The sequence below is a fragment of the Macrotis lagotis genome, chromosome X, assembly GCF_037893015.1.
Source record: "Macrotis lagotis isolate mMagLag1 chromosome X, bilby.v1.9.chrom.fasta, whole genome shotgun sequence".
Classification (NCBI taxonomy): Eukaryota; Metazoa; Chordata; class Mammalia; order Peramelemorphia; family Peramelidae; genus Macrotis; species Macrotis lagotis.
Window position 1 is genome coordinate 678,152,731 of NC_133666.1, and position 121,896 is coordinate 678,274,626.

Consider the following 121,896-nt stretch of genomic DNA (forward strand, 5'->3'; position numbering starts at 1 on the left):
GACCCGAGGTTGAACCCTGTCCGACTCAACAATCTGCAGCTGTGTGACTTCAGATAAATCACTAACCCCTCTGAGCATTCATTTCCTCCTTTGTAAAAAATAAAAAAGTTTTATTGTATGATTTCTAAGGTCTCTTCCGATCTAAATCTATAATCCCATGACCTCTCAGATAATTTAAAGAGGCTGGAAAAGTGAAGCATGGTAAAATCATTGTGTGTGACCTTTTGTTCTGTGAATCCTGTTTGCTCATTTGTAAAACCAGGCTGATTAACCAAGTGATGCCAAAAAAGTCCCTTCTAGTTTTAACATTCTTTGGTTCTATCATAATGATCAGCATTTAATGACCACCTATGGTATTCAAAGCCCTGGGGAAAAGATCTCTGCATTTCATTTCTTGCCCTATTCTTACAGGGATCTCTCATCATGCCCTTTTGCCACTAGAGCTTAGAATGAATAGAAATCATCTTGGTTTTTTGATGAGGACCAATAATATCATGGAGTGATGTCTTAACTTATGAATGAATTAGATTTAAATGAGACAGTTGCACAAAGGCATCGGCCTCACTCTCCAGAAATCATCAAAGTCTAATGGCAAGACAAAGTCAAGGTGACTGGTGATGGCCCAACAACTTTGGTATTTTCTATGTCTGATCGATCTCTAAGAGTTCTATGGAGCCTATTTCTGCTTGCCTTCACAGTCACTGGAACAAATCGTTCTCATCTGCCCATTCTGGTAGGGGAAGTCTTCACAGGCTTGGTGTAGATACTTCTCTAACATACCAATGGCTTTGGCTTCCTATTGGTTTCAACTTTGTTTAGCCCGTGGTTTTACTGGGTGTGGACACTGCAAATGCTACAGCTTCTTGGAACCAATGGTGAGAATTGGGGGGAGATATGAATACCAAAGATGGTTGAGCAACCTTCTAAATTTAGAGACCATCCGATCCGCCTCCTCCACTTTAATGATGCTAGCCCACATTTCCCAGATCCATGATCACGCAGCTGGTAGTGATGAAGGTAGAGTTTGAATTCTAGGCTTCCTGACATCAGAAAGTTTGGTTTGCTATTCACTCTACCCCTAACAAAACTAAATCAATTTGGAAAAACCTTTAAAAAGAATTACATGAGGGGTATATCTGTAAAGTGAGCTAAAGAAAAAAATGGCAAACTACTCCAGGATCTTTGCCAAGAAAATCCCAAATCGGGTAACAGAGAGTTGGACATGACTAGAATGACAACAAATATCAAGGGATCTGTGGATATACAGAAGATTTATAGATAGATATTGGAGATCTATAAACTTGGATGGGGAAACTATTAATAATGATAGCCACTGTTTCTATGGTGCCTACTATGTTCCAGGAACTTGACTTGATCCTCACAACAATCCTATGAGAAAGGTACTATTTTTTTTACAGTTGAGGAAACTGAAGCAAATAGAGGTTAAATGACTTCCCTGGAATGAAACAGCTAGCAAGTGCCCAGGGCTAGATTTGAACTCAAGTCTTCCAGATTCCAGACCCAGTGTTCTAGCCACTGTAACCTGACTACCTCATTATTTTAATAAAATTTATCTTTTTTTTAAAAAGGTTTTTTCAAGGCAAATGGGGTTAAGTAGCTTGCCCAAGGCCACACAGCTAGGTCATTCTGAGGTGTCTGAGGCCAAATTTGAACTCAGGTCCTCCTGACTCCAGGGCCAGTGCTCTATCCACTGCGCCACCTAGCCGCCCCTAAATTGATCTTTTTAACTTTCTGCATTTTATTTGATGTATTTAAACACATTATTCTGAGAAGGAATTCATAAGCTTCAGTTGACTGCCAAAAGGCTCCCTGAGCCTTGCTATTATTATTATTGTTATTACAAATGCAGAGATATGTGCAGGGCAGACATTCAAATAATAAATGTTTAAAAGCACTCCAAGAAATAATAGTGTTCTACAAATGACTTGTTATTATCAATTACTGTAAAGTTAAGCCTAACATAGCCTAACATAGTTATACCATAATATAACCCAGTTAATTCTGGCACGAGGTGAATGAGGATTGCTCACGGTAACCTAGAAGCTGGAGTCTTGCTGATAATACAACATATCTCATTCGTTTGAATCCTGCTAAACCGGAACTTCTCATTTGGATATAAGCTGGGTCGAAGTTTATCTTTGTGCTTATGTATAAATAATTTTTAAGGCTACATAGGGACAGGGAGGGGAAGCTAGCTGTGTGTGCAAATTAGTAATTTACATGAGATTATGGAAGATAATGTTTCACCTACTTGAGAGAACAAATACTTTGCAAGCACTTTGCAAGTCCCTGATTCTACTGCACTAATTAAAAGTTATATATCATTCTCAACCATCCATTAAAGAGAACCTCTATAGGGACTCTGTTTGGTAACATGCCCTGGCCCCATTGTTCACATTTTAGTGCTCACATGTAATAGAACACACTGAAAACACATTAATTCAATCTTCTCCAATTAGTTGTAAGTAGAAAAGTTATATGCATTTGTGTGTGTGTGTGTGTGTGTGTGAGAGAGAGAGAGAGACAGACAGACACAGACACAGACACAGACACAGACACAGACAGACAGACAGAAACATACAGAGACAGAGACAGAGCTGGGCACTTTATATAAATATTATCTTACCCTTTGAGATAAATATTATCATCCTCATTTTATAGATGGGAAAACTGAGGCAAACAGTATTAGTTTTCTTTTAATGACTTGCCCAGCTTGAAAGTATTTGAGGTTGGATTGGAACTCAGTTCTTACTGACTCCAAGTCCAGCATGATATCCACTGAATCACCTAGGTTACTGGGGTTAAGTGACTTGTCCCAGGTCACACAGCTAGTAAGTGTCTAGGGTGGATTTGAACTCAGATCTTGACTCCAGACCCCGTGTTCCATTCACTGAATTACTAACCTCATTTGATCCTTATGAGACTCTTATGAGTTTGATGTTGTTATTAACCACATTTTACAGATGAGGAAACTGAGTCTGGGAGATATTAAGTACCTGGAGCAGACTCCATGTCAGGTGGTCTATACTCTATGCTACTTAGCTGTTTCTTGCATTTACAAACTTTAAAATGATACATAAATGGGACCTTCTACTCAGACTCATCATAGGTTTCAAGAAAGGCCCCCATGAATCTTCTGGGAGTACAACCTGGTCTACTCAGACAATGTGGGCTCAGACAACCACTAGACTGGGTCTGGGCCTTTTCCTTCGCTATTGATTCATTTAAATCAAGACTAATCGATCACGGAAAATCAGGCAGATTTCCACCAGCAATAGTCTAACAAGAAGCCTGTGAGGAGTTTTCTTGAAACAATGCAGCTAGTAATCATATTTCAAACCTCCTCCTTCCCTTACAGTCCCCACCTCCTATATCACCCACCCCCAAATGCACTTGGAGAACTTGTGTCCTGGCAGTTGTCAGATTTAATCTGTAAAGAAACAAAGTCCTGTTTACAAACCTCCCATCTTTTCTGCAGGCAACACAGGAGCAGGCAGGAGCCCAGAGCCAGTATCGACACAAGAGCAATGACTGTCTCCCCCAGGGAACTCAAGTGTAATTTAATCAACAACGACTCAGAGTCATCCCAGAGCAAAGAGGAGTAGATAATAAAGTCAGCCCTTGGTTCCTGAGAGTTACTCTGTTCTGCCTAAAGGGACAAACAGGACTCTTTCAGCTAGAAGTGAAAAGAGAATCATGGAGTCTCTCTCTCCCCTGGTGGAGACCTCAAGGACATCTCATCCAAATAGCATATACGTAGATAGATAGATAGATAGATAGATAGATAGATAGATAGATAGATAAACAGATAGATAGATATAGATATATATTAAGATATGTATATATGTATATGTATATATATATATATATATATATATATATATATATATATATATATATATATATATATATGATTGATTGGCCAACTAGCATTTATTAACCACCTACTATGTAGACACATAATATGCTATATGCCAGATTTACAAAGGAAAAAAACAGCCCCTCCCTTCCAGGTACTTACATTCTAATGGAAGGGAAAATATGCATAGGTAAATGTTATCTGTGTATATATACAAAAATGTGTGTGTGTGTTTATACACACAAACACACAGACACACAAACCACTAGACCTGCTGCTAGCCCAGCACCCACTGCTATCACTGAGGAAAGAAACCATTGTGGAGATGGGGTTGATTATAACAGCTGCTGATACACTGCTCTCAATGCAAAGAAACCTTGGAATCCTGGGAGTGGTGGCATCCCTGTCTCTTCTGGTCCTGATTCCAGAACAGCCTCACAGCTATGCACTGGGGGTAAATTTCTTTTTCTTCTTTTTTTGCAAGGCGATGAGGTTAAGTGACTTGCCCAAGGTCACACAGCTAAGTCATTATTAAGTCTCTGAGGCCTAATTTGAACTCAAGTCCTCCTGACTCCAGGCTTGGTGCTGTATCCACTATACCCCTTAAGTACCCCTAGGGAGGCAATTTCTAATGCAAAAGGGCCAAGCATTCCCACTGACTGCCAACTGCCAGCCCCCCAGAGAGTAAGCAAGTCAGCCTTCATGAAGCAGCCAATGATATTTGTCCTTCATTCTTTTTTTTAGGATTTTGCAAGGCAAATGGGGTTAAGTGGCTTGCCCAAGGCCACACAGCTAGGTAATTATTAAGTGTCTGAGGTCGGATTTGAACTCAGGTCCTCCTGACTCCAGGGCCAGTACTCTATCCACTGCCCCACCCAATTTCCCCATTTGTCTTTCATTCTTGAAGATGACCATGACATTAGGGAGTTGAGGCCAAAACAAGCATTTGGATTTGATTTGACTGAAGGGGAGCTCTGTGAAGTCACTTTCTCCTCTGGAGTCAACTGATTCAAGTGGCCAGATATGAATCAGGACAACTGGATGGCCCTGAATGTGAGGCTATCAGGATAAAATAACTTGCCCACCATGACATGGCTAATAAGTGTCAAGAGTCTGAGGTCAAATTTGAACTCAGGTCCTCCTGACTCTGCTGACCACCATCTCTTCTCAGATCCTGATGGAGACAGCCCAAGACATGTGAACCAATACTTCCAGTCCAATTTTCTCAGCCAGTGGGAAGCAGCCCCTGGAGAGGTTACAACCAGGTTACTGCTCCTGCTGATGCTAAGTCTTGACTATTCCCCAAAATAGAAAGTGCTTCCCCCCAAACTCCTTGGGTGACAAATGGCCCAACATCAGAAACAGGATTTTATCAGGGCAATAACACTGAAAAAGAGGCATCATCATCATCTGCTTTTCTTCTGTACCCTAGGGACCATGGGATCTTTTCCATTTGACATGAGCTAAAACCTTCCCTATGAGGAATATAATAATATTAGAATATTTTCATCTACATCCAGTGGGGGAACATTATGGAATCTGAAAGAAGAGCACTTTACTTTTCAAAACCTCCTTTGTGGGGGCAGCTAGGTGGTGCAGTGGATAGAGCACCGGCCCTGGAGTCAGGAGTACCTGAGTTCAAATCCAGTCTTAGACACTTAATAATTACCTAGCTGTGTGGCCTTGGGCAAGCCACTTAACCCCATTGCCTCGTAAAAACTAAAAAAAAAAAAAAAAACACCTCCTTTGTGTTGTATTGTTTCTTTCTCAAGATTTTTTCCCCTTAGTTGTCACCTAAGTTCTAATTCCTCTTTCACAACATAACTAATATGGAAATATGTGAAACATAATTGTACATGTACAACTTTTACCAGATTGTGCGCCACTATGGGGAGGGGAGGAGAGAAGGGAGCACAGTGGAAAAATTGTGTAACTTGTAAACTTATCTATTTGGAACCTCGGTACTTGATACATCACATATCAATGTTTTATTCATGTGTCAAGTTTTGGGAAACTTGGGGGACCCCCTACCCTGTTCTGACTAGCAACCTCCTAATGCCAGGTCAACACTCAAGTGTTCTCAAGAATTTTTGCTGTGATCAGAACTTGTTTCCAGATGGACAGCTCCAAGGACATTTCTGGCACCCCTCCCTTCCTGCAGTTGGTTCTTTCAATGAGTTTCCTGGTGTTCCTGGCTAGGGGGGTCTTGGTCATTGCTCTGCCTCTGTTGGCTAGAGGCAACTTAAATTGATTCTGTGGATTTTCTAACAAAGTGCTCTCATCCTACACTAAATAACTCGGGATCTGCTATTCCAACTGTCTACCTGACCACCTACCAATTTGAGTGTATATAACTTCTATTAATAGCCCTCCCCTCACTTAACTTCCCTGCTGGAATAACAAAGTGTGTTGTTCCAGCCTGTAATTCCTTGACCCTGAATAAATACTTTGCTGTATTTATTTTGTCGCCTTGTTGACCTGATTTTTGTATAAGCTTGACACATCCATTCAATTATATAATATATAGGAGAATGAGTAAAACCAAAAGGATTGGTGATCTTGGGCCAGAGGACCTGCATTAAAATTCTGATTGTTTTTGAGGAGTGGGGTTGTTGTGTCACCTATGATTTCATTAGTCTAAAAAACACCCAGGATGGAAATTCTGTCCACCAAAGCAATCAGCATCTTTTTCTGTGTCATAATAATCTTAATAAACTGCCTGCAGTCACTAAAGGGCTAAATGAACTATCAGCCTTCTACAGAAGATGTCAGAGGCTAAACTTGAACTCAGATCTCCCTAGCCCCAAGGCTGGCTTTCCCATTCTTTCTCTATATAGATGGTGCAGAGGTAAGAGGATTGCATGGGGGGTCGCCAGACTAGTATTTGAATCTTTCAGCAAGTCAATTCCACTCATGAGCCTCAGTTTCCTCATATGTAACCAGAAGGAACTCTTAAGGTCCCTTTCTTTTCTAAACTGACAGTCTCATGAATTGAGTGAAACTGGAAGAGGATTTTTCTAGCACAAAGTCTTTGCCAATCTTCCACACCCTTCTGGAGGTCTGATATTAGAAAGGCTAAGCTTTTATCCATAGTAAATATTGTTTTAAGTTTGTATAATAGTAGCACTAGCAAATCCTTTATTGACACATCACTGGCACACACATTCCTCCATACATCTCAGAACTGAGCAACCTTCTTTTAAAGCAAAACATTTTACATGAGCTATCCAAGCTAGCATGAATCAGAAATAGCTTGGCAGCTGGGTGGTACAGTGGTTAGTGTCAGCAAGAATTGATTCAAATCCTGCCTCAGACACATTAGCTGTATGACCCTGGGCAAGTCACTTAACCTATTTGTCTCAATTTCTTCAACTGTAAAACAATATTTATGTGTTATGAGAATAAAAGGAAGCAGTACTTGTAAAATACCATGAGAACTATATGTTATTATTAACAAATGTCTGCCTCAGTTTCTCCAACTGTAAGATGGTGCTAGATAATAGTGCCTACCTTCCATAATATTAATAAAATAGTATGTGTCTGGCATCTAGTAAGCACTATATAAGTATTAGTTATTATTACCTGCCTTAGTTCTTCAAAGATAAAATAGATAATAGCATCTAACTTTTAGGCTTGTTATAAGGATAAAATGGGGTATGTGTGATGTTTTTGTAAGCTGCAAAGCACTATATAAATGCTAGCTACTTTTACTTGGAAGGCCATCAATTAAGTGAAGACTGGGACTCTGTACACTTAGAAAGGTGATGCTGTCTCCCTTTGATTGTTTGTTCTTGTCATCAGAGAGGTGATGCCATGACATGCACAAGAATTGGATTTGAATAAGGGGGAACTGGGCAAAATCACCAGCTTCACTATCTCTTCCAGAACCATCTGGATCTGGTAGCCACATATTACTGAATAAGGATGATTTGGAAATGGCCCTAGATATGAGACAATCAGGGTTAAGTTACTTGCCCAAGGTCACACAGCTAGTGTCAAGCTTCTAAGGACAGATTTGAATTCAGGTTCTCTTGACTACAGGGTTAGTGGTACATCCACCACACTACCTAACTGCCCCTCTCCCAAGGATTCTGGATCTGGAAACACTTGGAACCTCAAAGGACATTATGGACATCTTATCCAACATCTTGTCATTTTATGGAGGAGGACAATGAGATTTAGAGCCTATCCTGGGAATGTTTTGACAAAGACATTTTAAAACAACACAATATCCCTGGCTTCAAGCCCAGCTCTCTGTCCAATACCCCTCTAAATCGAAGAGTCTTGAGACTCTCTAGAACAGCCCCAGAGGCTCAGAAAAAACAAGAGAACTTCCTGAGATCACTCAACAAGTAATTGGCAGAGGCAGGATTTGAACAAAGATCCTTTGTTGCCAGCTGCCATGTTCTCCCCATAACACCCATGCCACCTTTCCCACTTTGTGAGAGAAATCACAGGTATATCACTGACTCATCTGTTCTGTTTCCTGCTTCTCTTTCTGTCTCTGTCTCTGTCTCTCTCTCCCCTCTCAGCTGATATATGGTTTTTGTCAATGAGGCCAGATCATTCTCTTGTTCCTTCGGAATCAGGTTTTCATGATGACATAACAGCTAGACACCTATATTTGTTGTATTTACATCATAAGGGCAGCTAGGTGGCACAACAGATAGAGCCCTGGCTTTGGAGTCAGGACAGGAATTTAAATTCAGCCTCATACACTTGTCACCAACTAGCAGTGTCACCTTGGGCAAGTCACTTAACCCTGTCTCACATCTGGGGCCATCTCAATTGTCCTGATCCACATCTTGCCACTGGACCCAGATGACTATGGAGGAGAGACTGTAACTTGACATAGCTCTTCCTCACTCAAATCCAACTCATATGCTTGTCATGGCATCACCCTCCCTCAATTCAACAACGAAGGACAAACATCATTCTCATATTTATATCATATATATTTTCACAAATATATAGAACATATTTATATCTGTATGAAATCTATATAGGATATTTATATATAAATGTATTTATATATTTATGTTTATATTCTATTTTTGCTTCCTATATAGGTTTCATAATTGATTCTTAAGTACAATGAACATAATCTATAAGGAAACTAAAATGATCTTTGAATTGTTTGTCACCTGTTGGCATGTTTAATTGAGACTGAAAATATGTACTCTTTCTAAGGAGGTGGATTTAAAATTTTTTTTTATCCAAAAGTGAAATGGCCTACTTCCTCAGGAGATAGCAAGTCTCTGCACTTGTCTTTAGGTAAAGCAAGGATTCCTTGTTTTGGATATGGTAGAGAAGATACTTGGGATCAGTAGAGGTCACCATCTATTAGTTGTGTGATCCTGGGCAAGCCACTTCACGCTGGTTGCTTTGAATACAGGGTTATCTCTAGTCATCCTGATTCATATCTGCTCAAAAGACCCAGACGGTTCTGGAGGAGAAAGTGAGGCTGGTGACTTAGCACAGCCCCCTCATTCAAATCTAATCCATGTGCTTGTCACAGCATCACCTTCCTGATGTCACGGTCTTCTAGAACAAAGGACAAACACCGACCACAAACTCATCCAATACACAAGATACCAGGGACACAGAAACAAGTCATTTCTACCTTTTAAGAAGTTTATATTGGAGGCCACAATGTATAAACAGTGAAGTAAAAAGATAATTTGAAGCCTAAGAGGAAGAAAGATGGGAATTGGGAGGGGAAGAGGCAGAGACAAGGAAGATTTCCCAGCCAAAGTGGTCCTTCCAGTCAAGTCTCAAAGGACAGAAAAGATTCTGAGAAGATAGTGGAGATGCCAGCCTGAAGGTGGTGTGGTAAGGGGAGAGCCAAGTGCAATGACAAATTTGGGGAATGGCTGGCATTCCAAGTGAGCTGAAAAAGATACAGTAGGGAAACAACTGAATAATCATAAGTTCATATTTCAACTTAGATACCACTCATGTGCCATTGGTCAATATTCCTCAGTCTGTTTGCTCATGGTTAGTAAGAAGTAGTGGAGAATCTTTGAGGTTTCTTTCAGCACTAAGATCTATGAGTGAAGCAGTAAGACAATGACGATTGGAATAAAAAAGTCATGAAGACTGTCAAAGGCCAGACTGAGGAGTCTATATTTTATCTTCGAGCTATTAAGCTATTTCTATGCTCTGGGAGTAGAAATCTTCAGAGTGACTTTTTATTGGTTAAGTCATAATGGGTATTCTTTCTATATTTGGGTTGGCCTGGATGGCCACTTAAGTTCCTCCCAACCTACATATCTGATGGTTTTGAGTAACATGGTCAAGCTTGCACCTTGTTTTGGTAGCTGTAGGCAGGCTGGTTTAAAAGGGAAAGAAGCAGGAAGACCAGCTAAGAGTAAGCTAGGTCTTTAGTCTCACCTTGGGATAGTAGCCAAGTTGAGAAAAGTGGACAAGTGTGAGATGTAAGGGGGAATCCACTCCATGGGCCTGTTTTCTCATCTGGAAAATGGGGATGAAATTTGTTCTCTTTGCTTCACAAGGAGATAAGAGACATTGATGAGTATCCTGAAAGGTTTAAGACACTAGTATTCAAACATATTTTAGTTAGGTATCCCATGAGATGCACAAATTTAGACATCTCCATTCCAAATGTTCATATGGACTATTTGTGCCAGATCTGGCCTGTCTGATAAATCACAATCACATACACTGTACCTTGACCCCAACATAGAGATGTTATTTTGGTCCTCCTCAAGAACAAAGGACAACTAATCAATTAAGTATATGGAAATAGGGACATTTCCTTGTAAAAGGCAGAGTCCACTTGCTAACAGGTTATTTCTATGAAGAATCTTTAGCTGCTGTAGATACAATGGGAAAAATATCATTCTAACACCTTTCAACATTATCAATTTAAAAATTGGCCTATGTTTGGTCAAACATTTAATGAATTCATCTCTAAAAAACTCCTAGATTTAATGAATGTTGAGTCCCCCTGTGGTTGCCATGGCAGTGCCAGCCCAAATGATTTCATGGGCCTAACCTAAGGACTAGAACCAAGAGGGATCTACAGAAAGGTGCTGGCCCCATGTCGCTCCATCCTTGGGAAGTCAAGGGCTAGATAATCAATAAAGACACTCAAGTCATTTTGAGAGACAAATTTTATTAAGTCAGCACCATTGAAAACACATTACACACAAAGGAGGCCCCACCCACACATTATGTCAAGAGGAAAAGGCAAAAACAAAGGGTTACCAAATCAAGTCGCCATCTTAAGATGCTTAGTTAAGTCATCCTAATCAATGAAGACTTTCTTTGGGGGAGTCCAAGTGGGAAGGGTAGGGTTGGAATTGAGGGAAATAGCTTCAGAAACATAGAAAATGGAAAGAATGATTGCCCAATGTGTGGAAAGACCCAAATTTGAACCCTGCTTCCCCCACCCACACTTATTAGCCAAGTGACCCTGGGCAGAATTAATAAGTCTCAATTTCCTTCTGTGTAGAATGGGGATAGTACTACCTGATAGCCAACCTTCCCAGGGTTGTTGTGTCCAATGAGGTAATGGGCAGAAACATATAATGGCGGTTATTGTACATGAAAACAAGAAAGAACTCACAGGGAAAGAAGAGGAAGGGCACAGGAGTCAAGCTACTATTACCCATCAAACTTGTCTGAATCCAAGATGGTGGTAAGAAAGCTTAACCCCAGGTAAGTAGGGCCTGGAGGAGGGAAGCACAAGCATGTGTAAACACACACACACACACACACACACACACACACACACACACACACAGTGTTCACAGTGAGAGATTGAGACATTATACAAGACTCATATGAATAGGTACCACCACAAATAGAAGAGACACTCAATGTGAAACAGTTGGTGGTGAAGGGGAAGTCCCCTAGCACCTAGAGCAAGCATCAAAGCTTGGGGAAAGGGGTAGGGAGAAGAGAGAGGGAGATAGGGAGTTTTAATCCACAGACCAAGAAAGCATCAGAAGTTATGTTTGCTTTTGGTGGGAGTGGGGGGAGCCCTTAGCAAAAAGATCAAGCATCAACACTGGGGGGGGGGGAGATATTCTTAATACATACAGGAAAGTAACAGCACTTTTATTATTTAGGGGGGTTGACAGGACAGGAGGGGTCCTAAGTACATGGAGAAAGAAAACATCAGAGCTTAGCCTCCAAACCAAGAAAGCATCAAAGCTGGGGAGAAGTCCTTCTTAGACATCAAAGCATCAAAGAAGGGGGCAGGACAACATTGGGGACTTCTTAGGACATGGACCAAGAAAGGATCAGTTTTAGAATCAGGGTAAGAGGGTGTCAAGGGGGGGGTGTAGACCTCATCACTCTGCTCAATAAAATATCAATATTTGGGGGTAGCTCAATCAAACCAAGAAAGCTTCAGATTTAGGTGAAGAGGGTTGGGGCAAAGGGAGGAACTCTTGTGACTGAGTTTAAGAAAGCATCAGATTGTGTGAGCAAGCAGCAAAAGGGGTGTGGGTGAGAGAAGCAAAGCCGGGGAAGGGGTGGCAGAGCCTTAGCACACAGAAAGCGGCAAAGTTAGATGGGGGGAGCCATCAGGGCAAGAAGCAAAACTGGGGGTTCTTAGCACTTAGATCAAGAAGCAAAACTGGAGAGTATTTAGCACTTGGAGCAAGAAGCAAAGCTGGGGGGAGCTCTCAATACAAGAAGCAAAGCTGGGGAGAGCTGAGAGCACTTGGAACAAGAAGCAAAGCTGGGAGGGAGGTCTTAGAATCTGGAGCAAGAAGCAAAGCTGGGGAAGAGCCCTCAGTATAAGAAGCAAAGCTGGAGAGAGGGCATGGGGGTTGGGTGGGAAGAGTCCTTAGCACTTGGAACAAGAAGCAAAGCTGGGGGGGAGGAGTCCTTAGCATGTGGAGCAAGAAGCAAAGCTGGGGGGTTCCTTAGCACTTGGAGCAAGAAGCAAAGCTGGGGGGGGAGCCCTTAGCACCTAGAGCAAGAAGCAAAGCTGCTGGGGGGGGTAGTCCTTAGCACTTGGAGCAAGAAGCAAAGCTGTGGGGGGAGCCTTTAGCACCTAGAGCAAGAAGCAAAGCTGGGGGGGAGCCCTTAGCCTGGAGCAAGAAGCAAAGCTGCTGAGGGGGGGGGAGTCCTTAGCACCTGGAGCAAGAAGCAAAGCTGGGGGGGATCTATTAGCACTTGGAGTAAAAAGCTAGGAAGGGGGCATGGAGCACTTGGAGCAAGAAGCAAAGCTGGGGAGGGGGTGAAGCACTCAGTTCAAGAAGCAAAGCTGGGGAGAAGCCCTTAGGACTTGGAGCGAGAAGCAAAGCTTGGGGGGGGGCTTTAGCACATGAAGCAAGCAGTAAAGCTGGGAGGGGAAGTCCTTAGCACATGGAGCAAGAAGCGAAACTGGAGGGGAGCAATCCCTCAGAGCAAGCAGCAAAGCTGGCGGAGGTGGGGGGGTAAGGGGAGAGGCTCAGCACTTGGAGCAAGAAGCAAAGCTGGGGTGGGGAGCCCTTAGCACTTGAAGCAAGCAGTTAACTGGGGAAGGGAACGTTTAGCACATGAAGCAAGCAGCAATGGGAGGGGGACCTTAGCACCTGGAACAAGAAGCAAAGTTGGGGGAAGGAAGCCCTCAGAGCAAGCAGCAAGCTGGGGGAGAAGGAAGACCTTAACACTTGGAGCAAGAAGCAAAGCCGGGGCAGGGGGAGAATTCCTAGCACACAGAACAACAGACCAAGAAAGCATCAGGACTGAAGATGGAGGGGGGTAGCTAGAAGGGACAGGAGCTGCAACAGAGAATCCAGGTTAAAAGGAACTTTGCAGATCATTCAGTTCAATCCTTCCATTTCTGAGGTCAGGAGAAGAGCCTACTTTGCCAACTGTCATAACAAGCAAATGGTAGGGCAAGACTTAAATACTCAAGTTCAGGTCTCTTGACTCCCACCCCAGTGTTCTCCTAATTCCCTTGCAAAGGCAATTACAGCATCATTCTTCATCAGGTTAAAGGGCTGAAGTTGCTCTACCACCTTGGGGGCCAAAGTACCCTAACTGGCTGACCACAAATCAAATAGTCCCTACCATGACAGGAGGGTCCAGACCTTCTCTCAGTTTCTGCTCATACATAAAAACAGACTGAAACCCCTCAAAACTGGGAACTGTTTAGAGCATAGGAGAACCAACATGTCAGTTCAAGGGCTGGGGAAACTGAGGCAGAAGCAGTGAGAGAGCAAGTTTGCCAGACATTCACTACAAGAAAAGTACTCAGCATTTCTAACTGGCCTCATAGAAATGGGGCTGATTTTCCCAAGGCCTCCCCCCAGGGCAGCAACCCAAAGCAAGGCAAGGAGAATCAGAAACTAGTTAGATTTCACTGTGAAACCCTTGGGTAAAATCGTTCTCTCAAATGCCAGTGAATAAGTCAACACCTAAGGGTAGACCAGCTGGCCTGTTGATGGTTTGGGCAGTCATGTCTCTTGGGAGGTATCAAATTCTTTTGTACATTTGGCTGAAGGTAACAGGGCACCACTGACATTAAGAAGAGTTAGGCAGGAAGACATTTCACTGGATGAGAAACTGGGGCCATGCTGGGAGAAGTCTGGGCCCCTAGAGAAAAACGATTTGATGTGTACAAATGGATCCTTTCAAGTCACAAAACATGTTAACATGAGGAATCAGCAGAAATCTAATCTTTTGCTCTGGGACAAATCTAAATAGAAGCTGAAAGGCAATAGCTTTTGGCTGCAAGAAATACTCCTCTTCACTACCATCCCAAATCAGTCCAATAAATAATTTACAATTATATACAAAGTTAGAGCTCAGGTCAAAAGTGAATCACTGAACTCTAAAGTCCAACCAAAGGAGTCTCACTCCCAGTTCCCTTTTGTAGGAATTGAGGAGGGAGGGGAGGAGAGGGAAGGAGATCTGCTCTGTTTGAGGTGTTCCAACCACTTGGTTGGATCCTTATTGCGGTTGCATCTTGAGAGAACCTGTCTGCCCAGCAAGGCCAAGGTGTTCAATGTAGGGAGAAGGGTGGACAGCTGAAGAAGGGTCTTGATTTCCCCATGGTCCCCTTCAGCACCATTCTCCAGTTTATACTGGGGCAGGCAGAGGCCCAACCTCAACTGAGGGGTAAATCTTCTAACCCATGGGCTCATTTTGAGTCTGAAGAGATACCCCTATTCCCCAAGAGCAGGCTGAGGTCTTCACCTCCACTCCTCTTTCTCCTCTTATGATCTGGCCTCATGGGCACAGTTCTTTCCAGCCCTGCACCCCATCATGCAGGGAAGAGCTCTGGTGGGTTCTCTCCATAGCAATATTTGGCAATGGGGTCCCTGTAGGTGTTCTCATGCTGCACACTCTGTGAGAAAAAAGAAAGAGAAGAGACCCATGAAAGAATGAGAGAGATATGGAGTAGAGAGGATGGAAAGAGAGAGACAAAGAGACAGAAAGAAACAGACAAAGAGAGAATTCAAGCACAAAACTTCCTAAGACTTTCCAACTTGGAGGAAAGAAACGGACAACCTTGGACATCTTGTTCAGAAACTCACTGTCACATTCTAGCTGGTTCTCACTCCAATTGAACCATTCAACAAAAATATATTAAATATCTGCTGCCTGCAAGGTATTCTACTAGTTGGAAGCTCATATTATAAAGAGGAAAATATGAGAAATGGGAAAATGGTGACCAGGAAGGAGCTATTCTGGCTTGGAAAGTCACTGGGATGAGGAGTGGAGACAAAAGAAGCAGACTGTTACATTCTTTCAGCAGTAAGCAGCAGCAATGATTTTTTTTGTCTTTTTAAACATTTTATCATTTATTTTTAACTCATTAAAAAAATTTGAGTTTGAAATCTCTTCCTCATACTGAGAAGCAAAGAAATGAGGTATCAATTATACATGTGAAATAATGCAAAACATATACCCATTATTAGCCATGTTGTAAAAAAGAAAAAGAAAGTCGAAAAAATTACACTTCAATCACACATAGGCTCCATCAATTGTCTCTCTGGATGGCATTTTTTACCATGGGTTCTTTGGAACTGTCTTGGATCACTGTATTAAACTGCGTAGTTAAGTTTTTCATCATTGATCACCACACAATATTGTTATTATTCTGCACAATATTCTCCTGCTTTTGCTCACTTTGCATCAGTTCATGCAAGTTTTTCTTTTTAAGATTTTATTTATTTTGAGTTTTACAAATTTTCCCCTAATCTTACTCCCCTATCCCCCCCACAGAAGGCAATTTTCCAATTTTTACATTGTTTCCATGGTATACATTGATCCAAATTGAGTGTGATGAGAGAGAAATCATATCCTTAAGGAAGAAACACAAAGTATACGAGATAGCAAGATCAGACAATAAGATATCAGTTTTTTTTTTCTAAATTAAAGTTAATAGTCCTTGGTCTTTGTTCAAACTCCACAGTTCTTTCACTGGATACAGATGGTATGCTCCATCACAGATACCCTCAAATTGTCCCTGGTTGTTGAATTGATGGAATGAGCAAGTCCCCCATGTTGTTGTTAGGGTGTACAATGTTTTTATGGTTCTGCTCATCTCACTCAGCATCAGTTCATCATGAACATTTTTCTAAGATTTCCCTGAAATTCACCTGCTTGTCATTTCTTATAGCACAACAGTTCAGTCATTTCCCAATATGGTTATCCCCACAAGTTCTAATTCTTCGTCACTGCAAAATGAGTTGTATTATTATTTTTTTTTTTAACAAATAGGTCCTTTTCCTTTAATTTCTTTGGGATACAGAGAGAGATATTGTTGGGTCAATAGGCATGCAGTTTTATAGTACTTTGAGCATAATTCCAAATTGTTCTTCAGACTGGCTGTATCAGTTTATAACACCACCAACAGTGAATTAGTATTCCAATTTTTCCACATCCTCTCCAACTTTGTTTTCTTTTTATGTCATAATAGTCAATTTGATAGTTGTGAGGTGGTACCTCGATTATTTAAATTTTGAGTTTCTCTAATTAATAGTGATTTAGAATATTTTTAAAATTATGACTATAAACAGCATTGATCTTTTCTGAAAACTGTGAGTTAATTTCCTTTGAACATTTACAAATTGGGGAATGACTCACATTTCTTATAAATTTGACTCAATCTTCTATGTATATGAGAAATGAGGTCTTTATCAAAGAAATATAGTATATAAATCCATCTTACTCCTGAGTTTTCCGCTTTTCCTTGGCTGCATTGGTTTTATTTATGCAAAAGCCTTTAAATTTTGATGATGTTTTTCCTTTGTTCTCGAAAACCAAGATATTAAGGAGGTGATTTGCACATGAATTAGATTTGAGTGAGGGGGTGCTGTGCTAAGTCATCAGTCTCACTTTCTCCTCTGGAACCATCTGGGTTCCTGTGATCCTCATTCAGTCATTTGGTCAAAAATCCTTCTCATCTTTGAGAAGGCAAAATTTTCCATACTCCTCTAATTTCCTTATATCATCATTTTTTAAATTTCTAAACAATACATCCATTTTGGCCTTTATCTTGGTATACAAGATTTTAACAACTGTGATTGTTGGCCTAAGTTTCTGACAAATGGCTTTTTAGTTTTCATACCAATTTTTGTCAAATAGTGACTTCTTGTCCCCAAAGCTTGGATATTTGGGTTCATCAAACATTAGATTACTATAGTCACATACTATTGGATTTATTCTTTATATCCTGCAACTTTGCTAAAGTTAATTCTTCCAAATAATTTTTTAGTTGATTCTCCAGGTATCCAATTCAAAGAGTGATTTTGTTTGCCTATAATTTGTCGAAGGTTGTTTTCTGCATCAACTGAAATAATCATAAGATTTTTGGTTTTTTGTTTTTTGTTTCTGGCCAATTATGCAGAATTTTCTAAAATTGAACCAGACCTCCATTGCTAGTTTGAATCACAGTGTAGGATCTTCATTACACACTGCTATAATTTCCTTGCTAGTAATTTTTGTATCAATATTTGTGAGGGAAAAATGTCTACAGTTTTCTTTCTCTTTTATTTGTTCTTGCTTTAGGCATAAACATCATATTTGTGTCATAAAAAGAATTTAGAAGGACTCCTTCTTTGCCTATTTTCTCAAATAGTTTACATAGTATTGGAATTATTCTTTAAATGTTTGGTAAAATTCATTTGTGAATCCATCTGGTCATGGGGCTATTTCCTTAGTGAATTCATTTGAAGCTTGTTCATTTACTTTTTTCTAAGATACTTAAGTTTTCTATTTCCTCTTTAGTTAATCTGGGCAAATTATATCTTAGTAAACAATCATCCATTTCACTTAGATTATTAGATTTATTGGTATATAATTGAGCAAAATAGCTCCTAATAATTGCTTTAATTTGATTTTCATTGATGGTGAATTTATCCTTTTTATTTTTGATACTAGTAATTGAGTTTTCTTCTTGTATTAAATAAAATTAACAAACGATTTATCTATTTCATTGTTGCTGCTTTTAAATAAAACCAGTTCCCAGTTTTATCTATCAGTTCAATGATTTTCTTACTTTCAATTTTATTAATCTTTCATTTAATTTTCAGCATTTCCAATTTGGTGTTTAATTGAAGATTCTTAATTTGTTCTTTTTTCTAGTTTTTAGTTGAGTGCCCAATTCATTGATGCATTCTTTATTTTACTGATATATGTAAGTGTTGTTTTTCAGTTATGTCTCACTCTTCATGAATCCATTTGGGATTTTCTTGACAAAAACCTGGAGTAGATTATCATTTCCTTCATCAGCTCATTTTACAGATGAAAAGACTGAGGCAAACAGGATTAACTGACTTGTCTAGCTCCACTGCTAGTAAATTTGTAAGACTGGATTTGAATTCAGAAAGATGACTCTTCCTGACTCCAGGGCTGGCATTCTATCAACTGTGCCACCTACCTGTCATGGATTATTTAGTTTCCAATTAATTTTTAATTTATGCACATATGATCTTTCATTGGATGTAATTTTTATTGCATTATGGTCTGAAAAGGATGCATTTAATACTTTTGCTTTTCTTCATTTGTTTTTAAGGTTTTTAATGCCCTAATATATTTTCAACTTTTGTGAAGGCTCCACATAGATCTGAGAAAAAAATATTCCTGGCCATTCTCATTCAACTTTTTCTCAAAAGTCTATCATATCTAACTTTTCTAAAATTCTATTCATCTCCTAAATTTCTTTATTTTCTATTTAGATTTATCTAGTTCTGAGAGGGGAAAGTTAATATCTCCCACTAGTATACTTTGACTATCTTATTTCCTCTTTTAAATTATTTTTCTTTTAATAATATGGACATACTTTTGACTCATATATATTTCATTGTCTATATTACCTTTTAGCAAAATGTCGCTACCCTGCTTATCTCTTTTAAATAGGCCTGTTTTTGCTTTTTTCTGATATCATGATTGCTATACCTTGCCTTTTTTTATTACCTTAGTTGAAGCATTAACCAATTCTGCTCCAACCCCTTATTTTACGTGTGTGTGTGTGTGTGTGTGTGTGTGTGTGTGTGTGTGTGTCTTTCTGTTTCAAGTGTGTTTCTTGCAAACAACATACTGTTGCATTCTGGTTTCTAATCCATTTTGCTCTGTTTCTGTTTTATTTTGAGTTCATCCCATTCACATTCAATTATGATTGCTGTATATTTCCATCTCATTTATTTATTTATTTATTTTGCAAGGCAAACAGGGTTAAGTGACTTGCCCAAGGCCACACAGCTAGGTAATTATTAAGTGTCTGAGACCAGATTTGAACTCAGGTACTCCTGACCCCAGGGCCAGTGCTTTATCCACTATGCCAACCTAGCTACCCCCATTTTATTTTTTTTATCCTTTTTTCTCTCTCTTTTTACCTTATTCTTTTCTCAAATGAATCATCAACTGTCTTAATCTTCCCTTCATTATGTTACTGCCCTCTCCCTTCTCTCATACCATTCTTCATGTATTTCTCTTTTGGGTAAGATAGATTTCAAAGGAGTATGCATACCATTTCCTCATGGAACTAATTCTATTGAGAGAGGGGTTAACCATTTCCTCTTCCTTAGCACTAATTATAATAATTACTGTTTATTATAACAATAATGATGATAGCCAATAACAGCCAACATTGGTATTTATTGTGTCAGACCATGTTCAAAGCACTTGACAACTATTATTTTAATGGAGCCTCACAATAACCCTGGAAGACATGTGCTCTTATAGATAAGAAAACTGAGGCAAACAAAAATTATGATTCATTTGGGCGTCAGAGAGCTAATTATGTCTTGAGGTTTGAACTGATTCAGGTCTTCCTGACTCTAGGCCCAGAACTTTATGTAGTGTACCACCCAACTGCTTTGAAAGATAAGGAAATTTAGTTGTAGGGAGAGGAATAGAGATGATTTCCTATGATTTCCTTAGTTAAGGGATCTCCCCAGTGAGGAAAGTCCTTCTACAAATGCAAGTTAGCACTTTCTCTCTTACAAATGTTAGTCATGTAAGGTACTGAAAGGGCAAATGACTTGTTCAGGGTCACCTAGTCAACGTGATTCAAAGGCAGGATTTGAACCTAGGTCCTCCTAATTTCAGAAAAAATGTGGGAAGATTTAAATGAACTGATGCAAAGCGAAGTGAGCAGAACCAGGAGAACACTTTTATAATAATAGCAACATTGTACAATGATTAGCTATGAATGATCTGACTTTTCTGAGCAATATATTGATCTAAGACAATGCCAAAGGACTCATGATGAAAAATGTTATCCATCTCCAGAGAACTGATAAACTCTGAATGCATAATGAAGTATAATTTTTTCACGTTGTTTTATTGAATTTTTACTTTTTTTTGCAACATGGCTAATATAGAAATGTTTTGTGTGATTTCTTAAGTATAATTGATATCACATACCTTCTCAATGTGTAGAAAAGAATTTAATCCTACATAAATGTGTCTGCTTATCTTTCACTCACCTTTCCCACTGAGAATTATAGCTACTATAATAAAACCCTCTTATTCACTCATAGAATATTCATCTAACCTTAAACAAGCAGTTATTTGCAAGTGCTAAGGAAAGAAAGAACTCTCCCAGGTTTGAATTTTTTCCAGGCAATATTGGGACACTCAAGGACTCAAGATAAAAGGAAGCTCTACATCTCAGTATTCTACTTAAGGGAAGGAAGTGCCCAAGATGATAAGGAAGAAGGAACCTTTCCTTCAATTCTTCAAGCCTATATTTTTGATTCTCCATCTTGTAATGGGCTGATTATAGCCCTAGTATCTCCCATAAAGGAATCCTAGTGAAGGATCTTGCAAAGAGATCACTACTTATATATTTCCCTGGAGGACTCAGCTCCTCAAAGGCTCCAACAGTGGAATACAATTCAAACTGGTCCTACTAAGTTGGTCAAGAATTCCAAATGTCATCCTGACAGCAGACTATGTCCAATATTGTGGACAAACACAGAGAAGCCAGGAGGGGTTCAGTCCAAGCAGGGTAGACATTAAACAATGAGCTGCAGGGCCAAAAAGGAGATTTATTTTTTACCCTATGCCTTTTTTTTGGTTTTTGCAAGGCAATGGGTCCAAGTGACTTGCCCAAGGTCACACTGCTAGGTAATTATCAAATGTTGGAGGCCAGGTTTGAACTCAGATCCTTCTGATTCCAGAGTCAGTGCTCTATCCAAAGAGCCACCTAGTTGCTTCAGCCCTTTACGTTTGAAGGATTCTTCTGACTCTTCAGTGATGGTGGTGTTAAAAAAAAAAGCAAAGAACTGCACTGGGGAGAAAGTACCTCCAATAATCAGAGAACTAATGATAGCTAAATTTCTCCATTCTCCCCAGCAGCTAGTGTATTCACCTTTTAAAGCACCTTCAGCCTACTTTGGAACATTGGATATTCCAAGTTTCTTTTTACTTTTTGTGGGCATGTGAGCTGAGCCTTCAAGGAAGTCAATATTTCTAAGAGGCTCCAGACATGAGGAGGAAGTCTATATAAATTCCCAGTAATGGGAAATGGAATGTTTATTAAGTTTAAGGGATAGAAGATTAAAATTAACCTTTGAAAAGCTCCGTGAACTTAGGGACCCTCTATTTTTGCAATACTAGTATAGTATCTGGTAGACAGCAGGCACTTAATAAATGCTTGTTAAATTGAACAGAGTTGATCTCAAGAGTCATAGTTTAAAAAAACAACCTAGTAATTATTTTATCTAGTTTGAATCTATTATGTACATACTGTCTCCCTGGGAGAATGTAAGCCTCTTGAGGACAGGAGCATTTTTTTGTTGTTTTTTTAATCTCCAGCAATTAGAAGAGAGAGGCAGTTATTTTCTAAAATCTTGCTTATCACTTGAATCATCATTCTTACCCTTATCTCCAGCCCAAATAGCCTGAATGTATGGTTTCCCAAATTCTTTTCTCCTTCCCACTCCATTCTATCTCCTCACCTGAGATGAGGTTCTGCATTTGGCCAGACACAGTTCAAAGTGATCTTCCACAGCCATGAAAAGATTTTGAAATGCTGCTGCAGCCTGGTTGAGGAACCGTTCTAAGAGTAATTGCTGAGGAAACAGAAGAGGTTCAAGCTATAAGATCCTGAAGTTTTGGCCCAGGAAGAAAACAGGGGATCAGAGTAAACAACCAAAGCCACCTCACAGACCACCTAACCCAACTCCTTCATTCTACATATGAGGAAACTGAGGTCCTGGGAATTGAATCACTGAAGGTTACACAGGTATAGCATGTGCCTGAACCAGAATTCAAACCCAAGTCCTCTGACTCCATATCCAGGACCTTCCTCCAGTAGAAAGATGTATCTTATCTAAAAGAAATGCCAATAAGCTCACAATGCTCTGGAGCCACCCATTTGGCTGAGAAGGAAAAGTTTCTTTCCTTGTAAACATGGGCTGGGTTACAGGAACTAACTTACTGTCACTGCCAACCAGTTCCTTTCAGCAGTTATAATATCAGCCATTATTAATAAGAGTCATAAAATAAAGGGCAGGAAGGGAGGGGCAAGAGAAAGAGTCTTTCCTAGAAGAAATGCAAACTATACACCTTTTTTTTGGGGGGGGGGGTTGCAAGGCAAATGGGGTTAGGTGGCTTGCCCAAGACCACACAGCTGAGTGATTATTAAATGTCTGAGACCTGATTTGAACTCAGGCACTCCTGACTCCAGGGCCGGTGCTCTATCCACTGTGCCACCTAGCCACCCCCAAACTATACACCTTTTACAAGTAATCAGAGACCACATTCCATGTTGATGGGGCTGTGAAGAAATGGGCACTTGTACTGTGAACATGGACAGGTTTCTCTAAAAAATGTATGCATCCAATTGGAAATAAAAGGCTCACTGATTTATACAATCAAAGTTACAAAACTGATGATAAAATAAATTGTATTACCTGATCCTAGGTCTGGTGCTCTACAGCTGCTGGGAAAGATCACCTTAGTGATCATCCAGTTTCCTTATTGTATAGAAAAGGAAACTGAGGCCCAAAGGTTTAGCAATTTGTCCAAGGCCACACATGCAATGAAGAGTAGAGCTAGAACTTGGAAACACACTCCCTCATCCTAATTCTCAATCTTTGTTTCTCTCTTTTGCATCCCTATACCTCCTTCCTTGGTATTCCAAAGGATGGACCATTAGACCAAGGTTTGGATTTTTGAGGCAGGAAGATTCATGTTTGAATCCTCTTTCAGATACCAGCTGTGTGTAGTAAGTCACTCCAAATCTATGGAGTAAGTTACTCCAAATCTCTGGGGCCTCTCTCTCTTTTCATCTGTAAAATGGGTTAAAAAGCTACTCTCATCCCTAGAAGGAAGCTCCCTTCCCAGGCCTCTATTACTCTGTGACACATACCTTGTTGGGCTGGAGACAGCAGGAGACGCAGTATTCATAGGCACCACAGCACCCATTGGACAAGCAACCATCACAGCAGAAGCGCCTGGCGCTGGCAGCATTGACATTACAACAGCCGTTCACAAGCAGGTCCTTCCTTTCGCAGACATAACCTTGGGAACCAAAGAGAAACCGCAGGATGAAGTCAGAGCATTGTGGACACTCTCTGATGTGGGCAAGGCAGGGATGTTTCTCTGCACATGGAAAAGGAACTAGTCATTTCATGAGGCCATTCTCACTGAGCCATACAAAGTGATTAGACCAGCTGTCGCAGTTTGTAGGACACGTGGGTCTGTTAGTCTTACAAGTTATGCATCCCTGGCGGCGACCTGCAGTGAAACTCAATTCTGAGGCCTCAGGGGTCTGACTCAGGCTTTTTAACTAGGCTGCATCAGCACAATTTATCATCCCTAGTTAAGTAAGAGAGAGAAGAGAATAAAGAAAAGATCTCTAGGAGCCTCAGAGGGATCCAGCAATATGGCTGCCATGGGTCCTGACTCCAGCATCATCTCCCTGTGTGACCCTGTCAGACATACCCATTTCCTCTTCCAAAAGCAGGCTATATATGAAATCTCATTTCAATTTCTGTCTCAACATATTCAAAACAGAACTCATTATTTTCCCCACCTGCCCCTCTTTCTCACTTAATTAGGACTGGACTCCACAAGCTCACAACTGTGGGATCATCCTTGCTATCACTCTCTCAGACCCCCTCCATATCCAGGTTGCTGCCAAGGCCTGATGTGTCTACCTTTGAATCTCTCTGTCTTATCTGACAATGTCACCACTCAGATACAGGCCCTTATTACCTCATGCCTGAATAATTATAACAGGCTGCTAAGGGGTCTCCTCCTATCTTGTCTTTCTCCAAACTAGTCCATCTTCTATTTAGTCATTAAAGTGATCTTCTTAAAGCAAGGTTCACACGCTGTCACTCCCCTCCTCAATAAACTTCAATGGCTCCCTATGACCATGAGGATTCTATCTATCTGACTGTCTAATTTATCTCTATGTACATATATACATTATATTCATAATATATTATACATTAACATTTATTTATAAAACATATAGATACATATATATAAAACATATGCATACATATCAGTCACACATTATACACATGCAAGCATATTAATATGTATGTAGGATTGTAATATAGCATATATTATAATAAATATATAATATATCCATATATGTGTGCATGCATATATAAGCATGCATTATTCAAATATTTAATACATTATATTTATATTAGTTATGTCAATACCATATATATGCATATGTAAATGCATAAATATAAATTAGTGCATTATCATAAATATGAAATATATAAATAATACACGCATGAGACTTGTGGATATATATGTCCATAAATACAGATGCATGCATGCATGCATTCATTCATTCATTCTCCTCTATTTGGTTTTTAAATCTCTTCCTAACCTGGTTCCTTGTTACCTTTCCAGTTTTCTTATCCTTTCCTCCCTTCCCAGGCCTCTATTACTCTATGACACCAGCCTCCTTGCTATTCTTCACACCAGAGTCCTTGGCTTTGCCAAATGGTCCAACATCAGAAACAGATAAGATTTTATTAGTTGAAATGACATTAACTATGAGCTGTTTCTTTATCTGCTTGGCAGTTAAACCCAAAGGACCATGGGCTCTCTCTGCCAGACTTGCAACAGAAATCACAGAAACCAGATTTCAGCTGTTAATGGGATGGAGAGGTCCTATAGTCCACCACGGCTACAGCAGCCAAACAGAGCTAATTTGCTGTCATTTCTACTGACTATCTCCCCAATGAGGATGGAAGCATCTTGAGAGCAGGACTTCTTTCTTTATTTGCCTCAGTACTTACCACAGAGCTCTGCAAACAAAAGAGGTTTAATAAATACTTCATTCAATCATTCACAACTCTATTAGTATTGGTATGGTTTGCCTGCTGGCCTTTTCCAAGCCTGAGTTCAGATCTCATCTCTGCAGGAGACCTTTCTGGTCTCTCCTTCTACTTCCCTTAGAAGGCAAGGACCATGATGGTGCTTTCCTGGGTATGTCTGGCTCATGGTAAGTATTGAATGCTTGCCAACTTCCCTTCCCCATGGGGTTGATAGAGTACAGAATTATCCCTACTTTACAGATGAGGAAACTGAGATCTCATTCACTTTCCTCTTTCTACAACTGCCCATGATGAGGCCCAGAGAGGGCCAGGGCCATACCAAGCTCATCCGTGATGAGAAGCTTCCCTTGAATGGAGTTCCGACACTGGTTGCTGGGGCGACTGCTGTTACCCAGGTTAAACTGCACTTTCCACGGGATAGGCTGCTCACGATCTTGAACCTGGAGGAGATTCCGGTCTCTCACTGCCCTCTCCTCCTACAAAGAGGACCAGAAATAAATGGTGGTAAATGATGAACAACTTCAAGACTTCACTTCTGAGACCTGGTAAGACTACACAAGTACTCTGAGAAAGATGAAATACTTTAAACTTTAAAAAAAAGAGAAAAAACACTGAGGAAACTCATCTGCTCAGTTTTCTAGTCATGTTTGAGCTAATTAGAGGCAACTAGGTGTCAAAGAAGGATCTGGAATCAGGAAAACTCAATTCTTTGAATCCAATCTCAGACATGTATTAACTGTGTGACCCTAAGCAAGTCACTTTACCCTGTTTGCTTCAGTTTTCACATCTGTAAAATGGGAATCATAATAGCACTTACCTCCAGGATTGTTGTGAGAATAATTACAAATTGCTTTGCAAATCTTGAAGCAATATATAGTTATTATGTTGTCTGCAAAATGAGCAGATACCTTCCTTGACTTTTTTTGGGGGGGGTTAGGTTCTTTTAGGGTTTTTTTGACTAAAGGATTTCATCTGTGTAAGGAGCCCCCCCAAAATAACTTTTATATATTTAGATGGGTGCCAATTCACCAATTAACAGTCTCAGAGGATAACAATAACAGATGAGGGAGGAACCTTAGAAATGGAATATAAGATGTGGGAAAGGCAATGCCAGAACTAATCTCTCTCTCTCTCTCTCTCTCTCTCTCTCATACACACACACACACACACACACACACACACACACACACACATCTGGACATTATAACAAGAATATATATGTTATACACATGCTCTTGGTTTTGTCTGAATCATACCATTGTTACTATGTTCATTTTTCTAAGGTTCAGTCTCTCATTAGTGAGATGATGCAGGGCAGCTAGTTGGCACAGTAGATAAAGCACCAATTCTGAAGTCAGGGGAACTTGAGTTCAAATCTGGTCTCAGACAGACTGTGTGGCCTTGAGCAAGTCAGTTAACCTTGACTGTCTCATATCCAGGGCCATCTCCAGTTGTTCTGATTCCTATCTGTCCACTGGACCCAGATAGTTCTGGAGGAGAAAATGAGGCTGGTGACTTTGCACATACATGTCATAGCATCATTTCCCTGATGACAGACAAACATCACCAAATTTAGGATAGTGATGCTTCCATTACAGACTCATCCTCATAGGGGTTGATGTGACAAAGTACTTTAGGACTCATAAGGCACAATGGAAACAGGTCTTATGGGTAGAGAAATAGAATGAACAGAGTTCCATGATTTTTTTTTAATTCTTTGCTATAAGGCATAAGTTTTTAACCTTGCCATGGACTCTGTTGGTGATATGAGGAAGCCTAAGCATCCATTCTCAGACTTATGTATTTACATGCACAAAATAAAAGATGAAGGATCACAAAGGAAACCACTGAAAATAGCTATTCTAATGTTTTTAAAAAAATAAGTTCATTCAGGGATCCCACTTTACAGATGTCTCAGTCATTAGGTAAGGGAGGGGGAAAGTCTATATTTGAAAACGAAGGTGATGTCATTTTTTAATATGGCCTTCAATTAAGAGCTGAGACAATTTCTACATTATTTTCAAGAAATGTTGACAGTAACAAATTAGACCACAGTCTCCTAACCTCAAACCCAAACCAAACAGGCCCATGGCCCCAAGCTACCTTCTCCAATTGCACAAAGAGGAAGGAACTGAGGCAGTAGCCCGGAAAGAAGCCAAGCATAACAGAGAATCCTTGCACTTAATCCAACGGTCAATTTTTCTGGAGCTGCTTGTTAGAAATTGAGGCATAAGTCAAATGTCTGTTTCTATCTTAAGCAAGTTGCTAAGACCTCATGGGAGTTTGGAGTTGGAAATTCCCAAATCTCAGAGTTGGTGGGGAAAGGAAGGATGATTAAACCCAGACCAACCCAGACCTAATAAAAAAAAATCCATTCAATAGAGCAAAAATGTACGAAGCACCTACTGTATACCAAATACTAAGCCCTAGAGATTGAAGGAAAAAAAGAAATATGGGGAAAAGCCTTTGCCTCTCATAGAAGAGGTATGCTAAGCAGATACAAAATGTTAGCAGACATAGCTACAAGTTAGAAAAGACATGTAAAATCCTCTAGGTGGGAGGGTGGGGCAAAGGAATCCAAAAAGTGGGGATTGGAAAACCTATAGACTAAAAGTACCTCAGAGGTCATCAAGCTCAATCTGCCCATTTTACAGTGGATAAAAACTGATCTTCAGAAGGATTGTCCAGGGTCACACAGAGAATAAGCCTCAGAGGTAGGATTTCAACCCAGCTCCTGTGCCTTCAGAACCAGGGCTCCTTCCCCTGTACCATACTGTCTTAGAATACTTTCTTTAAAATGGTAGCATATGAGCAGGGTCCAGAGGGGGAATGAGGAATAGTGAGGAAGCTAGATGACCCAGTAGAGTGCTGGACCTAGTAATCAGAAAGACATGGGTTCAAATTTGGCCCCAGACATTTACTAACTATGTGACCTTGGGCAAGTCACTTAACCTAGGTGCTTCAGTTTCCTTACCTGTAAAATGAGGGGACATGGTAGTGCCCACCCTCCCAGGTTGATGTGAAAGTCAAATGAGATATTTGTAACAAGCTTTGCAAACCTGAATATAATATATATATATATATCATATATAATGTAATAGAAATATTAGTCATTAATATTAATCATTAATTTTATTACTATGTTGTTCCTTCTGATCTCTGAACCTTAGTTTCTTATCTATCACATGAGAGAGTTAGACTGGAAGAGTGGAAGGTTTCTGGAATTTGACAAGAGAACCTGGGTTCAAATCCTGCCTTACGCCAATCACTTCTCTTGAATCTGAGTTTCTCATCTATAAAATCAGGAAGGGCAGAGGTGACCTCTAAAGTCCCTTCTATCCATGATCTCTATTTTCTCAGTTGGCTCCAAAGCTGATAAACTTTTCCAGAAGTCAAAAAATTATGAACCAGCAAAAGCCCCTTCCTCAATCACTAGGCTGGACCCTTCTCTAAAGCCTTGGAAGCTGGGGAGGTCCAGTGGGTCCTGAACCTATGCCTTCACAGCATCAATTCTTTCCAAACTGGAAAGGCTCTCATCTCACTAAGTCACCAAGCAGGTTCATGCCCAGATTGCTCACCAAGGGAAGGGAAGAAGGAAATACAGAAGTCAGGGATCCCAGGTCTGAACCTCTCATAGATACTTAGAACCTGTGTGACTTTGTATATGTCAAGGACCCTTTCTGAGCTTCATTTTCCTTGTCAGTAAAATGATCCTGTGATGATGAATGTGTTTGGTCATTAGCATGTAATCTTCTGAGGGCAGGGGCTCTTGCTACCTTTTGTCTTATTCCTAGATCTCAACAGGGGATAATAAATAGTAAACATTTAAGAAAAACTGGTTGGATTGTGTATCAGAGATCTTGCTGGGGGGGAGGGGGGCAGGAAGAGTTTAAAATAAAAAGAAAATAATATCAATAATAATATAGAGGAAAGCAGCTCGATGTCACCATGGTGTTAGAGCATAAGTCCTGGAGTCAGAAACTCACCTTTCTGAGTTCAAATCTGGCCTTATACACTTACAAGCTTTATGAATCTAGGCAAGTCACTTAACCCTGTTTGCTTCAGTTTTTTTATCTGCAAAACGATTTCACAGAAATAGGGAACTTCCAGGTGAGGAAAATACCTCTCCCAAAGAGGATGGGCATCTTCTTTGTAACTGATGGTCCTTAAGAGTTTCTTGGAACTCAGGATAGAAAAAGTGCTATCTAGCCAATGTATAGATCATTGAATGTAATCAATGTAGATCAAAGCACACTTTAAAATTTTTTTTCCTGCCTTTTTGCCTTTGTTTTCTTTCACAATATGACTAATATTGCAGGACTGCACTTGTATAACCTGCTTGCCTTCTTAATGAGGGGACAAGGGGAGGAAGGAAGAGAATTTGGAGCTCAACAATTTTTAGATGAATGTTAAAAATTGGTTTTATCTGTAATTAAGGAAGAAATAAAATATTAAACTAAAGGTTAAGAGTTGTCTGGAGTAATTGTGTCAAACTCAAGTAGAACCAGAATCACTAACCTCCAGGTAAGGATCCTGGTCACCAGTAGACTATGCCCACCACATATTTGCATTATCTATTCTATTGTAATTGTTTTACATATGTTAAATATTTCCCAATTGCATTTTCATCTGATGAATGCTGGAAATCCCTAGCAGGAGATAATGTCCAGGGTCACCCAGCTAGAGGTCTGACTCCCATCTCCAACTCCACATCCCACAAAACTACAATTTCTCTCATTTAGTAAAATGGATGCCAATTGGTTGATGAACCAGTGACATTTAAATAGTTATTAAAAACCAGCTGCATCTATTTTACAGAACCGACAGCCCAATCCAAGCCTGAAAGATAATATAAGCTCCTTTAAGACAGAGACCTGAAGTGTATCTCCATATCCTCCAGATCTTTCATATGGCAGGCAATGTCCTCTGAATGACCTCTAAAAACAAGCAGTCATCTCCCTCGGTCCTGGGCCTGATGACTACACCAAGGAAGCCCTCTCCATTTGGGAGGTCTGATCTTTGGAAAGTTGGGGGGAGGTTCCCTTCCCATAATCAAAATTTTCCAATTTCCAACATTTGTTTCATGTTGTATCCTAAGGGGCGAAGCAGAACAAGGCTAATCCCTCTTCCATAAGGCTGTCATAGCCTTCTTTGCACTGCTCTTCTCCCCCTTCTTCTTCCTTCTCTGGGCTAAACATCTAAATTTTAGCTTATTTCACAATTCATGCAAACATTCTATCCTTGTTTACAAAAATAAAATGTGGGGGAAGGGAAGAACCCCAATAGCTCTTTGTTTCATGGTAACAGTCAAAACAATAAAAAAAAACCCAAAGGCAACAACAGATCGGCTTTCTCCCTCCTTATTTTCTCATTCTTCCATAGACTCCAGCCAAGTAATTCCAGCCAAGTCAGGGGAAAGTTGAAACAGTCCTTACTGGCCCCTTCAAGGTCACTTACTTCCCTTCACATATTTGGTGCCCCCCCACCACCGCCACCCACAAAACTGGAACCAGGCCCACTCCACCTAATGGTGATTGCTGAGGAGACCGCAAAGCAGAGACAAACAAAAATCGCAGGCCTGGGCTCCCAGATTCTTTATTGATACAGCCAAGGGCTGTCTCCATATTCTAAGGCTGGGATGCCTCCTCTCATTTCTTTCATTCATCTGGATCCATTTCAAGTGCTTTCCAGTCTCCAAGATGCCGAGACTCGATTCTCTACAGCACCAGCTCAGGACCCCAAGCTCAATGGGGGATTCAGGCAGCTCTAACCCCATTTTAAGAATGCCCACTGAGGCCCAGTGAAGTGGGTGGGGCATCGGGGAGTTCGGACTCCTGGGTTCTAGTCCCCAGCAAGGCACTCTGGGAGATCTGTAAATGGCAGAGATACAGTATCTCTCTGCAAGGAAGGTCTGTAAGCCTGAGAGATACAGTATCTCTCTCTGGGGGAGCTGTAATAAACCTCAGAGAGATACAGTATCTCTCCGGGAGGGCTATAATAAACCTGAGCGATCTCTAGCCTGAGAGATGCAGCGTCTCCCCGGGAAGTCCATCCGGCACCCCGAGCCTCAGCATGCGTCTCCCTGGCATCCCGGCCGGCTCAGACTGTCCGAGGCTGCCTTGGCACAAGGTCAAACGGCCAAAGGTGCCCACAGGATCCGATGGAAATCACCAGGAAAGCCCGGGGTCAGTTTTCCCCTCTACGAACCACAAGGTTTGAAGGAGCTGGGGGGGGGGGGGGTGCCCGAGGCCCCTTCTCGCTCGGAAACGGAAGGTCTACAACGGGCTGGTTCCTCCCGGCCTCAGTTTCCACAGCTGTAAAATAATAAGCTTTCTCCCGTCCCCGCCCCCCCCCCCCGCCCAAGGGATGCCCGCTGGAAGCCCCAGCGGCGGCACGGGGGGCACTGACCTGCTTGAAGGTGCTGCTGAGGAAGTAGACGAGGGACAGCCCGAAGAGCAAGCCCAGCACCCAGCGCTTCCTCAGGAGCCTCCGCCACACCAGGGAGGCCAGGGTCACCATCCCCGGCCCCGCGGCCGGCTGCGGCGCGCCCGCGGGGGCCGGGGGGCAACGGCCCGGGCTCGCGGACCCGGGGGGCCGCGCTAAAGGGGCTCCGGCCCGGGGGCGGGTGGGGCTGCGGGGCCCATCGCGGCCGGCGGCAGCCCTGGGGGGGCGGAGGGCCCCGAGCCCCGCCCCCCAATGCGGCAACTCAGCTCAGCCGGGCGCGGGGGCCCCCGCCCCATCGCCTCCCGCACGCCGGGGCCGGGCTAAAGGCGGGGGGTGGGGGGGGCCGGGGTCGGGCCCGAGCCTCCTCTCTGCCACCTCCCCCCCCACCCCGGCTCGGCCGCGGGCGAGGCCAAGGCGTCCCCCGCCGGCCGCAGCAGCACGGGCCAGCGCGGGGCTCCGCAGCGCCCCCGCCTCCAGCCCCGGGGCCGCGCGCGCCCGCAGCCAAGCCCAAGCACGAGCCGCTCCTTCGGGCTCCCACCCGCCCCTTCGCCCCGGCGACCCAGCCCCAACGGAGCTCGCTGGCCATTGGGCAGCGCGGGCGCCGTTCGATCGGCTCCGAACCTTCCTATTGGCTGCAGCCGCGGGGGAAGGCGGACCTTCAGTGGCGGGAGGCCGGAGGAGGCTTCGCGTCGGTCCTAGCGCCGACGTCCCGAGCCGAGCTCCGGCCCGAGGAAAGGGTTGGACCAGGGGCTGGGGAGGGAGAAGTCGGAAGTCACGTGGTCGCCTGGCGGCCCAGCTGATTGGCTGGGCAGGACATGAATGATGCAGCTGTGATTGCAGGTAAAGAAAGAAGTCGGCTTTTGGAGTTCCTCCGCTGCGGCTCCAGCCCTTCCCCCACTCCACCCCTCCCCAGGAGCCCGCAGAGGTCTGGGCGGGCCCGGATTGCAGGGCCAGCACCTGCGGCTGAACGTGCAGCCTGGCTGCCCGCCCAACGCCGCAGCTCGGCCAAGGGATGCTTGAGGCGTGCAGACCCTGAAATGCAGCCACGCAGAGGCCTATGGGAGCGGATGAAAGCGCTGCAAGGGCTGGAAGGCACGGGGCAACCTTTCTGGGGTACCAGGGCGAGACCTAGGGGCTGGGGAAGGGGGGGGTGTCAAATGAGATTGGCTCCAAACCTGGGGGGGATCACATGGGCCAAGAAAAGAGAAAGACAGAGGCAGAGATGGAGAGGCAGAGGCAGAGAGAATAAAATAGACAAAGACAGAGAGAGAAAGAGACAGACAGGAGAGAAAATTCCAAAATGAGATTTTTTTTTCACTTTACAAAAATTGAGATGGTTATTTGCATTCTGCACCTGTGTTCTAGAAAAAGGTCTGACGTTTAAAAGAAACCTGTAAAGGGGGTGTATTAATGGAATGGTGACAGTCATCCTATTGTCCAGCAAACAGAGCCCAATAAGTGCTAATTGATTGGTTGGATGAAAAGGTACTTTTTTCACTTAAGAAGATGTAAGGCTTTGAGAATCTAGGGACAGCTTAGATCTGGATGGCAAGTTCTGGTAAATCGCTTTCTCATGTAACTGTGCTTGGTGATGGTGCCAGCCTTGAGTTGCTTCTGCTGTTGATGAGTTGAGGGTGGCAGCTTTGGAGAGGGATGCATCCCCACCCAGAGCTTCTTCATTCTTCTCATGTGGACACCCACCCACTTTGTCACCAACACATTTGTAAGAGGGTTGATGTCGTTAGGAAAGCTGCAATGTAGCCTATATGACTGTGAAACAAAGCATCCTCCTTTCAAAAAGATGGGCCTTCAGAGGACAATATGTGTCAATTTAATAGAATAAGTTCTCCACTGGGGAGCTCCCTACACCACAGAAATGGTAATAAAGGCATAGTTTTAGAGCTGGTGGGACCTCAAAAGCCATCAATATACACATATACCCCCCTTTTAAGATGAAGGAAGCAGGGACATAGAAAGGATCATAGGACTGGACACAATTTAAAAAAAAAGCCTGTCTTCCCATTATTCTTTCATTGTGGGTCAGAGTGTGGGAGCTGTTCAATTTACTAAAAATAAAAAAAAAATCACAGGTTTAAAATTACAAAGGTCCTGTCAGTCCATCAAGGCCAATCTTGTCATTTTGCAGTTAAAAACAAGCCCAGATAAAGTGATTTGTTTTAGGTCACACAGTTAAGAAGAAGCAGACCTGAAATTCTAACCAATCCCTCTTGTCTCCAAATTCAACATGCTCTCCATGGTACCAATATTTTTTTTAGGTTTTTGCAAGGCAATGGGGTTAAGTGGCTTGCCCAAGGCCACACAGCTAGGTTATTATTAAGTGTCTGAGGCTGGATTTGAACTCAGGTCCACCTGACTCCAGTGCCAGTGCTCTGTCCACTGCGCCACCTAGCCACCCCAGTGGTACCAATTTTTAAAACTTTATGACAACAAGCACTTATTAAGCACTTACTTTATACCAGAAAGAGTCTACTAGTTTGGTCTTCCAGTTTAGATAAATTATTTTAAAAATTCACCAATTCATAGATTTATGGGGTGAGGCTAGAGTGGGATGTGACATAAACAAAAATTATTCTGGTACAAAACACAACAAAATTAATGTTAAGAGAAGTTCTGTGGGAGGCAGACTTCTAAGGAAAGGTAGAGAATTTCTGAATAAAAATAATAATGTAATGCCTACCATAAACCAGGTACTCCGCAAATATCATCTCATTTTATTCTCAGACAACCTAGAAAGGTAAGTGCTGCTATTAACCCCATTTTATAGATAAGGAAACTGAGATAGGCAAGGTTAAGTGATTTGTCTATGGTCATTCTGTTAGTAATTATCTGAGGACAGATTTGAACTCAGGTCTTCCTGGTTGTAGGTTCATCATTCTTTTCACTTCACCACCTAGCTAACCTTAAAGGAAACAGGGATGCCTACTTGGAGGAAGAGGCATTAGAGTTAGGTCTTTAGGATGGATAGGTCAGATTTCAGCAGATAAAGATGAGAGGTGAATAGAGGAAGAGGCAATCCAGGCCTAAGAAATCACATGATTGAAGGTTTAGAAAAAAAGGGAAAGCATTTGATAATTATGACAAACTGGAATCAGAAGAGAAGAGAAAGTTGGAAAGTACATTGGGGATAGAGGAGGATTCTAAGCAGATTGTGGAGAGCCTTGAATGCCAGGCAAAGGAATTTGAAGTTTATTTAATTATTTGAATTTTATATAATAAGGAGCCACTGAAAAAGTTTGAGTAGAAAAGTTATAGAATCATAGAAGTTATTTGGCAACTTGAACAGAATGCATCAAAGCAGGAAAGTCTAGAGATGGACCTGACAGAGATACTCCTAAGGTCGTGGGAAAGAGAGAAAAGCAGAGTCAAATCTTGGGTATCCAGGAAAGCATAAACCATCTTAGCTGGAAACCATGACAGCAAAATATCATTGTTGTATTTTCTCTATAGGATTTTGTACAAGTTCACCTGACCATTGAGTGCCTCCAGAGAAGGGAAAGAGGAAGAAGGGAAGGTCTGCTCTTGCCGGGATCCACCAGTTCTCCCAGTCACCATTCCCCGAACTTTGTCTCCAGGGGTGAACACCCCACTGGTCTTAAATACCAACTTCAGGTCCCATCGTCATGGGGCTCTAAAGTCCATGTGGCTCACAACTTTAAACCAGGTAAGATGTCTGTGTGTGTGTGTGTGTGTTCCAATGATAGAATCATAGACTTTTAGACCTGGGGTCATAGCTTAAAGCCTGAAATATCAGAGCTGGGAAGGGTCTTAAAACAGAAAATGTCAGATCTGGGAGGACCTTAGAACAGTAAATGTGAAACCTGGCAGGGGTCTTAGAACAAGGAATGTCAGAGCTGAGACCTTTATATTCTATTTGTTTTTAATTTTACAAGGCAATGGTGTTAGGTGACTTGCCCAGGGTCATACAACTATGTAAGTATTAAGTCAGGTCCTCCTGACTCCAGGGTCAGTGCTCTATCCATTGCTGCCCTTAAGTCCTTTATAGTCTACAAAACACTTTCCTAACAACAATCCAGTGAGTCAGAAAGGGCACCCCCCACACACACATTTTACAGATAAGGAAATTGAAGCTCAACTGAAATGAGTTATCCACAGTCATAGAGAAAACCCAGCTAAAACTCTTAGCTGACCCTTTGCTTCCAGTAGGATTCATAAGAGCAGTTGAAGGAACTGGGGACATTTGGCATGAGAAAAAAGAAAAAATCAAGAGAAACCTTATCTCTGCCTTCCAAGTATCTCATGGGTTAACTTGGGAAAGACTGTTTAAGTTTGTTTTGCTTGGCTCCAGGAACAACATGTGAAAGTTTCAGGAAGGTATATATAGTCTTACAAAGCTTCCTACTAATGGGAGCTGTCCAAAAGGAGAATGAGCTTCCCTGGTGGTAGTGAATTCCCTGTCATTGGGATTGCTCAGACAGAGGCTGGATGATAAGCCACTTTAGGGGCTGTCATAGAGAGGGTTCTATAGGTATTGGGGATGGGGTGCAGATGGCTTCCAAGGTGCTCTAATTCTTGGGTATTTTCTCTTTTGTAAACTGTTTGAGCAATAGTTGTAAAACAGGAAACGTGAGTCTTGGGGCACTTAGGAAAACCAAGCTGCTCTGTTCATGTAACCCCTTACAGCCCAGCACAGCATCCTAAAATCATAGGTTTAGTAATGGAAGGATCCCAACAGCCCTTCAATCCAATCCCCCCATTTTGCTGATGAGATAATTGAGGCTCAGAGTTGGGAAGAATAAGCTAGTAAGTCAATGAATCCAGCTTCTCTATTAATGTCCTTATTAATCAGTAAGCTTACATATGATAAGCACCAGCTGTGAATCAAGCATTGTACTAGGTGCTGGAAATCTGAGGAAAGGTTAAAAATAGGCCCTGCCGGGGTGGCTAGGTGGCACAGTGGATAGAGTACCGGCCCTGGAGTCAGGAGTACCTGAGTTCAAATCCAACCTCAGACACTTAATAATTACCTAGCTGCGTGGCCTTAGGCAAGCCACTTAAGCCCATTTTTCCCTTGCAAAAATCTAAAATCAAAACAAACAAACAAACAAAAACAAACCAGGCCCTGCTCTCCAGAGCACCGAAGTCTAACAGAGGAGATAACATGAAAACCACTATGTATGAAAAAGAAATAATTGGGGGGTCATCTCTGGAAGGCTCTAAGATTCAGGAGGACTACAAAAGCCTTCCTGAAGAATATGGGATTGTAGGTGGGACCTGAAGGAAGCTAGGAGGCAGAAACGAGGAGGGAGAATGATCCAAGCATGGTTGACCAACTAGTGAAACTTCTCCAAGTCAGAAAATAGAATATTCCATGGGAGGATTAGCATAGAGGACAGTGTCACTGAGCCACAGAGATTATGGAAGGGAGTGAGGTGTAAGAACACTGGGAAGACAGGAAGGGCCCCTAAGGGCTTTAAAAACTAGACAGAGGATTTTTATATTTCATTCTGGAGAGGATGAGGAACCAATGAAGTTTATTGAATGGGGAAATAATATGGTCATATATGCCAGTTAAAAAAAAATCTGGGGGCGGCTAGGTGGTGTAGTGGATAAAGCACCAGCCTTGGAGTCAGGAGTAGCTGGGTTCAAATCCGGTCTCAGACATTTAATAATGAGCTAGTTGTGTGGCCTTGGGCAAGCCACTTAACCCCATTTGCCTTGCCAAAAACCTAAAAAAAAAATCTGTGCTAGATGAATGGAGGAAGAACTGGAGTAGGGACAGACTTGAGGCAGACAGATCCACAACAGGATATTATAATAGTCCAGGTCTGAGGTAATGAGGGCCTCTACCAGGGTGGAGGCAATATTAGAGGAGAGAGGGAAGTACATCTGAGAAACTGAGAAGTGAAAGGCTTTGGCAAATGATTGGAGGGGGCTGGTTTGTGTGAGAATGAGGAGCTGAAAATGATAACTACATAGTGAGACTGGGTGACAAGAGCATGATGGAACCTTTTTACAGTAATAGAGAAATTAGGAAAAGGAAAGCATTTGGAGGAAAGATAAGAGTTCAGTTTTGGACATGTTGTTCAGTTCATATTGCTGTCTACATAACAGGACATGTATTACAAGATGTCTAAAAGACAATCAGAGACATGAGTCTGGAAATTAGGAGAGAACTTAGGGCTACATGAGTAGATATGAGTTATCTGCATAGAGATGATAATTGAAACCAGAGTAGCTGATGAGATCACCAAGTGAAGTAGTTTAGAGAGAGAAGAATGGAGGGCTCAGGATAGATCCTTGGGGGAATCCTCACCTTAAGCAGGACTGATATGGATGAAGATACAGTAAAGTAGACAGGAGAAGCTGTTAGATAGTTGGAGGAGAATCAGGAGAGAGTGGCCTAAAAACTTACAAGAAAAAAAGAGTATCCAGGAGAAGAGTGTGAAGAGTATTTAGAAAAAGTGTGTCAACAGTATAAAAAACTTTAGAAAGGTCAAGGAAAATGGGCATTGAGAGAAGGTCATTAGATTTGGGAATTAAAAGATCATTAGTAACTTTGGAAAGAGCAGTTTTGGTTGAAGACTGAGGTTGGAAACCAGACTGCAAAGAGTTAAGAAGAGAAAGAGAAGAGAGGAAGTGAAGTCATTTATTGGAGGTAGACTCCTCAAGGAATTTAGCTGTTGAAGGACAGAAGGGATATAGGACAATAGCTATTGGGGTTGGATGGGTCAAGTGAAGGTTTTGGAGAATGGGAGGGACATGGACATGTTTGTAGCCAGTAGGGAAGCAACCAGTAGACAAAGATTGAGGAGAAATGATAGAATGGGGATGATAGAAGAAGAGATTATGGAAGGAGATGGAATGGAATGGAATGGTCTCATTTAAGCAGGTAGGGGTTAGTCTTGGTAAAGAATTAAGTCACCTCATCATGCAAGATAGAGGTAAAGGAGAAGAGAATTACAGAAGACACCTGAGGGATAGGAGGTAAGAAAGGTGAGAAGAAACTCTTAACCAATGGCTTCAATTTTTTCAGTCAAATATGGTGCAGGGTTCTCTGTTGAGAAAATGTGGGGAAAGGGAGTTGTAGGAGATCTGAGGATGGATGAAAAGGTTTAGAAGAATGTGGAGGATGGACTGGTGAGCTGATAAGACATATGGGAGGAATGTAGTCAGAACCCAGTTGAGATTCCATAACATAAATTTGTAATAGTCCCAGTTAAGATGATTTTGTGACTTTCTCCAGTCTCAGCCCGAAGTGATGGTATGGTTTGGTAATGCTAGTCAGGGTACAACTGATGAAATGATAAAGGGGTAAGGGACTATAGAGAAGATGTCAGTAAAAGATTTAACAGGTTCACCAAGGAGTGGAAGGAGGAGGAAGGAAACGTATAGCCAGTATAGGAGTTAAGAAAGAATTATTGGGTTGAGAGTTTGGAGATCATAGAGAAGACAAAGAACAGGGCAATGCAGAGGGAGCAGCTGTGCTCTCTCTCTCTCTCTCTCTCTCTCTCTCTCTCTCTCTCTCTCTCTGTCTGTCTTAGCTTGTCTGTTCTGGAACGAAGAAAAGACCTGGTACCTCCTCTTTGGGGAAACTTATACTTTATTAGGAAAGACAACAATAATCCTTCAGGTGGTAGTGTGGTACAGTGGAAAGACCATTAGCTCAGAAATTAGACTACCTGAGTCTGAATACTGGTTCTGTCTTGTGTTACCAGTGTGACATGGGTAAGTCACCCTAGGTCTCAGTTTCCTCATTTATTAAAAAAGATAATAGGTGTAAAGTGTTTTACAAACCTTAAATTAATCAGTAAATACCATTATTGTAGGCAGTTAAGGTGATACAATAAATAGTAAGGGCCTGGAGTCAGGAAAACTCATTTTTCTGAATTCAAATCTGACTTGAGAGACTTTCTTGATGTGTGACCTTGAACAAGTCCCTTCGCCCTGTTTGCCTCAGTTTCCTCATTTGTAAAATGTGCTGTGAAAAGAAATGACCAACTATTCCAGTATCTTTGCCAGGAAAATCCCAGACATAACTGAAAACAACTGAACAATAAAAACAAACTATTATAATCAAATGTATAATTATAGCTCTATAAATATTATAACATATATTGTAATTTATTCGAATTTATTAGAATAATTATATTATGATATTATATCTATGATAATATGTATTTATATCACATATTCAAAATATGATCTATAATAATAGCATTTACTATTATAATATACAATATATCATAAATTATGATATAATTTACTAGAATAATTATATATTATAATATTGTCAATTATAATTTACTGTAAAAATATCACTAATTAAAGGTTTGCTAAAACCTTCATGTATATGTTATAGCATATCATATAATATTCAAGCCTAGAATATAGACTATAGCTTATTATGCTACATGTTATAGTCTATTATAATGCAACTATATGTAATAAATAATATAAAGATGACTACAAAAAGCTAACTAGTACAGCTTCAGTGTTTTACAAATAATAGTTATTATTAACAGTTAAGTAATATATATTATATTATATAATACATATATTTCATATTATATCAATATATAACATTATTATGTATAATCAGATATAATTGGTTATTATCTTTACTAATTGTAATAAAATGGGGAGTTCAATCTAGATGACTTGTAAAGTCCTTCCACCTCTAGAACTCTGATCATAATAATAATAATAATAATAGCAGCTCTGTGTGTGTGGTACTTTAAAGTTTTAATGCACCTTATCTGTTTTATTCCTTTGAGGCTCTCTGAAACTCAGTTCATTCATCTATAAAATGAGGGTAAAACCTCATTTTGTAAATTTGTAAAAAAAAAATTTATGACAATTTTTTTAAAAAGTTATTTTTAAGGGGCAGCTAGGTTGGTAGATAGAGCACCAGCCCTGGAGTCAGGAGGAACTGAGTTCAAATCTGGCCTCAGACACTTAATAATTACCTAGCTGTGTGGCCTTGGGCAAGCTACTTAACCCTATTGCCTTGCAAAAATCTAAAAAAAAATTTAAAAATTAAAAAAATTATTTTTATGTCCATTTTATAGATGGGGAAATGCCATCACAGAGAGGTTAAATGACTTGTGCACAAAAGGAATAAACAATAGAATAGTTCTAGATATCGATCTAGAAGAGACCTTGGAGATCATTGAGCCCAGGCCTTTCATTTTACAGACCCACAGAGATCCATGTACACGTCAGGAGTAGGATTTGAACCCAGTTTTTTGTGCCCCTGAGATCTGCACACTCTCTAACCAGGACTAGTGCATGGATGTTCCTAATTAGACAATCAGTGAGCATTGAACAGAATTTGTTGTTTTATATATATCATTCCTCAGTCACTCAATGAGGACTTGCTAATACAAAGTCAAAACAGAAAACAGAGCCTGCCTCCAAAGAACTATATAATATTGATGGAAAGGGCATGTATACATAGTAACAATGAAAAGTAGTCACAAAGTATTTCAGGATAGAGGGACCAGCAGCTGGAATGGCCTCATGGAGGGGGTTGTGTTTCATCTGAACTTAAAAGGAAATTCAGAATTCTAAGAAACAGAGGGAGGAGGGAACACATTCCTGGCACAGGAGAAATCAAGGTAAAGCATGAAATGTCTTAGGCAAAGCCTCAGCAAGGGGTCCATTCTGACTTGAACCTGGAAACCCAAAAGGAGCTTAATGCACAATACATTTGGAAAAGTAAACAGAAGTGAAGATTTCCAGGCCAAGCAGAGGAGCTGTCTTTCTATTCTACAGGTAATAGGGAGCCCTGGGGTTGTTTGAGCAGGGGAGTGATGAGGTCCACATTGTGCTATAGGAATATCACTTTGTAACTAAGAATATCACAGCTGTAGGGATGCTCTGGATGATGAAACCAGTTTCTAAGACTTCTAATTTTCTCCATCATCCTGTGAATACGTGGGGGCACCTAGATGGGGACACCCCAAAGGAGCAAGAGTAGAGATTCAAGCCTATGAATATTTACTAGTAACCTACTGTGGATAAGACATGGGAAAAGTTCTTCAGGGCTGAGAATACACAAAGAGACCAGCCTCTGCCCTCAAGGAGGGGACAATCTAATTGCTAGTCATTTCTACAAGAATTGATTAAATTCAGCCTGCTCTGTGGCAAGATTAATTTTACCTTGCTGAAATTTCTGCTCGTTGTTTCTAGTTCTGCCCCCTTGGACCAAACAGAACAAAACTAATCCCTCTTTCACAGGCTAGCCCTTCCAATACTTGAAAACGACCATCTTATCCCCTACCCCAAGTCTCTTCTTTTCTATGGTAAACCTTCTAACCCCTTCAAACTTTGAAATGACCTCTACTATCCTGACTTTCCTCTTCTGAACACTCTCCAGCTCTTCAAAGTCCTTCCTAAAATGTGATGTCTAGAACTAAACAGAGTAATGTTTATCATTATAATAATTATTGTAATAGTAATAATCATCAAAGCAATAGTAAGTTACCATTTATATAGGCTTTAGGTGTTAACCCTAAAGCACAGAAGAAATATTATTCATTTGACCTTCACAACAACTTTATTCTAATCCAACATTCCATGTTCTTTAATTAATAGCTGTCTCTCTAGAAGAAATCTGCCTAGGGCACAAGATGGAGGGGCTATCTTCACCATGTTCTTAGAAGTTATTCTGCCAATCATGGCAGCTAGATAGCACAGTGGATAGAATACCAGACATTGAGTGAGGAAGCCCTGAATTCAAATCCAGACACCTACGAACTCTGTGACCCTGGGCAAGTCACTTGGGCTTCTTTGCCTCAGTTTTCTCATCTGTAAAATGAACTAGAGAGGAAATGGCAAACCATTCCAGTATCTTTGGTGACAAAGAATCAGACGCAACTAAAATGACCAAATAACAACAAAACTGCCTGTCTTTATTTTTTTTCTTTCTGTACCTCCCCAAAGTAGGTGAAACTCCTTTGATCACTAGAATCATAGGTTGAGATTAGGAAAGAACCTTACAGTCATCTAGTATAACCCTTATTTCATGCAAAATGTTTTTCAGTCTCAGATGCTACAGTCTCTCCCCTCCCTCTGAAACTACTTTAAATTTAAATTGAACATACTATATAAAACTATTCATTTTAGAATGTATATTTTGTTTCCCCTGACAGAATATAAGCTCTCCAAGGGCAAGGACTGTTTTTGTCTTTGTATCTATCCACAGTGCTTACACTAGGAGCTTAATAAACACTCAATTAGTTGACATGTGGTCCTCAGTTTTCTTGTATTTTCTGGAGGATTCTGTAGTAGTTTATGAAGAGCCATAGTGCTGTGGTCTCCAATTAAATTATTCAATTCATTGCTATTCTTTGATATTTATTTAGCATCTACTATGTGTCCCATAGATCCAAGAGAAAATAAACAAAAATGAAAAATAATCCCTGATTTTAAGGACCTTAGATTCTGTAAGGAAATCATGCATTATTTGAAAAAAATATGAAGCATATAGACAGTGACCATTCCATGGACCTTACCCTGAAGAAATATACAATCCAGTAAACTCCTAGAAATAGAAAGCCTCTTTGACCCTGTCCCCATCATGACCCATGCCATATCCTCAGAATGCTGGCAATCCTAACTGGTCCCCTTGCCTCCCCTGCTAGTTCTTCCTTGGAACTAATTTGACCTTGGTTCCATAGTAAAAAATGTTGGGATCAGGGAGGTCAGGAAAACAGGTGGCCAAAATAGACCAGTCCTTGTGAGCACATGGTCCCCTAAGGGCTCGGTCTGTTGCCAAGTGTGGGCCCAAGTTGCCTTGGTGCTGTTGCTATGGTGATCTCACAGTGGTTGCTATGTGGATAGTACAGGCCTGCATCACAGCTTTGGGAATGCAGAGCATCTAAGGACAGGATTTATGATTTCTTTGAATGTCAGAGAGGAGTGTGGGAAGGGCTGGGTGGGTGAGTGGTTAGAACATGAAATATTAGAGATGGGAGGGGTCTTAGAACAGGAAATTTTAGAACTGAGAGAGGCCTTAAAACAGAATGTCTGACATGGAAGGAACCTTAGAACTGGGAATGTCAGAGATGGGAAGGACCTTGGAACAGGGAATGTCAGAGCTGGGAGGGAGCCTTAGAAAAGGAAATTTTAGAACTGAGAGAGGCCTTAAATCAGAGACTGTTGAGATGGAAGAGACCTTAGAAGTAAGAATGTTAGAGATAGGAGGGATCTTGGAACAGGGAATGACAGAGATGGGGGGACCTTGGGAAAATGGAAAGTCAGGGTTGGGAGGGGCCTTAGAATATGGAATACCAGAACTGGGATGGACCTTAGAACAAGGAAGGTCAGAGATGGAAGGGGCCTTAGATCAGAGGTATAAGATATGATTTTATCATAACCTTTAAAGGCCCTGTCCTTTTACAGTTGAGGCCATGGAGACCCAAATGGGGGGAGGTGGAGGCTTTCAGCTCAGATGCCTGATGGGATATTTTGGTTTCAGGTGTTAAGAAAGATGCAGAGGCGGCACAGCAGCAACACGGACAGCGCTCCCCCTGAAAGGTAAAGCTGCTGCCATTTTGGTCATCCTTGGAGCTTGCCAACTTCTGTGACTGAGTGGCAGTGATGTCATCCATTCACATCATGGTGGATTCTAAAAGTCAGATCAGACATCTTCCCTGGTTATGAGTTGAGTGGGGAGTGCAGAAGGTAGAGATTCTGGAACTCTTGTGACTTTTTGCCCTCCCAACAACTCTTTAAGATAGGTGGTGTAAGTATTTGTGAATTGGGGCAGCTAGGTGGCATAGTGGATAGAGCACTGACCCTGGAGTCAAGAGGACCTAAGTTCAAATCCAGCCTCAGACACTTAATAATTACCTACCTGTATGACCTTGGGCAAGTCACTTAACTCCACTGCCTTGAAAAACAAAAAAACAAAAATAAGTATTTGTGAATCCATTTGATAGATGAAGAAATTGAAACCAAGAGAATTGAGGTGACATGCCTAGAGTCACATTGTGGAAAGTACAGAAAAGAAAATAAGCATTTATGTTGCTCCTATTATGTTCCAGATGTTTTAAAGTATTATTTCATTTGATCCTCACATTTTTCATTTTCCAGATGAGAAAACTGAGATAACTAAGATCAAATGAGTTGCCCAGGGTCACCAGCAAGTAAGATCTGAGGTTGGATTTGAACTCAGGTCTTCCTGACTTCAAGTCTTCTATTCTAGCTACTATGGCATCACCTAACTGCCCTAATAGGGGGCTACTAGAGTTTACTGTGTGTCTGTGTGTATATATACACACCCCTATGAGCTTTCTTGCCCAATGACACAAACAGGAATTAAAAGAGTTGAGCTCTCTGTGCTCAATTATCATCATTCTCACTACAACATTTCTTGTCCTCTCTTTCATACATACATACATATATATATATATATGTATACACACACACACACACACACATATATATATGTATATATATATATATATATATATATATATATATATATGATACATAAGAGAATCAAGTATGGATGGGGACCCTGGTAGCCCTGTCTGTTGGTCAGTATATAAATGGTTAAACTGGGAGCTTCCTTTCAACCTTGCTCTCTTTTTCATACCTGTGTATTTGTCTCTTCTTCTTCTTCTTCCCCTGCTCCCCCAGTGGTCCTTGCTGGTTCAAGTCTGAGGACCCAGGGATTGAAGTAGGGCTATAAAAAGCCCTGCTCAGGGACAGTGGGCATTTCCAGGGAGCACTGGAGTCCCCTGAGAACTCTATAAACTTCCAAGCACTGTGTGGAGCAGGGGGACTTGGAGAGTTTTCCAAGGTTCCCAGTGGAGGCAGGATAAAGGAGAAGATGGTGGTAGTGGTGGTGGTGGTGGTGGTGGTGGTGGTGGTGGTGGTGTGTGTGTGTGTGTGTGTGTGTTTTACAGCCTCAGCTTTGTGGTCTAGATTTCTCATGTTGAAGAATTCTCAGGACTTTTTGGTGAGAAAAGACTCTCACTTGATAACCTGAGGATTTCTTTTTGTTGTTTATTTCATAATAACAACCCCAATTTCTATAGTTTGTTACTTTTCTAGCTGAGGTGGGATAGGTCACAAATGGATCATTATTCCTCCATTGCTCCTCCAATTTCCATTTCCACTCCCAACTCAGGTTGTACTTAGGAAGACAGAAAGGAAGAAAGAAAGGGAGTAAGGATGGATGAGAAGGAAAAGAGAAAGGGGGGAAGGGAAAAAAGGAAGGTAGGAAACAAAGGAAGGAAAGAAGGAAAAGCAGAGGGGAAAGGAGAAAACAAGAAGGAAGGAAACAAAGGAAGAAGGGAAAGGAAAGGGGAAGAAAGGAAAAGAGGAAGGAAAGGAAGAAAGGGAAGAAAGAAGGAATGGAAAGGAGGAAAGGGGAAGAAGGGAACAAGGGAAGGGATGAAAGGAAAAGGAAGAGGGAAGAAAATAAGGAGAAAGGAGGGAGGAAATGACAGAAAGAAGGAAAGAGGAAGAGAAGGGAGGAAAAGATGAAGTAAGAGAGAGAAGAAAGGAAGAAAAGGAAGGAAGAGGGAAGAAAGGGAGGAAAGAAATGAAGCAAGGAGGAAGGGAAGCAAGAAAGGAAGTAGGAATTTATTAAACACCTACTGTATTCTAGACTATGCTAAGAGCTTTACAAACGTTATCTCATTCAATCCTCACAATGATGTGGGAGGTCAATGCTATTTTTATTTTCATTTTGCAGTTAGGGAAACTGAGGCAAGGAAAGGTGAAGTGACTTGTTCAGGGCTCACACTGTTAATAAGTGACTGAAGCTGGATTTGAATTCAGGTCTTCCCAATTACAGGCTGAGTGCTCTATTCACTGCACCATCTGTCTCTCTCACTTTAGTAACATCAGTTTCTCTTCAGAGTTAATCCTGATTTTTTTAATCCAGAATCACTGAGATGAATACAGTCTTAGAGAAGGAGGCCAACAAAGCAGGACCTGTCCAGGGTCCTGAATACTTCTTTAGCCAACCATATTGATGTAAGGTGAAGGAGACTGTGTGCCAAGGAGAATTATTCTGAAGGTGAATATCAGTTTGATGACCAAAGTCCCAAATGCCCAAAGGTTCTCCTACATCAAAAATTGGGATAAGAGATTTAAATATAGTAAGGGACCTTTCCATCACTTCATTTTACATACATGATGCCCCCAATAGATAGGATACAAGCCCAGGTTTCTCTGACTCCCAATTCACTGTTATTTCCATGGTGACTTAACTTCTAATATCTGTGGAATGAATCTCCAGGGTATGATAATAATTGAGTCTCAAATTTATAGAGAAATAACAGACTGTAAAAATGGATAGAGAGCTAGGTATGTAGTCAGAAAGACTTGGATTTGAATCCTGATTTTGACATTTGTATATTTGTGTAGTTCTGGAACAATTCACTGTACCTTTCTTCACCTCAGTTTCCTCATTTCTAAAAAGGGGATGACATTAGCATCTATAGCTCACTGGATTGTTGGAGAAATAAAAAAAATGATGAGAATCAGAATTTCCCAAACCTTAAAATTCTATATATAAATGGTAGGGTTTTTTTTTTAATTGCATTTTTTAGAACCCACTCTTGAAACTCTAGGAACTTGAATTCTTACTTCTTTCTTCACTTAGTCTGTCTTTTTTTTTTTTATTAATTGATATCTTGTTGGGGCAGAGGGGAATTTGTGTCATCTTGATTTTCAAATTATTTTTCCCATCCTATTACCTCCCCAAAGCCATTTGTAACAAAGAATAGATAAAAAGGTGCTGTGGGGGGTACCCTGTTTTGACCCCGTCTGACATATTTCATATATATGTGTGTGTGTGTGTGTGTGTGTGTGTGTGTGTGTGTGTGTGTGTATGGGATTCTGCAACCATGTGCACCTTGCCTCTGAAAAGAAGAGCAGGAGTCAAATTTTCTTAATTCTTCACAGGCAGATTTGGCCATTATAATTATTCAGCATCCAATTTCTTTTCTGGCTATTGTTTATGCTGTTTTACAGTATAAAGGATTGCTTCACTTTTTACTTACCAATTTCTCTACTCTGGATGGGGTATTCCAAAAGTCTCACTGCAGTTTTAAGTTTTAGTGACTATTAAGTATAATTGAAATTAAATAGTTATTGATTTTAATAACTATTAAAATTCAAACCTCTCTAAGATTTTTGTAACAACAATATTTACCTTGTAGTTATTGATTTTTACGTGTTTTTTCCATTAGAATGCTAGCTCCTTAGATGTCACCTTTTGGATATATACACTAATAAGGCATGGAGGGGATCACTGAAGATGAGATGGACAGTTTTGATTATAGAATATTCAAAAGGTTGTGTACATACTAAATCAATGCAGCTAAAATGAAGTGAATTAGTTAACGAGGAAAAATCCTTGCCATAGGTTTATCTTATAAAGGTATTATTTCCAAATTATATAAGGAACTGATTTAAACTTTTAAGAATAAGAATCATCCTTCAATTGAAAAATAGTCAAAGGATACAAACAGGTAATTTTCAAAGACAACCAAGCTGTCAGCAGAAATATGAAAAATATTCAATTAATAATGATTATAGAAATGAAAATCAATCATGATAGCTAATAATCCCATTTCAGTAAACATTTATCAAGTACCTTACTCTGTGCTGGGAACCAGGCTAAGAACTTTACAATCATTGCCTCATTCAATCCTCACAACAATCCTGGGAATTGGACACTTATATTATCCCCATTTTACAAATGGGGAAACTGAGGCAAGCCAAGAGTTAAAGTGACTTTTCCAGGGTCACACAACTAGTAAGTGTCTAAGACTGGATTTGAACTAGGAACTCTAAGGTTCTACCTCATACCCATCAGAGTAACAAAGATGACAAAAATGGAGAAAGACAAATACTGGAGGGGCTGCAGGAAAACAGGTACATTAATGTACTGTTGGTGGAGTTTTGAACTGATTCAGCTATTCTGGAATGCAATTGAGAGTTATTCCTCCAAAGTCACTAAATCAACATCAAAATCAGCCACTGTCATCACTAGCCATATGAGCCCAAAAGATTAAAAAAAGAAATAAAAACAAAAATATTTATAGCAGCTCTTTTGTTTGTTTGTTTGTTTGTTTTTAGTTTTTGCAAGGCAATGGGGTTAAGTAGCTTGCCCAAGGCCAAACGCCTAGGTAATTAAGTATCTGAGGCTGGCTTTGAACTCAGGTACTCCTGACTCCAAAGCCAGTGCTCTATCCACTGCGCCGCCTAGCCGCCACCTAGCTGCCACCTAGCTGCCCTGAGCTCTTTTTGTTTTGACAAAGAACTGGAACCTGGTGGCTACTGGAGCATGTCTGAATAAAAATGATATACAAATATGATGGGATACCGGCATGACATAAGAGATGACAAAAGGGGCGGAGCCAAGACGGCGAGAAGAAAGGATCCAGTCTTAGGCGCTCTCTGATAAAACTTCGAAACTAAGGACTCTAACTAAATTTTCAAGAGACAGAACCCACAAAGGGACCCAGAGAAGCAGTTCTCCTACTCAAGGTAACCTGGAAAAGAGCAGAAAGGCCCTGCTCTCTGGGGTGGGAGGGGTGGCCCACCAGAGGCGTGGCCCATGAGAGCAAAAGAACTTCAGCTTCCCGGAGGCAGCCCCAGGGTGCTGGGAGCCCCAGGTCACAGCAGCGGGGGAGTCTCCTAAGCTACACCTCAGGAAGCACCAAGCACAAAGTGGGGGAACAGCGGGGGACCTCTACCAGAGCCCAGCCCTCAGGGCACACAGCCAGCAGCATGGTTTTTCAGCAGCCCAGATCGGGGAAACAGAAGCAGGCGGAGCTGGTAAGCAGGAGCCCCCAGGGCATGAGCCCATTGAGCTGAGGGAGGGGAGTGAAGAGAGAGGCTGCAGAGTTCTGTCCTCTGCCTCTGGAACAGGACTTTGGGGCTCTGACCACATTCAGATCCTGATCGCAGTCTAGGCCCCCCCATTGAATGGCAGGGCCCCCCCACAGCCCCATGGCAGAGGGGGGCGCTTATGGTCATTCACAGACCAGGAGGGAGGACAGAGCCTCACACACTGAGACCCTTGTGGGAGTGTCACAAAAGATCAGGAAGCACCCCAAAACCAGGCCCAGGCAGGGAAAATGAGCAAGCAGAGAAATAAGAGGAACACCATTGAGAAATATTTTGCAAATGAGCCCAAGAAGGATCAAAATACTCAGTCTGAAGATGAGAAAGCACAAGTTCCTGCATCTAAAGACTCCAAGAAAAACAGAAATTTGGCTCAGGCTATGACAGAGCTCAAAAAAAGACTTTGAAAACCAAATGAGGGAATTAGAAGAAAAACTGGGAAAAGAAATGAGAGAGATGCAGGAAAAACATGAAAATGAAGTCAGCAGCTTAGTCAAGGAAATCCAAAAAAATGCTGAAGAAAACAGCATGCTAAAAACCAGCTTAGGTCAAATGGATAAAACAGTTCCAAAAGTTATTGAGGAGAAGAATACTTTAAAAAGCAAAATTGGCCAGATGGAAAAAGAGATAAGAAAACTCTCTGAGGAGAACAAATCCTTCAGACAAAGAATAGAATTCAGGGAGATTGACAAATTTAGGAGAAATCAGGAATCATTACTTCAAAACCAAAAAAAATGAAAAATTAGAAGAAAATGTGAAACATCTCATTAAAAAAAAACAATTGATGCGGGAAACAGACTTAGGAAAGATAATTTAAAAATTACTGGAATACCTGAAAGTTACGATCAGGAAAAGAGCCTTGACATCATTTTCAAAGAATTACTATGGGAAAATTGCCCTGATATTCTAGAAGCAGAGGGCAAAATAGAAATGGAGAGAATCTACCGATCCCCCCGAGAAAGAGATCCCAAAAAACCAACCCCTAGGAATATTATAGCCAAGTTCCAGAACTCCCAAGTCAAAGAGAAAATATTACAAGCAGCCAGAAGGACACAGTTCAAATATCATGGAGCTGCAGTCAGGATCACACAAGACTTAGCAGCAACTACATTGGAAGCTCGTAGGGCTTGGAATATAATATTCCAGAAGGCAAAAGAGCTTAGAATGCAGCCAAGAATGAACTACCCAGCAAGGCTGAATGTCCTCTTCCAGGGAAAAAGATGGACTTTCAATGAACCAGGGGAATTTCAAATGTTCCTTTTGGAATGGCCAGAGCTGAACAGAAGGTTTGATCTTCAGATACAGGACTCAGATGAACCATGGAGATTGGAGGAGGGGGGGAAAATATGAGGGACTTAATGATGATGAACTGTATGTATTCCTGCATAGAAAAATGACACTGATAATACTCATATGAACCTTCTCAGTTAATAGAGCAGGTAGAGGGAGCTTTTATAGTTGAAGCACAGGAGAAAGCTGAATTCGAAGATAAAATATGGTGTAAAAATGGAGTCCAAAAAAAGGGGGAAATGCAATGGGAGAAAGAGAAAGGAGAGGGGGAATAGGCCAAGATATTTCATATAATAAGATTTTTCTTTATTACAATGAGCTATTGCAATGATATGGAAGGGGAGAGGCAAGGGGGAATGAGGGAAACTTCGCTCTCATCAGAGGTGGCTAGGAGAGGAAACAGCATATATACTCAATGGGGTATAGGCATCTGGAGTAAGAAGGGGGTGGAGCAGGGGGAAGGGGTGGGGATGTGAATAAAGCAAGAGAGGATGGACCATGGGGGGAGAGTGGTCAGATATAACACATTTTCTTTTTTACTTTTTGCAAGGGGCTGGGATTGGATGACCTGTCCGGGACCATAGGGCCAGGTGGATTCCGGGCCTAAGGGATGGGGGCTCAGGGCCTCTTGGCCCCAGGACCAAGGATCTGTCTGCTGCGCTACTCAGTTACCCTACAGCAGAGTCAGAGTGAAAGGAGAGAAAAATATAGTACATGGTAGTGGAGAAATAAGAAAGGAGGGAGTTGCGATCAGCAATGGCAATGTTGGAAAAATATGGAAGTAACTTTTGTGATGGACTTATCATAAAGAATGCGATCCACCCATGACAGAGTTGTTGGTGTTGGAACAAAGACTGAAGCACATTTTTTATTATTATTATTTGGGGGAGGGTGCAGGGCAAATGGGGCTGGGTGGCCTGCCTGGGGCCACATAGCAGGATGATCTTTGGGTGTCTGAGGCCAGATTTGGACCCGGGTGCTCCTGGCTCAAGGGCCAATGCTCTGTCTGCCACCCAGCCACCCCTACTATTATTACTATTTTATTTTGGGTCTTTTTTTTTCTTCTTTTTGGTTTTTGCAGGGCAATGGGGATCAGGTGGCTTTCATGTCACACAACTGGGTGATTGTTGGGTCTACGGGGCTGGATGTGGGCTCGGGTGCTCGTGGCTCCAGGGCTGGTGCTTCATCCATTGTGCCACCTGGCCATACCTACAATTATTACTATTTTTTTATTTTAATTTTTTCTCTCCCCTTTATCGCTCAAGCAAGTCTATATTCATGGGGGGGAGGGGGTATTTCGTTTACTCTTAAACAAGAATATTTTATTAATGTAAAAAAAAACATTTGTACAAAATGAGAATAAAAAAATAAAATAAAATAAAAAGATGACAAAAAGGGACTGTTTCATGGGTGTGCTCATCATTGACATCAGTCAGTCAGATAACTTTTTATAATGAGGACAGTTGATACAAATTGTCCCCAAAGCATATGGCAGACTCTTCTTTAAGTATATACAGACAGAGGGGCAGCTAGGTGGCGCAGTAGATAGAGCACCGGCCTTGGAGTCAGGAGTACCTGGGTTCAAATCCAGTCTCAGACACTTAATAGTTACCTAGCTGTGTGGCCTTGGGCAAGCCATTTAACCCCATTTGCCTTGCAAAAAAAAAAACCTAAAAAAAAAAGTATATACAAGACAGAGTACAGAGAAGAATTGGATTTAAACCTAGAAAAAGAATTGAGTACATGCTCTCAATTTTGGCAATGAATCCACAGGTACTTAGCATGTGTGGTCAGAGGGTAAGCTCATCCCTGGTTACTCAACTCCTTTCTTGAATCCAGAGCTTTCATTTTTCTCTATTATTGTAGGTCATATTCCTTAAAATGACTTCATCTATATCAATATTTTTTCTCAGTATATCTCTTTCTGCTCCCCCCACTTCTAACCTCTTGTCTTGACTTACTATTTGACCCAGATATATCTCAGATTTTTTTTGTCTCCTATTGGGGACCACTCTCTGGTGACTCTATCATTGGAGGGACAGGGAAGAAGGGGAGTGAGAAATTGTCTTCTCTTTCCTCTGCCTCTGAGTGATTTCCTTTAATGAACCTGAATCTAGGATCCTTCACCACTCAACTGATCCAACATAGAATCCAAAAACATTGAAGATTTTTCTGACTTTTCAAAGTCCTCAGGAACACCATTAATTTATTTAGTTAGGCAATGACTGATCTTTCCTTTTTGAACCAGTGAAAGAGGAGTTCAGATCCAGGGGGGAAAAGAATCAGATGGTGTAAAAAACCTTATTTATGCATTTTAAAAACTTAATCAAGCCCATCATTGACCATTTGAAGAGAGGTTGTCCTTTCTTTTCTCTTAGAATTGTGTCCCTAACATTTTGGCACACTGTTTACTTGCACACTTTGTTGTTATTGTCATTTTCAATCGTGTGACTATTTGTGACCCAATTTGGGATTTTCTTAGCAGAGCTATTAGAATGGGAAGCATATAGCAAACTGGGGTCTTGATATGTGTGCATGTTGAATCCCTGAGAGAATAAAAGCTTCCTGAAGATGGGAACAGTCCTATTTCTGTCCTTTTTTGTCTTATTTTTAGCACCTACCACAAGACTTGTTATTGCTGTTGTTTATAGTCTTTTGTTCAGTTTTATCAGACTCTCTGTGACCCTATTTGGAATTTCTTTTTTTTTTTTTTTTTGTTTAGGTTTTTGCAAGGCAAATGGGGTTAAGTGGCTTGCCCAAGGCCACACAGCTAGGTACTTATTAAGTGTCTGAGGTCAAATTTGAACCCAGGTACTCCTGACTACAGGGTCAGTGCTCTATCCACTGTACCACCTAGCTGCCCCCCTTTTGGAATTTCTTAGCAGAAATACTGGAGCAGCTTGACATTTTCTTCTCCAGTTCATATTATGGAGGAGGAAACTGAGACAAACAGGATTAAATGACTTGCCCAGAATCACACAGTAAGTGTCTGAGGTCAGATTTGACCTCTCAAGGAAGAGTCTATACTGAAACACCTGCCTACCCCAGCCTAACACACAGCAAGTGTTTAATGACTGCTTAATTGTCTGTGTATATATTTTCCCCTGGTTCTGTTTAGTTTACTTTTGTTGTTGTTTAGCCATTTCAATTGTGTCTTTGTGATACCATTAAGTGTGTTCTTGGCAGATAATGAAGTGCCTTGCCATTTCCCTTTCCAGCTCATTTTGCGGATGAGGAAACTGAGGCAAAAAGCATTAAGTGATTTGCTCAGGGTCACACAGCTAGTAAGTGTCAAGTCAGATTTGAACTCCAGTCTTCCTGACTCCAGGTCTGGCACTGTGCCACATAAGTGCCCCATAGTTTACCTTTATTTTTCAAAAATTATTTACTTTTAATAGTCATTTTTAAAAATTTTGAGTTGCACATTCTCTCTCCTGTCCTTTTCCATGCACTGAGATAAATGATTTAATTTACTTTCCATTAGTTAGTATACATCTTCTCACACTTCTCTGAATCCATCGCATTTTTTTATTTTGTACAATGCAATAATAGCCCATGACAATCCTGCTTGTTTAGCTGTTCCCCAGCTACTATTAAAAAGCATTGCTAGGGAGGCAGTGGATAGAGCAGCGACCCTGGTGTCAGGAGTACCTGAGTTCAAATCCGGCCTCAGACAATAATTACCTAGCTGTGTGGCCTTGGGCAAGCCACTTAACCCTGTTTTCCTTGCAGAAACCTAAAAAGACAAAAAGCATTGCTTATGTAGAAAGACTTATGTAGAAAAAAACAAATTAATGCTGAATGAAGGGAGCAGAACCAAGAGAACATCGTACACAATAACAGTAACATGGTGAGATGATGAACTATGAGGGATGCAGCTTCTCTCAACTGTTCAGTGATCAAGGACAATCTTGAGAGACATGTTATGGAAAATGTCATCCATATCCAGAGAAAAAACTATGAAATCTGAATACAAAGCAAAGAATCCTTTGTTCACTTTTTTAAAAAAATTTTTGTTCTTTTTCCTTAGTTCTAATTCTTCTTTTACAATATGACTCACAGAAATAGGTTTAACATGACTGAACATGTACAACTTTTATCAAATTGTTCATCATCATGAGGGGGAGGGAAGAAAAGGAGGGAGAAAAATGTGAATCCATAAACTTGCAAATGGATGAATGTTGGAAAACTACCTTTACATGTAATTTAAAAAGTTAAAGTGTAATATATATTTAAAAAGAGAATCCATCCAAGGTGAAATAAAAAGCATTGCAATGAATGTTTTGGTATATATGGGACTTTCTTTCAACTACCTATGTATCTTTTGGGGACATTTTTTATACAGTCTATCAAGCTAGCATTAAGTACCTACTATGTGCAGACATTATGCTAAACACTGGGGTTATAAAGGGGAAAAAATTTCAAGAACTCCAGAGTGGGTTCTAAAAAATGCAATTCAAAGAAAACCTAACATTTATATAGAATTTTAAGGTTTGGAAAGTTCTTGTCCTTATCATTTTTTTTTTAGATCTGTCCAACAATCCAGTTTGTTTTTCTTTGCCACAGAAACCGAAGCCAGACCCTCAGCTCTGAGACTAGTGTGGATGAAGGTGGTGTCTTTGAAGGCTTAAAGCTTGAAGATTCCTCCCCTCCACCTATCTTCTCTGGATTAGCTGGTCTCCAGCCGGGTACCCTCACAGCCACCCCATTCCAGTCGGGCTTGGTTTTAGGTTCATCCCCTGGGGGTGGGGAGGTGTTCATACAGATGCCAGCCTCCCGAGAAGAAGGGACCAGCCGGGGAGAGAGCGGAACCTTCCATCACCGACCAGCCTCCCACCATTTCCATCATGGCCACCACCGAGGAAGCTCCCTATTGCATGTGGGTGGTGACCGGCATGGGCATGGAGAAGAAGGTGGTGAAGATCAACCTGGGACACCAGCACCAGCCCTCTCAGAACTAAAGGCTGTGATCTGTTGGCTGCAGAAGGGACTCCCTTTCATTTTAATCCTATTGGCTAAACTGTGCTTCCAGCATAAACTGGGTGAGTTTGGAGAGGGTCCATTTTGAGAGATCTAGAAAGAACACAGAGGAGAATTAATTTTGACCTAGATCATGGATTTCAAGCCTAAAGAGGCAAGAACCCAACTCTCTAATCAGAGAGAGAGGTTAAAATGCCTTTTCTGACCCTTTATTCCTGTGAGACCTTGAACAGTAACAACGATAATAATTGCTGACATTTATATAGGTGGTGGTGGTGGTGGTGGTGGTCGTGGTGGTAGTGGTGGTGGTGGTGGTAGTGGTCCTTGCCCTTCGTTATTGAAGAAAACCAAAATGACAGCACTACATTTGAAACAAATTACAGTATATCCAACTGTGGCTGATCAAACCAATATGAGCACAGAATACTCTACCACAAGGCAAGGCACAAATAGTTCATGTGAACACCTCGGGTAGGTACTCTAAACGGATAGGTGATGCAGTGGATAGAACATTAGTCTGGAGTCAGGAAGATTCATCTTCATGAGTTCAAATCTGACCTTAATGTCTGTTCTTCATTTTTGAAGAAGGCCATGACATCAGGGAGGTGATTCCATGACAAGCACGTGAATTGGATTTGAGTGAGGGTGGCTGTGTTAAGTCACTATCCTCACTTTCTCCACCCAAATCATCTGGGTCCAGTGGCCAGATATGAATCAGGATGACTGGAGATGGCCCAGGATGAGGGGCAGTCAGGGTTAAGTGACTTGCCCAAGGTCACACAACTAAGTATCAGGTGTCTGAGGTTGGATTCAAACTCCCATCCTCCTGAATATAAGATCAGTGCTCTATCCACTACACCACCTAGCTGCCCTAAATCTGACCATAGATACTTACTAGCTGTGTGACCCTGGACAATTCACTTCAGCCTGTTTGCCTCAGTTTCCTCACCTGTAAAATGAACTGGAGAAGGAAATGGCAAGCCACTCCAGTATCTTTGTCAAGAAAATCCCAAAATTCTGTCATGAAAAGTCAGACATGACCTCAGACTCCAAAATTCACTGTTCTTTCTCTTGTATCTCTGATAATCAGCAAGAGTTGACTCAAAAAGTCAGTTAATTTCAGACTTCTATTTGTTTGAAGTAAATTATTATCACCATTTCATTAAGTCCCTTCACTTTCCAGCTAAGAGAGAGTTGGTGCCAAACAGCATTGGTAGAGATTTTCTCACCTATGCCAACGAAATCACCAGCTCAGCTTCTTTCCCTTCCCTCTCTACTGTAGGTTAGACAAAACAGGCTGCTTTGTGAGGTGACTTTGGATCAAGAAAACCTAGGTTCAAGGCCTGCTTTTAGAATCTATTGACTGACTGGTTACTTAACCTCCCAGTGCCCCCAGCAACTAAGATTCTGAGTTGCAAATAAGTTGCCAGTCAACATCAAGGCCAGATTTTCCTACCCAGATGAAGTCACAATTTCAAACCACTCCTCCAGGCTCTTTGTCACCCCCCTTCTCCTAAAACCATGGAAAGCACCATGCTGAGGCCTAAGTCCTTTGAGGGAGCTAAAGCTAGAACTTCATCAATATAAGGGACCCCCCCCCCCCAATGGGAAAACTCCTTTTAGCAAAGTGTATCAGAGCCTGCGTGGGTGCCTCACAGTCATAGAAAAATGCCTAGGAATTTGAATCCTTCAGTCCTCCTTGACTGAAACTGATTTTACAGCCACTACCCCAGGTTACATCTGTTGCCTTGCACATAGGAGGTGCTTCATAAAATGATGATAGCTTAGTTTGACACACACTGTTCATTGACAGGCATACACTAATTAAGTGTGTTTTTATCTTTCTTTAAATACAAAGGAAAAATGAAATAGACCAAGGTTGTCTTGGGGATTCCATTCAAAGATCCAAGATGTAGAAGAGAAAGAGAATGAGCTAAGTGCTGCAGTGGTTAGAGCATCAGCCCCAGAGTCAGGAAGACCTGAGTTCAAATGTAGACTCACATACTTGATACTCACCAATTGTGAGTGACCTTGGGCAAGTCACTTAACTGGTTGCCTTACAAAAAATATAAATATAAAGCCCCTTCATCCAAGGGTTGGAGGAGATGCTTATAATGGCAGGTAAGAGAGAAAGTTCTTTTGTATAAGGAGCTTTGCTCTGAAGGAATGGGATGGCAAGAGGGGAATCCTGGTAATGCCTTTAGTGACCTTCCTTCCTTCCATCAATGAACCTGGCCCCATCTGTCCTCACAGGCATTGCTGTGTGCATCGGGATGGCCAGTACATTTGCCTACGCCAACTCCACCCTCCGTGAGCAGGTTTCTTTGAAGGTAAGTCGGTTCACTTCCTCCTGATGGAGGGCTCTGATCTTTTCCTTAGGGGCAGATCAGTGCCTCAGTTTCTCATGAGATCTGTTACCTAAACTTCTACTTCCTTATCTTCTTTTGCCAGCCTTAGCTGTTATGATAATCATTCAGAAATGTAGTGGGCCAGCCAAGAAAGCTGATGGGATCTTGGGCTGGGAAAAGGGCAGAGCAAGGAGATGAGAATCCTGCTGTCCTCTGCACTTGTGAGAACTTCTCTGGGATATTGTGTTTGGTTCAGGGTACCATAATTTAAAAAATATCTTGAAAAGTTTCAGAGGCTCCCAAAGGGCATAGTCAGGTTGGATAAGGGTCTTAAATCTATATTATCATGAGGACAGGTTGAAGGAACTCAAAATTTTTGATCAAGAGAAGACTCTAGGTCAAGGGTAGAGAACCTTTTTTTCTGCCAAGGGCCATTTGGATATTTATAACATTTGTGGACCATATAGAATTATCAACTTTAAAATTAGTTTGCTACTTTTGGTCAAATATTTAATGAATTCACCCCTAAAAAACTCCTAGATTTATTGAATTTGAGTCACATCTCTGGTTGCCATGGTATCACCAGAACAAATGATTTTGGGGGCCTTACTTCCTGGAAAGGCTGGCCATTCCTCTCCTCCCCCCACCTCCAGCTTTAGGGGAAGACATGGCAGCTCTCTTCCATTATTCTAAGGTTAGTTGACCTTCACTACACTCCTGAAAGGTAAGTGTAATTATTATTTTACATCTTTCAGACAAGGAAATTGAGGCAGCAGCACCGTCTACCATGCCTATAGCTATTTAAGATTTGAAGAGCACTTTCCCTACACAACAAATCTGGGATCTGGGTACTATTGTTATTCTCATTTTATAGATGAGGAAACTGAGGCAAATAAATGGAAGTAACTTATCTCACACCTATGGGTCACACAGCTTAGTAAGTGACTAAGACCAAATTTGAACAGGTAGGTATTCCAGACTCCGGATCCAGGGAGCTATCCATGGTACTGCCCAACTGCTTCTCTATCCTCCTTCCATTATGGCCCAACTTTAGCCATCTACCTTCTGCTTCAAAGTCTCCAGTGAGGGCTGCCCATTTTGGAAATTCTCTCAAGGTTAAGAAGCAATTCCTTGCCCCAAGCTCAAATCTGTCTCTCTTTTCCCCAGTGTTCCTGCTTCTACTCTCTGGGGCCAGGCAGAATGGAGTATTCTCAGTTTGTCATAGTGGAGACATTGCTGAATTTGTACTCAGGAAGATCTAAATTCTGTGCCAGGTGACCCTAAGAAGGCAAATCAGCCTGTTTTTTTCTGGGTAGCATGCAGATATTTACAATTATGCCACCTGTCTCCTCTGGCTGTTAGGAGGAGACTCCTTCATAAAACTTAATTAAACATGATATAAAAAGCAGTCATTACTATCTTCATTAGTTCTGTTTCCCTGTAGAGAGGATGGGATAAGAGGTAGAGAGCTAGACAGAAATTTGGAAAAAATGAGTTCAAATCATAGCTGTTATTGTCACTGGCACTTCCCTAAGCCTCAGTTTTCTTATCTGTCAAATGAAGGGCTCAAACCAGACGATCTCTGAGGCCCAACTCTAAAGTTATGATCCTATGATCTTTGTTCAGACCGGTCATCACATCCTTATGGAGAGCTTCTAGTGTAGAAATTGCCTCCCCCAAGGCAGCTAAGCAGTTCTTCTGTAACAGGGTCTGTAACAGTGCCAAAGTAGAGCCCAAAAGGGCCCTGAATGTCATCTAGTACAACCCCTTTGTTTTACAGATGAGAAAACTGAGGTCTGAAGAGATGAATTAAGTGAGAAGCAGTGCTGCATAGTGAATAGAGAACTGGCCTTGGATTCAAAAAGAAATGGGTTCAAATCCTGATTCTGAAACATTCTGGCTGTGGACATGTCACTTCCATGTTACTGCTCAAATAGAAACTTATAACTTCACATAAAAAAACTACAAATTTATGTATTATAATTTTATTTAATTTGTTAAATATTTCTCAATTACATTTTAATCTCTTCTAGGCTGCTCTCGAATGTTATAAACCACATGCAGTCTGGTTGCTATTTAGCACCCAACTTTCTGTGGATACATAGTAAGGAGTAAGGACCCCCATTGATAGAAGTGCATTATTCCAGGGTTCCCTGCATCCACCCTGGGAATTACACTGTCTCTCAATATGTATATATCTGTGTTCCAAACTATATAAAAAATTAATAAACTATCAGCTAGGGGATATCAAGAAAAGTTTCACAGCATAGACCAAGTCAAAAAGTAAGCATTTATTAAGTACCTATTATATGCAATGCACTGTGATAAGAGCTTCATAAATATTATCTCATTTAATCCTAACAACTTACTAGAGTCTGAAATTGAGGTACCCTTGCTATATCATTTGTACCACACAAAAACTGTAAGGTTGCTGCTATATTTTCTCTATTTTTACAAATGAGGAAACTGAGGCAGACAGGTTATATGACTTGCCCAGGCTCACATAGTTAAGAGTCTGAGACTGAATTTGAACTCAGGTCTTCCTGACTCCAGGTCCACTACTTTGTGTGTTGTGACACTACCTACCAGTCTCATAATGGCACAACTGATCTATGGCAGAGACAGGTCATGAATCTGTCACCCTGAACAGAAAGAAGTCCTGCCCTTGTTTGTTCAGTCATTTCAGTCATATCTGACTTTCTGTGACCCCATTCATTTGGTAGAGATACCATATTGACTTGCCATTGGCTTCTCCTGCCTATTTTATAGATGAGGAAACAAAGGCAAACAGGATTAAGTGACTTGCCTAAGGTCACATAAGTAGTAATTATCTGAGATCACATTTGAACTCAGAACTCCAGGATCAGCACTCTATTCACTAGAACATTTAGCTACCCAAAGGTCAGCCCACAACCAGGTGACAGTGTCTCTTCATTTTAAAATGAACATGTTATTATTACCAGTAATATATTTAAATGTTAATATAATTTATAAATATAAATATTAAATTATGATACAATCTAATTTCACTATGATATACTATCAATATGATCATATATAGGGTTACATATTTGTAAAATATAAATTACAATATTTATGATGTTATTATAAATAATAATAATTGGAACTCAACAGTTCCAGAGTATATTTTCTAGGGAAAGTCTTTATCTGAAGAACCTGCTTTCCCTTTTCTGTATATTATGTCTCAGCTTTCCCAGTGCTTGGCCAAATCCAAGTTCATCCTTTGGCTCTGGTCTGGATTTATAGAGAATTAAACTGGCAGGCATGATTTACTGGGGGAAGAAAGGTTCCTCACTGGCTTAATCACACTCATCACCGCCGTCTGTTGGCCTGGAGTGCCTTCTGAGGTCATTCACCGTGACCGCTCCTGAAATAATGGGCGGATGGAGAGGCATTTATATTGTCCAGTCTCTGCAAATGCACATTGGAACAGCAAGTGGTATTCTGATCTGTGTCTGGAGACAGGGTGGATGGAGCATTTACTGAAACCTCGCTTAGGTTGACAATGAGAAAGTGATGACATCATCTCATTCCAGCAATGGACTATCATGGGAAGCCGAGCAGGACCTTGGAAAATGCTTAACTTTGTCCAATCAAAGGCAGTCCGCCTATGCTTCGGGCCCTCTTATGTCGGGGAATGGAGACAGAGCTGCATTTTTGTCAACAGCTTAAGCCGATTGCTCCCACAAAAGGAAGATGGACATGTATTCAATTCAGTTCAAAAATTACAAATTTAGTTGGGGCTTATGTTCAAGGAGCTAAGGAATCCCCACACCAAACCAAAACAAGACCCTCATATTCTACTACAAGAATACAACAAATAAGGCAATTCAAAGTACATATAAAATAGATAGGATATCATATTTATATTATTTTATTTATTATATATGCATATATAATAAGTAAATTCAAGTTGTATAATAAAATATAGGACATGGAATAGAGTAAAACTGAATACAATATAAGTCGTCAAAGAATATACAAATTAAAGATAAGATATAACATTATAATAGCTAGAAGCACTTTTATAGGATTTTGAGCTTTGCAAAACACTTTACCCCATTATCTCATTTGATTCTATCAACAACCCTAGGAGATAGATGTTTTTATTATCCCCTATTTTACAGCTGAGAAAAGTATGGCAGATCTAGGTTAAGTGATTAACCAGGGTCACACAGATAGTAAATGTCTGAGATGCAATTTGAACTCAGATCTTCTTTAGTCCAGCTCCTATCATTCTCTCCACTATTCTACCCACTGGCCTTTTGACACCATCTGAATTCAGTGACTAGGAATCAGGATGATGAGAATGATCCTGAATATGAGGCAATCAGGATTAAATGACTTGGCCAAGGTCACACCACTAGCAAATGTCTGAGACTGGATTTAAATTAGGCCCTCCTGATTCCAGGCCATAAATCTACAGGCATTTAGTCGGAGCTTACTAGGTGCTAGACCCTGTGGTTGGACAGCTTTGGTGGTACAGTAGATAGAACATTAGACTTGGAGTCAGGAAGACTCTTTGGTGTGTTCAAATCCAGCCTCAGACACTTAAAAGATGTGTGACCCTGAATAATTCATTTTACCCTATTTGCCTCAATTTCCTCCTCCATAAAATGAACTGGAGGAGAAAATGGCAAATCATTAGTGGTGTGAGCTTGGTCAACTCACTTTACTATTTGCCTCAGTTTCCTCCTATGTACAATGAGTTGCATGAAGAAGGAAATAGCAAACCATTCCAGTGTCTGTAACCCAAGTGGGGTCACAGAAAGTCAGACACAACTGAATGAAAGACTAAACAACAATAACAAAAATAGACCCTGTAGTAAATGCTGAACACAGGACAAGAGAAGGGAAAAATGGGACTATTCCCGTCCTCATGAAGTTTATGTTCTAATAAGGAGACAACATGGACCTGTATAAAGGCCCCATTTGCTAGATGCTTGTCTTTTTTCCCTTTTTCTTCAAAATCAAAGATTCTCCTTTAGACCTAGGGCCTAGAGTCAGGAAGACCTGCATTTGAATCCAACCTCAGCACAAGGCATTTCACCTCTGTCTGCCTCAGTTTCCTCTACTGTAAAATGGGAATAATAGTAACATTCTTCCGGCAGGGTTGTTCTAAGTTCAAGTGAGATGTCTGTAAAGTGCTTGGCTTAGTATCTGATTCACAGTAGTCTCTTAATAAATGCTTGTTCCTTCTTTCCTATCTCTTGTCTTCAGGAAAAGAGATCAGTCTTGGTCATCTTCTGGATTTTGGCCTTCTTGGTGGGGAATACCCTTTATGTGCTGTATACATTCAGCTCCCAACAGCTCTATAACAGGTGAGTACAAATGACCCCTGGACTTAAATGGGCCATGGGGCCAGAGCAGAAGGCTTCAAGCTTGCAAATAAATGATTCATCTCCTTCCTTGTGCAAGGCCATCGTTCAGTCAATAGACATTTATTAGTTACATATTTTATGAAAGGCACTGTATGAGGTAAGAGAGAAACAATTTCTGCCCTCCAGCAGCTTCCTTTCTACTGGAGGATACAAAATCATTCAGTCAATAGGCATTTATTAATTGCCTACTGTATACCAGGCTCTGTGTGCGGTGCTGAGAATACAGAAACAAAATGAAACAATTCCCACCATCCAGTAGTTTCCATTCTACTAGAGGACACAATCTCATTCAGTCATCAAACATTTATTAATTGCCTCCTATATGCCAGGTTCTGGACTAGACTTTGGAGTTACAAGTAAAAAAGATCAAAATAGTCCCTACTCACTCTAATGAGAGAGGCAATCAAACAGAGTTTAAGGGAGATTGGGGAGAGAGAACCCTCTAGATCCCGAGAAGGGCAGAGGCAACAAAAAATCAAAGTAGACTTCTTAGAGGAGGAAGACCTGAGGGAGGACAAATTTCTTAGAAGCAAAGATGAGGAGGAAGTATACCCTAGATATACTGTTGTTGTTCTTGAGTCATTTCAGTCATGAATGACCCTTTCTTATCCCATTTGGAACTTTCTTTTTTGGGACAAGGCAATGGGGTTAAGTGATTTGCCTAAGGCCACACACAGCTAAGTAAGTATTAAGTGTCTGAGGCTGGATTTGAACTCAGGTCTTCCTGAATCCAGGGCTAGTGCTTTAGCCACTGCCCCATCTAGCTCCCACTTCGTTTGGAGTATTTGTGACAAAAAAAAACTGTAGTGGTTTGCCATTTCCTTCTCCAGTTCATTTTGCAGCTGAGGAACCTAAGGCCATCAGGGTTAAGTGGCTTGCCCAAGCTCACACAGCAAGATGAATCTTCCTGACTCCAGATCTGGCACTCTATGCGCTATGGTACCCCCTAGTAGTCTCTATAAGGGAAGAAAACAGAGTACCAACTTACATGATGGATGGAACAGTCACAGGAATACCTGAGTTCAAGTCAAGACTCTTGTTGGGGATCTTGGGCAAAGAAAAAAAGAAGAAAACAATCATTTATTAGGCACCTACTATGTGTCAGACACTGTGCTAAGTACTTTACAAATACTATCTTACCTGATCCTCATAACAACTCTGGGAGGTAGGTATTGATTATCCCCATTTTACAGTTGAGGAAACTGAGGCAGGCAGTGGTTAAGTGACTTGCACAGGGTCACCCAGCTAGTAAATGTCTGAAGCTGCATTTGAACTTAGGTTTTCCTGACTCCAGGACTTGATATTCTACCTACTGCTCTACCTAGTTATCTATGTATCCTGTAGGTTCTCAGAATTCTATGCTGCTATGCATTGGAAAATCACAAGCCTTATAATCCTTTGCCCACCTGACTATTATGCGGAGAAGAAAGGGTCCCACATCTAGAGTTGTCAGCACTTAGTCCAATTTAATGACCTATATAAGATCACACTGGTCATAAACAACAGAGAGGAAGGATTTAGATTCAGGTCCTTTCACTCTGAACCATTTCTTCTCATAACAGTCAGGTGAGCAAAGGATTATAAGGCTTTTGATTTTCCAATGCAGAGCAGCATAGTCTTAGGGAATTGCATGTCTTGCACTCCTTGCGACTGAACTGCCTACAAAGAGTTGGGCAGAAGAAATGATGATGATGATGTTTGTTCATCTTTCTCGAAGAAGAACATGCCATTAGGGAGGTGATGCCATGACAAGCACATGAATTGGATTTGAGTGGGGGGTAGCTGTGCTTAGTCACCAGCCTCACTTTCTCCTCCAAAACCTTCTGGATTCATAGCCAGATATGGATCAGGACAATTAGAGATGTCTCTGGATACAAGGCAGTCAGGGTTAAGTGACTTTCCCCCTCCTATCCTTCTGGCTCCAAGATCAGTGTTCTATACACTACATCACCTAGCTGCCCTGGGCAAAAGAGATAAGCAGAAGTGAAATGATCGATCATTAGACCACAACATATGATCAAGAAGTAAGATGCTGTGGGTCAGTTGAGGAAGCTTCAACCTCTCGGGTGCATGTCCAAGGACCTGGATTCAAATTCTGCTTCTGATGCTTATGGCCTCTGATGCTAAAATACTTTGGGGAATATCACTGAACTTGGCTGAGCTTCAATTTCCTAATCTGTAAAATGGGTGTGATTGGACTAGAGATCCCTTCCACCTCTAGATCTCTGCCCCTATGACCCCAAGTCACCCAACCTCCCTGGTCTTCAGTTTCCTCATCTGTAAAATGAAGGGTCTCTGAGGTTCCCCTCCAGCTATGGATCTGTGACATTGGTAATCTGGAGAGGAAATAGAAAGGTCTTGAAATGATGCCATATGAAGATCAGTTGAAGGAACTGGGGGTGTTTAGCCTTGATAAGGAAACACTTGGGACTGGGGGAGTGTGAGGACATGACAGCTCTGTATAAAAGGTCTTCATGCAGAAGGAGAGATGAGCTTTATTCTAATCCACCCCAAAATGTAGGACTAGCATTAACGGAAGGAAATTGCCAAGACGAGGAGCTTGTTCTTATGTAATCTATTGGGCTGCTTGAGAAAGTAGTGGGCTTCCCGTCACCAGAAGTCTAAAGGCATCTGCTGCATGATCCTTTTCTCAGGTATAATTGGGACCCCTGGTCTCTAAGGGGATCCACAAAACTCTGTGTATACTAGTTCTATAAGTCAACACCAGGAGAAAGCACTGATCCTTGAATCTAAGAAAACCAGAGATCACATTTGATCTCAGACACTTACTAGCTGGGGAACCCTGGGCAAGTCACTTAACCTCTTCCCAGGGATATTATATAAGGATAGTATGACAATGTTTCTAAAGTCCTTTTGTGAACCTTAAATTTTTCCTTATCACATCACCATCATCATCATCACCATCATCATTATCGTTGTTGGAGTAGTCAGCATTTCTGGAGGTCATAGGCCAGGATGGGCAGGGCTTGATGGAATTCAATCTGCATTATTGGAGAGAACACTCAAATTGATGAATATAAGCTGTATAGGTACTCAGAGAAGGAGATGATCATTGTGGCCTGGGGTTGTCCTTTAGTTTGATGTAGCACTTGAAATGTAGTCCCTCCTGGTTTGGAAGCTGATTTGGGGGCACAAGCTTTGTTTTTCCCTCCCTGCCTCAACCTGGGAAGGGTGTGGTTATTTCTGAATTTATGGTGCTTGTCTGGTGAATTTTGAGGATTAGAGCAGAGAGTTGGGGTGGGGGTTGGGGAGTTGGAGTTTTCCTGGAATTTCAGATGTTTCCAGCTAGCACCATTCACTGTTCCTTATTTGCATCACACACACACACGCACACACTGAGGTTTATAAGAGTCAGGACCCTTTAAAAACAGGGCAAAGTCAAAGTTGAGAGAGAAAGAGAGACAGAGACAGAAAGAGAGAAAGAGAGAGAGACGGGGGGGCAGGCAGAGGCAGGGAGATAGAGAGATATAAAGAGACTAAGACAGAAAGACACAGAGATAGAGACAGAGAGACACACACACACAGAGATAAAGAAAGAGAATAACCCAGAGAGGTAGAGTGACAAGAGATGAAGGGACACACATGCACATACACTGATGTGTTTATATATGCGTGTGTGTGTGTGTGTGTATGTGTGTGTGTATGCAGAGAGAGACACAGATAAAGAGAGAGAGATTGAGAGATTTATTACTAAAGAATATGGATGCTTCCTTTTCTGAACACCCAGCTAGAAACAGGAGAAATGTGCCCTTTGACAACAGCCCAAGCAAGTAATTATTCTCAAGTCTAATAAAGGATCAGAGAGAACAAGCCTAATTTTTCATTTCAGGTGATAATCCTTTTGAGATTTGAGGGCCCTTGAGTCTTTTCAGTTTCAGCTTACTTCTACCAATTCTCACATGATAATGTTCATAGCCTTTCTTCATCCTGATTACAATCTCCTGGGCTCTCCCATATGTCATCTCCTTCTTGAATTATAGGGTCCATAACTTGAACACAGTACTGATCAGATGAGGCCTGACCTCAGCAGAATGTGGGGGGACCATCACCACCTGCCCAGTCTAGTTTACCTTGGCCCAGCGAATGAGGCCTGGATGGAATCTGCTCATATATGCTGAGCTCCCTTAGCCTGATTCTCTATCTCCTCCCCTCCCAGTCTCATCTTTCTAAAACCCAACTTGGACAGCCTGGATTTCTTTGACCTGTTATGGATTGTGGGAATCGCTGATTTCATGCTGAAATACATTACCATCGCGCTCAAGTGTCTCATTGTGGCCCTGCCCAAGATCATCCTGGCTGTCAAGTCCAAGGTAAGAAGCCATTTCCATGATCAGGTCCAATTACCTTAAAGTGATCTATAGCAAGGTGACAGCTATGGCCCTTGGGGGAGAGGAATCTCCCAATTGACAGAGGAGGAGAATTGGGCAGCTAGCAGTTTTCATAACCAGTCACTGTGTGGAGTGAAAAAAATTGTGGAATATTGACATATAAAGACCTTTATTCTTCCTACCTAAGATCCTTAAATTGTCTACTGTCATGGAATCATGGAATGTCAGACTTGAGGACTTTAGAACATGGGTTTCTAACCTTACCTCTTCTGGGCCACATCAAAAATTGTCAAAGGCCACATAGAGAATTTAATATGTATTTAGTACTACAATGTATCCCATATTTCCAATGAATATAGTAATAAAATGGAATAGTGTAATAAAGTACAATCCTAAAAATAGTAAGTATAATAACAAAATTTACTTTTTAAACAAAAAATAAGAACATGCCATTTTTTTTTCTTGGCAAGGCAATGGGGTTAAGTGGCTTGCCTAAGGCCACACAGTTGGGTCATTATTAAGTGTCTGAGGCCGGATTTGAACTCAAATACTCACGACTCCAAGACCAGTGCTCTATCCACTGTGCCACCATCCACCCCCCAGAACATGCCATTTTTCAATGTGAACACTGAGTTTGCTTTTTCAATACCAGGGCCTTTATATCTGCTTTGAAAGAAGTCGTAGCAATGTGAAGAATATTTTGCGGATGCTAGTGTATAATTTTCGTTCAATTGTTACTATTTTTTCAGAGGCAAATTGAAGCTTTATTATAAAGAAAAACAATTAGAGCATTGCTGTCCAAAAGTCAAGTGGGCAAATACCAATTATTACTTATTGTACACTTCAGGAAAAAATGTTGCTCACAAATATCCAGAAGTGTAAGACATGTTCATGAAATGCCAGATACTTTCATTTAGACAGGTAAAATTTATAAAAGTCCAGTAAATCCACTTGAATACCTTTTTCTTTAAGTTGCATGTCTGATTCTCTACATTCTATTTGACAAGTCTGTTGGCAATGTGTGGATGTTAACTCAGTATGGAGTAGCAAATTCCTGAAATGCAATTGGTGTTTTCTAAAATCTTTTCTCAAAGTCCTGTGACAAAATAGCAGTTAATGCTACATACTTTAAAGTTTGTCTGTTGTAATTACGATGAGTCATATAACCTTTAAAAATAAAGATTCTAATTCCTGTATGCATATCTTTTGTAAAAAAAACAAAACAAAGTAAAACAAAAACCTGTGGCAGTCTGTGAAATCGCACAGTGTTAGCTATGTGAAAAAGTCAGTCCATGTATGTTAAGGGTTAAGGTGGTCTTTGATATCACAACATTAGAACACTCTCCCATTCCTTCATTTTCCAGTTACACAACTTGGATTGCATGAATGGACTTTGTAAGGTCCAACAGCTAAGCATTGGACATTCTTGCTTTAGTGCAAGGAAGGCTAGGGCTAGGAAGGCCCATAGAACAGGGAATGTCAGAGTTGAAAGGACCTCAGGCCAGGAAATGTCAGGACTAGGAGAGGCCTTTAAAACAAGGAAGTGTCAGAGCTGAGGGATCTTAGAACAGGGAATATCTGAGCCAAAAAGGACCTTGGAAGAGAAAATGTTAGAATGTAAAGCATAGACTGTCAAAACTGAAAGATTCCTTTGAGATAATCTGATCTAACCTACACGAGGAAACAAATCCAGAGAGTTCACTTTAGTCACTGCTTTTCCCAGCACCTTGGAATCTCAAAGTTAGAAAGGACTGAAAAGTTGCTACATTTTATCCCTCCCCAGAGAAAAGAGCAGGAGTCAATGGAAGGAGATCTAGACTTGGAAACTCAGGATATATGTTCAAATCCCAGCTCCACCACTAAACATTTGACCTTGGATCCATTACTTCTCTGTTGGCCTCAGTTTCCTCATCAATAGAATGAGCACTAGGTGATCTCAGAGGAAGTTGGCAGATGTAATCAATGAGCCTCTATCACTGATATGTAATCTCTTGGAAAACAAGAGAGGTACCTTGAAATTGGGGAAGGGCAAAAACTGGTCTGCTTTTTAAAAAAGGGAAGAGAACAGTCTGCAAGTTATAGGTTAGGGAACTTAGACTTTGATTCTTGGCAAAATCCTAGAAGGTATCTTTAAATCTAGAAAAGAAATCAATGAGTAGAGAGCTGGCCTGGCTTCCTCAGGAACAAACTGTGCCATACTCATTTCAATAGAAATAAGGGTATGTTGTTGACATAAATAACTTCCATTTTAGAAAAGCTTTAGATAAATATTTCATGTTCCTCTTGTGGAAAGAATGGAGAAATATAAGTTAGATGACATAAAATTAGACAAAGAACAAATTAGAAAGCTGGACTCAAAGCATAGTTGTCAATAGTAAATGAGCAGAGGTCTCCAGGGGAGTGCCCTAGGGATCAGTGTTTGAATCTGGGCTATTTAACAGTTTTATTAATGGCTTGCTTTAAAGACATAGGTGGCAAGCTCATCAAATTCGCAGATGACACCAAAGAAGAAATGACTAATACATTGAAAGAGTCTAAACGCCTCCCAGACCTCCAGTCTTGACAATCTAGATCAGAAGTCAGAAGACTACAATCTTCTGCCTAAAGGCTTGTGAATTAAAAATGTTTTTAAATATAATACAATAAAACAATTCTTAACCATTCTTAGAAAGGTTTTTATATTTTAAAATACATTAATTTTGTTGTTCAATTGTTTGAGTCATATCTCTCAACACCATTTTCAGTTTTCTTGGCAAAGATATTAGAGGGGTTTGTCTTTTCCTTCTCCAGCTCATTTTACAGATGAAGAAACTGAGACAAATAGGGTTTAGTGATTCACCCTAGTAAGTATCCCAGGACAGATTTAAACTCAGAAAGGTGAGTCATTTTGATTCTAGGACTAGTGTCTCCCAAATAAAATAGCCATAATAATAATAACAATAATAAATTAAATGTATTAATACTGTATTTAAAGGGGGCAGCTAGGTGGTGCAGTGGATAGAGCACCAGCCCTGGAGTCAGGAGGACCTGAGTTCAAATCCAGAATCAGACACTTAATAATTGCCTAGTTGTGTGGCCTTAGCAAGTCACTTAATCCCATTGCCTTAAATAAATAAAATTTTAAAAAAAGAAAGAAATATAAAAACCATTCTTAGCTCATGGACCATACAAAAACAGATGCCAAGTACCCCTTGTCTGAATAGAGATGCCAAATTTCCTGCAAAAACTCCTTTCAAAACTCCTATGTGCTAGGGAACCAGATTAAAATGTAATTTGGAAATGTTTAACAAAATAAATAAAAATACAATGCAACATGGATAGTATTAATTTGTGGTATTATAAGTTTATTTTTGACCTGACAGATCAGTTCTATTTGAGTTTGACACTTCTGGTCTAGGGTATTGTACTAAAACTAATCAGTTAAGTAGGAGAAAATGTAAAACTTTATCCTTGAGTACAAGAAATCAATTTCTCCAGTGCAAGAGGGTGAATTTTGTTTGTTTAAGAAAGAGCGGGGGTAGGGCAGCAGACTACAGGCTTAATAGAAGTCATCAAGGTGATATCACAGCCAAAAAAGCTACAGTCTTGGACTGTAATATGAGGAACAATGCTTCCAGGAATAGACAGGTAATAGTTCCACTGTCCTCTGTCCTCCTCACACCTCTTCTGGTGTACTTGGTCCATTTCTGGGTGTTTCAATTTTATCATCTTTTTTTGTTTGTTTGTTTGTTTTAGGTTTTTGCAAGGCAAATGGGGTTAAGTGACTTGCCCAAGGCTGGACAGTTAGGTAATTATTAAGTGTCTGAGACCAGATTTGAACCCAGGTACTCCTGACTTTAGGGCCCGTGCTTTATCCACTGCTCCCTCCACCTAGCTGCTCCCTGGGTGTTTCAGTTTTAAAAGGTTGTTGATAATCTAAAGAATGTCCAGAGATAAGCAACCAGGAAGGTGAAAGGCCTCCAATCCATGTCATTTGATCAAAGAATGAAGGAAGTTGGGCACCTGGGAGGTAGGTTCTATTATTATCCCCATTTTACATGAGAATTGACTTCAGTGGCCATGTTGAAGACAAATTGACCATGTTTTCCATCAGCCCCCAAAAGCAGAGAGGCAGGAACAGTGAGTGGAAGTTGTAAAAAATTTAGGTTTGTGGTCTAGAAATTGAGGGTTCCTTTTAAGGGGCTTGAAGCAGTGGATCACTGATGGGGTTTTTTCCAGGGTATGCTGGAACTAGAACTCGCTATTAAATTATCAGTGTGAGCATTTACATTAGAAATCAGGGCTTGCTTTTTCAATATTAGTAGATAACATTTGTATGGTCTTTTATATGGTCTCTTTGCCAAGAAAACCCCAAATAGGGTCATGAAATGTTGGGCTTCACTGAAATGACTGAACAAATATAATACTTATTAAGTCAGACACTGAGCCAAATACTTTATAATTATTTATTTTATACTGCCCAGAGAGGTAGGCTCCATTATTATCATTCCCATTTTATAGATTCTAACTGAAGCAAACTGGGGTTAAGTGACTTGCCCAGAGTAATATAACTAGTAAGCAATTGAGGCTGCTTTGGAACTCAGGCCTTTCAGATTCCACGTCCATTGTTCTATCTCCCAAATAATTGTGTAGAGTTAAGAAATTGATGAAGAAAGTATTAAAAATGGAGATTAAATTTAAAAGTGAGTTGGGTGTTTTTAGAATGATGGCTAAACACTCACTATCATACCACTAGTCCCTTCCAACACTCAGTTTCTGTGATTGTATGATTTTCTTTCCAAATTTGGGATCCTTTTATTGTGAATCCTTTATGTAACCAATATTGTCTAGTCTCCTCTGGACTACCACAGAAATGACTTCAGCAATAAACAATTTACCAGGCACCAATATAGCCCCTCCTTATTTTTAGGAATTATTTTTCCCCTTTATGTTAAACCCCTGTAACTTCCAATCACCAGCTATTTGCCCCGAGGACCATGCTTGATATGTATAGTGACTTCCCGTGCCATTGATAAAGGATGCTCTTGATGATCCTTTCAACAAGATATTGGGAAGGGTTCTACACCCAGTGTGATTGACACTGAACCCATGTTCCTCTGGGGTCAGATTTTGAATAAAATTGGTATCAGGAAATAACCCCAAATAAATTATGAGATTAGAGAGGCAAAAAAACAAAACAAAACAAAAGAGCTACAGGGGAACCCCAAATCAGGAATAGAGAATGACTTCACTTCCTTCTCACTCTCTGCTTATCTCCACCATCTCTGTACCAGCTCATTCCCCACCATCCCAAGGTACCCTCCCTCCTCCTCTACCTCCCTGAGTTCCAGGTTCCCTATATGGTTTGTCTTTCCTATTTAGAAGTAATCACTGATCTTATTCATTCGTTAGGTTGTCAACATCAGGAATTTGATTGGGTTTAAATCTCTGTTCATTCATTTAGTCATTCAACAAATATTAATGCCAGGCATTGTGAGAAGGGCTGGAGTCAGGATGACAAAAAAAGGTCATCTCTACTCACAAGGGGTTTATGTTCTGCTGGAGAGGGTCAAACAGCAAATAAATGTTTATTTGTAAGTGGCACATAAATGGCAAAGAAAACAATATCTAATAAGTCAATGTCCAATCAAATTAACACAAGAGATTAATAGAAAAGAAAAAATAAACATAGAACAAAAAAGTAAGTCAATTTAAAAATACACATAAATCCCACTTTATAGCCTTTGGTTAAACCCAAGTGCTTTTTTGGTGAGATTTCTTGATCACTTGCCAAATTATCTGAATTCCAAAGCAGTATGTTGCAAGGTGAAGAGTAGCTGGTTTGGAATCAGATGGCTTGATTTTACCCTCTGTGTAACAACAAAAAGGAATAACAACAACAATAATAATAATAATAGTAATAGTAATAGTAAAGAAGCTAGTGTTGATCCGCTATCTACAATCGGTCAGGCGTGTGCTACTTTACAAAAAATTATCTCATTTGATCTTCACAACAACCCTAGGTTGTATCCCATTTTACAATAGAAGAAACTGAGGCAAACATAACTTAAATGACTTACCCAAGGTCACACACTAGGATAAACTCAATTCTTCCTACCTCCAGACCTATTGCTCTAAATCTCCGTGTCATCTCTGTGACTTTTGCTCAGGGGTACGCAGTTTCCTTCTGTGTAAAATGAGGGAGTTGAACTGGATACCCTCTTCTAGGTCATAGACCTATGATTCTATAAATTCAATGATTCAGAGAGCACCCTGAATTCTAAGAGAGTCTGAGTCACAGAATAAGAGAAAGAAGGGACAGCTAGGTGACACAGTGGATGAGCAGTGGCCCTGGAGTCAGGAGGACCTGAGTTCAAATTCAGTCTCAGACACTTAATAATGACCTAGCTGTGTGGCCTTGGGTAAGCCACTTAACCCCATTGCCTTGCAAAAACTAAAAAAAAAAAGTATAAGAGAAAGAAGCAGATTCAGGGGATAGAGACTCAAGTATCCAAGGTGGTTTCTTGGGGTGCCTTGCCTGATGTGAACCACCTCACTTCCTCCCTCCTGTCACCAGGCAGAAGCATCCTTCCCCTCTCAGTTTCCCCTTATGTGAAATGGGAGTGATCTTCATTGATTATTGCACTGATATTATCAAAGAGAAGCTGTAAGTATTTAGTAAGCCACAATGCGTGGTAGGAATGTGATGGGATAATAATAACCAAAGGAACAACTGTATCATGACAATTACAATACTAATGAGTGTTTTTGTTAAGAAGAAGAAATGGGAATCTGTGGGACCTGGATGAAATGCAGAAGGGGAGCTACAAAAAGCAGTATTTATCCTCCTGTGAACATTAAACATTAAAGAATAATGGGGGGTGGCTAGGTGGCGAAGTGGATAGAGCACCAGCCCTGGAGTCAGGAGGACCTGAGTTCGAATCCAGCCTCAGACACTTAATAATGACCTAGCTGTGTGGCCTTGGGCAAGCCACTTAACCCCACTGCCTTGCAAAAACCCCCAAAAAAAAGAATAATAGGAAAGTAACTTGTCCACAGACCAGTTATATGTGGTCAACAACAATGCAATAAATGATACAATGATAATATAATCATTCTTAAAATCAATAATGATTATATTAATATAGCTCTTACTAAATGGCAGGCGCTGGGCTAAGTGCATTAGAAATATAACTTTATTTGAGATTCACAATGTCCTTGAGAAGTAGGTGCTGCTATGAACCCCATTTTATGAAAAAAGAAGCAAACAGATCAAAATGACTTGTTCAGGGTTGTCCTGCTAGTATCTGAAGCTTAATTTGAACTCGGGTCTTCCTGACTTCAGACCCAACCAGATCTACTGCTCCATTTAAAAAGGAAAGAAAAAAATAAGATTATGATGATGATGATGGTGGTGGTAGTGGTGATGATGATGGAGGAGGAGGAGGAGGGGGAGGAAGAGGGGAGGAGGAAGAGATGAAGAGGAGAAGGAGGAGGAGGAGGAAGAAGAAGAAGAAAAAGAAGAAGAAGAAGAAGGAAAATGAGGTGAAGAAGAGGAAGAAGATGATAAAGGATGGGGATAAGGGATGGATCTATGACTTCTTTGGTAGCTCCCAGGTGAGGAGATCCTTCTAACAAGACAGGTTGCCATCTTCTCTATAATTTCAAGTCTGAGAGCTTAGAGTCCCATAGTCAGGATGGATTAGAGCCAGCACCTGAAGCCAGGTCTTCCTTGCCTTGAGGCTGGCTCTCTCCTCTGCCTCTCATTCAATAATAAAAAAACAATAGTCATAATTATTTTGGAGCATAAATAACCACCAGGATTTCCCTTCTAAAAAAACCTTCCTCCTTTGGCCTCATGTTCTGGATCCTGTCAACATGAGCCCAGTCTGCCCCAAGAGCAGCTGGTAAGGTGTGACTCCAGCCCAGGGACACAGCAGCTCCTGCCACCCCAGGGCTACGCTGGCGGCTTCCTGGGGGCCGTCTTCCATGACTAGTGGCAGCTTGCAGCCACCAGCTGCTCAGGTCAGGATGGACTGGTGCCTGCTGGGTGCCTGGGTCCCAGCTGCCTGGGGGCTCTTGGAACATCCTGTCTCCTTTCAGCCAGCCCATCTCCCTGTGCCCTAGGGGAACCCTGAGATAGCAGAGTGCCTAGTAAATAAGTGCTATATAAATAATTAGCTTTGATGATGATGATGATGATGAAGATGAAGATGATGATGAAGATGGAGACAGATTCCAGATCTCAACCTGTTTTGTCTAAGACAATTGTCCAACCCTGAGACAAAGAGCATCCTTTTACCTGAGCCCTCATCATTCTGCTGGGATCTTGTCAGTGCTCTGAACCAACAGAGGATATGGGGAGGCTTTCCCTGGAGAAAAAGACATTGATATATTTTGCTCTATCATTGAAGTAAGCATTGGCTCAACAACAAGATGCAAATAACAGGTTTCCTCGCTGACATGGGCCAGGTTCATAGTGGGTGCTTCATGAATAATCATTGATTGACTGTTGATTGTGGCTGGACCCAGAGTTTAGCCCAAGAACTTCCTGACCCCAATTTATTCAAGGCTCAGAACAGATGGGAAGGAAGGGTAGGAGCAAAGCAACGGATCCAGGCCTCTGGGTGCTGGGGAGTCCAGCCAAGCCCCAACTTCAGGAGGTGGGCGTTCAGACGTCTGCCACACTAGTCTGTAGGAACAGGACCATGTGGCCAGGGAAGAGGAATCATTCTCAGGAAACATAAGATTTCCATGTCACTTTCCTCACTTTGTGAAAATGCCTTTGCACTGGCTGCTCTGGGGTGTGAAACCCCCTACACTGTGGGAGGAGGCAGTCTGCTGTACCGGCTGACTAGCTGCTCCCCCTTCCCATCTTGCCCTCATTCAACCTCTGTGGATCCTTGGGCTCATGCTGGGAATCACTTCACTCCTCCTCTCTCTGCCTGTTTGGAGAATTCTAGGTCTGGAATGGGAAGCTACCCCAAATTCATCTAGTCTGGTCCCCTTTTTGTTGTTATTCCTTCATCATATTTGATTCTCTGTAACCCTCTATGAGGTTTTCTTGACAAAGATACTGGAGTGATTTTGCCCTTTCCGTCTCCAGTTCATTTTCCAGAGGAGAAAACTGAGACAAGCAGTCTTGCCCAAAGTCACCCAGAACAGATGAGGGGATGGGGGGAAGTGACTTTTTCAAAGCCATAGAGATATTTTAATGTTCAGTTGATTTTGGTTGTGTCTGACTCTCCATGATTTCATTTGGGATTTTAGCAAAGAAACTGGAGTGATTTTGCCCTTTCCATCTCCTGCTCATATTGCAGATGAGAAAACAGGCAAACAAACATAACTAACTTGCCCAAGATCACACAGTATAGATGAGGAAATTAAGGTCCATGGGTAGGGAAAAGTGACTTTTTCAAGACCATTTAGATATTTTGTTGTTCAGTTGTTTTAGTCATATCTGACTCTCCATGACCCCATTTGGGGTTTTCTTGGCAAAGATACTACAGTGATATTTCCTTCTCCAATCCATTTTACCAATAAGGAAACTTAGACAGAGAATTTTGCTCAAGGTCACATAGTATAGATGAGGAAACTGAATTCCTAGAAATTAAAATAATTTGCCCGAGGACACATAGAGGATCACAGGTCTAAAAAAGGAAAGGACCTCAGAGAACATCTAATTCAGACTCCTCATTGTACATTGTACATTGTATATAAGTCCAAGGGAGATCATAGAATCATAGAATCCTAGATTTGGAGCTGGAAGATATTATTGAGGTCATCCAGTCCAACTTCCTCATTTTACAGATGAGGAAACTGAGACCATGGAGATGAAGTAATATCCAACATCATCCATAGGATCAGAGTTCTAGAGTCACCTAATCAGGCCATTCTTATTTATTATATGTCTCTCCCATTTCCTGTTTCATCTCTGAATACTCCACCTCCAAAATTGTGTCTTGTACAAAATAGGCCTATGTTGAATCATTATTGACTTGGTGCTAGACTTCATATGCTCATAGACTTAGAGCTGAAAAGAACCTCAGAGCTCATCAAGTCCAACCCCCTCAGATTTTAGATGAGGAAATTGAGGTTAAGAGAGAGGAGTCATTTGTTCAAAATCAAAGAGGTAGCCAGTAGCTGAGCTTGGATTTGTACTAAGGTTGTCTGATTTCAAATTTAACACTGCTTGTTTCTAATCTCTTTGTGATCATCAACAAATCATTTTCCCTCTGTAGGCTTCAATTTCCTTTGCCTATAAAATGAGGAAATTCTATAGAAAGGTGGTGAGTTACGGGTATAACATGAGCCATGCCACATCAGATGTAGCCATTATATTTGTCTGATCTAACTGATCTAACTTTGATGCAAGAGCTCTCTCTATATATAAATTGATAAAAATTTTAAGATAAATTTTAAAATAAAATATGAGAAGGTTAGATTGGATTGCCTTGATGGTTCTTTTCTGATTCTAATAGGCTTTGAGTCAAGTTCAACTTAAATTTTTCTGAGTCTTTATAAGAGCAAGATCACTTCCTTTTCCAACAGGACATAACTGGTGATTGGCCAAGACTGCATGGCGTGGGGGATGGAACCCTCCATTCCCTTGCGGCCAGCAGAGGTGTTCACGACAGTTATTAATGTAAGCCTGGCAACTGTCCAGCTCCTCTTTATTATTATTATTATTTTATTCTGCGAGATTAATGTGCTAGGTCATAGTAGGATCCAGCCTGTAAAAGTGATGTGAATAGTCTTCCCAAGATAAATTGCGGCCCTGGAAAAAGTTCACAGCCTTTCCTTGCTTGTCTGAGTGCTCTCCCCATGCTCATTAATCCTTGTCTGGGGAGAAGAAAGGGGCTAGGTCTTTATTTGCTGCTTCGCTGGGAGGTTGGTAGAATCACATCTGTCAAGGGCCTGTAATGGCTCACAGCGCAGATGCTCCATCCTTGGTACCTTTTTTCTATTTGATGATAGTTCAGCAAATTTATTATTATTTTTTTTAATTTAAAGTGCTTTTGGTATTTGGATTTGGTTGACAGCCCCATATGAGAGACTAGGTCAGCCACCTTGTCTGGGCACTCGGGGGAATCTCTTCATTTTCTCTATTCTTCTACTCATCTCTCCTTCCCAATGTCATCTTCCCTCACTCCCTCTGTGATATCACTAACCCCTAAGTCACTCAACTGTGTCCCCAGTTGAGAATGGGCAAGAGCACTTTAGCATCAAATGGCAGCTAACCAAGATGGCAATAGAAGTCTAGAGACAAATCAGACTTCTTCACCATCAAGAAAGAAAAGTATCAGCCAGTCCTGGTTCAGCCACTTGAACTGTTGAGTGAACTGGCACAAATTATTTTCATTCTCTGAGCCTTTGTTTGCCCATCAGCAAAATATATGGTTCCAGTTATATGCTCTCTAAAGGCCCTCCAACCTTGGGCATTCTATGTTCTTGGGTTCCTTTGAGTTCCAATGTTCCTTGTTCTAAGGTGTCTCCTAGTTCTGATCTTTTCTGTTCTCAGACTCCTCCCAGCTCTGACATTCCACTTCTAAGATCCCCCCTCCCAATTCTGACATTCCCTGTTCTAAGGCCCCTCCCAACTCTGACCTTCTCTGTTCTGAAACCCCTCCCAGCTCTGGCATTTCCTTTTCTAAGACCCCTTCCAACTCTGACATTTTCTGCTCTAAGACTGACCTTCTTTGTTCTAAGACTCCCCTCCTAGCTCTGAAATTTTCTATTCTAAAATTCCTTCTAGTTCTGACATTTCCAGTTCTAAGACCCCTTCCCAGTTCTGATGTTTCCTGTTCTAAGCAATGTTCTAAGTTTCCTTCCAGCCCTGACCTTCTCTGTTCCAAGATGCCTCCTAGCTCTGACATTCCCTTTTCTGAGGTCCCTCCCAGATCTAACATTATGTGTTCTAAGAGATTCCCAAGCTCTGACTTTCTCTGTTCTTTTTAGTTTGGTTGTTTTTATAATATTTTTTATAAAACATTTCCCTCTTTGCAGATGATATGATGATATACCTAGAGGACCTTAGAAAGTCAATTAAAAAACTACTTGAAACAATGAACAACTTTAGCAAAATAGCAGGACATAAAATAAACCCACATAAATCCTTAGCATGTCTATAAATGATCAATAAAGCCCAGGAGTAAGAAATAGCAGCTGCAGACAACATAAAATACTTGGGGATGTGCCTCCCAAAACAAACTCAGAAACTATATGAATGCAATTACAAAATACTTTTCACACAACTAAAGTCAAATCTTAACAACTGGGAGAATGTCAATTGCTCATGGTTAGGCCTAACTAATGTAATAAAAGTGAAAATTCTACCCAATTAAATTGCTTATTCAGAGCCACAGGAATCAAACTACCAAAAAATATTTTGCTGATCTAGAAAAAAATAGTAACAAAATCCACCTGGGACACTGAAAGGTCAAGAATATCAAGGGATTAGATGGAAAAAGAGACGGCGGTGATGTCCTCATGTTGTCCTCTCTGCTCCAACTTTTGTTATTTTCCCTTCTTGTCATATTAGCCAATCTGATAGGTGTGTGGTGGTACCTTAGAGTTGTTTTAATGTACCTTTCTCTAACCATTTGTGGGTTAGAGGCTTTAGTCATATGACTTTAGATGGTTGTGATTTCTTCATCCTTAGACCATTTATCAACTGGGCAACATTCTCCATTATAAGGCCCTCCTAGCCCAACATTCCCCGATCTAAGGCCTTTCCTCTAAGACAGGATCCTCTAGTGCTATATTCAAGAAGTCACCTAGGGGTGGCTAGGTGGCACAGTGGATAGAGCACCGGCTCTGGAGTCAGGAGTACCTGAGTTCAAATCCGGCCTCAGAATATAATGCAAAGGAAGGTCATCTAAAACCATACTGTAATGTGACAGTCATAGAAACTGTAATAGTTTCTAATAGAAAGAGTAATAGAGGGGCGGCTAGGTGGCGTAGTGGATAAAGCACCGGCCCTGGAGTCAGGAGTACCTGGGTTCAAATCCGGTCTCAGATACTTAATAATTACCTAGCTGTGTGGCCTTGGGCAAGCCACTGAACCCCATTTGCCTTGCAAAAAAAAAAAAGAGTAATAGATCAATAGATTAGAATAGGTACAAAAGAAACAGAGGTAAATGACTGCAGTAATCTATTGTTTGATAAACCCAAAGACGTTTGATTCTAGAATAAGAACTCACTAGCTGACAAAAACTTCTGGGAAAACTGGAAAACTATGGCAAAACCTAGGTATGGACCACACCTCACTCCCTATATATATACCAAAATAAGGTCTAAAAGGGCACAGGATTTAGACATAAAGGTTGACACCACAGATAAATTAAGAGAACCAGAAATACTTTATCTGGTGGATCTATGGAGAGGGCAGAAGTTTATGACCAAACAAGAAACAGAGAACATTATAAATTGTAAAATGGATGATTTTGGCTATTAAATTAAAAAAAATATTTTGAACAAATAAAACCAATGCAGCCAAGAATAGAAGGAATGCAGAAAACTGGTAAACAAATTTCACAGCTAGTGTTTCTGATAAAGTACTCATTTCTAAAATATATAGAGAATTGAATCAAATTTATAAGATTACAAGTGATTCCCCAGTTGGTAAATGGTCAAAGGATATTCACAGCAGTTTTCAAATTAAAAGCTATTTATAGTCATATGAAAAATGCTTCAAATCATTTTTAATAAGAAAAATGCAAATTAAAACCACTCTCAGATACCACCTCCCATCTATAAGATTGACTAAGATGACCAAAAAGGAAAATGATCAATGCTGGAGAGAAATTGGGACACAATACACTGTTGTTGGAATTGTGACTTGATCCAACCTTTCTGGAGAGCAATCCGGAACTATGAGTAAGGGCAATAAAACTTTGATCCAACAATACCATTACTAGATCTATATCCCAAAGAGATCATAAAAAAATGGGAAAAGTCTCACACGTTCAATAATATTTATGAGCTAGTTCTTTTTGTAGTGGCAAAGAATTGGAAATTGAGGTAATACTCATCAATTGGAGAATGACTGAGTAAATTGTGGTATCTGAAGATTATGAAGTATTATTGTTCACGAATAGTCCAACTTTTGAGAAGCATGGAAAGACTTGTATGAGTTGATGCTAAGTGAAGTGAGAGCACTGTACACATTAACTACAATACTGTGAGATGATAAACTATGCGAGAATCAGCTCCTCTCAACTGTTAAGTGATCAAAAATAATCCCGAGACACCTGTTAAAGGAAAATGCATATCCAGAGACAAAAACTATGGAGTCTGAATGCAGAGCAAAGCAAACTAATTTGTTTTATGTTTTTTCCTTTCTTTCTCATGTTTCCCCCTGGTCTTAGTTCTAATTTTTCCTTTACAATATGATTAATATGGAATTATGTTAAATATGATTGCTACATGCATAACTTTTACCAGATTGTTTGCTACTACAGGAAGGGGAAGAGAAGAGACGGTGGTGATGTCCTCATTTTCTCCTATCTGCTCCAACTTTTGTTATTTTCCCTTTTTGTCATATTAGCCAATCTGATAGGTGTGTGGTGGTACCTTAGAGTTGTTTTAATTTACATTTCTTTAACCATTTGTGAGTTAGAGGCTTTAATCATGACTTTAGATGGTTGTGATTTCTTCATCCTTAGACCATTTATCAACTGGGCAACATTCCCTGTTATAAGATCCTCCTAGCCCAACATTTCCTGATATAAGGCCTTTCCTCTGTATTCAAGAAGTCACCTGGAGTGGCTAGGTGGAGCAGTGGATAAAGCACTGGCCCTGGAGTCAGGAATAACTGAGTTCAAATCCGGCTTCAGACACTTAATAATTACCTAGCTGTGTGTCCTTGGGCAAGCCACTTAACCCCATTGCCTTGCAAAAATCTAAAAATAAAAAGTAACCTAGCTACCTCATAGCAAGTAGTTAATAAATGCAAAATTGGATTGAATCTGCTATGATATAAAGGGAACCTGACATATACCACTTATTAAAAATATAACTGGGCAAGACACTTCCCCTATCTAATCCTCAGTTTCCTTATCTGCATAATGAGCCACCTAGACCAGTTATACAAAAAACTCCAAGATTGAAAGAAATAGTCAATGTGACTGCTTAACTGCCCTGTTATATTTGAAAGATCACAAAGGATAGAAAAGGAACCCACTGAAGACCTGAAGAAGGACACATTTTCGAGAGAGAGAGAGAGAATAGTTTGCCAATTATATTATAAGTGGCCTTGACCTAAAATTTATGAAAAAATTCTCAAACACAGTATTAATTAGATTGTTAACAAAAATCTAGAAAAGAAAGGTATGAATATAGTAAGCCAGCTTGTGTCATAGGCTCTGGGCTAACTCCCAGTACTCCCTCACATTGGCAGATTGGGTCCCCTTAGGGTAACTGGTCATTTCTCCCTTGAGGGTTCAAGGGTGAATAACTCTTAGAGACTCAAGAAAGGGGTATTTTCTAATACTGATGATCATAAACCCTCACTGGTATGTTTCCCTGTTTATTTTTAATTTATAACAATTAAATAGACAGACTTAATTAGTTTGTGGGTTTTTTTGACAAGACAGTGGGGTTAAGTGGCTTGCCCAAGGTCATACAGCTAGGTAATTCTTAAGTGTCTGAGTTGAATTTGAACTCAGTCCTCCTGACTCTAGGGCTGGTATTCTATCCACTGTGCCACCTTGCCGTCGCCTGACTTAATTAGTTTTAAGAAAGAAGCATTTATGTTAGTGGTACCCTGGTCAGGTCTGGAGTGTTGTGATGATTTCTAGGCAATATTGTTTCAAAGAGGCAACTAGGTGGCACAGTAGATAGAGTGTCTCGATCCTAACAATTGGAGCTTTCCTCAGTGGGACAGGCTGCATTGGGAGCTCATGGGTTTTCTTACTCCCTGAAGCTCTTGAGGCAGAAGGTTAATGACCACTTGGGCATATTCTAGTTGAGGTTTTTGTTCATCTATGAGCCCTACTGGAAGCCTTGGAATCCCCTGGAATTTGTCTCTGAAGCTACCAGATCTGAAATGGTATGCTTTTAGGATCAAATATAAACTGTTTGCGGGCAGAATCTGACATTTTCATCTGGTGATGCCTAAGGTCTAGAGCAGTGATTGGCATCTGGTACATATCCCTTAAATGCTTGTTGAGTGAATAAATTCTAAGTGATTCACTAGGGCAGCTACAGGGTACAGTGAATAGAATGCCAGACTTGGAGTCAGGAAGACTCATCCTCTTGAGTTTAAATCTGGTCTCAAACATTTACTAGCTCTGTGACCCTGGGAAAGTCACTTTATCCTGTTTGCCTCAGTTTACTCATTTGTAAAATGACCTGGAAAAGAAAAATGGCAAAGTCATTCTAGGATTTCTGCCAAGAAAACCACATGGATAGTATTGGCACACTGTGATCCATGGGATTAGAAAGAGTCACTCCCTTAGTAGCTGTGTGACCCTGGACCAATCACTTGACTCTTTTAACCTCAGTTTATTCATCTGTAAAATGAGAAGGAAATAGCATAGCACTCTAGTATCTCTGCCAAGAAAACCCCAAATGAGGTCATGAAAAGTTGGATGTAACTGAACAGTAACAATAAAATTCCCCTCTGTTAGGATATAAGCCCCCCAGACAATTTCTTTGTCTCTCCTGAATGGCTGACACCTTCAGGTCCTTCAGAGGCAGCTGGGTGGCACAGTAGATAGAGCCCTGGACCAGGAGTCAGGGAGACATAAGTTCAAATCTGAACTCAAACATTTAATAGCTTTTTGACCTTGGAAAAGTCACTCAACCCATTTGCTTCAGTTTCTTCAACTGTAAAATGAAGATAATAACAGCACCCGAGTTTCTATGGTTGTTGTTAAGGATTGAAGGAGATACCATATATAAAGTTCCTAGCACATAGTAGGTCTATATGAGGGGAGATTTGAACTCAGATCTTCTTGATTCTAAGTCTAACATTCCAAGCATTGCATCACATGATATCTCCCCTCTGTTATCTCCATCATATGTCTGGGACATGTTATCACAGGAACTTATCAAGAATCTTTGTCTGGAGAATCATAGGATTTAGTTCTGGAAGAATTCAAGAGACCCCCTATTTTAATCCCCTCCTTTCACAGGTGAATGACTCTATGGGGAGGGAGATGAACTAGATGTAATATAGTGACTGAAGCCCAGGCTTTTGGAGGTGTCACTGGGGAAGGGGCCAGGAAACTTTATCTTTTCCTTCCCTTATTCCTTGTAAAGCTTCATGTCCAACTTAGGGGCCAACCAATTGGGGATAGTGCAAACCCCATTGGCCTGTGAGACCTGGAGAGACCATACTGTGGAGACAGTAGCCCCTAGACCCCTGCCTCAGGGTCTCCAGTGACTTGTCTCAGAGCTGCCACTTGCCAATTAATACAGTATCATAGGAAGGGTCCTGGATTGAGAGGTGGAGGGCCTGGACTTGGGGTCCTGGCTCTCCTCCAAGTTCTAGGATCTTGGACAAGATGCTTTCTCTTGGCAGATCTCAACCTTCTCATTGGTAAACTGAGGGGATGTTGGAATAAAGATGGCTAACTTCCCCTCCAGCTCCAGAACCAGCGGGGACCATGATCCTGCTCTCTTGGTGATGTTCTGCCTTTCTCTAAGATGCTAAATTATTCCACAGCTTGGCAGAAGTTATCGTCCAGATCCTCTGTTTCCTCATCTGTACCAATGATGAAACTGGAATAGTTGAACTCTCATCTCTGACATTCTCTAAGACCCCTCCCAGCTCTGACACCCCCTGTTCTAAGGTCCCTCTCAGCTCTGACATCCCCTGTTCTAAGGACCTTCCTAGCTCTAACATCCCTTTTCTAAGACCCCTTCCAGCTCTGACATGCAGGACTCCTGATCTGGCATCTCCTCCAACTCCTTAGCCCAAAGTCTTTTCAACCATACAAAGGCCCAGTGGCTACTCCCAGGTACAACTCTGTTGAGGCTGTTGAGAAAACTCTTCTCCCCGTGGATCCTTGGAGTTTTCAGATACCCTGGTTTCTGAGTTCTCCTCCCCTAGCATCCCTTATCCCCTGTCTCTCTAGGGCCAAGCCATCTCTGTCCTCTGTCCCCAGAGCTCAGCCATTTCTATTTTTTTTCTTTGTTTTGTTTTTTTCTGTAATCTGTTCCCCTGGAGACCATTGGAGCCCATAAGGTGAGAGCGAGGGGAGTGGAGGAGGCGGGGGCCACAGGGACAGGGACAGGGCCTGGGAAAGCACTCGGGACTTCCAGGATCCCAGCCTCCCCGCCTTGGCCTCTCTCCTTATTTATTTTCCCAGGACTCCACACCCCCCAAGCTGTTGTTCCTCCCCCAGTGAAAATGAAAAACTACCTTCGATAGATGCCTGACAATGGAGGGCTCTCCCCCACCACATGGCTCTCCCAGTTTAATTTACTGTAATTCATTTTATATTGAACCAAATGATATTGTTTGTTTTTAATGGCGAAAATTCAGCATGGAGGAGTGGCAGCCAGGACTCCTCCTGGGGAAATTAGGAACACAGCTGCTATTTCAACTCTTGCTCCCCTCTCCTGGGCCCCCTGCCTCTTTGGGCCTTCGGAGTGGCTTTTCAGACTGAAAGATGATCCACCCCTGCAAGGGGCTCAGATGGTCAGCTTCTTTGAGCCAGGGTCCTCCACTTCCCCTGCTTGCTCCAGGCATCTTCCCAGGATCCACCACCTGGGGAGGTGATAAGGTCCAATGACTAGAATTTGTCATTTTAGAGAAGTCCTTCTAGATATGACTTATCTTCATTGGAGATTTCTGGGAAGTGCCAGTCAGGTGGGGATAATGGATAAATACAGGAACTAGATTTGGAGACAGAAGTCTGAGGTCAAAGCCTATTTTGGAAAGAATATTGGACTCAGAGAACCAAGATTCAGATCCTCCATCCAAAGCCAACTTTCCGCTTTGGGTAAATCATCCTCTCTGAGACTCAGCTTCCTTAGGGTCCAAATGAGAGGGATGGTCTCTGAGGCTCTTTCCAGGTCTGGTTCTGTATCTGTTACCATCCTGTGACTTTAAGGGCTTGTGACTGTGGGGTAGGTCCCTTTCCCTCTCTTATGTTCACATTCTGTTTTAGTTTTCATTATAAAATAGGGGACCTGGATGGCAAAATAGATAGAGGGCTGACCTGGACCAGAAGATATAAGTTCAAATCCCACCTCATTTTATTGTAATAACAATAATAATAATAGTAAAAATTAATAAAGGTGATGATGATGATGATGATGAAAACTCAAAATCTTACCAAAAATGATTATTGAAAACAATCTTTGTATGTAGCTGGCAAAATAGATAAATGATTTTTAAAAGATTTTAAAATGATGAAGACAAGAATAATATATAAATAATATTGTAATGATAACTAATATTTTATTATAATTAATATAGTAATAACTAATGTTTTATATTATTTTAGATTTTTCAAAAATCTTTACATGTGTTATCTCATTTTCTTATAAGCCAACAATGTTCCAGAAGCAGTGGCAACCACTTAGGGGATACAAAGAAAGGCAAAGACAGTCTCTGTCCTCAAGAAACCTACAGTCTAATAATGGAGGGAGGCTCACAGGGAGTCATCATGCAAATGTGAGACATATATTACTATTCCCTTTGTACAGATGATGAAATGGAGACTAAAGTTAAGTGACTCACTAAAAATTAGAGTCTGAATCAGGATTTAGAATCTTATTTCTTCTGGATGAGCTGTCCACTACCCTTCTGGCTGTCTCTGAAGTTACTCACTGTGTGAGTATATTAAATAATTTCTCAGTTTCCTCATCTACAAAATAGGATAATAACAGCACCTGTGTTACAGGAGAAGCGTTTTCTCCTCAACAGCCCCAACAATGTTGTACCTGGGAGCAGCCACTGGGCATTTGTATGGTTGAAAAGACCTTGGGCTAATGAGTTGGAAGAGATGCCAAATCAGAAAGCCCTGCATGTCAGAGCTGGGAGGGGTCTTAGAACAGGGGATATGAGCTTGTCAGCTAACAAATGTAAAGGGAGTAAAACTGAGATTAATAGTGCTGGTCAGTCAATCAATCAGCAAGTATGCTAGACAACATGCTAAGCCACAAAAATGAAACATCTTACCCTCGAGAAGCTTGCCTTCTATCATGTGTAAATTGACATGTACATACATAGCATACAGGAAAATAATTTATCCAAGTCCCAACTGGATAGCTTTGGGCCATTTCCCTTTACCTAACCTGGTCTGATCAGTCACAGTTGGCCACACTGTAATTTGTCTTTAATATAGTGATGTCATGGTCTTCTTTGATAACAAAAGACAAGAACCAGAATGTCTCCATGCTCCTCAGGACCTCTCTAAGATTTTAAGTTAGAGATACTTTGAAATGGATCATCCTCAAACACTGTAAATTGATGGGTTTGTCTGTACAGTTTGAGAATTGGCTGGATCAACATACCTATCTCTCTGAGGGAACAAAGGGTTTGAAGTTCCACATTTAGGATAAGGTTCTTCTAGGACCTGATATCTCTCTGTTAGGTTTATTCTTCTAGGACCTGATATCTCTCTGTTAGGTTTAATATCCTATCCAATCTTGTCCATAGCTCCTCAGAACTAGAATCTACCTTGGGAGTCATGCAGATCAATCCTTTACAAAAAAGAATCTTTTACAAAAGAGAAAACTGAACCCCATGGACTTACCCAAGGTCACACAGACCAAAATCTTCCTTTCCTTATTCCCCACACAACCTTCAATTATACTTTACTGCCTTACTTTCCTAATCCACATTATGGGGATAGCATAGCAGCCAGTGATATGAGGCATCAAGGGAATTAATTAGTTGGATAAGTGATGATTATATTGCTCTTCTTCAGTTAGAGAATTATTAGGAAAGTGAGTGCATTCCCCAAGGTGGCTACTAGATGTCCACTTCCCCTTCTCCCTTATGGATGGAGAGCCTAGGCCTTTCTTTAGCCGAGGTTTCTCCTGATCAGTGGCCAAGTGCTATAGAGTATAGATATTTTGCTCCATTAGTAGGCATGAATTAAGTCCATCCTATTCATTCTATCAGCCAATCAACTTTATCAAATTTAACCCAAATTTATCAAATTGACATAATCAATTTTAATTGATCAGATCAATTTAATTTTTAATTAAATTCATTCAACTCTTGTTATGTGACAGGCACTAGGACTACCCTCAGTCTCAGTTTTCTCATCTATAAAATGAGAGCAATAATAGCCTGGATTGTTGTGGGAATCAATGAGATTATATATGTAAAGGGGTTGATCAAAATTAAAATGCTATATAAATAATATCTATGGTGGTGGTGGTGGTGGTGGTGGTGGTGAAATACGGTATTCAAACAGCCTTAAGAGAAGGATTATGAGGCAGAATTTCAGGCATGAGGGACAGACTGTACAAAGTTATTGAGATGGGAGTAAGATGTGGCATATAGTAAAGAAGGCTACTTTAACTGGATCATAGAGTATTGGCAGGAAAAGAATGTCCAATCATGGCTATCATAATCAAAAGACAAATAATATTGCCAAAAACTGGGAAAGCAGTAAGAATGTTAAAAGTCAACTGAGGAGTTTATGCTTGATGCTGGTACTAATAGGGATCTTCTGGAATCCACTGAGGAGAGAGCTAACATGGTCATTTCTGTGGTTTAGGAAAATCACTTTGGCAGCTGACTGGATTGGGATGGACTGAAATTGTTGTTATTCAGTTGTGTCTGAGTCTTTGTGACCCCATTTGGGGTTTCCTTGACCAAGAAACTGAGTGGTTTGCCATTTCCTTTTCTAGTTCATTTTATAGATGAGGAAACTGAGGTAAAAGAGGGTGAAGTGACTCACCCGTAGTCACACAGCTAGTAAGTATCTGAGAGCAGATTTGAACTCATGAAGATGAGGCTTCCTTATTCCAGGCCCAGTGTTCCACCCACTTTATGTGCCATCTAAATGCTCTTGGCAGTAGGGATAGGGAGAGACTTGAAGCAGAGCTATGGATTAAGAAATTTGCATTAATCTAGGTCAATGGTAATGATCAGGCCCTGAAACTAAAGTGGTGGCTGGGTGAGTAAAAAGAGGGAGAGGGGACAGCTAGGTGGTACAGTGGATAGAAGACTGGAGTCAGGAGGACCTGAGTTCAAATCCAGCCTCAAACAATAATTGCTTAGTGATATGACCTTGGGCAGGAGTACAAAGTTTGATTCTAAATGGGAAAAGAAATATACAGCTTGCAGGCTCAGGTTTGGGCTTTGTTTTAAGGATAAGAGAAACCTAAACATGTATTAAAACAATCAGGAAGAGGGGAAGAAGGAGAGAGGTAAGGAAAGAGAGGGAGGGAGGGGGGAAAGAAAGAGCAGGGAGGGGGAAGGAGAAAGGAAGAGAAGAGAGGGGAGGAGAGGGAGAGAAGGAAAAAGAGGGAAGGAAGAAGGGAGAAAGGAAGAGAGAGAGAGAGAGAGAGAGAGAGAGAGAGAGAGAGAGAAGAAGAAGAAGGAGGAGGAGGAGGAGGAGAAGAAGAAGAAGAAGAAGAAGAAGAAGAAGAAGAAGAAGAAGAAGAAGGAGAAGGAGAAGGGTTAGGAAAGGGTAGGTCATGGTGAAGAGAATAGCTGCCTCTTTTATCAGAGACTAGAGTGAAGAAAAAGGTAGTAGTGGGAGAGGTCAAAGAGTTCTAAGATAAAGAGACTAAGAGGAAGTTTAGTAAATGGCCTCAGTTTTCTCAGCATATTTATTTTTATTTTATTTTTTCTTTTTTGCAAGGCAATGGAATTCAGTGACTTGTCCAAGGTCACAGAGCTAAATAAATATTAAATGTCTGGGGTCGGATTTGAACTCAGGTTCTCCTGACTCCGGGGCCAGTACTCCATCCACTGCACCATCTAGCGACCCCTTTCTCAGCATATTTAGAGGGTGAGGTGCTCAGCTGAGGGGTGGGAGGTTTGAGAAGAAAAGTGGTCTAGACTAGCCTCTGTGGGAATAGAGAATTAGGAAAGAGTCCAGGATTACCTTGATACAGTGAGAGCTCAGTTGAGGTTAGAGAACACACATTTGTTCTTGAGCCAGTCCTTGGTGTTGCTCCTCAGACTCTCCTCCCTCTTGGTTCTCATTCCCACCAATGGAACCTTGAATGTTGAACACTTCCAAGATCCCTTTCAGGATCCTTAGTCTCTCTGCCCAACTCAGAGTCTCACTAGTGAGAAAACTGAGGGGCAGCTAGGTGCTCAGTAGATAGAGCACAGACCTGGAGGCAGGAGGAACTGAGTTCAAATCCAGCCTCAGACACTTAGTAATTACCTAGCTGTGTGACCTTGGGCAAGTCCCTTACCCCATTGCCTTGCAAAAAAAACCCCAAAAAACAAAAAAGAAAACTGAGGTTTATAGAGTGGTTCTTTCAGTCACCCATAGTTAAAACAGATACTCAAGATAGTGGAAGACACATTGGCTTTGAGAGATCTTCAATGTCACATAATACCTCTGAGGCCTCAGCTTTAGTCTCTTCATTTATAAAATGGGGAAGTCAAATGGACCAGATGCCCCTAAAGTCCTTCCCAGCTCTAATTCTTCTATGCAGTCAGTTCCTTCACCCCTAAGTTCAGTTCTCTTTCCACTGAGACATTCTATCCTTTGTTTCCTCTTCTGTTCACTCTGACTATGTCTGATTACATCATTTTATCAAACTGCCTCTCTGGATGCTTAGAGATCACCCTCTGTCCAGGTGGCACCAGCTGAAATAGAGAAGTCACCAGGAGTACTCTGCTGGCAAATAGGGGTTGCATGGGGAGATTGAATAGCCCTGCTTTGGAATGGGATGGCCAGGGAGAGGCGGCCTTCGCCTCTTCAGAGAGAATTGGATCCCAGGCCACTTAGAGCTTAACAGTCAACACCTTATAATTACCCTCTCCCCAAGTCCCAGGGACACAGAGATCTGTTTGTCTCAAACACACATGTACCAGGGGCTGTTGCTGGAGCACGTGGGTGCACCCTGTTAATTTTGATGGTAAGTTTTAAATAAACAGGACCCGAGCCAATGAGGACGATGGAGCAACAGCTCCAGCCTCCACCTGATAGGCTGTTTGTACTAGGCTGACTTCTCATCTCTGCCTTGCTATTCCCATGGGCACAAGGAGCCTCGAACTCAGCCCTGGGGACCATCTGCCAGCCTACTCTGGCAAAACCCAGCCCCAGAAACAGATCCAAAGGATGGAAGCCTTTAAAGAGAATTCTTATTTCTATAGTGTTTTCCTCTCAGCACAAGCCTGAGAGAAGGAGGAGTGCAAGAGTTTGGATCCCCATTTTACAGAGAAAGAAACTGAGACTAGGGGAAAGAGGCAAAGGGGTTTCCCCCTTAAGTCTGCATAGTTGGGGTCATAGAATTATTTAGGGGATTGAAGGCACCCTTAAGAGCATTCAGTGCAAGCATTCTTAACCTGGGGCTTGTAGATAGATTTCAGGGAGTGAACTTGATTGGCAAAAAAAAAATAATTACATCTTTATTTTTTCCTAAACTCTAATTGAAATTTAGTATGTCCTTCCATTATTTGAAAAATATTATTCTGAGAAGAAATCAATAGGCTTCACCCAGACTTCCAAATGGATCCAGGACATCAAAAAGATTATGAGTGTTCCAGGACCTTCATTTTACAGGAGAAGAAACTGAGGCATAAAAGTGAGGTGCCTTGGTAGTAGGTAGTAAGTAGTAAACTTTTGACTTCAAATCCTGTTCAATCATTGTTTCAGCTCAAAGGCATTTATTAAGTGTTTACTATATTCCTTTTTACTGGGAGTAAAAGACGTGAGAGTGAGAGAGGCATCATGTACATAAATTAGAATGTACAAGATCATGCACAGACTTCTAGACTTAGCTGGATGGGACTTCAGAAGCCATGAAGTCTAAACTTTCATCTAACAGATGAAGAAACTGAGACAAAAACACATTGTAACTTGCCCAAAGCCACACAGTTTGTATTAATAAGTATCTGAGGCAGGATTTGAACTCAGATATTCCTGACTTAAAATCCATTGGTCTATCACGCTACATCAAGATACTTCTTAAAGATTTATATTAAATATATGGAAGGTAAGATGGTTTAGTGAATAGTGTAGCCTTGAAATCAGTAAGATTCATCTTCCTTTGTTCAAATCCAGCCCTCGACCTTTACTAGCTATGTGTCCATGGGTAAGTCACTTAACCTATTTGTTCATTTTCTTCATCTATAAAATGAACTGGAGATAGTATTGGCAAATCATTCCAGTATCTGAAAGAAAATACCAAATGGGATCACAAAGAGTCAGACCATTACTGAAAAATGACTCAAGAAGAATGGAAAAGTATTAGCTGCTGGAGGGACCTGTCAAGGTTTCTTCTTAGATTGTGAGCTCTTTGAGAGACTATCCATTACTTCTTTCTGCAACCCTTAAGCTTGGCACCCAGTAGGTACTTAATAAGAATTGCTTGTTGTTAGAAGGTAGCATTTGAGCAGAGTCTAGAAGGAAGATCAGACTCAGCATTCGAATCCAAGTCCCACCACCCTAAAATCAACTCTTTCGATGAGCCTTTTCTTTGCCTCAGGCTTACATTGATATTAGAAGAGAGAACAGGAAGGGATTTTGTCCCAGAGAGTCATACCTGTTTTCTTTTTTCTTTTTCTTTTTTTGAATTTTATTTATTTAAGGCAATGGGATTAAGTGATTTGTCCAAGGTCATACAGCTAGGCAATTATTAAGTGTCTGAGGCCGGATTTGAACTCAGGTCCTCCTGACTCCAGGGCTTGTGCTTTATCCACTGCACCACCTAGCAACCCTGCTATACCTGTTTTCAAAGGAGAATGGGCCATCTGGGGAGGATTCAAGCATGAACAGCCTCACCCTGAACAAATCAGTCAGTTAATCTACAAGCATTTATTAATCACCTACTAAATACCTGCCTCTGTGCTAAGTTCTAGGGATACAAAAAGAGGCAAAAGTCAACTCCTACCCTGAAGGAGCTTATAATCTAATTGGGGAAACAGCATACAAACAAATATATATTAATAAACAATATCCAGGATAAATAAGAAGCCAGTAACACAGAAAACACTGAAATTAAGAGGATTTAGGGAAAGACTTCTTGCAGGAGATTAGATCTTATTTGGGTCTGGAAGGAAGCCAGGAGATGAGCGGGCAGAGCAGAGGAAGGAGTATGTTCTAGGCATGGAGAGAGGCAGAGAGAATGATGGAGCTTAGAGATGGATGACTCATTTATGGGATAGCCAGAAAACCAATGTTATTGGATCAAAGAGTATATGCTAGGGAAGAAGGTGTAAGAAGACTGAAAAGGTTGGAGGGGGCAAGCTATGAAGAATTTTAAATGCCAGAGTAATTTGTATTTGGTTCTGAAGGTGTTAGGGAACCACTGGAGATTATTGATGATGGGACCTACACTTTTAGGAAAACTTTAGAGGGTGAATGGAAGATGAACTGGAGTTGGTTGGTTCTTGTCCATAGTTTTTGAAGACCAAAATGACATCATTATGTTTGAGAATAATTGCAATGTGTCCAACTGTGGCTGATCAGACCAATAGAAGCTTAGAATGCTCTGTCACATGTCAAGCACAAATAGTCTAGGCAAAGACCTGGAGTGGGTACTGTAAACTTACATATCTCTCATTTCCACTGAGTGGCTTCAATTCTGCCTCCCTCATAAAGAGTAGCACCTTCACTGATGAGGGAGCAGAGTAGTTCTGTGCCAGTGTCTCCCATGCTGCACAATCAATTCTAAAGTTCATAAGAGAGGATTTCTGGGTATCCTGGTACCACTTCTTCCGACCCCCCTTGTGAGCACTTGCTCTGTGTGAGTTCTCCATAAAGTAGTTTTTTTGGCAAGTGTAAGTCTAGCATTCTAATAATGTGTCCAACCCATCATAGTTGCACTCCCTGTAGTAATTTTGGAATGCTTGACAATTTAGCTCAAGAAAGGACCTGGGGGAGGCTAGGTGGTGCAGTGGATAGAGCACTGGCCCTGGAATCAGGAGTACCTGAGTTCAAATCTGGCCTCAGACACTTAATAATTACCTAGCTGTGTGGCATTGGGCAAGCTACTTAACCCCATTGCATTGCAAAAACCTAAAAAAAAAGAAAGAAAAGGACCTCAGGGTCTGGGATCTTCTCCTGCCAGTTGATCTTCAGAATCTTATTCCTAAAATAATTTAATTAAAAGAGATTCCATTTCCTGATAAGGCACTGGAGACTGTCCAGGTTTCACAGGCATATAGCAATGAGGTCAACACAATGGCTCTGTAGACGTTCAGTCTAATACCTCTTCTCTCCCACACTTTCTTTTGGAGCTTTTCAAATAATGAACTAGCTCTGGATTGGGGAGAGACTGGAGACAGGCAGACCTACCAACAGCTACTACAATGGGCCAAGCATGAAGTGATGAGGACCTGTACCAGTGAGGTACCAGTGTTTCAATAGAGAAGGAGAAGAATTTAGGAGATATTGTAAAAGTGAAATCGATGGGTATTGGCACCATATTAGATATGGGGGATGAGAGAGAGTGAGGAATCCAGGATAACTTCTAAGTTTCAAGGACCATCATGGACAATCATATTATGTTAAGTTGAGTGTTTGACTTGGAATCCAGGAAATTTGAGTTCAAATTACTTACTAAACAAGTCACCCTGGACTAATCTGAATATCTCAGTTTCCTCATCTATCAAATGGAGATCATTGGTTCTTGTCCTTCATTATCAAAGACCAAAATGACATCACTATGTTAGAGATAAGTTACAGTGTGTCCAACTGTGACTGATAAGACAAAAAAAAGATTGAGATTTTTGTATGTAAAGTGTTTTGCAAACTAAACTCTTAGCTGTTATTATCAACATCATCACCTTTTTTGGACAAACAGCACATGGGGTGAGAGGTTAACTTCCATCATTCATGGAACCTCCTCCTTCCTAAGAGAGGAAAGTTTAGAGATAGGTAGAAAATGAAGCCAGTGACAATCAGTCACCAATCATTTATTAAGCACTTACTGTGTGCTGAGAATCTAGGCAAAAGATAGCTCTTGCCCTTGAGGGCAAATTGGAATAGTACCAAAGGGAGTTTCTGATCAACATAGTTGATAACTGAGAAAAAGGTTCTTTTATCCAGGCTTCAATTCCACTCAACTGCCAATTATTAGAAGCTGTGCCAAATGGTAGGGATCCAAAGACAACTATTGTCCCAGTCCACCATTATACAGTGACGGGGGTTAAAGTGTCTAAGCTGATAAATGGAATGCAAAGTACAATGTGATAGAAGCAAAATGGAAGACCTAGCCAAAGGGTACTAGGGAAATGTGAGAAGAAAGACTATTTTCAACTGGGGAAATCCAAGGGAGACTTCCAGAGGAGGCACTGGAGTTGAACCTTGAAGCAGAGAAAGCATTCTTTAAGGTGGAGATGAAAAGGAAGTGGTGAGTGCATTAGAAATCATCTAGTCTGACCTTTTTATTGGTCACCAAGTTGAAACAAAAATAAAACTTCCCTTATATCAGGTGACTTCTGTACTATTGTTTCCATTTTACAAGTGGAGACACTGAGGTTCAGAGAAGGCAAAGTCAGAATCAAGGTATCAATATTTATTAAACATCTACTATGTGCCAGTCACTGTGCTAAGTGCTGGGGGTTCAAAGAAAAGGAAAATAAAATAATTCCTTCCCTCAAGGAGCTCCCAGTGTAATGGGGGAGATAATATGCAAATAACTATGTACAAGGGGCAGCTAGATGGTTCAGTGGCTGTAGCGCTGGCCCTGAATTCAAATTTGACCTCAGACTGACTAGCTGTGATACTTTGGGCAAGTCATCTAACCATACTGCCTCATATCTAGAGACATCTCCAGTTGTCCTGATTCAAATCTGACCACTGGACAGAGATAACTCCGGAAAATAAAGTGACTCATTCAAATCCAATTCCTTTGCATGTCATGGCATCCCCTCTCCAATGGCATGGTCTCCTTCAAGAATGCAGGGAAAGCATCAGCTATGTACAAGCAAGATACAAATGAGATAAATAACCTAGCCTTAGTGCCTCAGGAAAGGCAGTAAGATTAAGAACTAGGAAAGTCTTCTTAGCTGAATCTTGAGGAAAGCCAGGAAGACCAAGAGACAGAGCTGAGGAGGGAAAGCATTCTAGACACAGAGGACAGGATAGAAATGTCGAGAGATGAGTCACTGGATCAAAGAGTTTAGATTTAGGAAGAAGGTATAATAAGACAAGAAGCTTAGAAAGGGACAAAGTTTTGAAAGTCTTTGAAAGTCAAACAAGAGGATTTTATATCTGGTCTTGGAGGCAAATAGGGAACTACTTCAGTTAGGACAGGTGACATGGTCAAACTCATTTTTTAGGAAAATCCCTTTAGTGACTGGAAGATGGATGTGAATGGGGAGAGACCAGAAGCGGGCAACCACACCAGTAACTATTGCAGTGGTCCAAATGGGAAGTGATGATGGTCTTCACCAGGGTGAGACAGTATCAGAGTGGAGAAGTTGGGGGGGTCAGTCAGTAGCTATTACAAAGACAAAGTCAAAGGATCTTGGCCACAATTTGCATATAGTGGTGAGAGATTGAGTCTTATATCTACATTGCAGATCTGGGAGACTGGTACTCTCAACAGTAAAAGGGAAGTCAGGAAGAGGGGAGGATTTGAGGGTTTTGGGCAGGTGAATTTATCTGTCTCACTGAGTTTGAAATGTCTATTGGATAAATATTTTAGGATGCCTAAAAGAATTGGGAGATGCAAAACTGGAAAACTGGACAAGATAAAGTCAATTTGAGCATCATGAGCATAAATGTTGTAATTCAATCCAGGGGAGCTGAGATCACTAAGTGAAGTCATTTAGAGGGAAGAGAGGTCTCAGGACAGAGGTGAAGGACACCTCTGGTTAGAGGGCATGATCTGGAGGAGGATCCAGCAAAGGAAACTAAGAGCAATTGATCAGAGAAGTCACGTAGCTTTGGTTCAGTGCAGCAAACTGAATTTGGAGGAGCACATAACAATGATAGTAATAATAATAATAATAGACATTTATCTAATATGTGCCACTATCCTGAGAGCTTTACAATTATTATGTCATTTGATCCTGAAAGGTAAGTGCTGTTTATTATCTCCATTTTACAGATGAGGAAACTGAGGCAAACAGGTTAAGATCACATAACTAATAAGGGTCTGAGGCCAGATTTGAACTCAGGTCTTCTGACTATAAACCTCCTGATATTCTATCTACCATGTTACCAATATCCCATCTCTGACTCTAATGTTCTCAGTGACCTTAGGAAAAATTCCTTTTAACCCATCTAGACTTTAGTAAAATGAGAGAGTTGAGACAGGTGGTCACTAAAGTCCTTTCAATCTCAAAATCTGTAATCCAATTACCTCTCTGAAAGAAGCCTTAATTTCTTCTTTCATAAAAATAAAAAGACTAGGGTCTAGAGCATCTAAGGTCCTGCCCAGCTCTAAATTGTGATCTTTTTATAGAGATCTCCTATTTCTGTAATCTTTCTACAATCTCCAAGCTTTGGTTTTCCTGTCTTTAAAATGTGAATAATTATAATCATCTTTCAGCTACATACATTTCAAGTATCTCTTTGTTGGATTGACCATGGAGATCCCAAGTGCCTGCCTTTGAACCCTGTCTGAAAAACCATCCAGAGGCCCCATGGTAGTAGTACACAGAGAGAATCAAGAAGACCTGGGTTCAGGTCTTCCCTCTGATACATGTTGACTCTGAGCCTCTGCCCCAGACTGCTCTCTGAGACTCTAGACTGCAGAACAGATGCCATTGTGTATTGGAGTAGACAGTTCCCCACTGGGAGAACTGTTCCAAACTACACACCTTCAGCAGATGCTCTGGAAGGCCTCTTGCTCTCTAAGGTCTCCAAGCCCTTTAAGGATGCTTAGATATATGGTTCCCTGAGCTTTTACTAAACATTGTTGTCACTAATTCAGGAATGTGAAAGAAGGCAATGGTGTTAAACCCAAGTGGAAATGGAGGCCTATACATAAAGACTCCTGTATGTTCCATTAACTTAGATAACCACATTATCTATGTTCTACCATATTTTTATTTATCATATTTCGCAATTACATTTCAGTCTGGTTTCTGTCCTTCCTAGAAATGTTGTGGGCTAGCCTGTAGCCTGTAGCTTTGTGTTGAAACTCCTCTGATATAACCCTTTCAGTTCAAGCCAACAAGCATATATTGGGCACCTATGGTATATAAATGCTAAGAATGAGGGAAGGAGATGGCAGTATGTAAACATAGAAGGAGAAAGCAAGGGAGAGAGAGAGAGAGAGAGAGAGAGAGAGAGAGAGAGAGAGAGAGAGAGAGAGAGAGAATGAATGGAATCAAAAAGACAAGAGAGAGAGAGATATGTTGAGAGAGTATATAATCCTCCTTGAAGGACCAACTGAGTTTAAAGAAATCAGATACTAAGGGAGTAGAGATGCATTCCTTTGATAAGGCCCCTATCCTCATTTGAATGAGCCATAGAGCCAGGGTCTCATTTCTCCTTTTATTGGTTTGGTGGTGTTTAGTGGGACTTAGTATCACTAGGGTTGGAAGAGAACCTCCAGAGTGACTGGATTTCTAGTCAACTTGGAGCTAAAGATCTATTTTTGTTCTCTTTCTACTATATCATTCTAGTCAGGGCTTGGTTTTCCTGTCTTGAAAATAGTGGTTTCTTTTCCCCTGCAAGATGAAGTAATATTGTTCTCTGTGTCTTCGGGAGACCCCTCTGTTCTGGTCCTCCTGTCTCACTGTTCTCTTCCAGCTCATTCCTCCTGTGGACCTCAATTCCTAAATGTAAGTAGACCTCAAAGTTCTGTCCCAGGTCATCTTCTGTTCTCACTCTGTACTACTTCGAACTATCAGTCCTCATGGTCTCAGATATCTTTATACTAATGATTCCCAGGTCCACTTATCCAATCCTACCCTCTCTCCTAAATTCAAGGATCATATTTCCTTTGAACAACTCTGATTCAAAGTCCTATAGACATCTTAAACTAAACATGTCCAAAGCTGAAAGCATTATCTTTTCCCTTAGCCTTCCCTTTTCCCTAATTTTCCTACCCTCAACCACTCTATGTCTATCAATTCTCTCCTTCTCCAGATAGTCAGTTGCCAAGTCCTATCATATTTCTACATTTACAGCTTTATATTATCTCTCAATTATGTGCCCTTCTCTTTTCTGCTCCTACCATTACCCAAGAGTAGGTCTTCGCCACTTCCCTCAAGTCTGGATTATTGCAATAATCTGCTCCTTGATCACTTTGCCCTCATGAGGAAAGCCCCATTCAACCCATCCTCCACTCATCAGCCAAGTAATCTATCCCCCCCACAACCCTTATCCCTGGAATGCCCTCCTTCCTCACCTCCATCACTACTGATCCTTTGCATCCTATGAAGCAGTTTGGAGCTAGAGCAAGAAGAGTTGGATTCACATCTTGGCTATTTCCTACTCTTTGCCTCGGTTTCCTCATTGGTAAAATGAGCAGATTGGACTTATAATTCAGGATCTATGATCTAACTCAGCTTCTTAGTTATTGACACTCTCCTTAAATTCTCTCTCATTTCCTTGTTTCTGCCCATGTTATATTTCATCACTAACCCTCCCCCTCCCCAGACTGCAAGCATCTTAATTGGTGATTCATAAGTCAAATTGACTTATTCTTCCTGGAAATTGCTCTCTTTGCCTCAGTTTCCTCACCTATAAAACGAGCAAATTGGCCTTCTAGTTCTGCATCTATGATCTAGTTTAGCTACTGCCCTCCAGAAGTCTTTCTCGGACTTCTTAGTTATTGGTGCTGTCTCTCTCCTTACATTCTCTCTCATTCACTTATTTCTGCCCATGTTGTATTTCACCACCACCTCCCCAGACTGCAAGCATCTTGAGGGTAAGGACCACCATTCCTTTTTTTTCTGAGAAAAGACACAAATTAAATTCTTAATAGAGGATTGTTAAGTCGAATTGACTTCTTACTGGAATGGAAGCAAGGAGGAGTGGCTAGAGGATGGCGAAGGAAAACACATTGCCTTAGTCTGTCTGACAGATAGCTGTCTTGGCTAACCTTCACTGGGGCTTGCAAAGGACTAGGGGTAACAGCATCCTGGGGGAAGGAGGATGGGGAGGGGGCAGGCAAGCAGGTAGGTATGAATCTGTCAAAGGAAGCTATCACCTTGTCATTAGCCAAAGCAACCTCCTGTCCCCAAGGCTTAAAAAATAAAGGATGATTGCTCCAAACTGGGGCTCCAGCCTTTCATGCTAATTTAATCAATTGCTCACTGGAGTGAGGTGGGGAGGCTGGGTTGGGGCGGGGTTGTTGGTGGAACAGTTATGTTATGCACTGACAACCTCCCCCCCAAAAAAAAACCTGGAAAAAAAAGAGAAAGAAAACCCACGAGTCCTCTCGCCACTGCGGCTGTGACCTCATCCCGGAGCGGTGCATCCCGGGGGGCTATGAGATCATGAGAATGCCAAAGCTCTCTGAAGGATTCGATTTGTTGAGAGCAGTGGGATCGGGACGACAGGCTGACGAGAGTGATCTCATCCCTGAGACCCGGGGGGAAGGCACTGGCAAAGCCTGGCTGCTTCCCAGCCCTGCTCAGGGATGAAGGGGATTAATGACCAGGACTGGGGATGACATCACCAGTGGTACCCCGGAGCCAGACTGGAGGGGCTCTCTCTGCCCTCCATCCTTTCATTCCTCCCTCCTCCTCTCTTCATCTTTTTACTGCCTTTCTCATCCTCCTTTCTTCTCCCCTCCATCTTTTCATTCCTCCCTCCTCCTCTCTTCATCTTTTTTCTGCCTTTCTCATCCTCCTTTCTTCTCCCCTCCATCTTTCCTCTCTTCATTCTCTTCTGACTCCTTTCTCCCTTCCCTTTTCTCTTCATTTCCCTTTCTTATTCTCCCTTTTCTTTTTATCCCCCTCTTTTGCCTTCTGCATCTTTCTTTCCTGTTTCTGCCTTTCTTTGATTTCTTCCTGTTTTTCTCTTCATTGTCTTTTTTTTCTGTCTTCTGTCTTGCCTCATCTCTTGTTTCTTATTTCTCTTCTCATTTTGTTTCTTTCTCTTTCACTCATCTTTATATTTCTTTTCGTTCTTCTCCCCCCCTACCTTTTCAAGGCAGCAAGATTAAGTGACTTGCCCTAGATCACACAGCTAGGTAATTATTAAATGCCTGAAGTTGGATTTGAACTCAGGTTCTCCTAATTCTGTCCACTTAGTTGCCCTTATCACCATCTCTTTATCTACATTTATTCATCTTTACTACTCTCCCTCTATCTTACTTTCTTTTCTCTTTGCCTTACTGTCTCTTTTGTCTTGTTCGCTCTTACTTATTCCATCTTCATTCTCTCTGTTTCTCTGTCTCTCTCTGTCTCTCTCTGTCTCTCTCTCTCCTCCCCTCTGCCTCTTTCACTTTTTCTGTCTCTTTCTCCCTTTCTGCCTCTCTCTTTTTCTCTGTCTCTTTTTCTCTCTCTCTTTGCCTCTCACTCTTTTTCTCTTTCTCTCTGCCTCTTTTTTTCCTCTCTGTCTCTGCCTCTCTGCCCTCTTTTCTCTTCTCTGTATCTCTTTTTTTCTCTTTCTCTGTATCTCTTTTTCTTTATCTCTGCTCTCTCTCCTTTTCTCTATTTCATGTCTTTAGCTTCCTTTCTTCTCCCTCTGTCCTGCTCATTCCCTCCTCTACCTTTTCCTTTTCTCTCCATCTTTCTGGTTCTCTTCTCTACCTCATCTCTCTTGTTTTTCTCTGTGTTATCTCTTCCCTTCATCACCCAACTTCCTTGCCACCCACCATCCACACTTTATCAACACTTGGGAGACCTGTGAACACCATTACAGCTCTCCTACTGGCTTTCTTAGACAATCCTCATTTACCATGCCATTTTCTTCTGCATTCTGTTCTCAGGATGTCAAGTGAGCAAGCCTGGGGGGTGGGGGAGGGAGGGAAAGAGGGAAGGGAGCATATGTCTTTCAGAGATAGGTTCATCTTTTTTCCCCATCCGTCAAGTTGGTGTAATTTTTCAGTGTGAAAGAGATAAGTACATCAAGTACTGTCTTTCCTGGGGTAGGAGGTGAGTGCCTTCACTTGCCTCTCCCTCCTTTGTAACACTGAAAGGTTGGTGGAGGCCCTCTCCTATCCACAACCCCAGGAAAACAGACTCTTGTTTTCAGACCATGGCTCAGGCTGAAAATCCTTGAATATCAAAGCAGGAAACCTAGCTCCCTCCCCTGTGAGCAACCCCACAATAACAAGTGAGGGCAGTGAAAATAAACAAGAGTAGGGCTGAGAGTTCAGAAAATCAAGAGGCTTGAGAACTGACCTTAGAAAAACTTTTCTTCTGGAAAATAGGGGGAAACAAAAGGTTTGAAAATGGATGAGGGAACATTTTAAAAATAATTCTTTCAGTAATTTTCTTTTTCGCAAATTACTTTAAAAGTTTTAGAACTGGAAGAAACAGAAAACAGAGAATGTCAGAGATAGAAGGGAACTTAGAACCAAAATATAATGAGTGGGACCCTTAGAACAGGGAATGTCAGAGTTGGGAGGGGTCTCAGAACAGGGGATGTCAGAGGGGACAACAGTCTTAGAACAGAGAATGTCAAAACTGGGAGGGACCTAAAATGTTTTAAGGAAAAGGCCCTCAAATTCAAAACCTTACCAAAAATGATAGGTAGAAACTACTATTGTATATAATTGGAAAACAAAATATTTATATAATTAAAAATAATTCTATTTACTAAAAAAAAAAGAAAAGAAAAAGTCCCTTGGGGTAGTTAGGTAGAGTGGTGGATAAAGTACCAGCCCTGGAATCAGGAGAACCTGAGTTCAAATCTGACCTCAGACACTTAATAATTACCTAGCTGTGTGACCTTGGGCAAGTCACTTAACCCCTTTGCCTTGCAAAAAGTCAAAAAAGAAAAAAGAAAAGAAAAGTTATTAGTGAGGCCCAGAAAAAAGTGTCAACTAGTTAGTGGGTTAAGATCTTTCTAGCAAAAATTGACAATCATTATTAATAGATTTGATCGTCTTAAAGAGCCCCACAGAATTAATGAGTTCTATTTCCAGCAATTCTCTCTTTACTTGGAGAAACACAGAATCTTAGTTTTTAGAAGGGCACCTAATCACTCCTACACAAGAATCCATCCCACAATCCTTTCATGAATGAGTAGTCATTAAACCAATGCTTGAAGACATCCAGGAAAGGGGAATCCACTATCTCCATTCTCCTTTATGCCATTTTTAGAATATGTTTCTCCATATTGAGCCTAAATCTGTCTCTTTTCAACTTCTCTCTAGTTTCATGTAAAACCAAGTAAGACAAATAGTCTAATCTTTCTTCCATATGATGTTCTCTAAATAATGAAGATGCTATCATATCATCACCTATATATTTTCTATTCTAGGCTTAACATCTCTAATTTCTTCTCTCATATTATGGTTTCCAGTTCTCTCACGACTCTGGTGACCACCTGGATTTAATCCAGCTTATTGATGTCTTCTTAAAATTTGGCACCTAGAAATGACCACAATACTCCAGATGTTGCATGCCTAGGTCAGAGTATATGGGAATATCACTAATCTTTTAGGATAGTCTAGATATTGTTAGCTTCTTTGTTGTACATATCACAATTTTGATTCATAATGACTGACTTTGCAGTGCCCTAAAACCTCAAGATTTTAATTTTTCCACAGTAAGTTTAACCTAGTCAGACACTCCCATCCCCAAGAACCAACTAAGCAGATAGCTTTAGAGTAATGAAAACCTGAATTCAAATCCTATCTAAGACTACGTGATCCTGGAAAAATTACTTAAATTCTCTCAAACTCAGATTTTTCACCTATAAAATAAGACTAAACTCAAACACTTCTTAGATTCCTTTTGGTTATTAATCCATAAGTCTATGCTCCTGTATATGTACATATATACTTTGAGATACTGAGAGGTATGTGTATTCCTTAATATTCCCCTTCAGAAGTTGCCAAGGTTCAATCATATCTAATTTTCCCAACACCCTCTTGAGCTCTAGGTTTTTCATCTCCCCATCCTCTGTCTCTTAGTCCAAGTTTAGAACTTTATACTTATCCCTATTGAATTTCATTGTATTTGTTTTTTGTCCTTTATCATTTCTTTTGCATCTGGACATTCAGTATATTAGCTATTCCTACCAGCTCCAAAACATCTGTAGACTTAGCAAGTGAGTCTTCTATGACTTTGCCCACATCATCACTAAAAATTTTCAGCAGAACAGGGCCAAAGATGGACCCCTGTGGTACTCCTTTAAAGACCTCCCTCCAAAACTGACCTCAGTCCATTAGTGGCTATTTGAGGGACCTGTGGTTCTGAATCTATATAACCATATTATTATGTAGCCTACATTTCTCCATCTTGTCCACAAGGAAAATGTGGGAGACTTTGATACTTTCAGTGATGAAATGGTAATATATTCCTGTCTTCCAGTATAATAACCCTGTCACAAAAATGGAAATTAGATTCATCTGACACAATTATTCTTAAGAGAAGCTATGCTGTCTCTTAGTAATTGTGGCTTTTCTTTCTAAGTGCTCATAAACAAGCCATCCCTTCCAAGAAATACTCCACAATTTTGTTGACAATCAATAGTTGATAATATACACTTGATAGACTGCTCCTTCTTTTCTTAGTTGATTGGGATAATTCAGCATTTTCCCAGTTCTGCAGCATTTTTCCTGTTTTTCAGCATCTCTCAAAAATCAAGATCAGTGCCTCTGGAGTTGGGGAATTCTACATCTCCTTCACTATTTTGTCACATTTTTGCAAGTCATTTTATCTCCTGGGCCAAAGTTTCTTCATCCGTAAAATCAGAGAACTGGACTAGAGTTTACCTCTGACATTTTCCAACTCTCAGTCTGTTACTATTTTCTGAAGTTGCTCGTGGGATCAAAGACTGGAAAGAAATTAATTTCATTTGCTCAGAATTTTCGCTTTAAAAGGGATGAGTAAGTTGTGCATGCCTTGGGATACAGTTCATCCAGATCTGAATTCTGCTGAATACAAGTGGATACTGCCATTCAATCAGCAAACTTTTATTTGGATATAAACAAAAGGATATAAACAAAAGAACAAGGAGTTCATGATCTAATGAAGGAGCAATAAGCAAATTATGTACTAAGAAAAAAAGAAATAATCAGCAGAGGAAAGGCACCAGAAATCAGGAAAGGCCTGTAGAAGGTGGGATTTAGCTGACACTTGAAGGAAAACTGTTTTACTGTCTACCTTTCTAAGGTTTTCACTCTGTTGATCATTTTTTTTCCATCCTTCCTCCTTGAAAGAGCATTCTCCTTGGAAAGGAAAGCAGAAAGATTGAAAGTTGATACTAATTTATTTAATACCAAGTTCAGGATTTTCCAATAAAACATTTTTTTAAACAAAGGGAGGCTAGGAAGGCTTGTAGGATTTAATGCTGAGTGAAGATAACAGAACCAGGAGGACCTTCTATAATCAAAGACTATAATGTTATAAAAACAATTTTGAAACACAAGAATTATGCTCAACTACATGTCTAGAGAACCATGACAAAAGTAGATGCATCTTCATCTTGATAGGGGGATAGATGATGGACTTTGGGTACAGAATAAAACATTTTTACACATGATTAAGGAATTATTTTAATTTATACATATGTGTTACAAGGTTTTTGTTTTTATTTTTCTTTTTTGTTTGTTTGGAGGAGGGGGAAGGAAATAAAATAGATTTTAATTAAATGAAATGATTTTTTTTAAAATTTTATTTTTTAAGAAACTGAGGGAAGAAGGGTACAGAGTTCGGAAGAGATGTGATCTTGATACCTAGGATCAAAGTGTTGGAATTCAAAGGAACTCAGATGTCCAACCCATACACAAAGCAAGATTCCTACATCCCCATATGATAGCTCATGAAAATAGTCCATCCAATCTATTTTGGTAGACCTCTGGAAATGGGAAACTCATTTTCAGAGTCAGTTCATCCTTCTAGAAAGCCATTAATATTAAAGGTCTCTTCCTTTAGAACCAACCATCTCTTCCCCAGGCATATCATCACAGATTCTTCAAATCATTCTCATGTCTCTTCCTCTTTTCATTCCATTTTTTAAAAATTTTATTTTTTATTTTCAGTTTTAAATTCTTTTCTATCCTCCACCCAGTGAGAAAATAAGAATTGCTACCCATTATCCATATGAAATCATGCAAGACATATTTCCACATTAGTCATGTTCTGTGGGGGGAGTGAGGGTGGGAGAATAAGAAAAATGGGAAGAAAGGGGAAAAAATGTCCCTTTTTTCACCACCTCTCCTTCAGTAATTTTCATTTTCACTTTCTGTCATGTTAGTCAATTTGTTGGATATAAGGTGGTACCTCAGAGTTGTTTTAATTCATATTTATCTAATAAGTAGTGATTTACAGCATTTCCATATGATTATTAATATAATAGTTTTGATATTGATAGCTTTGATTTCTTACTCTGAAAATTGACTATGACCATTTATTAAGAAATGATTCCTTTAAAATTTTTAAATTTAAAATTATTTTTAAATTGAAATTTTAATTTTAAATTAAAATATTAATTATATTTTAAAATTATAATTTTTTTAAAAAATTAATTCAAATTTAAAATATAATTAAGAAATGATACCTCTATTAAGAGAAACTTGCTTTAAAAACTTTCCCCCAGTATCTTGCTTTTCTTCTAATTTTGGCTTCATTGGTTTTGCTTATGCAAAATCTTTTAAATTGCATATAATAAGAATTATACATTTTGCCTTGTGTAAAACATATAGATTGAAATCTGATACTGTTATGTCCCTTTCACAATTTTTTTTCATTCATTCCCTTGATATCTATGACATTTTGCTCATCCAGATAAATTTTGTTATCATTTTTTTCTATCTCTGTAAAGTAATTTTCCAGTTGTTAGATTGGTATTACACTGAATATACAAATTAATCTATGTAACATTTTCATTTTTATTATGTTGTCTTGGCCTACCCATGAGAAATTTGTGTTCTTATATAATTGTGTTCTTATGGTTTCTATGTGTGTCATGGCAGGTAGCTACCCAAGTATTTTATATTATCAGTAATTTTTTTTTCCCAGTGGAAATTCTTTCTATCTCTTCCTACTATGTTTTGTTAGTAATTTATAGAAATGCTGATGATTTATGTGTAGTTTATTTATATCCTGCAATATTGCTAAAGTTGTTAATTGTTTTGACTAGTTTTTTAATTGACTCTCTTGGGTTCTCTAAATATGCTATCATATCATCTGCAAAAGTGATGTTTCCTTGTTGCCTATGTTTATTCCTTCAATTTATTTTTCTTGCCTAATTGCTATAGTTAGCAATTTAATAGCATATTAAATAGTGATGTTGATTATGGACATCCTTGCTTCACCCCTGTTCTTATTGGAAAGGTTTCCAGTTTATCCCATTATAAACAATGCTTGCTCTTGGTTTTAGATAGAGACTACTTATCACTTTTTTTGAAGCTCCATTTGTTCCTATGCTTTATAATTTAAAAAAAATAGGAATGGGTAACAGAAGTTCTTTATCTAATGCAATAATCATAAGGGTTTTTGGTGGGGATTCTTATTGATATAGCCAATTATACTTTTAGTTTTCTTAACATTAACTTAGCCCTACATTCCTAGAATAAATCCAACCAAGTCATAGAATATGAGATTTGTGATATATTACTGTAATTTCCCTCTTAGTGTTTTATTTTAAATTTTTACAGCAGTATTCATTACAGAAATTAGTCTTTAATTTTCTTTCTATTTTGATTCTTTCCGTTTTAATTATTAAAAATCATATTTGTATCATAGAAGGAAACTGGTAAGACTCCTTTTCCCATTTTTAATAAAAGTGTGTCATATTGGAATTCATTGTTCTTTAAAAGTTTTTCTAAGAATTCACTTGCAAATCCTTTTGATCCTTTTTTTTCCTTAGGGAGTTCATTTATGACTTATTCAATTTCTTTTTTAAAGCTAGGGTTATTTGCATATTTTATTTCCTCTTCTTTTAACCTAGGCAATTAATATTTTTTGTAAATATTAAATCATTTCATTTAGATTATCAGTTTTATTAATATAATTGGTAAAATAGCTTCTAATAATTGCTTAAATTTTATCTTCATTGGTTGTGCATTTACCCTTTTTAGTTTTTATACTTATAATTTGTTTTTTCTTTTTCAATCAAATTATTCAATGGTTTATCTATCTTACTGGTTTGTTTATTTTATAAAATCAATTTCTAGTTTTATTAGTTTATTTTTTTGTTTTCAATTTTATTATTCTCTCCTTTGATTTTTCAAGATTTCTGTTTGGGTATTTATTTGAGAATTTTCAGTATTGTTTTTCTAGTGTATTTTTTAAGTTGCATGCCCAGTTTGTTGATCTATTCTTTCTCTCTTTTATTGATGTAAATATTTAGAGGTATAAAATTTCTCTTTAGTATCACTTTTGCTGAATCCCACAAATTTTGGCATGTTATCTCATTGCTGTCTTTAATGAAATTATTGTTTCTATGATTTCTTCTTTAGCCTATTAATTATTAGCTTATTTAGTTTCCAATTAGTTTTTCATCTATACTTCTAAGACCCTTTATCAAAACAAATCCTTATTACATTATGGTCCAAAAGGTTGCATTTAATATTTATTTATGATATTTCTATGCTCCTAATTCATGGTCAATTTTTGTCAAAGTGTCATACACAACTAAGAAATGGCTATACTTCTTTTCTATTTCTATTCAGTATTCTCCAGAGGTCTAGCATATCTAATTTTTCTAAAATCTCTTTAATGTCTTCCTTGTTTAATTTATGGTTCAATTTATTTAGGTCTGAGAGGAGTAATCTGGGATCCCACATTAGTATAGTCCGTCTGCTTTCTTTTATAACTCATTTAACATTTCCTTCAAGAATTTGGATGAGATACCATTTGTTGCATTTATGTTTATTATTGATATTAATTCATTACTTTAGTACCTTTTAGCAAAATATAGTTTTGCTTTTATCTTTTAATTAGGTCTATTTTTGCTTTGCTTTGTCTGAGATCATAATTACTACTCTCAATATTACTACTCTCAATTACAACTCTCAATTATTACTTCAACCAAAGCATAATAAAATCTGCTCCCATTTCTTACTTTTGTACTACGTATCTGTTTCAAGTATAGCTCTTCTAAAGAACAAATTGTTGGACTCTAGTTTCTAATCCATTCTGCTATCATCTTCTGTTTTATGGATGAGTTCATCCTATTCATATTCAGTTATTATTGCTAACTTTGTATTTCCTCCATCCTATTCTCTAATTTCCTTACCCTGTTCCTTCCTCAAAATTCTGTTTTTTTCTTCCTCAGTTTACCCTCTCTCATCATCTTCCCTACTCCATATTTGCAGTGATTTTCTAAAATGTGCTTTTCTCCCCTTTTACTATTTTTAAAGAGTTGTTTTCTTCAGGTTTTTTGTACTTCTTTTACCAAGTTATTATATTGGGCAGCTAGGTGATATAGTGTATAGAGTACTAGTCTTAGATCAAGAAGACCTGAGTTCAAACCTAGCCTCAAGCATTCATTTCCTGTGTGACTTAACCTCTGTTTGCTTCATCTAATAATACTGTTTCTCTCTCAGGGTTGTGGTGTGAATCAAATGAGATGATATTCCTGCTTAACATAATGCCTGAAATATGGTATTCTAGAAGTATATATGTATAGAACACTATATGGGTATTTATGCATATATGTAATTATTATTATCATTTTGCCATTTAGCCAATTCTGATTTTTAATGAGTTATTTTCTTCAGTTTTTTGGTGCCTCTTTTCCTAAATCATTTATTATTTTGTTTCTTTAGTTTTTATGTATCACTCTTATTTATTTTCCCAGTTTTTCCTCTGACACTCATTTAATTTTTTTTAAGCTTTGTTCTCTTTTTAATCTCTTTGGTTAGGTTCTGAGGATTCCTTTTGGGGTTGTGTCCAATATGCATTTTGCTTGAGACTTCACTTATAGATTTTTTTTAAGTTACTGTTTCCTTCTGAGTTTGTGTCTTGAGCTTCCCTATCACCACAGAAGTTTTAAATGGTCAAGTTCTTTTGTTGTCATTGCTGTTTGTTTATTTCTCCAGCCTATTTCTTGACTTTGGACTTTATGTTAGAATTGAACTCTGTTCACCTCTGCAAAGGGTTTGGATGACTTGAACTTGTGTATTTTATGGTCTCCTAATTCTTTCACAGCTCTGTGGGAGCTTATCAATTTTTGGTGCTTCCAAAGTGATGTGAAAAAGAGAGAGAGAGAGGTCTGGTCACTGCCCTTCTACTCTAGTCCTTATCCAAGTAAGACCTCTAATTGCTCACAACCTTAACTGCTCCTCTCTACTCTGGAATGTCAACCCAGAAATGAGTAATGGACAACAGAGCTTCCAAATGGCACTCATCCTGTTCCTGGTGCTAGTATAGCGATTGTCTCAGATCTCTTTCCAATTACCAGCTAACCTTTACCTCATTGTCCACAAAGTTCTCTTTCTATCTTCCTAAGCCTGTTTGGACTGAAAAATGACTCACTGGACTTTCTTGACTCTTCCATTCAGTTTGATGTTATTTAAGTTGTTGTAGAAGGGATACATTGGGAGAACTCAGCAAAAAATATTGACTTCATTTTGCCACTTTGTCTCCACCCCTCTGCAACTTCATTTTCAAGATAATCAGATCCATTTCAAAATCTTGATTTCTCAGAAAGTTTGAACATTGAAACTTCCCTATGTCTTAGAGGTATAAGAGACTTCAGTAGGTAGCTAGCCCAACTCACGGCTCAAGGAAAAATACCCTCCACAGTACCTCAACATGTGCCCTTTTGTTCTTTTCCTGAAGACCTGCAAGGAGGAGGAGCTCACCATCTCCAGAGGCAATCCATTCCACTTTAGGAGATCAGCTCCTTGGCACCTTCCACTCATTGTCTGGAGCCAAGAGGAACAAAGTTAATCCATCTTAAATATGGAAGTAACTACTATGATGGACTTATGATAAAGAAAGTCATCCATCCGAGACAGAGCTGATGGTATCAGAATACAGACTGAAACACATTTTTTCTCTTTCTTTTACTTTATATCTCATGAGATTTTATATTTTTATGGGGGAGGGGTATTATGTTTACTCTTAAACAAAAATATTTTAGTAATGTGTAAATAAATTAAAGAAATTGTTTTTAAATAAAAAAAAGGTTATCCATCTTTCCCATGGCATTCCTTCAAAGATTTGAAGAAACCTTTCCTATTCCTCCTGTCTTCTCTTCTTCAGGCTTAGTATTCCTAATTCTGTCACCTGACCCTCACATAGCATGATCTTTCAAGACATTTCAACGTCCTGATAGCCTTTTTCTGAACAATGTAAATTCCTAGTGTGATGCTAAAAAATTTGAGAAATATTGTAATTAATAATTTTATTAATAATGATATTTTATAATAAAAGAGGTCAGTGGTACTCTCAAACACTGAAGATCTTCATGGTGGAAGACTCATAATTGTTATGCCCATGGAAAAGTAGGTGTTCCTGAGGATGGAAATCAACACTGATTGATTAACAATTAGTAAGAAAATAATTATTATAATGAGATGTGGGCTTATTCTAATGAAAGTCTTGGGGGCATGTGACTTGGGTTACCCAAATCTTGGTCACAGATTCATTAATATTTCTATTAAAAAAGAAATGCATGGGTGAAGCTTTGAGTTCATCCAACCTTTCTGGAGAGCAATCTGCAATTATGCCCAAAGGGCAATAGAAATGTGCATCCCCTTTGATCTAGCAATACCATTACTGGGTCTATACCCTGAAGAGATCATGAAAAGGGGTAAAAACATCAATTGTACAAAAATCTTCATAGCAGCCCTGTTTGTGGTGGCAAAGAATTGGAAACTGAGTGAATGTCCATCAACTGGGGAATGGCTGACCAAATTGGAAAACTATTGTTCTATTAGAAACCAGGAGGGATGGGATTTCAGAGAAGCCTGGAAAGACTTGCATGAACTGATGCTGAGTGAGATAAACAGACCCAGAAGGCATTGTACACCCTAACGGCAACATGGGGGTGATGATCAACCTTAGTGGACTTGCTTATTGCATCAATGCAATGATCAGGGACAATTTTAGAGTACCTGCAATGGAAAATACATCTGTATCCAGAGAAAGAATAGAGGAGTTTAAACAAAGACCAAAGTCTATTACCTTCAATTTTTTTTAATGTGTCTCATGTGCTACATAATTTTGCTATCTCTAATATTTTATTTTCTCACCAAGGATATAATTTCTCTCTCAACACACTCAATTTTGATCAGTATTGGCATGGAAACAATGTAAAGATTATAAGACTGAGGTGGGGGTTGAGGGGAGGGAAGGGGGGATAGTGTACAATTTAAAACCTTACAAAAAACTACTATTATATATAATTGGAAAACAAATAAAATATTAATTTAAAAAAGAAATACATTTTTACTGTAGACCTGTCAGACTAAACACCAGTTCTCTCAGCCTGATTAAATTAATTTTTCCCAATTCAATAATGGGTTATTAATACAAAAAAGAAATGATAATTTCTGTCACTATTTATTAGTCAGTCTTCTTTCTTCAGCTTCCTCATTTCTCCATTTTTTCCTAGCATTTCTCATATAATCTTAGAACTGAAATCTTTATCATCATTATCTTCATCATCATCATCATCATCATCAATAATACTAGCACTCACATACTTCAGAGTTCAGTGATTTTGTCAATGTCTATCCCTGTTACTGCAGCAAGTTACAACCCATCTACTCATTCCTAGAAAGACACTGAGAGTTGCTTGCTCCTTTTCCATCCAACCTGGTGATGATTCCCTCCCAATTTAGGTAGGTTGGTCTTCAGACAGCAGACCTACAGTTGATGTTACATGGTGAAAATTCTACACAGGGTTCAAGAGGGACCACAATTTTTGATTTAGTTCAAGTTGAAATAGCAGCATCCCTAGGAGGGAAGAAGACACACACACACATACACATACACACACACACACACACACACACACACACACCCTCCACTAAAGGTGTCAGATTTCCAACCCTCTGAAATGTGATCTGAATGACTTCTCCCTTCACCTTTTGATTTTTCCTGGGCGGCAGGCAGCCGCCGGGTGAGGGCAGTGGACAGGGGTTGCCTCTCCCTGACACTAGTCTCTGCCCCCATTAAGGGACTGCTTAAGTGCTTCTCGATACTGATTAATGGCTTGTGGAGGGCTCAGAGCATCATTATCGTGGGTGCCTGACCCCCCATGCCCTCCCCCCAACATTGCCCTTTGGGTCTTTAACAGTAATCATAATTTATGTTTCTGGTGTGGTTACAGGGCAAGTTCTATCTGGTGATTGAGGAGCTGAGCCAGCTGTTTCGGTCACTTGTTCCCATCCAGCTGTGGTACAAATACATCATGGGAGATGACCCCTCGAATAGCTATTTCTTAGGAGGGGTCCTCATCATCCTTTATAGCCTTTGCAAGGTAAGGTGAACCAATGAGAGGAGACTTCTCTTAACAGTAGAAACAAATTATTCTTCTCCAGCAAGAAAGGAGAGGTGGGGAAGCCCCCACTGGATCATTACCATTATCTCATGCCTACGAAGTTGACCATATATATGGTGCTCATTAATCAAATTAGTCTAGAATATCCTATGACACTGTGAACCCTCTATTTTTACTTAACCTCTGAGAGCAAAAGGTTGAGGGGGGGGCAGCTTAGTATGGCAGTGGATAGAGCACTGGCCCTAGAGTCAGGAGAACTTGAGTTAAAATCCAGCCTCAGATACTTTATAATTGCCTAGCTGTGTGACCTTAGGCAAGTCTCTTACCCCTATTGTCTGGCAAACACTAAAAAATAATTAAAAAATATAATAAAAGGTAGAGAGAGAGAAGACCCTATAGATGGCTTTACAAGATAGGGATTTTTGATTTGGATTTTTTTCTTAAACTACTAAAAGATTATGGTCCCTGAATTGGATCATCAATTTCATTAGCAAGGATAACTCTCAGTGAGGAACTCCTACCAAAGCAGGTAACCTTGGAGAAGTGCTCATAGAATCCAGATGTTAAGTGATTTGTCCAATTCAAAGACACAACTTAAATCCAGGTCTTCCAGACTCTTTGTTCTCTCTCCAATGCCATAATGTCTCATTTCTCTCTAGGTTTACCAAGTGTAAAATGATTATAGTCTCCCCACTGCCCCCCCACTCTTTCAAAAAGTAATAGGGAATTGAGAGGCATGAATTCTAGTCCCATTTCTGCTACCAGCTCACTGTTTAACTTTGAGTAATGGACATTATCTCTCTGAGTGTGTTTTCTCATTAGTAAAATGAGAAGTTGGACTAGTTTGTATAACAGCATTAGGAGACCCTAGGCAGGATTTGAATCCAGATCTTCCAAACCCCAAATCCTTGCCTTCATGGCGTTTACAGCATTTAAGAGATAATTAATGGTTTATAGCAATTAGAGGATTACCAGGTTTAAGTGAAAAGGGCCTTTAGAGAACACAAACTTCAATTCCCTTATTTTCCATATGAGGAAACTGAGTCCCAGAGAGATTAAGTTATTTTTACAAGGTCATACAGGCTATTAAGTGTCTAAGATGGAATTTGAACCTAAGTCTTCCTAACTTCAAACCCCTGATCTCTTGGAGTTTCTAGCTCTCTAGAGACTGCTGTCTTGATGAGCCCAATCCAGAGTCAATAAGGAAATATTAATTAAGCACCTGTTGAATACTAGAGATTATGCTAGGAGCTAGGACTATAGAGATTAAAGCAAAATTGTTCCTGCCTTCAAGAAACTCATTGGGGGGAGGGGGGAGCACTAAGATGTACTCCAATGTCAAACACATATTGAATAGAGTCAATGTGAGTGAGATAATGTGTGTGGGAGTTTTGGTGAACACCAGTCGCACATAGCAGACATCACAAAAATTACTACTTCTTTACCTAAAATCTAAAGACATCATACAATCTCTGTCGTGTGTGTGTGTGTGTGTGTGTGTGTGTGTGTGTGTGTGTGTGTTGAAAATTAGCTTTTTAGGATTAGAGATGTGGCACTGTTAAGGGCCTCTTCCACATTTTTAACCTTGCACAGATTCAAATTAAGTTTGCTTCTTTGCCCAAAGGCTGGAGGACATAGGTAGGATGGAATACCTCTTATGGGTATGGATAACAACTGATCATCAATCTTTCTCCTTTCAGTCATTTGATATCTGTGGCCGGTTGGGTGGAGTAAGGAAGGCCCTGAAGCTTCTCTGTACCCCTCAGGTGAGTCATATTCAAACAAAGGTTCATAATAAGTTAGATGGTCAATTGGAGAATATTCAGAGGTTCCCTCCCTTATAATGAGTATGGGGAATTCCCCTAGGAACTTTATAGGTGTGATATGGATTGTAAAGGTTAAGAAATATTGGCTATCGGTCACAGAAGGCCCCAGGTCAATTGTCAACCAATATTTAAGAAGTCCTTATGGGGGCAGCTAGATGATGCAATGGATAGAGCACTGGCCCTGGAGTCAGGAGGACCTGAGTTCAAATTTGGCCTCAGACAATAATTACCTAACTCTGTGACTTTTGGGCAAGTCACTTAACCCCATTGCCTTGAAAAAAATAAAAATAAAAAAGAAGTCCTTATGAAGTTCCAGGAACTCTGTTAAGCCCTAGATATACAAAGACAAAACAATTTATATTCTAGTGGAAGGAAGAACCACATCAACTCCAGTGGGGGTGAGAGTAAGGCTAGGGGGAGGACCATGTGGTAGCAATAACAGCAGACATTTGTAAGATGCTCGTGAACAGAGCATGGGTGGGGTGCAAAGCTTGAAAAAGATATACTCAAGGGTGACTAGGTGGTGCAGTGGATAGAGTACTTATGTTGGAGTCAGGAGGACCTGAGTTCAAATCCAGCCTCAGACACTTAATAATTACCTAGCCGTGTAGCTTTGGGCAAGCCACTTAACCCCATTGCCTTAGAAAATCTTCAAAAAAAAAAAAAGATACAATCTTTACCCTCATGGAACTTACAGTCCAATAGGAGGAGAAGCTACAATATTGATACCAATATATACAATATTACATGATAATGTGATGTATATTCAAGAGTTACAAAACAATACACTTTGTAAGGTCTGTAGGACAGCTAGATGGTGTCATATTGGATTCGAATCCAGCCTTAGATGCTTAGTAGCTTCATGACCCTGGGCAAGTCACTTAACTTAACTTTGTCTCAGTTCCTCATCTACATCATGGATAAGGAAATGGCAAACCACTCCAGGATATCTGACAAGAAAAACATAACTAAAAATGATTCAACAACAAATGTGAGGTCTGAGGGAAGAAGAGTGTTACCCATTAGAGGAAACCTAGTAGACTTGTAAGGGAAAGATAGGCACGCAACAGGTAGATCAGTCCATCAATAAGCATTTATTAAGCATCAACCATGAACCAGGTGTTGTTGTTTGCCCTTCATTTTCAAAGAAGACCCTGACATCAGGGAGGTGATGCCATGAACTGGATTTGAGTGAGGGAATGTTGTGCTAAGTTACACCCTCACTTTCTCCTCCAGAGCCATCTGGGTCCAGTAGCCAGATAGGGTTAGGATGACTGGGTAATGGCCCTGGATGCATGGCAGTCAGGTTTAAGTGACTTACCCAAGATCACACAGCTAGTAAACATCAAATATCTGAGATTGAATTTGAACCCAGGTACTGTGCTAGAAATTGAAGGTAGAAAGACAAATATGGAACAATCCCTACCCTCGAGGAGCTTCCCTTCTATCAAAGGAAACAGCAAAATCACATATATGCCCATAAAATATACATACAAAATCATTTCAGGAGTAGGATTTGATTGAGGGAATTGGGGAAGGATCAGGAGAGTCTTACTGGTGGAGAGAGCAAGCAACTGGCTTAGGACAAAGCTCGGGGGGAAGCTAGGTGGTGTAATGGATAGCACTGGCCCTGGAGTCAGAAGGACCTAAGTTCAAATCCGGCCTCAGACACTTAACACTTACTTAGCTGTGTGACCTTGGGCAAGTCACTTAACCTAATTGCTTGAAGGAGGAGGAGGAGGAGGAGGAGGAGGAAGAAGAAGAAAGAAGCAGAAGAGCTCAGGATTCTCAGAGTTAGAGATGAAGAGAAAGAGCCTTTGAAACATGGGTTAGTCCACTGCAGAGACTAGGAGATGGAGTTGGTGGGGGGAGATTCCAATCATTTCCTCAATAGAAATGTATTGTGTGCTTACTTTGTCACTGGAATCCAAGCCTGGAGAATTGCCTGTGCCATATCTCTGGACAGGAGCCTTTCATTTAACCCTTACAAGCAGACCTCTCTTTCCTCTTCTTCCCCATATAGAACTATGGAGTTCGGGCCACAAGCCAGCAGTGTGCTGAGGCTGGTGAGATCTGTGCCATCTGCCAAGCTGAATTCCGGGAGCCTTTGGTCCTGATGTGCCAGGTGAGCGAGGGGCCAAGGAGCTAAGGAATCTTAGACTTTCTTAGAAGGAAGAGAACTCGGGAGCAATCAAACCCATTATACCTGACCAGAATCCCCTGTATACCATTCCCCTAGACATGGTTGTCCAACCTTTGGCTGAAGACCTCAGGAAGGGAAAACCCACCATCTCCTGAATCAGCCCATCCCATTCTTAGCCAGCATGACTTGTTAGGAAGTTTTTCCTGACATCATCGCTAAATCTGTCTCCTTGCAGCTTCCCCCCTTGGCACCTGGGGCTGCCCACTGGGGCCAAGCCTAGCTAGGATCATCCTTCTTCCATGTGACAGCCAGCCTTTGGAAGGGCTGTGTGAAGTCACAGCCCCTGGGGCACTGGGTCATGTGGAAGAGGAGGAGGCTGATGACTTTGCTTGGATCCCATGAGGATGGCGGTCCAGATTACCAAACCCCAGAGCACCTGGAGAGGAGGAGAACTGTGGTTCAGGGACCTGCCTGTGGTCACAGGTCACATACTGCAGGGGCTGGTGAGCCTCTTAGCTATTCCCTAAGTGAGACCTATTTCATGCCTCTTAAAAAAAAATTTAAACATCCCCTCTTATCTTCCTCCATTTTAAAAGACCCGCAAGCAACTGAACATTCTCTTCCGGGAGCCCTAGTAGAAAAACTCAGTTAACCTATTGTTAATTTAATGAACCATTTATAAGCACTTCCTATGTGCCAGGTACTATACTAGACCTTATGATACAAAGGCAAAAAAAAAAAAAAAATACTCCCTGTCCTCAAGAAGCAGCCATTCTACATACATAGACATAACTATGAAACATTCTACAAAGAATATGTAAAGTAATTTCTAGGAGTAGGGGACATCAGGATAGTCTTCCTTTAGGAGATGCTACTTAGGATTCTAGATTTAGAGCCCAAAGAGATTCCATGGGTCATCCAGTCCAATACTCTCATTTGCCAGATGAGAAAACTGACACAAACAGGGTGAAGTGACTTGCTCAGGGTCACTAATGTCTGAGGCCACATTGAAACTCATGAAGATAATGCTTCCTGACTCCAGGTCCAACACTCTATCCCACTATAGCACCACCTAACTCTTCTAGGGCCTACCTACAAATATGGAAATCACAGATCCTTGAAATAAAAGGATATGTGACTCCCTGTTAGAACAGAAGTTCCTTAAATTCCTTGAAAGAAGGGATCATTTTTTGTTTGTTTCCTTTGAATCCACAAAGTCTAGAATTTCCACTATATCTTCAGTTTCCCCCTTTAGATATAATCTTTCCCCACTAGAATTAAATTCTTTGAGGGCAAGGATTGTCTTTCTGTTTGTGATTGTATTCTTGCACATAGTAGGCTCTTTTTAGGAGTTTTGCAAGGCAGTGGGGTTAAGTGGCTTGCCCAAGGCCACACAGCTAGGTGATTATTAAGTGTCTGAGGTTGGATTTGAACTCAGGTACTCCTGACTCCAGGGCCAGTGCTCTATCTACTTTGCCACCTAGCCGTCCCCATAGTAGGCTCTTAATAAATATTTTTGGGCTCAACTGGCATGGTGCCTAATAAATAGTAGGTCCTTAAGAAAAACTCATTGAATCAGTTTGCTTTTGCATGTGAATTTAGGATCCTGGTGTAGTAAAAAGAGCTATGAATTTGTTATTTGTAGACCTGGGTTCAAATTCCAAATCTGCCATTTTCTTAACATATATAGCCTGATGTTAATCATTTCCATTCTCTCAGTTTTTGTTTCCTGTAAAAAATGAAGCTCTACATCTAGGATCCTCTGAATTTTGCACCCCTACCTTCACAGCATTTAGCCCAGAGTTTTGCCCACAGTTAGTTAACTGTGTTAAGAATTACTCCCATTGTGTGAACTGGGTGATTGGAAGGATGATGGTACCCTCAGTGGAAATGAGGAAATCAGGAAGAGGGGTAGTGTGGGAAAGAAGATAATAAGTCATGTGTTGGACATGTTGAGATGTTTGAGATGCGGTTGGAGTTCCAAGACCCACAAGGCAGTGCTCCACTCACTGTGTTCCTTGCCTCCCCAGCATGTTTTCTGTGAAGAGTGTCTCTGTCTTTGGTTTGACCGGGAGAGGACCTGTCCTCTCTGTCGCTCAGTCGCCGTAGAAACCCTGAGATGCTGGAAGGATGGCACCACCTCTGCCCATTTCCAGGTGTATTAGGTCAAAAGACTCATGGTGGAAGAATGGAAGGGCCTAGGGGAGCAGAGATGTATCTCCATCACACATCAGTCTCATTGAGTTGGTTTGTCTCCAACAAGGCATCCTGATCTTAAGCCTCACTCTGGGAAGGCCAGGCTGGTGAATAGTTGCTAGTCTAGATCTCTTTTAGAGGGTTTGTTCACCTGGATCCAGAACTGAGATCCTCACTTGAACTCACTTCTCCACCCCACCCCACCCCTTTTCCTCCATAGGTTTCTCATCCCTTTTCAGTCAAGGTCCCTAAATCACCCTGAAGAATTCCATTCATTGTCCATCTTCTAACCTTTCCCACCCCTCGGAAAGGAGTAGATAATCTTGGTCACCCGCTAGGTGGTGTGGTAAGTAGACCACTAGACTTGGAGCCAAGAAGAACGAAGTTTGAATGCTGCCCCAACACACACTAATTGTATAATTTTGGCTAAGTCAATTACTAGTTAGCATATAACCTTTCTGAGCCTCAAGTTTCCACATCTGCAAGATGGGGATAATAATGCCACCTACCTCACAGGGTTGTTGTGAGGATGAAATAAAATATCATGGGAAATGCTTTACAAAACCTAGAATTCTATAGAAATGCTTCTTCTTGTACTAGTTGTATCATGACCTGCTTCCTGGTCAGGGTTGATGGTTTGGGCTATCATCTAGGTCGCTGGGGAAAAGAGCAAAAATGGACATAAATGATAGGAACTAAGGGTTTTCAGGAAAAGAACCCACTATGCCCTCCTCTCTTCCCCTGCTCAGTGAATTGGGTATGTATCTGCTCCAAACTATGCACTATTCTCCTTGTGGGGTGCACCTCACTGCAGTTCTCCAAGACAATACTGGATAGCCAGTCTGTCAGAGATCCCCTAATATGGATTCCTGAG

The 121,896-nt window shown here is 40.5% G+C and overlaps 2 protein-coding genes across 4 annotated transcripts; one reads left to right on the top strand and one right to left on the bottom strand.

The window, feature by feature from the left end:
- Positions 1-11,001: 11,001 nt before the first annotated feature.
- Positions 11,002-32,221, bottom strand: SPRING1 (SREBF pathway regulator in golgi 1). Its single transcript, XM_074205905.1, has 5 exons — positions 32,023-32,221; positions 25,934-26,090; positions 23,676-23,827; positions 22,261-22,374; positions 11,002-15,194 (listed from the first exon to the last, which is right to left on the bottom strand). The coding sequence occupies exons 1-5, from the start codon at positions 32,131-32,133 to the stop codon at positions 15,111-15,113; spliced, it is 618 nt and encodes a 205-aa protein (XP_074062006.1). The 5' UTR covers positions 32,134-32,221; the 3' UTR covers positions 11,002-15,110.
- Positions 32,222-32,547: 326 nt separating this feature from the next.
- Positions 32,548-121,583, top strand: RNFT2 (ring finger protein, transmembrane 2). 3 transcript variants are annotated; one of them, XM_074205902.1, is made up of 11 exons: positions 32,548-32,898; positions 35,527-35,740; positions 44,522-44,580; positions 55,774-56,249; positions 58,441-58,517; positions 63,777-63,877; positions 68,115-68,268; positions 114,687-114,836; positions 116,558-116,623; positions 118,707-118,808; positions 120,857-121,583. In XM_074205902.1, exons 2-11 carry the CDS (start codon positions 35,717-35,719, stop codon positions 120,989-120,991), a joined length of 1,344 nt encoding a protein of 447 aa, XP_074062003.1. In that variant the 5' UTR covers positions 32,548-32,898; positions 35,527-35,716; the 3' UTR covers positions 120,992-121,583. The 3 variants fall into 3 exon arrangements, with proteins under 3 accessions (XP_074062003.1, XP_074062005.1, XP_074062004.1); XM_074205904.1 differs by lacking the exon at positions 32,548-32,898 and adding an exon at positions 32,905-33,171; XM_074205903.1 differs by lacking the exon at positions 32,548-32,898 and adding an exon at positions 32,905-33,150.
- Positions 121,584-121,896: the final 313 nt, after the last annotated feature.

Excerpts from the sequence above, each read along its gene's own strand:
- SPRING1 (XM_074205905.1), bottom strand. The coding sequence starts at position 32,133 with ATGGTGACCCTGGCCTCCCTGGTGTGGCGGAGGCTCCTGAGGAAGCGC. Across the intron at positions 23,828-25,933 it reads TCTCATCACGGATGAGCTTG|GTTATGTCTGCGAAAGGAAG; the intron begins GTATGGCCCTGG and ends TTGGTTCCCAAG. Across the intron at positions 22,375-23,675 it reads GCTGTCTCCAGCCCAACAAG|CAATTACTCTTAGAACGGTT; the intron begins GTATGTGTCACA and ends CTGTTTCCTCAG.
- RNFT2 (XM_074205902.1), top strand. The coding sequence starts at position 35,717 with ATGTGGCTCACAACTTTAAACCAG. Across the intron at positions 58,518-63,776 it reads GTGAGCAGGTTTCTTTGAAG|GAAAAGAGATCAGTCTTGGT; the intron begins GTAAGTCGGTTC and ends TCTTGTCTTCAG. Across the intron at positions 114,837-116,557 it reads TCCTTTATAGCCTTTGCAAG|TCATTTGATATCTGTGGCCG; the intron begins GTAAGGTGAACC and ends TTCTCCTTTCAG.